The sequence below is a fragment of the Salvelinus alpinus genome, chromosome 4 (genome assembly GCF_045679555.1).
Source record: "Salvelinus alpinus chromosome 4, SLU_Salpinus.1, whole genome shotgun sequence".
Taxonomy (NCBI): domain Eukaryota; kingdom Metazoa; phylum Chordata; class Actinopteri; order Salmoniformes; family Salmonidae; genus Salvelinus; species Salvelinus alpinus.
Window position 1 is genome coordinate 42,303,960 of NC_092089.1, and position 110,658 is coordinate 42,414,617.

Consider the following 110,658-nt stretch of genomic DNA (forward strand, 5'->3'; position numbering starts at 1 on the left):
CCACAATTGCATGCACTTGTACTTTCCCCTTCAGAACGGTGGAGAATTGGGATGCATTTTCCTTTCTTCTCCGTTTTTGACTGCAATTCAATGTGCTCTAGGTCAGTAGCTACCAGAAGGGGGCAGTCCTTGACCATAAAGATTTACTAGTGAGCCAAGAATTGACATCCTTGTCCGTTGTCTTTTAATCCGTTCATTGTTGAAAAGCACCTCATCTTCAGAGAAATGTAACAGTGTGTTCTTCATCTCTGAAGATGATAGAACCATATGGGCCAGTTTCCCAGACACAGATCAAGCCTAGTGCTAGACTACAAATCACTTTCAATGGAGATTAGGTCTTTCCATTGAGCATGTTTTTTAGTCCAAGACTAGGCCTAATATTTGTCCCAAAAAATTGCTCTATGTGTTATTAGTTAAGATTATAGACCTAATTGGTAATGGGTATCTGTTAGATCTGTCCCCTGTGACTCGAATGCCAGGGGATGGATAGTGAGCCTAGTACTTTACAATTCAAGCACACTTCAAAGTGGATAAAAAGCAACATTAATTCGTTTTTATGTGTCTGGTTCTTATCATTTATTGCTCTCATCCATCAAGGCTATGTGCGTGTCTGTTATTTAAATTAGGCTTCATGACTCATTTAAAAACGTGCTCTGCAATTGCAAGGCGCCTGTATCCAATATATGGACAGCTAGACCACGCAAGGCCGACTGCTATCAAATTACAGCGCATTTCTATAGTCTACCAAATACCCATCTAGTCCCAGAAAGAGGACTTTTACTGTGAAATAAACTTTCCAAAACGCACGGGTCCCTCGGGAGTGAGAGCTGCTTTTCATATGCCTTTGCTCCACTTTGCGCTAAAACAAAACTGTAGGTTGGGATTTCTTCTGGAGAAGTAGGCTACCACAAAGGTTTGAAGCCACTGAAACGTACTGGAGCCTACTTAACTATTGTAATTTGCGAGATTTATTGTTACCTTTATTAATGCCAAGGTACCCTACAATAATGACAACCGCAATGTAGCCTATAGATGGAGATGAAACATAGCTCAATTCAAAAGTGATAGTATATGGAAAAAGCATTGTGGAGGAGCTGGAGACTTTATGCACGCTGCATCTTCAGAACCAATGCTGTCCAGTCTTCAATAAAGTTTGTGTAACCATATCTACATGGTGTCACCGGACGTGTTTGCACTATAATAAAGGCTGTAAACGTTCCTTGTGGAATGCACCCGGGTGGGGGAAACGATGGTAAGTGCGGTTCATGTTTCCTTAAATCAGAATTCTCCTTTTGCTGCCCGATAGCACAATTTCAAACTTTTGTTTTGGCTATGCATCCACGTGAAAGTGCTGAATTTGCATACTCTTGCTGCAATTATATTTATTCTGTTCTCGATAAAGCTGCAGAATAGCGAACTTCCAAACTGTTTGGCTAAAAAAGCTAAATCAATTATATTTGTAGGCTACACTATCGCCGAAATGACGTGTGCCTTTATTTCTTGTGATACGAAATTGTAATCCTATTTAGCCTGAAGGAAAAGAAGCAAGAAAGTGGTCAGCTCAGAGCATTTGTTATTTATTGTTCATATTTTGACACATCAGCACCAAGAGCTGACTTCCACTATCCATTCTGTCTGTTGTGCACTGACTCCTGATCAGAGAAACGTGTGAAGTGTCATTACTTATGGTAAAAGTATCAGTAGAATGAGAGGAGAGACTAGAAGTAATAAACGTTGATATTCTGATTATCTTGCATGTTGAGAAAGCATGAGAATGTGTGATATTAATCCGATAGAAAATTATATGTTTATGCCTTACAAATATTCAAGTTGATAGTAAACCCTCTTACAGAAAGTTTAAAAAAAGTTTTAGTCCAAACACTCTTTCAACTGGGTGATCAGGAATCAAGTCTCCCAGTTCCACCAGCTAGTCCCTGAAGTCTCATATTTTCTTAATTGATTCCATACATGTAGAAAGGAGACCCTGGTTTGAACAGCTCCATGGAATCCAAGAATAACTCCAACTTCTCATCTATTGGACCTTAAATGAAGCATAAAGAGTATTGTGTCATGGATTTTACAACCTGTTAGTTATTGTGGTTTTTTTATATTTTGAAGAGCACTACTTCACTCCTGGCAACAACAAAAAAAGTGTTTGGCACCTTAGACTGTATTTGAATAGTGATCAGCTCCATCTGCATGCAATGTTTCTGTACTCAGCCAGCTCAAGTGAGGTAGAGAGAGGCATCTTTTCTCTTCAAATACAAGCATGCACTGACTACACCCTCAACCTCAAGTCTGCCTCAAGTCATTCAAGGGGCCCCATTGGAATTCACTGCTGTACTCAGGCACACAAAAAAACTCAAACCCCACAGGATATTGGTTAGACACAGGGCACTGTGAGTGCCGTCCATCCATGGTTGTATTCTCAGCTGGGATTTCAGTTCCTGGGTTTGCTTTGAAAGTGAAAGCAGCGCCGTAACTTTGTGCGCCTAAAGGGAAGGTCAACCGACATCAAATACCATATTCCAGGCAGTATCGGGTCTGGTTCCTGTCTCAGACAGGATGGAATGCTTGTTGCCTCAATGCATTATGAATTACCCATATAATATTGGCTTCCAAGTAAATCTGTTAGGAGGACAGGACTCCACACCACTGCAGTTCAGGGGGACAAAACAACGCCCTCTTAACACTTAACATTAGGTTTCCCTTATGCCATAGACTAAAGATAAGGTTAAGTACTTAAAATTATTGAATTGTGATGAAAAGACTGGAGTCAAATACAGTTTCATATTAGTCCTAAACAGGTTCTACAGTAGGCCTACCTGTGGATCCCTTTATATGGTCTAGTAGGACTGCGTGAAGTAGGCAAAATTACCATCCAAACACTGGCGTCTGAACTTTTGTAACTCACACACTTTTCATCTGGGTTTTAGTGTATGTGTGTGCGTGTGCGTGTGTGTGTGCTTGAATGTTTGTGTGCGATCAGTGCAACCTATACACGTATACACCTACATAGGTTTCAGTGTGCACTGTGCAGGAATTCTGCCTAGTGAGCTGACCTTTTCACTGGGAAGAAGGAACATGTCATAACAGCTCTGAGCTCTGGCTATAAGCTCCTGTTTTATGAGGCCTGATTGGTTTGGAGCGTCTTTACATCTCCCAGAGAGCATTAGGGGAAAGATGGCTCCTGGTAAAAGGTTGGTGGATAGATTAGTCCGGTGATGTGGCTGCAGGACTGTGTGTGATACTAAGGTTTCCAGAGTGTATATATTGATGAAAAAAACTGGTTGGTCCAACTGGGGACCAGGAAAAACGCTGACGGGTTGTAGATTGCTTATAATCTCAGTAATCCACATAGAAAATACATTTGCAGGAGGGGAGGGGGAGAGGATGGGAGGGGAGGAGAGGAGGGGAGGGGGAGAGGATGGGAGGGGAGGAGAGGAGGGGGAGAGGATGGGAGGGGAGGGGGAGAGGATGGGAGGAGAGGAGAGGGGGAGAGGATGTGAGGGGAGGGGAGGAGAGGGGGAGAGGATGGGAGGGGAGGGGGAGAGGATGGGAGGAGAGGGGGAGAGGGGAGGGGAGGGGGAGAGGATGGGAGGGGAGGAGAGGAGAGGATGGGAGGGGAGGGGGAGAGGATTGGAGGAGAGGAGAGGGGGAGAGGGGAGGGAAGGGAAGGGGGAGAGGAGGTGAGGGGAGGAGAGGAGAGGATGGGAGGGGAGGGGGAGAGGATGGGAGGAGAGGAGAGGGGGAGAGGAGGAGAGGGGGAGCGGGGAGGAGGAGAGGAGGGGAGGAGAGGGGAGGAAGAGAGGAGGGGAGGAGAGGAGAGGGGGAGAGGGGAGGAGGAGAGGAGAATGGGAGAGGGGAGGAGGAGAGGGGGAGAGGGGAAGAGGAGAGGAGGAGAGGAGAGATCTGGCAGAAGGTTTCTATCACCAAATAGTGGTGATTTTGTTGGTAAATCAAGCTTTTGTCTTGTGTTTTTACATTACGATGATGAAAGAATGTAATGTTGCTTATTCTGGGCCAATTTTGCCCAAATGTCATCCTTCTTTCTAACATCCTTCTTCTGAAGTTCCTCTCTTGCCATGGTGTGTCAGATTAAAAGCAGACCTTCTTAAATGTGCTCACACACTGCAGCCATATGGTTAGAACATTCTTTCTCAGGGGATTCATGTTTTTCATAGCTGTAACTAAGGCCTGGCGTTTATAACATATATCACTAGGCATCATTCCTTAATTTACTAACATGCGTGATTGGTGGAAGCATGCCAATTAAATCAAATTGTTTAGACTAGGCTTTTTTTGTGAAAAGTTTAGATTATGATTTCAACTTGCAACAATTGAAAAGGCAAACATGCTCTCAAGTCGGTCCCATTATTTATCACTGTGCAGGCAGGGTCTGGCACGGGGCCTATAAAGTGCACTGCAGAGAGCAGCGCCTCACTGACTACTATGAAGGCTCCTGATTAACGTCTCTGTGTCTGTGTGAGTGTGTGAGTGTGTGTGTGTGTGAGTGTGTGAGTGTGTGCGTGTGTAATAAATCACAATGTATTCAGCCGGCTAAATGCATCAACAGTGTGCCCCATGGGAAGTCAGTTGTCAGTATTCATTTACATGCATAGAATACAATGTTATCAGCAGCTAGCCACACTGCCACAGGACAGTCAATTGACCTTAAGCAGTTTATACTGCAGATGGGTGATATCAATATGTAATTCAAAATCACACTAGGACATGCTGCTCTCATACATCATTTGAATAACTGAAATATTTGACATTTAGTGCAAATAAATGCACAAAAGTGTCCTGTTCAAATTGCCATTGTTCTTTGGGTATATCTTGACAAGTAACTGACTGATGACCTCACTGTAGGCTACACTGATCCTCTTGTCTTGTAGGCGTTACCTTGTAGATTTTCCTCTGACACAGTGGCAGTATAGCCTTGGGGAATGTTTGGATCATGACTCTCCTGTATCTCACACATCCATCCATACAGTACTGCACATACAGTTTGCCTGTCACACTTAAGGATGTTTTCCTCTGTCATTCAGAAAACCTTCGGTGATTTGACTACTGTGATAACAGGATCTTGACAGTGATTCAGAGCTGTCCACACCTATCTCTCCAGGCAGGCCCTGCTCTGCTCGCTGCTTGGGAGGTTGTGTGTGTGTGTGTGTGTGTGTGTGTGTGTGTGTGTGTGTGTGTGTGTGTGTGTGTGTGTGTGTGTGTGTGTGTGTGTGTGTGTGTGTGTGTGTGTGTGTGTGTGTGTGTGTGTGTGTGTGTGTGTGTGTGTGTGTGTGTGTGTGTGTGTAGAATATGTGTAGTGGTTTCTATTTGTCTCTTTTGTGTCTGTGTTTATTCGATATAACCAGCACTGGGCTGACTTCTTCAGTTTCACACTGAGTGAATCATGTTCTGCAGCAGATCGGCTGTTGTCACACTCCTTTATTGAGTACTGACGCCTCTGCCATAACAAAGAGGCGTTGCTGATCATGTACACGCATACACACAGGCACACACACACACACGCACACATACACACAGACACGTATACACACTGGTACGCACAGACACGCATACACACACAAACGCGCTCGCGCTCACGGACAGGCTAAGCAGCAGATGGTTGCCCCACGTCTCCTCTTCCCCTCCATCTCCCCATCTCTCTTTCACTCTCTCACTCTATCTGTCCTCTCTTTCTCTCACACACCTGCAGAGTTCCCTTTGTAGATTAACATCATCAAGTCTGAATGTCTCTCTGTGTGCAGCGGAGAAGCACACCTGTATCAGCCTGGCTGTCACTCAGAGAGAGGCTCTGTTAAAGACGAGAATAAAAGCACTGTTGTTCTGTTTGGGCCCCTATCTCACCACTCTTTCTCCCAGGTCCCGGGGTATAAAGCAGAATATAGACCTATGACTAGCCCATTATGAGAATGGCTCTCTGTGGTATAGTAAGAGACCAGTGGAAAGGAGGATATTGCTGATGCTGACTGGGGAGGAGAATGATGAGCAGCAGTTTACATTTCAGTCTATGGGACGAGCAGGCTTCTTTTCCCATGGGATGGGGTCATTGCAGTGAAATATGCATCATCAGGTATTGTCAAGGTCACTTGGAACTCAGCATTGCTATAAATCTAGAGAGAGCGAGAGAGAGTGTTTGAGTGTGTGTGCGTGTTTTGTGTGTGTGTGGGTTGCCAGTAAGACTACTTTAATCCAGCCTAGAGCGTCACCACTTCCTCTCTCTCCCACTCTCCCTCATGAATCTGTGTTCAACCAACCACACAGTGTATTCCTTTCCTCTCAGTATAGCCATCTTGCGATAATGTTTTGCTGTGTTTTGCTCCATAACACTTCCGGTCAGTGTGATCTCTCAGGCAGCAGAGATGTGGTGACTGATTCAATTAAGGTCTTCCCCTGTCTGACATCAGTGGAGAGATCTCATGCTGCCTTTTCCATGCCATCATGTCATATTACTGTCAGATGATGGACTTTGTTCTCCCTCACCAGTCACCAGTCACCAGTCAACACTACAGCAGAATGGTTTGTTGTGATGTTCTGTGTGGTTTTACAAAGCAGTCAGTGGATTTTTTGCATCCTTTGTTAGCCTTTTTGTTGTATGCGGTTTATTGAAAGGGAGGTTCTCGCTTATTTTTCTCTTTCAAAGTTGCCTCAGCGCTGGGACTGAATGGTCATGTGAGACAGAAATGATTCTCTCTGACTAGAACATCTATTTAATATACACAATAATACTCTACATGAATATAGAAGCAATTAATTTCATGTTAGAAAATGTCAATACCCCCTAAACCTCCTGTGCCCATACAGACAGACAGACACACATGTGCACTCGTGCGAATAGATATGGTTTTACACAATTGCACACATACAATTCATACATGCCAATTAACTGAATAATATTCTGTGTGTAGTCACAGTGTATCCGTTTTGCCATGGTAGAATGGCGAGAGAATTTACTCCTTTGTTCTGCCATGCAGGAGTTTCATTCTCAACGGGTGATTAACTACAATGTATCAGCAGGAAAGAGAGAGAGCCTCCCTCCACATGCTAGTGTACGTGGTTATGCTAATAGAGCTGCAGTCCAGTGCTTTTCCAGAATATGACTGTGATAGTCCCTAAAGCCTGACCACCAAGCCAGTCTGTTCTCCTCCCACTGAACAAGGCTACTTCAGGAGCTCTTTTTAGATGCTATTCTCTGTGTAATATTAGTGCTATTCGTCTACAGTATTCACCCTCGCCCTTTCTCTCTCTCTCCCCTCCCACTCTCTATCCCTACTTCCACCTTTCTCTCATCCACCCTTCCTCTTTCTCCTCCTCCCCCTCGCCGCTAAACACAGAAAATAATGAGACAGATTTTCTCGTAATCTTCTTTGAATCCTGTAAAGCATTTGTTGCATGTCTCAGCATTCCTGCAAACCTGTCCTCGAGCGTTCCGTCTACTAAAGGAGAAGAGATGTAAAAAGAATGGAACAGAAGGTAACGGCATCAGACACCTGGCCTGCTGAAACGAGTGGGAGGCTATAGCCTATTAGGATTCCAGCCTCGCGGTTGTCATAGTTGGCATTAGACTGACGTGGAACACAGACAAATGCTGAACAAATATTGGTAAAGATCACTGCAAGAAAGGTAATTGACGAAGAGGACTCCACTCAATAAAGTTAAGCTACTGTATACTTCCTGTATTCTTCTCGTGTTCTTTGTGTTACATAGGTGCTAAGATGTGTTGTGTGGCCATGTAACAGATTATATAGCATGTGAGTTGAAAACCATTCAACTGCAGCCATGCAATACAACAATGACTTTGTGTCAATTTCAAACTATTTTGTTTTTGTGATTATTAAAATTCCTATCAAACGTGACACCAAGGCATTTGTCTTGTTTTTTTGTGCTGTGGTTTGGTGTTGACCTGTGTATCATACCCCCTTGATGTGCATGTCTGCTATAGAGAAGTGCTAAAGCCACACAAAATCAACAAGATGTCTTCATGTTGACACGGTCACACAGGCACACAGACACACAGACACACAGGCACACAAGGTGCTACCTGCCTGACCACTAATTTGAGTCGGTTGGTCAAACCACTGGGAAAACAAACTGAGCCGACACTTGGCTTACATCCCGAATGGCAACCTATTCCTTAGATAGTGCGATATTTTTGACCAGGGCCGTAGTGCACTAAATAGGGAATAAGGTGCCTTTTGAGCTTCACCTGCCCGTGGCACAAAACCCACAAGAAAATAGACCCTGTGTGCGTCTTAAATGACACCCTATTCCCTATATAGTGCACTACTTTTGTGCAGGATTTGGAAAGGCTCAAGACAGGGTGCATCTGTGTCACTTCTACAAAATTCCAGAATGTTGGAACGTGTATAATGTGTTCTTGGAGAGCAGGTTTCATCAGTGAGTGTGAGTGAGTCTTCTGGCTTTGCCAGGTGGAGGCTGGTGCAGTGCGTCACTGGAGTGAGGGTGTTGGACAGTGGCATAGTGAAACTTCAGCTTTATCCACCCACCGCCAAAGAATATCTCTGCTGCTCAGGAGTTTATTACAATTTACAGTACAGTATAGGTGCAGGACATATCTTATGCAAATGAATCCCTAAAGATACACCCTATGGACACTTCTTTAGATATGAGAGGATTGGATAGGTGCAAGCAATATGGCGGGAATTTCACCTGTCCTATCAGAGGGCAAGATGGAGCTACCACCATATTCTGGTGGTATACTATATTCTACCTATCCAACTATCTCAGATCTACACATATGCCTGGGGGTTAGGTGTTGATTTTTCTGCGCCCTATGAGTCAGCTGGGTAAGTAGTAGATCTTATTCAGACAGGGATCTCCACAGACATCTAAAAGCCCATCAGGACCCCTGACTCAGTCAGAACTACTGGCATGACATTCTTTCAGAAGAGCATAATGAAATCCATTCACAGGTGGTGTATGGGAAAGCTGTAAAACTGTCATCAGCCACCGACTGGGAAAAGATCTCATGGGTTTGAAACATTCCTTCCGTTGAATTCCCTCAGAGAGAAAGAGGAGAGAGGAGAGCGGGAGGAAGAGAGGAGGAAGAGAGGCAGGCAGAGGGACAGCTGATGTAGGTTGTCTTTCTGAGAGATGACTGCTTTCCCCTACTATTGGTTATATAAACAGTAGAGTTGCATTGTGGGCCAGTAAAGCTGATCCTTGATGGCAGTTTCTGGCTGTCACTCAGAGAGCGGCTTGGTTAAAGAGGAGAATATTCAAATATTCATCTAAATGTAACTCAGACAAAATAGAAAAGATTAGAAACAAAAACATGGAAGAAGCTAAGTTATATTCATAATAATACTGTATGTACAGTTGAAGTCGGAAGTTTACATACACCTTAGCCAAATACATTTATACTCAGTTTTTAATAATTCCTGACATTTAATCCTAGTAAGAATTCCCTGTGTTAGGTCAGTTAGGATCACCACTTTATTTTAAGAATGTGAAATGTCAGAATAATAGTAGAGAGAATTATTTATTTCAGCTTTTATTTCTTTCATCACATTCCCAGTGGGTCAGAAGTTTACATACACTCAATTAGTATTTGGTAGAACATTTTCTATGGGATTGAGGTCAGGGCTTTGTGATGGCCACTCCAATACCTTTGTTGTCCTTAAGCCATTTTGCCACAAATTTGGAAGTATGCTTGGTGTCATTGTCCATTTGGAAGACCCATTTGCGACCAAGCTTTAACTTCCTGACTGATGTCTTGGGATGTAGCTTCAATATATCCACAAAATTTTCCTACCTCATTGTAATATTTGTGTTGTGGAGAAATGACCAGGCAGGAGACGGGAGTACAGTTAGTTTTCGTTTAGTCAAAACCTCTCGTGCTCTACAGTTCCCGGGCACACTAGTGCGCATGTGCATTTCCTATTAGGTGTAGTAACGTAACACTGTCGTAATACATCACCTCTTAGTAACAGCATAGTAACTAATATAAACAGATGTAGATCCCAGATACTACACTCATGATGCCATCTATTTTGTGAAGTGCACCAGTCCCTCTTGCAGCAAAGCACCCCCACAACATGATGCAGCCACCCCCGTGCTTCACGGTTGGGATGGTGTTCTTTGGCTTGCAAGCCTCCTCCTTTTTCTTCCAAACATAACAATGGTCATTATGGCCAAACAGTTCTATTTTTGTTTCATCAGACCAGAGGACATTTCTCCAAAAAGTACGAGTATCCCCATGTGCAGTTGCAAACCGTAGTCTGGCTTTTTTAATGGCGGTTTTGGAGCAGTGGCTTCTTCCTTGCTGAGCGGCCTTTCAGGTTATGTGGATATAGGACTCGTTTTACTGTGGATATAGATACTTTTGTACCTGTTTCCTCCAGCATCTTCACAAGGTCCTCTGCTGTTGTTCTGGTATTGATTTGCACTTTTCGCATCAAAGTACGTTCATCTATAGGAGACAGAACGCGTCTCCTTCCTGAGCGGTATGGCGGCTGCGTGGTTCCATTGTCACGGCCGTTTAAAGGAGAGGACCAAGGTGTAGCGTGGTGAGCGTACATTTTCTTTATTTAAATCAAAATGACACCGAAACAAAAACAATAAACACTACAAAAACAAACCATGAAGCTCAAAGGCTATGTGCCCTAAACAAAGTAAACTTCCCACAAAGATAGGTTGGAAAAAAGGCTACCTACGTATGGTTCCCAATCAGAGACAACGATAAACAGCTGTCCCTGATTGAGAACCATACCCGGCCAAAACATAGAAATACCAAATCATAGAAAACGAAACATAGAATGCCCACCCCAAATCACACCCTGACCAAACCAAATAGAGACATTAAAAGGCTCTCTACGGTCAGGGCGTGACAGTACCCCCCCAAAGGTGCGGACTCCGGACGCAAAACCTGAACCTATAGGCGAGGGTCTGGGTGGGCATCCATCCGCGGTGGCGGCTCAGGTGCGGGACGCAGACCCCGCTCCACCTCTGGCTCACCCCGCTTTGGTGACGCCTCTGGTCTGTGCACCCTCGTCGCAGCGGGCCCCGGACTGTGCACCCTCGTCGCTGCGGGCCCCGGACTGGGCACCCTCGTCGCTGTGGGCCCCGGACTGGAGGCCGTCTCTGGAGGCTCCGGACTGGAGGCCGTCCCTGGTGTGTGTGTTCAAAGTCAGCGTTGTGCCGTGAGGTGTTGTTTTATGGGTGATTTTTTTATCTAATTTTATTGCTTGGGTTAACTGAGGTGGAAGAGAGTTCCATGTAGTCATGGCTCTATAGCTATACCATAGCCTCTATAGCTATACCATAGCCTCTATAGCGCTATACCATAGCCTCTATAGCCTCTATAGCGCTATACCATAGCCTCTATAGCTCTACACCATAGCCTCTATAGCTATACCATAGCCTCTATAGCGCTATACCATAGCCTCTATAGCTCTATACCATAGCCTCAATAGCTCTATACCATAGCCTCTATAGCTTTATACCATAGCCTCTATAGCTCTATACCATAGCCTCTATAGCTTTATACCATAGCCTCTATAGCTCTATACCATAGCCTCTATAGCTCTATACCATAGCCTCTATAGCTCTATACCATAGCCTCTATAGCTTTATACCATAGCCTCTATAGCGCTATACCATAGCCTCTATAGCTCTATACCATAGCCTCTATAGCTCTATACCATAGCCTTTATAGCTTTATACCATAGCCTCTATAGCTCTATACCATAGCCTCTATAGCTCTATACCATAGCCTCTATAGCTCTATACCATCGCCTCTATAGCTTTATACCATAGCCTCTATAGCTCTATACCATCGCCTCTATAGCTTTATACCATAGCCTCTATAGCTCTATACCATCGCCTCTATAGCTTTATACCATAGCCTCTATTAATTAATTTAATTAACCTTTATTTAACCAGGAAGGGCTCATTGAGATTTAAAATCTCTTTTTCAAGAGCGTCCTGGCCAAGATAGGCAGCACCAAGTCATTACAAAAAATTACAGACAGACAACATGAAAAACTACAAGTAATCTAGTAAAAACCATTCATGAATTCACAAGAGTATAACAATAGCTATAGCTCTATACCATAGCCTAATCATTTAATTGATATATGATTCAGATAAATAACTGCCTCTGGATTTACCATAGGTTTGAATAACATTGAGAGCATATTGCATAGAGATCCATCTGAATGGATTTATCTCTATGGCATACATACTCTATATGCGATGGAGACTTTATGGAATGGGACCGGTTTGTATTTAGGCCTATGCCACAGAAAAGTAATTCATCATCACAGAGGCTGTAGTAGAAGTAAGCCATCCAGAATCTGTCTGTGTCCCAAATGGCACCCTATTCCCTATGGGCCTTGGTCAAAAGGAGTGCACTATATACCATTTGGCACGCAGTATCTGTCAGCACATTCTGGATGGTCTGGCGTGCAGAAGGGAATGCTACAATATCTATGTGTGTGCCATAGTATTTGTCTCAGCTCAGTAACTGTAACTTTCCTACAGTATAAGCAGAGGAAAGCCTAGCTATGGCTGAAAAAGGCTTTATTTACACTTGTGTGCATTGCAGACGGGATACATGTGGATCAACTCTCTCTCTCTTTCTCTCTCACCTTAGTGTTTTAACAGAATAACTTACCAAATCTATATTTTTTGTTTGAAACACAGGTTGTTACATTGTTTTGTTTACCCTCATCCTTCAGTCTGTGTACTGATATGTGCATTTCTCAACCTCTGAGAGATTTAAGTTTCCTCTTCTGTAAACACATACTGGAATCTGAGCTGTTCAGTTCAAGTGGCCGACCAGCGACCGTACAATTTAGAGAGTAAATATATTTTATTTATAGCTCTGCTCCATTATAATCATGGCTTTTTGGTGGTTCTCAACTACAGACCTAACTTTCTCATTGTTTCCTGTTTCCCATGCATGCAGGCCTTGAGAGTGTGGTCCAAGATCTGCTGCAAGAGGTGGGCAGTGTGGGCCTTCCTCCTCCTCTTTACCCTGTCTGTGGTGGTGATCAACACCCTCCCCTTCCCCCCCTCTGAGACACGCAGGCTGCCCTCACGAGGCCTGAGCTCTGCTGGAGCCGGAGGGTATAGAGCGAGGGCTAGACCCAGGGAAAGGGCCACATTGGCCCCTCACCACCACCACCATCTTCCTCTACCCCTCAACGGTCACAGTGGAGGTTGGAAGCAGAGTGACAAAGTCAAAGAGTCCTCCAAGCATCACCTGGTGAAGGACCAGCTTAAACTGGATAGGGGAGCAGCTAGCATGACAGATGAGAGAACTCACAGCAACTACAAGAAGAATCGTAAAACTAAGGGCATCGCCTCCAAAAGGAAAGAGAAGAAAGAGATGCCGCCAAGTTCTAGTAGAGACAAACAACATAATATCCAGCCATTGACAGTCAATGCTGTGCTAATAAGGCATGATGGAAGCCATCTAACCAACTGCAGTGGTTCAGAGCTCTCCACCCAACCACCACCTCTTCCCAGACAAGAGAACGTCCACCCAGCCGTGCCCCAGACTGTAGCTCGTAGCCAGAGCCGCCCTTCTACTGCAGACCTCGGCCTGTCTGACTCTGAGCACAAATGTACTCCAGATGAACAGAGACAGGACCAGGGGAACACCGGGCAGGCAGGGAGGAAGAACTTAACCAAGCAGCAGGCTGTGAAAAAGGTCCCCAGAGAACTCAGGAAACGTGACAGACAGCCTTCGTCTGGGCGTAAAGAGACCCGGCCCACAGCGGAGACAGCAGCAGAGGCAGAGAAAGGGAGTGAGGGGGAGGCCCACTGGTGTAAGATGTCAGCTGGAGAGAGGGAGTTTCCAGACACTGACACACGGAGAATAAGGACTGAGGACACTGACTCTGTGCCATGGCTCAGCAAGGACGATATTCACAAGATGGAGTTCCTCTCGGGCAGCGAGGTTGTCAGTAAGGCCAGGGTCCCAGCCCACGGACAGGTCCTCCATGTAGTGCTGGGTGCCCCTCATCATCCCCCTTCTCTTGGGGCTCCATTGGCTGACCACAGTGGGCACTGCCAACAGGGTCTGTGTGCCCTGATCAAACGTCCAGACGACTGGTTCGAAGTCTTTGCTTTCCATTTAGACCGTGTTCTCGGCTTGAACAGGAGTCTGCCCACAGTGTTCAGGGCCTTCCACAGTGACATCCTGCCTTATAAATACACCAGAGGGGCAGCCAGACCCGTGGTGTGGTGGGACCCAGGCATCCAGCACCTGGCTGATGATGACAATGACCAGAACTCGTTCCCTCTCACCTGGCCCCAGTACCAGAGCTTGCTGAGGGCCAGGTGTGGCAGTGGCAGCGGCGTGGCCCTCAACGAGACCCCCTGTGTGGGGGTTCACCATGCGGAGTGGGGGCGCCTGGCACTCTTTGACTTCCTCCTACAGGTATAGAACAACTGATAACACACTGTATCCTCCAATCACACTTGTTAAACCCAATCTCCATGGCATATTTAACTTATTTAACTTATTGACATCATTGATTTGAACTTTTAAGAGATACATTGGCTAGAGTAAAGAGGTCAGAAAGACTGATAGGTAGTGGTTAGATTTTATATGGCTCCTAATGTCAGGCATTCTAACCCGATCTTAATTCCTAACCGTATCCCTAACCTTAGCCATAACCTTAACTAATTTCTATCCTGATCTGCCACTCAAACGTACACATCCAAACTGATAGCGTTCTATATCCTTTCAGTCACACCATGTGAAGACAACCTATCGAAATAATGCATAGACTAGAGTTCTGATTGAAATCTCACCTCACCTTGAGAGATGTAAGTTTTGTAAAGTTGTTATTCCAGTACGCTATATAAACTGACAGTTAGCTAGTGATTCACTTAACGTCACTATGGAGGGCCCAGTTGATAAGGACTCATGAGGTCAGGCAGACTGGGAAAACTCATGGTGCTATGGGCCCTGGTCTAAAATAGTGCACTACAAAGGAAATAGTTTGCCATTTGGGATGCAGATCTTGTTTTGCATTTATATTAAAGAACATTCTCACTGGATGAAATCCACCAACCTCGTCTAATAGTAGGCTGGCAGTCCTTGATAATGAGCCTATTTGAGCACTGGATTGTATTGCCAAGGTCTTATCATCTGAAGAACTCTACTCACTAAACTGCCTTAGATTAAAAGATGCCGGCCAAAGAAAAGAGTGTGACTTTCTCTGTCTGGAGCGATAAATGTAATTGATTATCAGATAATTATGTTTTTTCATGGTGAGTGCATCCCGTCAGCTTACTAGACATGCAACATAATAAGTCATATTCATTCTCCCTACTAGATGATTGAACATTATCATTCTCCTACTAGATGAATGAACATTATCATTCTCCCTACTACAGTAGATGAATGTATCAGCGCAGTTCAATAAAAAAATCAACACAATGTTTGTCTCTAATTTAGCTTCTAACTCGTTTATGATCTGCCAGTGATTTATAATGAAGTTGGAGTTCTTTATTGTGTAAGAAATGATGGCTGATGGTCCGGATGGAGGATCATTTTGTGTGTGTGTGTGTGTGTGTGTGTGTGTGTGTGTGTGTGTGTGTGTGTGTGTGTGTGTGTGTGTGTGTGTGTGTGTGTGTGTGTGTGTGTGTGTGTGTGTGTGTGTGTGTGTGTGTGTGTGTGTGTGTGTGTGTGTGTGTGTGTGTGTGTGTGTGTGTGTGTGTAAAGCTGAGACATCCTGAGAGGATGTAATTAATACAGGATTGATAAGGCCAGCTCTGCCACAGTCCCACTCTAAATGGAGTAGTATGTCAGTCTAACTCTGCATGGGGAATATCTAAGCTCCCATTAGGGAATGAGAGGTGGCAATGAAGCCAACAACCCAATGATGTTTATTGCAAGTAAGAGAGAGTTAGTACGTATGGTATGGACAGAGTACAATGTACAATATTTGATACACACAAGTACACACACACCAGTCTCGGTCTTCATCAGGCCTCTAAAGACCCAATGTCTGGCCGCTGGCAGTGTGAAGTCAAAGTCAGGGTTGCCATGGTGATGCTCGGCAATCACGGATGCCTAAGTCCACATTAGGAAGGACTGAGAGGAAAGTAATAGCAGCTGCTCCTCTCGCTATCTGTCTCTATAGCCAAAAGAAAGTCCATTTCTTTGTTAGAAAAAATCCCAGAAGAAATAAACAGTGTGCTGGTGCACTCGGATGGGTGAAAACTACAAGTCCATGGAGACTTAGTATTAGGTGCTCTTTGAAAAGGGTGGTCTATGACTGGCAGAAAAATTATGGGGATGAAGGACACCACATAGTAAACAAAACATTTAGAAAAACGTCGTGGGGCTTACTTTTTCCATCCATTACTTTGTTACTGCAGGGTGAACAGTCATTGTTATGTAGCCAATACAGATTGGCGGCAGAATAGATATTGTTTCAGGAAATAATGTCTCACAATGAGAAGGAAAAGAGGCTGAGCAAACAAAAACTATTGGAAAATGTCTCTAAAAGAGATGAGTCATTAATTGCATTCTTTGATTGTGTTCAATCTATATTCTCTCACTTTGGAGGCTATTACAGCGTTTTATCCATGCTACCCATTCTATTAAAAATAGAAAACTATTCAATAGAACACCCAGCCACTGAACCAACTCAGCTGTAGAAAAATCTGATAAAGATAAAGAAAGACTGCCTTTTCTCTGTGAGATGGAATGGAATGGGTAACTGATCTGTGGGGGGAGAGAATAGTGGCTGAATACAAAATGGAACCCTATTTCCTAAATAGTGCACTAGATTTGACTGGCTCTGATCAAAAGTAGTGCACTATATAGGGAATAGAGTGCCATTTGGGATGCGGGGAGCCACTGTATGAATAATACATGAGTAGTCTCTTTGCAGAAGCCAATACCTGTAACATGGCCAACTGTTAATAGCATTGTATTGATTGTATTGATTCAGTGGAATTGCTGACTGGGACCCTGTAACACTTGTTCCTACCTGCTCATTTAACACATCTAATGGCTCTGATGTGGAACCTAACACCAATTAGCAAGGGGAACAGTGTGAAGGACACACAGTCACACACACACTTCGCCTGGGGAGTACAGAGGAGACAGAGGACCTTGCGCCAAGTGTCCTTGTTGTTGGTCATTGCCTTGGATGCTTTGAATTGCCATTGTAGGCTAAGAAGGCTACTGATGTATTGCTATGAATTAGTTGTGAGTAGGCTTGTTGTTTTGCTTGTGATGTTATTGTGTGTGATATAGACCTTAATAGCATGTCCTGTTTCCCAGAGACTTGGTGGTGGTGTAATACTGTATGTCAACACTGAAACCGTATCCAGGAGACTCTTGTACTCTGTCCCTACGGGAATGAGTGTATTCTAGTGTAAGGGTGAAATGTAGTAGGGATGTGAGAACTCCTGACGGCGCTAAAGAAGTGAAGCGAAATGGTGTGGTGTGAGTTTTACCACAGAGAGGCCCAGACAGACCTGGGGGCATATCTCACCTTGGTAACACTCAGAGGAGTGTGGCAATGCCTTCACTTCTCAGTTTAACAACAAGGTTGACATTGCTCCCTTCCTCCCCTGATAGTTGGTTTATTCTGCAGTATAATGAGGAAGAGAATGGTACCACAGGTATTGATGTTGCGTCATTATATTTAGGGATTTTTTGGTGTAGTTATGCAACAAAAAAAACAACTGCGGTGAATACATACATGCATGAACAAATGTAAAATGATGGATGTTAACTTTGAAAAAAGAGCTTCCTTATTTAAACAGTGATTATTGAAGTTGATGAAGTGGAGAGAAGTCAGCCTGAAGTTAGAATAGATATGAATTTAAAGTACACTTAAAAGTTTGGCTTTACTAATGCATTCTTGTTCATAGAATTGGACTTAATGCAATAAATGAGGTGGCAAAAGAAGCAGTCTTACTGCTTTCGCTAGTTTGCTCTGGTTTGCCCTCACTGCAGGTGATTGACCTACAATGACTGAACCACCTCTTTACTGTAGTCAAAGTTCCCGCTGGGGTCTCTCTCACACAAGTAACTACCTCCTCACCATCCCTCCTCTCACCAGCCCCCCACTCCTCCTCTCACCATTCCACTCCTCCTCTCACCTCCCTCTCGCTCCTGCTCTCATGCCAAAGGCTTAAGCTGTAACTGTCACTATCTCTATCAACACTTAGGCCTTACTTGGCTGCATTTTGATTTCTGTCAACAAAATGATCAATGACTGCATAGCAAACAAGCGCTAAGAGTTATTTGCTATGGTTGATGATTTCAGAAAGTAAATACATTTTCTACTTGTTTCTTGTAGTCACCCTTGATTTTCCTCTTGGAAAGCTGTTCCGGAGTCTGAAGTTCTTTATAAAGAAAGGACCGAAGAGATCCTATAAATCAGGAGTTCCCAACCTTTTTTCACCAGGCCCCCTTTTTCACATGTAAAAAATGTCATGCACCCCACCGCTTTCTTTATGACTGTTTATTGAGATAGCATATATTAAGTACACCACCAGCTTGAATTTGTGGTGTTGTTTTGAAGCTAATTTCCTGCAATTCTAGGTTTTTTAATGATAATAATCATAATAATGGATATAGAAAATAATGTCTAGTGTCACGCCCTGGCCTTAGTATTCTTTGTTTTTTTTATTATTTTAGTTAGGTCAGGGTGTGACATGGGGTTAGGTTTGTGTTTTTGTATTGTCTTGGGTGGTTTGGAATGTCTAGGGGGATTTGTTAGAGTGTATGGGTTTGTGTTGAGTGGATGTGTCTAGAATAGTCTATGGTTTAGTGTATGTGTCTAGTATAGTCTATGGTTGAGTGTAGGTGTTTAGAAAAGTCTATGGCTGCCTGATTTGGTTCTCAATCAGAGACAGCTGGTCATAGTTGTCTCTGATTGGGAGCCATATTTAAGGGAGCCATAGGCTTTAGGTATTTGTGGGAAATTGTCTATGTAGAACGTTTGTAGCCTGTATGTATGTATGTATGTATGTATGTGCACAACGTTTGTAGCTTCACGGTCGTTTTGTTGTTTTGTTAGTTTGTATAGTGTTTTGTGTCGTGTTCATCTTCGTGGTGTTAATAAAGGAAGATGGCTTATTTTCCAAATGCTGCGTTTTGGTCCGTCTCTCAACCACACGATCGTGACATCTAGACAGTTATCAAATATGTTTTATTATGATCATTTATATGAACACTCAATTCAATTATTCACATTCTATTTTGCAGAAAGTGAATAGATCAATTGACAGCCACAGAGTCAGATTGTATAAGATTACTTCCCAAGCAAAGTCTAAAACAACACATAGTCCAATTTCTTTCACTCCTCAACTTTAGAAGGTCATAGCTCAGCTTCTGAATGTCATAGAGACCAATCAAATATAATCCCATGTGCATCAGAGCTGTATCTTCCTTGAGTGTTGTACCGCTTGTTTCTAGCCTAAAGAATCACAGATTTATGTGTTGTTTTAGATCGGTATACAATCAGGAATTGTAAAAACAAAAACAATTGGGAACCCCTGCGATAAATCACAGTTCTGTATGTAATTCTATGGAAAGCTCATTGTTGATGATCAATCCCAACTAATCCATGTTCTTCCATCCCCCCGTGCAGGTGAATGATCGTCTGGACCGGTACTGCTGTGGTTTCCAGCCTGACCCAGCAGAACCATGTGTGGAGAACCTGCTACATACCAAGTGCAGGAACTCAAAGGATCTAGTGCTGGTGCACATCCTGGTAACTACCATATCACACCCCAAAAAACATCATATGGACATAATGTACGGGCCATTCTGGCTCAGACAAGGCTTACTTACTTACTTGGACATAATGTAAAATAATAGCCTGAAGGAGGTTAAGGAGGAGGCTTGTCTAAATAATCTAATTGGACAATGTAAACAGACCTCTACATTTATTAATATTATTACTACTATCCAGACCTTTTCTTCTTAACAAAGAGAATTCCGATGTTGGACAAATATGATCACTATTCTTTTACAACTGCTCTGTGGAAAAATGACTCCCTCTTTCCACTGAACCTGCTGAACTCATTGCTGATACTTGGTACTTGCTCTTGACAAAGACAAATAGAATTCTATTAAGCACATTACGCTTTATTATTTCAGCTGTTGTAGAAAGGATTAGGAGTTGACTTTGTATCTATATACTGGATTCTTGACCTAGCTCACTGTAATATAGTCTATCTTGTGATGTGCATATCATTCTTAGTCTATCTTCTTGATGTGCAGTATAATACCTGCCAAACTGTGTATGTGACCAATAAACTTTGGCCACTGATTTATAGTTTGATATATAGTGAGAGGTCTAAAAAAGTAAAATCTACTTTAAAGTTATTCTCCCGAGCCTTCATCTCATCCCATAATTACTATATTAATATCTATCAAAGAGATACAGTTAGTGTTGATGATACTTTATGCTAAACTATACTGTGTCGGTCTATGTTTCTTTCTACAGGTGAGGAGGGTAGAGCCTACCAGACTGGTGTTTATAGACAATGCAGGCAGGCCAAATCATCCCCATGAAAACCTCAACTTCCGCTTAGTAGAGGGCATCGATGAGTGAGTACAAACATCTACAATCCAGTCTCTATTCAAGGATAGACCGAATCATGGAAATAGGCTTAGTCTGCCAGAACTCCGGCCAAAAGTACTGCACTATATAGGCAACTGGATGCCATTTAGGAAACACCTTAGTGTACAGAAGCTCAGTTGAACCCTACATCAACCCCACATCACACAGCCTTAATGTGTGTTTCCTAAATCCAGTGAAGCGAGTGGGCGGATCTTCATAACTCTAGCTATGCATTGTTGTTATTTCTTTCTGAATAGATGAAGTGTAACTGTTGGTAGATGAAACTAAAATAGCCCACATCATCACAATATGCTCAGTCAATTGGGTTTGATATCCTTTGTCTGGTATTTGTCTGGATTTAACAGTCTTACTGTATTTTTCTGGCAGGTTTCCAGAGAGAGCCGTATCAGTTCTCCAGTCTGGCTGCTTGGAGAGCATGCTCCTGAGCTCCCTGTATATGGACAAGGAATTCTGGGAGAGCCGAGGGGGTGCACGTGGCCTGAAACCTCTCATCCACACTGTTGAGCAGAGAGGGAGGATTCTGCTGCAGCACATCCACGACAAGAGACTCAGACTGAACAGGGATCTGTGAATCCAATGGCCCAGAAAGCACCCAGCAGTACATTCATTTCATCCAGGCAGGGGGTGCCTGTGACAGACGTGGAAGCCTCCTCAAGGTCCCGGGCAGCCTAAAGACACAGGGTGTGTCTCAAATGGCACCCTATTCCCTATATAGTGCACTACATATGACCACAGCCCTTCATTGTCTATAACACCTTACGGGCCCTGGTCAAAGGTAGTGCACTATATAGGGAAGAGGGTGCTCTTTGGGCCACAGATACAGTATGCCTGTTCCATGCTGTTTGTGGTTCCCATCCATGTTGTATCCATACATCTTGCCAACATCCCTCAAGGCAAGCAAATTATGTTATTGAAATTGCACCGTTTTCTTCGCTGCCTGTTTATGAGGTGAGTTTTGTATTTTCGAATAAAAAATAGCAGATTTAACGATTGATTTAATGTCTGTTTTATGAGATAAGCGTTCAGCTGTAATCTTAAAATGAAAGATTTTAGATCAATGAATAGCTTCTGAACTGGATCCAGGAGTCTTGTCGATAAGAAGATACCAAACCTTTTATAAGATTGTACTCCTAAGACAACGATGAGGAAACCCTCTCAATTGGGTTAAAGGAACACTATTATTATTATTAGTATTATTAATACTAGTATTATTGCTTAACATTGGACTTATTGCCTATGTTCCAGGACATTTAGACAATGATGACTCCACGCCAATTAATGAACAATGGACAATATATTGAAGTGACCTACAGACTGTGGTTGCTTCCTTGTGGTGCTACAGCACATTGCATTCCTATGGGCTAAACTGTTTAGGATAGATGGCCAGTCCCATAGACTTCGACACAATTCACTTATTTAACATGTTTTTCTATGTTTAAGGTTATTTAGACTATATTGCTAATAATAATGAGGATATTTGACTGTTTAGTCTTGCATTTATGTTGTTATATTTAGCCTACTTATTGACTCAAGACATTTCAGCTTTTCATTTTTAATTCATTTGTAAAGAATTCTAAAAACATTATTCCACCTTCCACCTTGACGGGGTATTGTGTGTAGGCCAGAGACACAATCTCAATTTAATCGATTTTAAATTCAGGCTGTAACACAACAAAATGTGGAAAAAGTCAAGGGGTGTGAATACTTTCTGAAGGTACCTCTATTTTCTTCAATCAAGAAACTAGAAATTCGACATATGAGCTTGTCTGACCACCACACTTACTACTTTAAATTTCAGAATCTCCTTAAAGAAACACAAGAATTACTACAAAATTATTACAAAATCCTACTTTCTGTAATCAGTTTGAAATTGAACTAAATAAATGTATAATGATCAATAAAAATTTGGTTAATGACCCACAGATTCTATGGGATACCACCAAAGGTTTTATTAAAAATAATGCAACTGAATTTGCATCTGGGTTGAATGAAGATATCAGAATTGGAAATGTTGCTAACTGTGTTAGACCGTTCTAAACAAAGACTCTTTTCAGACCAGGTAGCTATTACTCTTTCCAAAGTTAAGACAGAATTTAATGTATTGATAAGACAGAGAGCAGAATAGCCATCCATCGTGTAAGACTCAACCATTACTTCAATGGTAATCGTCCTAGTTGTTTTCTGACCAACAAACTACGCAGTAATGATCAATTAGCTGATATAGCAACTGTTGAATCTAAAACAGAGGAATTACTATCAAAACCCAAATTAATCAATCAAATATTCTCCTGCTTCTATAAATAACTGTACACTTCTGATTGTAAATCCACACCAAACCAGACTAAGACCTAGATTCAATCAGATCAAGCCTTAACCGGCGATAGCACACACCTGCATAAATCAATGAGCAGCTGCTCTTGCGATCTTTGTCACGAAGCACACCTGTGTAACGGATGTGAAATGGCTAGCTAGTTAGCGGGTACGCGCTAGTAGCGTTTCAATCAGTTACGTCACTTGCTCTGAAACCTATTGTTCTGCAAGGGCCGCGGCTTTTGTGGAGCGATGGGTAACGACGCTTCGTGGGTGTCAGTTGTTGATGTGTGCAGAGGGTACCTGGTTCACGCCCGTGTCGGGGCGAGGGGACGTACTAAAGTTATACTGTTACATTGATGCTGTTGACCCGGATCACTGGTTGCTGCGGAAAAGGAGGAGGTTGAAAGGGGGGTGAGTGTAACGGATGTGAAATGGCTAGCTAGTTAGCGGGTACGCGCTAGTAGCGTTTCAATCAGTTACGTCACTTGCTCTGAAACCTATTAGTAGTGTTGCCCCTTGCTCTGCAAGGGCCGCGGCTTTTGTGGAGCGATGGGTAACGACGCTTCGTGCGTGTCAGTTGTTGATGTGTGCAGAGGGTCCCTGGTTCGCGCCCGTGTCGGGGCGAGGGGACGTACTAAAGTTATACTGTTACACCTGCACCACTCGAGTTAGAAGTTCAGAATTTGTAGGCTATATAAAAATAATAACGTTCAAATTGAAAAATCATTCAGCTAAATAAGGAAGATTTCTATCATCCTAATCGAGGTGTAGATCACATTTCAGCTACATTTCAGTATTTGAACTTGTAAACAAGGCTGCATGGGATTTCTTTGTGCAGAAAATGAGAATGTTTGCTTTAGGTATAATTCCACGAGCCACTTGTGGATGTGGCAGCTCCAACGCAGTTCCACCTCGACACCATCAAAACAACCGCTATGTGGATGTCGCTCAAAGCAGATCTGATTGAATAGAGTCTTTCTAAAATAATTAAGAACTCTTCTTCTCTGAACAGGGGAAGCCATTTGGGAGCCCACATCTCTCTCAATGAACTCAAAAGGGCAATGGATAGCATGATAAAGGAAAATCACCTGGAGGGGACAATATTCCTCCTGAGGTCTATTTAACATTTTGGAATCAATTAGGTCCACTATTGCTCGAAATTATTAATACAGGTGTTCACAAGAGTTCATTTAGGAGAGATGTGAACACAGCACAAATTTAGCTTTTATTTAAAAAAGGATAGGATGCCACCCAGTATTCTCATTATCGCCCCCTATCTTTGATGAACACAGATATTAAACTGTTTTCCAAAATGTTATTATCTCGTCTGGAGACTTATTTACCCAAATTGATCCACACGGACTAAAGTGGTTTGTTAAAAAGTGTTTATCCTCGGATAACCTCTATCGACTATTACATATCTTAGATGCTTAATCAGAAACAACAGCTATTTTGGCTGTATTATCTCTTGATACAGAAAAAGCATTTGATTGAATAGAACTGTAATATCTATGGTCTGTTTTGGAACATATGGGAATTGGCTCCAATTATTCAAATAATATATGCCAATCCCTCAGCTGTAGTTATAACAGGCGCTATCTGTTCTGCTTCGTTCAGAGTCACTAGAAGCAGCAAACAGGGCGATCCAATTCAAATTAATCTAACCAAATCAGCCCAACTGTCTCTCAAGACCCTGATGGAGGACTCCCTCTCTACTTATGGAATCACAATCATTTCCTATTTAAAATATTTGGGACTATATATATTTCCTTCTTTAGATAAAACCATTACCAGAAACTTTAACAGAATGCTCAAATCAATTCAATGTGACCTCAGTAGATGTAATAATATCCCAGTTGCTTTAACCGGGAGAATATCTACTGTTAAAATTAATATATTGGCACGACTGAATTCATATAGTTCAATGCTTCCCATGGCTCCTTCTTCTGGATATTGGGATAAAATTCATAGTGTGGTTTTAAAAGATATATGACAAGGTAAACTATCCCGGATAAAAATGTATACATTTACAAACAGGGAAGACGTAGGAGGACTATCCGTTTCAACATTTAAATTGTATTTTCAGGCTCTAGCATTTCGCCCCATCCTTAATTGGTTTAGACATGATTCTTCTGCCCCCTGGCTGAGTATAGGAATAAATATGGTGTCTCATATTGCCCTGGAAGAGGTGGTCTTCACTGATATATCCCTTAAACAATTTAAACTAAGCTTTGGTCCTGTTATTGTTCACACAATTTCTATTTGACGTAAAATTGAAAACCAATGTAACTGGGAATCAAAATGGCATGCTCATACTTCAATATTCCTCAATAATGCCTTGCGATCTGGAGGATGCCCTTTTGCATTACCCCAATGGTCCAAATGTGGAATCCGTACCCTTATCGATGTAGTGGTTTGAGAACATTCCAAAATGTGAGAGATACAAACACATTACCAAGCAACTTATTTTTCTATAATATTTATAATTTTGGTCAGCTATGCTGGCCTATGGTGTCCCTTGGGAAACCCAACTACCGAAACATCCAATGATGGGATTTATAAATAAATAATCTACCAAAAAGACTGATTTATAATATATAGACAACTTTTGGAAAGCTCATATTCTAAGCTAGTCATTAAAAAAGTGTGGTCCACAGATCTAATTGAATCTTAACAACCCTTTAACTGGAACAGAATATGGAAAATATGACCTTTGCATCCCATAATCCGAACCATCAATTTATACATTTTAAATTTGTTCACAGGCTGTATTTAACACCAAGTAAACATTTTACAATTAAATTTGCCCTATCTCCCAACTATTCACTGTGTCACCTAAATTAGGTAGGAACATTCCTTCATATGATGTGGGAGTTCCCTGCAGTTAAATGCTTCAAGGGCAAAGTTACAACATTCATTTCGAAGTGCATGAATTTAAATATTCAATGCTTTCCATCTATTATGTTATTTAACGACGATAGTCCTTTGAGTCTCTCAATCAATCCCAGAAGATTACTGCTGCAAAAAATAGTTGGCTCTAAGATGGCAAACACCTCACTCTCTCCCATTTAACCAGTGGATTCAGTTACTATTAGAAGTTATAACATTAGAATTATCACCAGCGAGAATGAATGATGATAGTCAAGCAACAATTGAGGCCTGGACAAATATACTTGATTCTGTAAAGAACAATCTGAGCTAATGCCCCACACATACAAACCAATGTTACTTTCTTTGCATTCAGGCCCATGGGGAAGGGGTGGTACAGGGGGGGGGTCTCTGGTAGTTTTGGGGGTGAGTGCAATAAGCAACCCGGTTACTGGGTGGGATGGGAAGTGGTTGGAGGCATGGTTTCTTCGGGGTGGGGGGGTGGGTTGGGGTAGGAAGCATGGTTTCCGGCCTTGAAGAGAGGATGAGGGCGGGTGGATGGGGACCAGAGCATGTGAGGGGAGTTCATCCCACTCATGGAGCGGTGACTTTGAGTTCATTTTTATAATTATTTTTTATAAACATGAGTTTGGCCACTCTGTGGCTTCAGGCTCATGCGATGGTGCCTGGAGAGCCGGCCCGCAGCGGAGAATATCCTCTCCACACTTGAAGAGCCACTGGGGATGCTAAACACCCTTTTGGCCACTCTTGCCAGTCTAGGCAGAGATGCAGAGTTTGTATTTATTTTTCTAAAGGTTTTTAGGCAAAATAACCTAATCAAAACAAAAGCTCCTTGAACGTGGGAATATGCCAGGCCTATTGGGCCAAATTAAATATGGCCTATTGTGTAGATAATAGAATGAAAATGAACAAAATGTTTAAGAGATCTGATTTTTAGTTTATAAATACTTTGCTACAATGACACACTTAGTTATCTACCCACCTTGTTCCTGTCTTTTAGCATGTGCACGTATCATGCTGTTGGGATACGTGTCTTTTCAGATTTTATGCATAGATAATAGATAATAAACAGTGTAAAAACAAAGGGGAGTGTCAATGTAAATAGTACGGGTGGCCATTTGATTAATTATTCAGCAGTCTTATGGCTTGGGGGTAGAAGCTGTTAAGGAGCCTTTTGGACCTAGAATTGTCCTGCGGTAGCAGAGAGAACAGTCTACAATTTGGGTGACTTTTTTGGGCCTTCCTCTGACACCGCCTAGTATATAGGTCCTGGATGGCAGGAAGCTTAGCCCCAGTGATGTACTGGGCCGTACTCACTACCCTCTGTAGCGCCTTACGGTCGGATGCTGAGCAGTTGCCATACCAGGCGGTGATGCAACCGGTCAGGATGCTCTCGATGGTGCACCTGTAGAACTTTTTGAGGATCTGGGGACACATGCCAAATCTTTTCAGTCTCCTGAGGGGGAAAAGGTGTTGTCGTGCCCTCTTCATGACTGGCTTGGTGTGTTGGACCATGATAGTCTGTTGGTGATGTGGACACCAAGGAACATGAAACTCTCGACCGGCTCCACTACAGTCCCGTCGATGTGAATGGTGGCATGTCCCTCCTTTTCCTGTAGTCCACGATCAGCTCCTTTGTCTTGCTCACATTGAGGGAGAGTTTGTTATCCTGGCACTACACTGCCCGGTCTCTGACATCCCTATAGGCTGTCTCGTGGTTGTCGGTGATCAGGCCTATCACTGTTGTGTCGTCAGCCAACTAAATGATGGTGTTGGAGTCGTGCTTGCCCACACAGTCGTGGGTGAACAGGGAGTACAGCAGTGGACTAAGCTTGCACCCCTGAGGGGCCCCCATATTGAGGATCAGCATGGCAGATGTGTTGTTGCCTACCCTTATCATATTGGGGCGGCCCGTCAGGAAGTCCAGGATCCAGTTGCAGAGGGAGGTGTTTAGTCCCAGGGTCCTTAGGTTAGTGATGAGCTTTGTGGGCACTATGGTGTTGCATGGTGAGCTGTAGTCAATGAACAGCATTCTCACATAGGTGTTCCTTTTATCCAGGTGGGAAAGGGCAGTGTGGAGTGCGATTGAGACTCCACAATGATGATTTAGTGTCCACAACTAAAGAATCATTGTGGAATCTCAATCGCACTCTAGTCTACTCTCTTCTTTAGTTGTGGACACTAAATCATCGCACTCCCTCTCTTGCTCTTGGTCCTCATCTTGTAAGTCACCTTGATTTAGCACCTGTGTGTTTTATTAGTTTCTTTATGAAAATATTAAGCAAACTCTATGACAGTAGCTAAGGCAAGGGGCTATAGCAGCATACAAGTAGACTACAAATGCATGCTGGGCCGGGTATGCCCTCAGCTCCTGAAGTGAGCGCTACTGGAATGCTACTGGATCAAAATTGGAGTGGGTGAGAAGGCCAAAGCTCCAGCCTTTAGGAATCTCACTCCACGCTACAGTCAAATTGGGCACGCTCAGCTCCAACTCTGCTTCACTCACATATCTGATGGGGACTGAGGTGGGAATGGGTCGGGGTTATCTTTGTATGCTTTTCTTTTGTTTTTGTACCTGTAACCCTCTTTTGAAAAAGCAAAATTACCAAACCAAATTGGGCTCCTTGACAATTGATCCTTTGTACACTTTACTGTATATGATTTAAAGGGAAAAAACGAGTTTGTTTGGGCAGGAATTCACTTGTGTCTGTAAGTATGAATATGTTGATAAATCTCCTCACAATAAAGCGTTTCCTTGGAGTTATGCCAATGGCTGTATATAATGGACCAAGCCATCGATCATGTGACGCCATTCATTCCTTTATGAAGACTCAACGGCGAATTGAAGCCAAATTAAGTCGGTTAAGATGGATATTAATGGAGACATAACATGCACAGTTTGAGTTACTCCAAGAAGGGATGTTGCAGACAAGTTTAGTGCTGCCTCTCTTATTGAGTAATTTAAGTTGAAGGATGACTGAGATACTGCAGGCTGCCATTAGCTACTACATTTTCCTTATAACTTCTTATGTGTGGGATTTTTAAATAATCGGTTTAAGGACATACACATGGTGTAATAGAAGCAATTATTAGTACCATAATTGTCATCGATTTTTTAAATTTACACAAAGATTGGCCATGAAGATTGACATTTTTCCATTCACTATAATGGGAGATCCTGTTTTCTGCCTTGAACTTCCATGGCTTCAATGAGAGGGGGCAGTTGTTCTCCTCTGGGTCAAGCACAGATGGTGTGATTTACATGTTTTCATATTTTCATATTGTTGACTGTTATGAACAATTATATTTGCGCCACACAACAATCACACATTTAGTTACTGTACCCAACAGTGATTGAGAAGTGATCATGTTATCAATGTTATATGAATAATGAACCTTTCCTGCATTTCAAGAACAAGACGTTTCATTCTGTACTACTGAGTGAATACAATGGACTGTAATTGACGTATGGACGGAGTGTACTGTTCTTCTTATCCCTGTGCGTCCCAAATGGCCCCCTATTTCCTTTATATTGCACTACTTTTGACCAGCAAAGTAATACACTATATAGGGAATAAGGTGCCATTTGGGACACAGGCCATGTTTCATCTCCAGCTTTAATACCTCAAATCACTCTAATCCACTGTGTTGCTAGTCCAAGTGGCACAACATCAAAGCACTTTAATTACTGTTCTATTTTTCACACTTTCTCCACTAATATCTTAGTTGCCATATTTGATCGTTAGGGCTTTTTTTTAAACACAGTGTTCGGTCTACATTTTGCATCTTCGCTACTTCAGTGGCTTTCCATCTTTTCTCACCATGTTAGCTAAAATATGGTTATTATTAGCACTGTAGTTGTATTTGTTAAGATGACTTCTTCTTGTTTTTCATTTATTGACCCATGCTGTTGTCAGAGAAAATGTCAGAGAGAGAGAGAGAGAGAGAGAGAAAGAGGGAGAGAGACCAATCTGGTCAACAAATTCAGAACTCACGTGGTCTTAAAATATTATCCACTGTTAAGACAATTAGATCCGGAAGGTTGGAGTTAAGATCAGAATGAATGGTGGATTGGTCACTGTGGGTGAAAGAAAGAGGAGCAGTTGAAGAAAGAGGAAATTAGGAATATGCTGTATGTATAATTATTTAACTACATGTACTATATATGTGAGTGAAAAGAACTGTAAGTAACAGTAGAAGTATTGTTGTCTGTTAGTTTACTCCACTCAGGGTAGGGATGGTAGGGATGGTAGGGATGGTAGGGATGGTAGGGATGGTAGGGATGGAGGGATGGTAGGGATGGAGGGATGGTAGGGATGGAGGGATGGTAGGGATGGAGGGATGGTAGGGATGGTAGGGATGGTAGGGATGGAGGGATGGTAGGGATGGTAGGGATGGAGGGATGGAGGGATGGTAGGGATGGTAGGGATGTAGGGATGGTAGGGATGATAGGGATGGTAGGGATGGAGGGATGGTAGGGATGGTAGGGATGGTGGGATGGAGGGATGGTAGGGATGGTAGGGATGGTAGGGATGGCGGGATGGTAGGGATGGTAGGGATGGAGGGATGTAGGGATGGAGGGATGGTAGGGATGGTAGGGATGGTAGGGATGTAGGGATGTAGGGATGGTATGGATGGTAGGGATGATAGGGATGATAGGGATGGTAGGGATGATAGGGATGGTAGGGATGGTAGGGGTGGTAGGGATGGTAGGGATGGAGGGATGGTAGGGATGGTAGGGATGGTAGGGCAGGAAAGAAAAGATGAAGAAAAAAGATTAGATCCTTCATACAGTATCTCCCTATGATCAGATAATGGTTGGCACCTTAACCCTGAGAATCTGCAGGACATAGGGTGCCATTAAGGATACGGACTTAGTCGTATTATTATAATGCATAGCTAGGTGATTCCTCATCATGGTGGATGTGTCGTGAGTAAGAGCTTCTCTGGTCTGGTGTCTTGTCAACCCCGCTATGTCAGACAAACACGCACAGTGGAGGATTTAGGTATAGGCGACATGGCCCAGGGTGGCATCTTGCCGGGGGCGGCACGGGGCACCCGCACCCAAAAATTCTGAATGGTGACATTTGCGCAATCTGTTTTCTATCGCTCATTTGCACGTCACGTCAATGATATCATGTCACGGTGTGGGACTGTGGGTCAATTAACCTTGTCGGAGTGGGCGCCCTGATTCTAGTTTGTGAGCTAGGCAGGCTACTGCCTGTGAAGGTCTCCCACTCAGAAGTACGAGATGGGGAGGGGGGCAGTGGTAGGTTGACCTCAGGTCTCCCCACTGGAAGCCAGAGGTAGGGGGAGCGGGGGAATTTATCAAATAGAGTACCAACTTTGTACAGTACTAATGCAATTAGTAAAATCAGTCACACTACGAAATAATACCAAATAAACCACAATTCATTCATAATGCTGTGAATATATAGTTTCACAGACATATTGTTGAATTTTTTTTCTGGTTTGTGCGAAATCATTAAGAATAATATAAAAGCAGTCTGCACACCACCAAGGTGAATTGGTTTAGTCTTGACTCTTGGTTGACAGTGTTAGGGGCTGGGTAATGTATTGCTGCTCGAGTGCCAAATCAACACAAATTTGTTTCTATTTGTCTTTGTTACTTCTTTTTGATATTTATTAGTGTTATTTTGATATATATTTTTATATTTATATAGTTTTAAATGTTAGGATTATTTATTTGTGTTGTTCCAAATGTCTGAATAAAAATTGCAGTTACAGGGGGTTCGCCCAGAGAGCCATACAAGCTAGAACCGCCACTGAACACGCATTCACATTCTTAAGGGAGGAGCACGGCACAGTACTCTCCATGCATAATTTAAGTAACAGGAGACAGGTCAGGGCTAGCATGCTATTAAAACTCAACATTACACGTGGGGAAAATCATCTCCCAGCTACAATGTTATTCATCATGACAGACTGTGTGTGGAGCGGTAGTGTATCGCTAATCCATTTCTTTGTTACTGCAGGGGGAATAGTCATCGTTCCATAGCCAATGCGTATGAATTGGGGACAGAATACAGGTTGTTTCAGAGAAGAATATCTCACAATAAGATGGAAAACTACTTTGTAAGGTATAAAGAGGAGCAAACAAAAACAATTATAAAATGTCTCTAAAAGAGATGAGTCACAAATTGCATTCTTTGATTGTGTTCAATCTATATTCTCTCACTTTGGAGGCTATTACAGCGTTTTATCCATGCTACCCATTCTATTAAAAATAGAAAACTATTCAATAGAACACCCAGCCACTGAACCAACTCAGCTGTAGAAAAATCTGATAAAGAAAATGAAAGACTGTCTTTCTATGTGAGATGGAATTGAATGGGTAACTAAAGTGTTTCCTATATAGTGCACTACATTTGATCAGGGCCCTGGTCAAAACAAGGGCACTATTTACAATAATAATATTAATAATAATATTTTTGAGGGTGCTTATATTTGTCCTGTTACACACAACCCACTGGGCACACACTGGTTGAATCAATGTTGTTTCCACGTCATTTCAAGGAAATTACGTTGAATCAACGTGGAATAGACGTTGAATTGATGTCTGTGTCCAGTGGGAGGTGTGTCATGGAAATCTGTTTCTTGCATATCCCAACTCCCCCCTGAGACACCGCAGGGATTGGGGTCACAGCCAGGGTCACCATTGAACAGTTCCCCTGGAGCAATTAGGATTTAGTACCTTGCTTGTGCCATTCGGGACCGTCCCATGGATGGTGGTATCCATCTACAGTCCAATGGCTTAGCAGTCAGTCAGTTGTTCACAGTTTTTGCTCTTATTATAATAGCTAACCTGATCATTGGTAAAACATTTATGGCAACTTTCTTGCATGCTACGTGCTAAAAAAAAATGAAATGAAATGAAATTGCATGAAATTACTTCATAATATCTACAGATTTAAGTCTCTTCCTCAATAAAATATTTAAAGCTTCAGACAGTGATACTCCCAATCCATGTGGAAATATTTAATTGGATCGTAGATATTGAGGAATAGTGATTGAGTTTGCTCCCTGAAATCACATTCACGTTGATTCCATATCGTTCCAACATGAGAGGAAACGCCTGAATCTGAATGATAACCGTTAGATCTCTAAATTCTATGTCTTTTGTTGTTAAATAAAGTTGTGCACTTTTTCAATTAATCACGATAAGAGGAGTGTTATCATATTTTCTTGTCAGTTTGATGTAAATGTACAGAAAGGATTTTTGTCAGTGCTTCTACTATAAATCATGATTATTCCAACAGTGCAAAGCTTTAGGCTCAGCTCATTTTATAATCTCTGCGTTTCCCCTGAAATCTTCGCTTAATTGGTAGTCCATTCCCTGCATGCTCTTATTACTGCTACCCAGACATGAATAAAAGGCTGTTTACACATTTGCTGTCATCTTCAGCTTTTGACATTTTCTTGACAGACGTTAATGTACCACAAATCAACCCTAGCAGAGTGCTTGTGTAAGAAGTGGTCCAGAACCATGCTTGCCTGATGACTAACCTTGCCTGAGATTTGAGGACTCACATTAGCTCCCGTGAGCTAATGTCTAGGCTTCAGCTCAGCGGGCTAACTCAGTGTTGATGCTCGGAGGACTTGCCACTTACCAGTTAATTTGCATGTAAATGTTAAAGTTAATCATAGCAGGTAAACATGGCCCTGAGCCACCTGTCCCTCCCTCTTCAATCTGACTCATCCTCTGCCATTGGGCCACTTTGTCATTTGGCCTTAGATAAGAGCAACATTTTAATTGTTTTAGAAAAGCAATGAACTCCACTTCTCATCTCTGATCTTCAACTGGCAATCATTATTTATTGTCCTCTTTTATTATTTTCAATCTCCTCCGTCATGTCTTATTTTTCTATGATCTGTTAGCCAATGGGTATGTTATTTTCACAACCTACACTACACTCTCATTCTGCTCACTCCCTCTCCCCTCTGGAAAGTATGAACTTTTCCGGTAGATTTGCCAGTTTGGAAGCGTTTGGAGGATATTAACCAGGGCACTGGCAGAGCTAGTTTCCTGTTACTAAATTGCACCGACTGCACCCAAGAGTGTTGGGACTATGTCAGCTGAGCACAATATAATATTATGGGGCACCTTGCAACAAAAGCTCATAATGCTAAGGGCTAGATGCTAGATGTTGTAGCGGTTGCCATTTAAAGGTAATTTCCAACTGAGCCGACATAGGCAGCTTTTACCGTGAATGTAGTCTCCGCAAACACGGGAATATTGCCTTTAAATGTCAATCACGCTTTACTCGGATATTTCGCGCTACGGATTTAATCTAGGCCTAGGTCATGATAGGTATTGCTAAACTGTACATAGGGTTAGGGTTGAGGCTTCATGTCCACATCCCGGTTCAACCCTAACCCCAGCCTCAACTACAACCCTAACCCTTGCTTCATGTCCACATCCCAGTTCAAGCCTAAACCGATCCTCAACTACAACCCTAACCCTTGCTTCATGTCCACATCCCAGTTCAAGCCTAAACCGATCCTCAACCACAACTCTAACCTTAGCTTCATGTCCACATCTCAGTTCAATCCTAAACCGATCCTCAACCACAACCCTAACCTTAGCTTCATGTCCACATCCCAGTTCAAGCCTAAACCGATCCTCAACTACAACCCTAACCCTTGCTTCATGTCCACATCCCAGTTCAAGCCTAAACCGATCCTCAACTACAACCCTAACCCTTGCTTCATGTCCACATCCCAGTTCAAGCCTAAACCGATCCTCAACCACAACTCTAACCTTAGCTTCATGTCCACATCTCAGTTCAATCCTAAACCGATCCTCAACCACAACCCTAACCTTAGCTTCATGTCCACATCCCAGTTCAAGCCTAAACCGATCCTCAACCACAACTCTAACCTTAGCTTCATGTCCACATCCCAGTTCAACCCTAAACCGATCCTCAACCACAACTCTAACCTTAGCTTCATGTCCACATCCCAGTTCAACCCTAAACCGATCCTCAACCACAACCCTAACCTTAGCTTCATGTCCACATCCCAGTTCAACCCTAAACCGATCCTCAACCACAACTCTAACCTTAGCTTCATGTCCACATCCCAGTTCAATCCTAAACCGATCCTCAACCACAACCCTAACCTTAGCTTCATGTCCACATCCCAGTTCAACCCTAAACCGATCCTCAACCACAACTCTAACCTTAGCTTCATGTCCACATCCCAGTTCAACCCTAAACCGATCCTCAACCACAACCCTAACCCTAGCTTCATGTCCACATCCCAGTTCAACCCTAAACCGATCCTCAACCACAACCCTAACCCTAGCTTCATGTCCACACCCCAGTTCAATCCTAAACCGATCCTCAACCACAACTCTAACCTTAGCTTCATGTCCACATCCCAGTTCAACCCTAAACCGATCCTCAACCACAACCCTAACCTTAGCTTCATGTCCACATCCCAGTTCAACCCTAAACCGATCCTCAACCACAACCCTAACCTTAGCTTCATGTCCACATCCCAGTTCAACCCTAAACCGATCCTCAACCACAACCCTAACCTTAGCTTCATGTCCACATCCCAGTTCAACCCTAAACCGATCCTCAACCACAACTCTAACCTTAGCTTCATGTCCACATCCCAGTTCAACCCTAAACCGATCCTCAACCACAACCCTAACCTTAGCTTCATGTCCACATCCCAGTTCAACCCTAAACCGATCCTCAACCACAACTCTAACCTTAGCTTCATGTCCACATCCCAGTTCAACCCTAAACCGATCCTCAACCACAACCCTAACCTTAGCTTCATGTCCACATCCCAGTTCAACCCTAAACCGATCCTCAACCACAACCCTAACCTTAGCTTCATGTCCACATCCCAGTTCAACCCTAAACCGATCCTCAACCACAACTCTAACCTTAGCTTCATGTCCACATCCCAGTTCAACCCTAAACCGATCCTCAACCACAACCCTAACCTTAGCTTCATGTCCACATCCCAGTTCAACCCTAAACCGATCCTCAACCACAACCCTAACCTTAGCTTCATGTCCACATCCCAGTTCAACCCTAAACCGATCCTCAACCACAACTCTAACCTTAGCTTCATGTCCACATCCCAGTTCAACCCTAAACCGATCCTCAACCACAACCCTAACCTTAGCTTCATGTCCACATCCCAGTTCAACCCTAAACCCGATCCTCAACCACAACTCTAACCTTAGCTTCATGTCCACATCCCAGTTCAACCCTAAACCGATCCTCAACCACAACCCTAACCTTAGCTTCATGTCCACATCCCAGTTCAACCCTAAACCGATCCTCAACCACAACTCTAACCCTAGCTTCATGTCCACACCCCAGTTCAACGCTAACCCTAGTCTCAACCACAACCATAACCCCAACCCTAACACTAGCCTCAACCACAACCCTAACCCTAACCCTTAACACCAACCCAAGCCTTAACACCCTCTTTGTGTGAATACACTGTAACAATGAGTAAATAGAACACAATACTTGTTTCACTGTATTTATATAAATAAGTACACACTAATAACACAGTAATAACAGTAATACCAACAATGCAATGTAAAGTGTGACCAACAATTAACATTTTAAACCCATTTTTGTAGCACTGGCAAACTCATCACTCTTTGCCCTTTGGAATCCATTTGTGATCTTCTACCTGTTTGTGGAATACTATTTTCTGGCTCTTGGTTTTTTCCAATGGTCTTTGCTTTGTACCTCACTTACAGACTCCACTCTCTCTCTTTGCATTGGGGTACTTAGTAACGGCACACCACCACGTCTTATTGATGATGATGTCCTTGGGCTTGTTCCCTCGGCTTGGAGGTGAGAATGGAGAGATAAGGGAAAGGTCATGCTGGAACAGAGGGAACAAAAGGAAAGGAAGGGAAAAGGAATGGAAAGGGAAAGCAAAAGAAAGGAAAGAACAACAAGAAAAGGGAAAGGAAAAACCTCATTCCTTTCTATTATTCCAGGTACAGTGACTTCAGAAAGTTCACACCCCTTGACTTTTTCCACATTTTATTGTGTTAAGCCTGAATTTAACATTTATTAAATCGATATGTTGTGTCACTGGCCACAATGTCAAAGTGGAATAATGTTTTTAGAAATGTTTGCAAATTCATTAAAAATTAAAGCTGAAATGTCTTGAGTCAGTAAGTATTCAATCCCTTTTATTATGACAAGCCTAAATAAATTCAGGAATTAAAAGGTGCTTAACAAGTCACATAATAAGTTGCATGGACTCACTCTGTGAGCAATAATAGTGTTTAACGTGATTTTTGAATGACTACCTCATCTCTTTACCCCACACATACAATTATCTGTAAGGTCCCTCAGTCGAGCAGTGGATTTCAAACACAGATTCAACCACAAAGACCAGGGAGGTTTTCAAATGATTCGCATAGAAGGGCACCTATTGGTAAAAATATAAAAGCATTGAATATCCCTTTGAGCATGGTTAAGTTATTAATTACACTTTGGATGGTCTATCAATACACCCAGTCACTAAAATGCGTCCTTCCTAACTCAGTTGCCGGAGAAGAAGGAAACCTCTCAGGGTTTTCACCATGAGACCAATGGTGACTTTAAAATAGTTACAGAGTTTAATGGCTGTGATAAGAGACAACTGATGATGGATCAACAACATTTATTTATTTTATTTATTTTACCGTTATTTTACCAGGTAAGTTGACTGAGAACACGTTCTCATTTGCAGCAACGACCTGGGGAATAGTTACAGGGGAGAGGAGGGGGATGAATGAGCCAATTGTAAACTGGGGATTATTAGGTGACCGTGATGGTTGAGGGCCAGATTGGGAATTTAGCCAGGACACCGGGGTTAACACCCCTACTCTTACGATAAGTGCCATGGGATCTTTAATGACCTCAGAGAGTCAGGACACCCGTTTAACGTCCCATCCGAAAGACGGCACCCTACACAGAGCAGTGTCCCCAATCACTGCCCTGGGGCATTGGGATCTTTTGTTTAGACCAGAGGAAAGAGTGCCTCCTACTGGCCCTCCAACACCACTTCCAGCAGCACCTGGTCTCCCATCCAGGGACTGACCAGGACCAACCCTGCTTAGCTTCAGAAGCAACATTGTAGTTACTCCACAATACTAACCTAAATGACAGAATGAATAAAAGGAAGCTTGTACAGAATGAAAAATATTCCTAAACATGCATCCTGTTTGTGGCAAATAAATTAACTTCATGTCCTGATTACAAAGCGTTATGTTTGGGGAAAATCCAACACAACAAATCTCTGAGTACCACTCTTTATATTTTCATGCATGGTGGTGGCTGTATCATGTTACGGGTATGCTTGTCATTGGCAAGGCAAGGACTAGGGAGTTTTTTTAGGATAAAAATAAATGGAATAGAGCTGAGCACAGGCAAAATCCTAGAGGAAAACATGGTTCAGTCTGCTTTGCACCAGACACTGGGAGACAAATTCACCTTTTAGCAGGACAATAACCTAGTTGCTTACCAAGACAACATTGAATGTTCCTGAGTGGCCTAGTTACAGTTTTGACTTAAATAGTCTTGAAAATCTATGGCAAGACTTGGAAGTGGCTGTCTAGCAATGATCACCAACCAACTTGACAGAGCTTGAAGAATTTTTAAATAATAATGTGCAACTATTGAACAATAAAGGTGTGTAAAGATCTTAGAGACTTACCCAGAAAGACTCCCAGCTGTAATCACTGCCAAAGGTGATTCTAACATAAGTATTGACTCAGTTCTGTGAATACTTACGTGAATGAGATATTTCTGTATTTAATTTCCAATAAATGTTCAAACATTTCTAAAACATGTTTTTACTTTGTCATTATGGGGAATTGTGTGTAGATGGGTGAGAAAAACAATCAATTTAATCAATTTTGACACAACAAAATGTGGAATAAGTCAAGGGATATGAATACTTTCTGAGGAAATGTAGCCAAGGCTCTCTCAAGTCGGAGACTGTCTGTGATAATAATGAGAGAATCTTTACGGCTCCTCTCTCAGGTATGTTGCTGTAATGATGAAAGGTGCATTGCCATAGAATCATTTACAGCACCTTCTTCAGGCTGGTCTCAGGTGTTCTGCTAATGAACATGTCAACGTGCATGTTTTTGAAACTTCTCAGGTGTGCTGTGGGAAAAAATCAGGTGTGGAAATGAAAACCAACTCAAGCTTTCAATATCAAGTCCTGAACATGGTTTGCACATAAACCAAACCAGGCCACAAAGTGTTAATTGCACTACTTCTGCTATACAATTTTGTTAGCAGCATATTTTGTCAAAATAACCTTGAGTTTACTATGAGGATATTATTGTGATATCACAGAGGAAATGTATTGTATACTACAGCACTACATTATGCTGTGTGCTAAATCCCCAAAGTCACCTTAACCCTTTACTAAGCAGTTCAAAGATAAAACACAGAGAGATGGAAAAGCTGCATTATTTTGAGTTCAAAGCAGCCTTGAGTAGCTTTCCCTTTTGTGTATAGTCAATGAGACATAACCCTGACTTCAAAAGCCGGCAGATTAACCTTCTCCCCTTGTTTCAGCGTTGGGGCATTTCTGCAAATATAAAAAAACTACTGGTGAGTTACTGCTCTCTTTAGGAGGAAAAAGAGCCACTGGTTTAACCCCATCTGAATACAAATAAGAAAGACACATCCATTCCCTCTGCAGTCGTACACACAGGCCTACATGAGCAATTCAGTAGCTGCTACCTGCCAACTTCTGACTTCCCTAAATAACATATTTTGCACGTTGAGTGGCTTGGCTTGTGTGAGGTTCACTGGTGGGACCTTGAGCAAACAAAAAAAAGTATATATTTCTACACCCAGGCTAGTCCTTTGTGACCAGCTGATTAGAGACAATGCGGCTGACGCCCTTATATTTAGACTGACACCAAGTCTGCATGGATAAATGGCTTTCCAGAAGGTGTATCCCCACCGCGGCTACCATCACATCAGGCTCACTTGCTGCTTCGCGTCATGGGGAGGGAGTAGAAGAGAAGAGTCCTAAAAATGTTATGATGAGCATCATCCCACAAATCATATAGTCACACTATATGTTATGTCTCTCCAGCTTGCTTTTACACTGGGTAAGGTGACAAACTCCAAACTTCTAGCGCTGAACGTTCTTCATAGCCACTGTGAGAGTTCTTCTCATTCTTCCTCCATTACAGCCATTCACTCAGAGGCGGAGTCCCAAATGGAACCCTATTTCCCACATAGTGCACTACTATTGAGCAGAGCCCTATGGTCAAAAGTAGTTCACTTTATAGAGAAAGGGGTGCAATTTGGGACGCACACTCATTCTGCTATGCTCTGCCACCCGGCTTCCCCCTGCCACTCCTCCACTCTGGGGGCAGGCCACTGTCACTTACCCCCATACGACGGTGCTGCCCATCTGGGCTTGTCAGAGCGCATCTCATCTCTCAGGCTAAGCTGGCAGAAAATAGCCCCGTGGAGAAGAGGGAAGGATGTGAGGGAAGAGAATGAGGGATGCCAGGAGGCGGCTTGTCTTCCAAGGGAAATGCAGGTAGTCTACTTTTCATAGGACAATGTATGATGATGAGACCAAGAGTGCATGCACTCACTTTCTGTCTCAGATGTTTGTTATAATTACATTTTGATGCAGTACAGTTTGTTCTGGGGGGCATGTGTAACAAAAAAACCTGTATGTATGGCCTAAAATATCTTTAGAGCCCAACAAAATGAACCAAGGTAATGCCCTTATTTAGAACCTAAAAATAAGCAGGTAAATACTGCTTTGAGTTTGATTCAGTCTAGGAGTATCAGTTATAGAAGTTATCTAGGTCGCTCTTCTTTTTCATGTGTGCAATTTACTTCTCAATCAAAAATGATTTGATTACATATGTAATATGAATGTAATTGCTTAGAATGATTATTCTCATGAGATGTTTGCCAGAGCTATGAAAAAGTACAAAATATACAGTACCAGACAAAAGTTTGGATACACCTACACATTCAAGAGTTTTTATTTATTTTTACTATTTTCTACATTGTAGAATAATATTGAAGACATTAAAACTATGAAATAACACATATGGAATCGTGTAGTAACCAAAAGTGTTATACATATTTTAGATTTTTCAAAGTAGCCACATTTTGCCTTGATGACAGCTTTGCACACTCTTGGCATTCTCTCAACCAGCTTCACCTGGAATAATTGTCCAACAGTCTTGAAGGAGTTCCCACATATTCTGAGCACTCGTTGGCTGCTTTTCCTTCACTCTTCGGTCCAACTCATTCCGAACCATCTCAATTGGTTTGAGGTCGGGTGATTGTGGAGGCCAAGTCATGTGATGCAGCACTCCATCACTTTCCTTCTTGGTCAAACCAAAAATCTCAAATTTGGACTCATCAGACCAAAGGACAGATTTTCACTGGTCAAATGTCCATTGCTCATGTTTCTTGGCCCAAGCAAGTATTTTATTCTTATTGGTGTCCTTCAGTGGTGGTTTCTTTGCAGCAATTTAACTATGAAGTCTCCTCTGAACAGTTGGATGTTGAGATGTGTCTGTGTGAAGCATTTATTCGGCCTGCAATTTCTGAGGCTGGTAACTCTAATGAACTTATCCTCTGCAGCAGAGGTAACTCTGGGTGTTCCTTTCCTGTGGTGGTCCTCATGAGAGCCAGTTTCATCAGAGCGCTTGATGGTTTTTGTAACTGCACATTTTCTGGATTGACTGACCTTCATCTCTTAAAGTGATGGACTGTCGTTTCACTTTGCTTATTTGAGCTGTTCTTGCCATAATATGGACTTGGTCTTTTACCAAATAGGGCTATCTTCTGTATACCACCCATACCTTGTCACAACACAAGATTGATTGGCTCAAACGCATGAAAAAGTTATAAGTTAATTTGTGGAATTTCTTTCCAAGGCACACCTGTTAATTGAATTGCATTCCAGGTGACTACCTCATGAAGCTGGTTGAGAGAATGCCAAGTGTGCAAAGCTGTCATCAAGGCAAAGGGTGGCTACTTTGAAGAATCTCAAATCTCAAATATATTTTTATTTGTTTAACACTTATTTGGTTAGTACATGATTCCGTATGTGTTATTTCATAGTTTTGATGTCTTCACTATTATTCTACAATGTAGAAAATAGTAAAAAATAAAGAAAAACCCTTGAATGAGTAGGTGTCCAAACTTTTGACTGGTACTGTATATAAAATAATGTTTTATTCAATAACTCACAATTACTCAATGCACATATTTTTTTTATCATTATAGTAAACATAATACATGTACACTAGTTTCTGACACACTTCAGTCTTAGCAAATATAATTTATTTACTGGAGGTGGTATACACAAACTAACAAGCATTACAAACACACAAAATACAACATCACATTGAACAGTTCAAAATAATCTCTTGAATCCCAACACTGACAGAACTGCATTTGAGAACATATATTTTTTAAACAGTTCCAAGTTGACTTTCAAACCGAAACATATCTCAATCAAAAACGGATACATTCCAGTTAATGAGGAATTTAGTTAATCGGTAAGATACCTCAATGGGTACAGCACAATGGGTAGGATATTCACATACTAGCCAGTCAGCACTACATTTAAATCCCTTGATTATTATGACACTATTAATGTCCATTAAATTATGACACCAATACACGCATTGCAAAGTCCATGAATTGACACTGGCAATCTATGTGTCACTCGTGCTGTTTTAAGGGAAGAGAGAAACCCAATCCAATGCTGTTGATTCACAGATTCCTGTCAGATTCCTGTCACCACTCTGTTGCCTCAAAACCGTCAAACTAGTTTCAAACCTGTGACCTCTGCTGAAAACTCAACCCCGGGACAGAAAGATCTGGGGCCGCATGTCAAGTGTCTCAGAGTAGGAGTGCTGATTTAGGACAGTTTAACCTTTTCGATCACAATACAGTGCCTTCAGAAAGTATTCACACCCCTTGACTTTTTCCACATTTTGTTGTGTTACAGCCTGAATTTAAATAAATTAAATTGAGATTTTTCCACTGGCCTACACACAATACAGCATAATGTCAAAGTGGAATAATGATTTTCAAAAAAATTCTAAATTACACTGAACAAAAATATAAATGCAACATGTAAGGTGTTGGTCCCATGTTTCATGAGCTTAAATAAAAGATCCCAGAAATGTTCTTTCCAATTTTGAGCACAACTTTCTTTAAGTCCCTGTTAGAGAGCATTTAACCTTTACCAAGATAATCCATCCACCTGACAGGTGTAGCATATCAAGAAGCTGATTAAACAGCATGATCATTGCACAGGTGCACCTTGTGCTGGGGACAATAAAAGGCCACTAAAATGTGCAGTTTTGTCACAACACAATGCCACAGAGGTTTCAAGTTGAGGGAGCGTGCAATGAGCATTCTGACTGCAGGAATGTCCACCAGAACTGTTGCCAGAGAATTTCATGTTAATTTCTCTACCATAAGCCGCCTCTAACATCATTTCATTTTTCAATTTGGCAGTATGGCCAACCGGCCTCACAACCACAGATCACATGTAACCATGCCAGCCCAGGACCTCCACATCTGGCTTCTTCACCTGCGGGATTGTCTGAGACCAGCCACCCGAACAGCTAATGAAACTGAGGAGTATTTCTGTCTGTGATAAAGCCCTTTTGTGCAGAAAAACTTAATTCTGATTGGCTGAGCCTGGCTCCCAAGTGGGTGGGTCTATGCCCTCCCAGGCCCAACCATGGCTGCGCCTCTGCCCAGTCATGTGAAATCCATAGATTAGGGCCTAATGAATTTATTTAAATTGACTGATTTCCTTATAAACTGTACGTCAGTAAAATTATTAATTGTTGCATGTTGTGTTTATATTTTTGTTCAGTATAATTAAAAGTGAAAAGCTGAAATGTCTTGAGTCAATAAGTATTCAACCCCTTTTTTTATGGCAAGCCTAAATACGTTTAAAAAATATATAAATAAAATAAACAGACATTGAATATCCCTTTGAGCAGCTGTGAGAGGTGAAAACTGAGGATGGATCAACAACATTGTAGTTACTCCACAATAGTAACCTAATTGACAGAGTGAAAAGAAGGAAGCCTGTACATAATTAAAATATTCCAAAACATGCATTGTTTGCAACAAGGCACTAAAGGAATACTTAAAAAATGTTGCAAAGCAATTAACTTTTTGTCCTAAATACAAGGTTGTATTTGGGCCAAACCCAATACAACACATTACTGAGTACCACTCTCCATATTTTCAAGCATAGCGGTGGCTGCATCATGTTATGTGTTTGCTTGTAATCGCTAAAGACTGGGGAGTTTTTCAGGGTAAAACATAAATGGAATGGAGCTAGGCACAGGCAAAATCCTAGAGGAAAACATGGTTCAGTCTACTTTCCACCAGACACTGGAAGATTAATTCACATTTCAGCTGGACAATAACCTAAAACACAAGTCCAAATCTACAGTCGTGGCCAAAAGTTTTGAGAATAACACAAATATTAATTTTCAAAGTCTGCTACCTCAGTTTGTATGATGGCAATTTGCATATACTCCAGAATGTTAGGAAGAGTGATCAGATGAATTGCAATTAATTGCAAAGTCCCTCTTTGCCATGCAAATGAACTGAATCCCCAAAAAACATTTCCACTGCATTTCAGCCCTGCCACAAAAGGACCAGCTGACATCATGTCAGTGATTCTCTCGTTAACACAGGTGTGAGTGTTGATGAGGACAAGGCTGGAGTTCACTCTGTCATGCTGATTGAGTTCGAATAACAGACTGGAAGCTTCAAAAGGAGGGTGGTGCTTGGAATCATTGTTCTTCCTCTGTCAACCATGGTTACCTGCAAGGAAACACGTGCCATCCTCATTGCTTTGCACAAAAAGGGCTTCACAAGCAAGGATATTGCTGCCAGTAAGATTGCACCTAAATCAACCATTTATCGGATCATCAAGAACTTCAAGGAGAGCGGTTCAATTGTTGTGAAGAAGGCTTCAGGGCACCCAAGAAAGTCCAGCAAGCGCCAGGACCATCTCCTAAAGTTGATTCAGCTGCGGGATCGGGGCACCACCAGTACAGAGCTTGCTCAGGAATGGCAGCAGGCAGGTGTGAGTGCATCTGCACGCACAGTGAGGTGAAGACTTTTGGAGGATGGCCTGGTGTCAAGAAGGGCAGCAAAGAAGCCACTTCTCTCCAGGAAAAACATCAGGGACAGACTGATATTCTGCAAAAAGTACAGGGATTGGACTGCTGAGGACTGGGGTAAAGTCATTTGCTCCTTTCCGATTGTTTGGGGCATCCGGAAAATAGCTTGTCCGGAGAAGACAAGGTGAGCGCTACCATCAGTCCTGTGTCATGCCAACAGTAAAGCATCCTGAGACCATTCATGTGTGGGGTTGCTTCTCAGCCAAGGGAGTCGGCTCACTCACAATTTTATAAATAAAGAATGGTACCAACACATCCTCAGAGAGCAACTTCTCCCAACCACCCAGGAACAGTTTGGTGACGAACAATGCCTTTTCCAGCATGTTGGAGCACCTTGCCATAAGGCAAAAGTGATAACTAAGTGGCTCGGGGAACAAAACATCGATATTTTGGGTCCATGGCCAGGAAACTCCCCAGACCTTAATCCCATTGAGAACTTGTGGTCAATCCTCAAGAGGCGGGTGGACAAACAAAACCCCACAAATTCTGACAAACTCCAAGCATTGATTATGCAAGAATGGGCTGCCATCAGTCAGGATGTGGCCCAGAAGTTCATTGACAGCATTCCACGGCGGAGAGGTCTTGAAAAAGAAGGGTCAACACTGCAAATATTGACTCTTTGCATCAACTTCATGTAATTGTCAATAAAAGCCTTTGACACTTATGAAATGCTTGTAATTATACTTCAGTATTCCATAGTAACATCTGACAAAAATATCTAAAGACACTGAAGCAGCAAACTTTGTGGAAATTAATATTTGTGTAATTCTCAAAACTTTTGGCCACAACTGTACACTGGAGTTGTTTACCAAGTAGACAGTGAATGTTCCTGAGTAGCTGAGTTACAGTTTTGACTTAAATCTGCTTGGCAATGGCAAGACCTGAAAATAGTTGTCTAGCAATGATCAACAACAAATTTGACAGAGCTTGAATAATTTTGAAAATAATAAGGGGCAAATGTTGCACCATCCAGGTGTGAAAAGCTGTTAGAGACTTGCCCAGAAAGACTCACAGCTGTAATCGCTGGCAAAGGTGATTCTAACATGTGTTGACTAAGTGGGTTGAATACTTACGTGATAAAGATATACTGTATTAGTGTTATTTTTTTTAATACAAATGTTAGTATTTTTCTTCCACTTGACATTACAGATTATTTGTAGATGGATTTAATTGTACATTTTTTCAACTATTTTAATCCCACTTTGTAACAACAAAATGTGGAAAAAGTCAAAGGGTGTAAATACCTTCTGAAGGCAATGTACTGTATATACGCTCAGTAGGACAGGAGGGCTGCAGCAAGACCTGATCCTACATCAGCACTCTTTCTCTGGGGGCTTGGTACATACTGGGAAGCTAGTCATTACTTTGGTTTTGCACACCACAAGGCAATGAAAAGTAACAGGCAGCATTGCACACCACCATATAGACTTGGGCTGAGTCCCAAAATGGCACCCTATTCCCTATATAGAGCACTATTTTTAGGCTCTGTTCACCTTTATAGGTCTTGGTCAAAAGTAGTACACTATAAAGGGAAGAGGGTGCCATTTGGGATACAAACCCTACATCACGCATGGTTAGCAGCACTGATGAGCCATAGAATGGGTTATTCCTCCAGCTTGATTTGGGGCAGAGCAGTCATTACCACCCTTTCAAATTAAAAGCATCACAGGCTAATTATAGCACAAGTTTATGCATGCATATAACCTGCGCAAAATGTAAATGATCACAATCAGAAATGGTACCCATTAATAGTAAATAAGGAATTCTGATCATTTTCTGCAACTGTGTGGACTGAATAAAAAAAGAATAGGACAATTGAACTCAGAATTGCTGTAATGGGGACACTGAAGTGACATGAACCTTTTTGTATTTATCTTTTGACACACAGGGCAATGACAAAAAAACTGATTAAAGAAGCTCCAGTTTTTCTGAAAGAAATAGAACTACCCCTTGCATATCTAGTGACCACACCGCATAGCAACAGAACCTTTCACATAAATACATGATAATAGATTCTCTTAATTTTCATTTAGAGGAACCCTGTTCTTAAAAGACTGCTACATTTGAATGAATAATGCATGTTTTAGTCAGCATCTTTAGAAAACTGGCAACATATTTTCCTGGCCACACTCTTTGAAAGTTTTTATCTGCCTTGAATTAATATCTCAAATAATCTAGAAGGGGAAGAATGTATTATCCATGGGCCACAATAGTTCAAAACGGTAAATGGCAAATATTAAAGCCTCAATGAAGCACAAGATAATCCAGATCACAACTAATAACACATACTTAATGGTACTGTAGACTGGTGATCATATTTTCAAATTCACTTTGGTTGCTCTTAAAGGGATACTTCGGGATTTTGGCAATGAGGCCCTTCATCTCCTTCCCCAGGGTCAGATGAACTCATGGATACCCTTTTAATGTCTCTGCGTGTGGTTTGAAGGAAGTTGCTAGCGCTACTAGTGTTAGCGCAATGACTGGAAGTGTATGGGTATCTGCAGCAAGCAGGCCTGGGCAACTCCAGTCCTCGGGGGCCTGATTGGTGTCACACTTTTGCCCCAGCTAACACACCTGACTCCAATAGTCAACTAATCATGAGCTTCAGTTAAAAACGCAATTAGTTTAAATCAGGTGTGTTTGCTAGGGATGGGGGAAAAGTATCACACCAATCAGGTCCCCGAGGACTGGAGTTGCCCAGGCCTGAAGCAGATACCCAGCTAGCAGATACCTATAGACTTCCAGTCATTGTGCTAATGCTAGTTAGAATTGGCTCGCGAAACTACTTCTAACTTCCTTCATACTGCACGCAGAGGCATAAATATGGTACCCACGAGTTCATCTGACTCTGGGTAAGTAGAAAATTGCCAGAATCTCACAGTATCCCTTTAAGGTTTTGGCAACATTCTGCAATTATGTAAATTGCCAATTATAAAGGCAACATGACAAAGCTACAACTTTGTGCAGGAGGGTAGGCTAAGCCACAAAGGTGTGATTTATCAGATAACTGTATAACAAATCACAAACCAATCAAATAAGTATGAAACCAAGACCAAGTCATCCTGAAGTCCCACCTGGGCTTTGCTGAAAACCTGCATTACATACTTAAATAAGTACAGGTATAGATAGGTTCAGTGTTTAAGACTAATAAAAAAAACATAAATGAATTTATACTATACATTTTTGCTCATAAATAAGTATATTAAGGAAATTCCTATATTTCAAAAAGACATGTTGTATAGCACTTTCTGCAGGTCCATGCATCCTTAAATCGTGACTCATGTATTCCTGCGTCCCATGCTAAATGCCATTGAATTTCTACTGCATTTCACTCTCCTCTGTGTGAGGACATGGTTGTCTCATCAAACAGCACAGTCTCTCATCCTAGATACAGATTACATCATATCAACTATCCTCAAATCGGAGACGATCCTCAATCACAGATGTTCCTTTTAAAAAGAGATTGAACGGGATCTTAAGCACTTACAAATTCGTAACATATCATACGAATTGCAGGAAACATACATTTATCGTGCAGGACGTAACATGTCATACAAAATGAATGACGTCTTATACAATTGTGCACCATTTTCTGGGACCCATATTGGCTCGTGAGCGCTACTTTCAAAACTACTGGCTGAAATTATACAGAACCTTTCTAGCATCACCTTCAATAATCCACAGCCCCAATATCTGATCATCTGGAACAAGCAGTCACATATTTGAAACTGTAAATATCAACTCAAATTATGTCCTGCACGTGAGTACATCTGCAAAGGGCCCCAGGAGGTTTTTGTTAAAGATGCAGCGCACCCACACCAGGTACGTCGTAAAGGGTTTGATGTTTTCAGAGAAGGTATAGTTCTGGTGGGGGAGAATATAAGGCATGTACGTGTTCTCTCCTTGCTCCTGGATCCACACTTCGTACTTCACCTCCCTGACCTTCAGGTACTTGAGGTTCCAGGGGATTTGCCACGACACAGTCAGCTTGGCCTCGTTGGTGGCCTGGACCGACGTCTGGCACTGGGGCTCTCTGACCTGGCCTGGGTGGACCGTGCTGGCAGGCTTGGCCTTCTTCAGGTTGGGCCTGGTTTTCACTGTCGCTCTGAGAGCCTCTAGTAAAGAAGGGATGTCCACTATGGTGTCCTGGTAGATGCGATAGAGCCACTCAGGGTTGCGGCAACACAGGTGTCTGGGCACTTCCTTACTGGCCAGGATGTGCTCCTGGTCTTCCTTATCCAGGTGGGCTATACCACCCTGCTCCCAGGGCCTCTCTGGGTAGGCCACAGAGTTCTCCTCCACCATGTTCCTCCAGGCCACATACTGCAGGTCCATGCCTGGTAGAGAGGCCAGGGTTTTGTAAGGGGTGTACTGCTCTGGGTTGACCGCATAGGGAAAGAGCTCCACTACGACGGCCCCCCGGGAGAGGAAGAGAGAGGAGACCAGCTGGGCCCCGTGCATGCTGACCAATATGGAGGCCCCGCTGATGACCTTGACGATGCTGGGGAAGGTCTGCTCCTCCAGAGACACCGTCACCGCTCTCATCTGGAACTCCTGCGCTAACGCAAGGATCAGCTCCGCTTCGTTCAGGATGAGTCTGTTGATGGAGCGACTGAACACTACGATGTACTCGTCCTTTTCCTCCGCTGCGCTCTCCTCTCCTCCTCGCGTGGTGATATTGAGCTTCTCCATCAGCGATGAGGAAAACTGCCGGATCTCGTTCCCAGAGACCAGGATGTTGGCTTTGGGGCCCTGTGGTTGGACAAAGCCGTACTGGTACCATGTGGTCATCTTGGACAAGCCCACGTAGGACTTTGTGAAGCACATAAGTTTGCCAAAGTTCCTCAGCTGTTCTTTGAGAAGTGGCTGCTTGCTGCTCAGCAGGCGGTAGAGGTCAAAGTGTGCGCCCTCACCCCAGCCCTCCATGAAGACCAGGCGGGCCTCATCGTCCAGGTCCGAGTACTGCTGCATGGTGTAGAAGATGGGAAGCAGGTCATCGTGGAACACATGCATCAGATTATCCGGATTGAAACGGTTGAGGATGAGGGTGACGTCAGGGACGAACACAGGCTTGGGCATGAACTTGAGGGCAGCTGCGGGCAGCTCCAGGAAGTTGAAGTACTGGGTGTTGTGATCCTCCACAGAGGACAGGTCCAGCAGGGCCGGCTGGAATCGCCGGGGCCCCAGGTTGGGCAGCATGAAGGAGGAGTTGCTGTGGAAGAAGACAAACTCCTCGGCCTCGGTGCAGTAGCACAGGTAGTCGAAGCGGCAGATGCGATCAGTGTGCATCTTGCCGGTGCAGACCATACGGGTGCCATATTCCTGGAGGGCCAGCAGAGCAGCGTGGTAGTCTATCCGGGCCTGGGACAACTCCTGGGACTGGTGGGTCAGCTGCAGCTCCTCCTCCAGTACTGCAGCGTGCTCGCTTAGCCTCACGTACTTCCAGAGCAGTGCTGCCACCACCGACACCAGCAGGCCGTTCAGAATGGCCGCCGCGTTCATCCTGCAGCTCGCCGCACGCATCACAGCTCCACGTCCAATTTGATCTCTGACCTCACACGCATGCTCCGACTCCCACTAGCCAGGCGCCGATACACCTGGAGAGGAGAGAGAGAAGGGGTGGGGGGAGGGGGAGAGATTATTTTTAGCATATTACTGATATCATGTTTCCAACTGAACATAATATATTTCAGAATTTCCAAATTCAAATTATATTCAAACTCAAAGTAATCATATAAATAATATCAAACAAAGTGCAAGCCTATTATTTGGAGTGCTATTGATGAAGGTCTACATACCGGTAGAACAATTTAAATTTTAGGGATCAAAGCATGGCTCAGAGCCCCTTCCCTTTGAGAAGCCTTTGTCTGTGTCCCAAATAAAGGGATTTTGGCCTACTTACCTACTTCTCCAGAGTCAGATGAACTTGTGGATACCATTTTTTTGTCTCTGCGTGCAGTTTGAAGGAAGTTTCTCACTAGCGTTAGCTCAATGGCTATCTAGCGTTAAGGCAATGACTGGAAGTCTATGGGAACTAACATCACTAGTTAACATTGGCTCGCAATACTAACTCTAACTTCCTTCATACTGGACACAGAGACATACAAATGGTATCCACAAGTTCATCTGACTCTGGGGAAGTAGACAAAGGGCCTCATTGCCAAAACCTCAAAGTATTCATTTTAAGTGCACTACTTTTGCCAAAACCTCAAAGTATTCATTTTAAGTGCACTACTTTTGACCAGGACCCATATGGCTCTGATCAAAAGTAGTGCACTGTATAGGCTAGGGAAAAGTGTGCCATTTGGGACGTATCCTTTGTTTACCTTTGTGGATAAGCACAGGCTTTCCTAGAACCTCAAATCACACTCCCCTCCTGGTTATGTCTTGATGAATGACATTGTGAGGAGAGAAAGGAGAAAAGAAAAGTTCCTCTTAAAACTACACTAATCTGCATATTGAGAGAACAGGTCATGTGGTGAGACAGACTACTGCGTCCTAAATGCTATTCCCTATATAGTGCACTACTTTTGATCAGTCCAGGACCCATAGGGCTGCAGTAAAAAGTAGTGCACTATCTTGGGAATACAGATTTTGGGATCCCAAGCAGCTGCTTCCAGACTATGTGGGTAAATAGTCATCTAAAGGTTGACTGCTACAAGAACAAATGTTTCAGTAGGCTAGCCTCTGCCTGGGATACTATAAATATCACTTTCCATAATAGCGGCTGAGATTAAAATAATATAATTATTCCAGTATAAAAAAGTTGAGTGTGTGTAAATAACATACAGGTTTGAGACAAAATCAATTAATTTAAAATATGCTTTATATCAGCATAACTTAGCAATACTCAAAAAGAAGAGTCAAGAGAGTTAGCGTAGTCATTGGCATCTATAATATTCATCAGAATCTACGGACTATCTCCCTAACCTTCAACTTTGGGCTGCAGACACTAAATACACTCCCTTCCTCTCCCTGGAGCACGACTGTCTGCAGTAGGCTTGGTCGGTATACTGTATATGCCGTATTCCAGAGTATTTGGTAATAGCTACGGGATGGTTTTTCAATATCATTGAAACTATTTATTTTTAATATAAATTTGAATATTTTTTAGCTACTTTAAGTAAATACCTGCAGTCAACTTGTGCAGTAGGTTAGGAAATAAAGCAGATCACGTTCTTCATTTCACCTGTCAGATTATTTTTCATTGTGAAGTTTAGGCCTACCGGTAGTCCCCAGTCACGTTTGTTTAGAAGCACACAAGAGATCGGAGCTTTGTGAGCACGCGCCAGGTGATCAGCACGTGCCAGGTGATCTAGTTAAAGTATGGAATTCACAACTAAATGTTTGCCAGCTAGATATCTTATAACTATTAAAGGAAAACTACACCCCAAAACTATCTTTTGGTATTTGTTTCATTAGTCCATTGTTGATATAGTCCCAAAATGTTTTGCATGTCAGCGATCAAGGTTTCAAGATATGTAACTTTCAAAATACAGAAATCTGGCCCATATGATGAATTTTGCATCATATGATGCTGTGTTTTGCAGCGCTAAATGCTCTACAGTTGTGCATTTGGTTTGCTAATTTAGAGTAGCTAGTTATCTATTAAAATGGAAGTATCAATGAACATGATTGTGGGAAATCAATTAATGCTGTTTGTCAGGCGGGGTACCACATACCGCTAGCAGCATTTTAGCCACAGACTTATGTGCTAGCCATCTAGTCTATGTTTTATAAATGTGCAATGAGCATAAAAATATGCATTTATATAAGGAATTAGCAACTCGTTTTCATTCTGAGAATAAGCATCTTATCCAGGTAGGCCACTTTATTTTTTATTTTTTTTCAACATCTAAACTTAATGAACAAAATGTTGTTCAAACAGTTGGAGGCAGACAGGAGAGTGTATTCATAAAAGTTCAACTGTTCTACCTTGTTAGCAAGCAAATACAGTGCCTTCGGAAAGTATTCAGACCCCTTAACCTTTTCAACAACAAACAAATCCTCATCAATCTACACACAATACCCCATAATGACAAAGCAAAAACACCAGTCTCAACGTCAACAGTGAAGAGGCGACTCCGGGATGCTGGCCTATCCTTCAATCCCAGGTTAAGTAAAATAAGTTTAGCCCTACCTCAATGCCTCTAATGCTTTGAGCAGCAGACATTATGGAGCACAAGATTCATACAGCAGATATCATGGAAACATAATGAAAGGTCACTGCCACTTCCAACACATATTTGCACACACACACACATGCACCTCTGATTTCTTCATTTTCTCCTTGGGTCAAATCACTCTATCCTAAAAACTCCTTGAGAATCCTCCTTTGCCACTAGCATCCCCAGAGAGCAGCCATCCCCCCACGGTCTTCCTGTCTCTCTCTCCTCTCCAGACTAAGCTCATAATGAACTCCAGTATCTCTGGCCTGACTCTGTCTAAATCCCAAATGGCACCCTATTTTCTATTTAGTGCAATACTTTTGACCAGGGCCCATTGGACACAGCCAGCCTTACACTCTCCTAAAGCCCCGGACTATCTCTCCTCTAACAGCCAGCCAAGCCAAGGGCCCTGGAGGAAGAAGCCGGATTGAACAAAGACATAATGGCTCCATCTCTCCCTCCCTGCTCTCTCTTTCACTTTCTCTCTTGCTGCCCTCATTCTCTCTTTCCATATCTGCTCTCATATGCTGCAATAGAGGCAGGCTAAAAAGTCCTCAGGCTATTTTGACATCCAAATACCTAGGCTACAATATGTCAGTGGTAGTAGTAGGCTCAGTCTTTGTGGTAATACCCTGCAGTTTTAGCTAAGTTACAGGAAAAAGATCAGTTACACAAGAGCTTTTTCCACTTGTTTTCATTACGACTTGAGATTTAGTTTACCAAAAGAGCATGATACTAATTCAGGTGAGAAAAGTATTGGGGAAGCCCTTATCTCCATCTATAGATACAATATGATAGCAATGCAGACGTATTTGTACTCATAATACTCATATGTGAACTGCACTACATTTGAAGTTAAACTGAGTGAATCCCATTGTTCATTTGTCATCCAAACCCGGGCCTCCTTTTTTCTCCTCTCCCCAAATGTTTGACTAGGATTGCCATTCGCCAAGGGCACTGGCAGAGGAGACAGGTTTAGTTAACTCACCTTTGCCCACTGATCCATATTGTACTGACAGGGGGCTAAAGCCCATAATTAGACACTGCTGGTGACCTTGACAGTTGGGCCTATAGGCTTCATGACCTGGGTGTCATCAGGAGGACACGGTGTCCCAAATGGCACCCTATCCCCTTTACAGTGCACTACTTTTGATGTGACCTGATCAGAAGTAGTGCACTACAAGGGGAATAGGATGCCATTTGGGAAGCAACTCTGGCTGTCCCTAAAAAAAGATAATTACCTACATGGTTCCTCTGAAGTTTGACCAAGCCCCCTACATGGGATTTAGGTCCAGAAATTACTTCTAAGATTTTAAATGTACCTGTATAGGCAGATTGCACAAACCCCTCAGCTTTCCCCTCAGCTTTCCCTTTTAGCCTACCCATTTAACCAATTCCTACAAGCGTTTAAGTTGGTATGCCATTCAGACAATACCACTTAATTTTACTAATAGGCTAATAGTGCTCAATGCATTGTTTTGCTGCTTAAATGTCACAGCATGAAGACCTAAAGCAGCATTGCCCTCCAATCCATGAGGACAAGGGCAATGGTGCCAGTGCCAGTGGTGAGTGTTAATTCTCCTCGATGCACACAGGCGGCCCACAGGGATGCGTGCAGGGCCTATTGCAATTCCACTGTGCCAAGTACTGAAGGGCATTCCAAAGGTCAGCCTGCCTCTGTGATAAATTAGCAGGCAATTCCATGGCACCATCTTCAGCTAACACTGCACCGAGCCGTTGAGGTTTCAGGCTTGAGATTGAACGTTTTTGTGAGCGAAAATGTGAATCAAACTCCACTGCTCAGCTCTCCAGTGTTCTCCCTACAGAGCAGGGATGCAATCGGGTGAGGGCCATAAAAGGTGATTATTATTTTTTGCACTGCTAGGGGGAAATGCAGGTTTTAACAAATTAAACAACAAAAGAATATGATCTACATGCTCATTCTGTGTGTGTAAAATAAAAAGTGGTTAATGTGAACCTAACTCACAGCAAAAAATGTTAAAGAAAACAATCCAATGTTATTTTTTGACTAGACTTTACTGCAATGACACTCAAGTCTTGAGAAAAAAACACTGCTGATTTTGCAGGTTTTCCTACTTACTAAGCATGTAGAGGTCTGTCATTTTTATCATAGGTACACTTCAACTGTGAGAGACTGAATCTAAAACAAAAATCCAGAAAATCACATTGTATGATTTTTAAGTAATTAATTTGCATTTTATTGCATGACATAAGTATTTGATACATCAGACAAGCAGAACTTAATATTTGGTACAGAAACCTTTGATTGCAATTACAGAGATCATACATTTCCTGTAGTTCTTGACCAGGTTTGCACACACTGCAGCAGGGATTTTGGCCCACTCCTCCATACAGACCTTCTCCAGATCCTTCAGGTTTCGGGGCTGTCGCTGGGCAATACCGACTTTCAGCTCCCTCCAAAGATTTTCTATTGGGTTCAGGTCTGGAGACTGGCTAGGCCACTCCAGGACCTTGAAATGTTTCTTACGGAGCCACTCCTTAGTTGCCCTGGCTGTGTGTTTCGGGTCGTTGTCATGCTGGAAGACCCAGCCACGACCCATCTTCAATGCTCTTACTGAGGGAAGGAGGTTGTTGGCCAAGATGTCACGATACATGGCCCCATCCATCCTTCCCTCAATACGGTGCAGTCGTCCTGTCCCCTTTGCAGAAAAGCATCCTCAAAGAATGATGTTTCCACCTCCATGCTTCACGGTTGGGATGGTGTTCTTGGGGTTGTACTCGTCCTTCTTCTTCCTCCAAACACGGCGAGTGGAGTTTAGACCAAAAAGCTCTATTTTTGTCTCATCAGACCACATGACCTTCTCCCATTCCTCCTCTGGATCATCCAGATGGTCATTGGCAAACTTCAGACGGGCCTGGACATGCGCTGGCTTGAGCAGGGGGACCTTGCGTGCGCTGCAGGATTTTAATCCATGATGGCGTAGTGTGTTACTAATGGTTTTCTTTGAGACTGTGGTCCCAACTCTCTTCAGGTCATTGACCAGGTCCTGCCGTGTAGTTCTGGGCTGATCCCTCACCTTCCTCATGATCATTGATGCCCCACGAGGTGAGATCTTGCATGGAGCCCCAGACCGAGGGTGATTGACCGTCATCTTGAACTTCTTCCATTTTCTAATAATTGCGCCAACAGTTGTTGCCTTCTCACCAAGCTGCTTGCCTATTGTCCTGTAGCCCATCCCAGCCTTGTGCAGGTCTACAATTTAACCCTGATGTCCTTACACAGCTCTCTGGTCTTGGCCATTGTGGAGAGGTTGGAGTCTGTTTGATTGAGTGTGTGGACAGGTGTCTTTTATACAGGTAACGAGTTCAAACAGGTGCAGTTAATACAGGTAATGAGTGGAGAACAGGAGGGCTTATTAAAGAAAAACTAACAGGTCTGTGAGAGCCGGAATTCTTACTGGTTGGTAGGTGATCAAATACTTATGCCATGCAATAAAATGCAAATTAATTACTTACTCTCACAGTTGAAGTGTACCTATGATAACAATTACAGACCTCTACATGCTTTGTAAGTAGGAAAACCTGCAAAATCGGCAGTGTTTCAAATACTTGTTCTCCACACTGTACATTCATTATTAATTATTCATTGGGACTGCAAGGCCTGGCACACTTCAGAATCATTTTTGGTGACCTATCATGCCCTCTGATGTGTGCCACAGGAATTATTAGACTAGTCACAAAAGGAAGTGGTTATTTCAGCAATAATAGTTTTCAGAGCCCTCTACTGTTCTCTCTACCCATCCCTCAATCCCCCATCCCATCGTGCTTTTCCCTCTTATGGCTTTTCCTACATTGTTTTAAACTTTTTCTGTTTGAGTTTTTAAGAATGTAGGTAAAGTAGTAATAATAAAATAATAATAATAATACAATTTGTACTCTGTGCAAAAAAGTTCAAATATATAAGTCAACATGAGTACATATCCATAATCACAGTAAACTGTTATAATAGAATTTTTTTTTAAATAAATAAATGTATAACAATATAATAAACAAAACTATGACAATGTGCCTCCATGAAGAATCCCCTCCCCAATAGGTCCCTTCGCCCTCAATAGGACACCCCCAGCACCTCCACCATCAACCTCCCCCCACCCCTCAACCACAATAATAGAAAAAAGTGTATATATATATATATATATATATATATACACACACATACACAGTACATATGCACAGGACACTCAACTTATCTCTTATCTCTTTTCCTACATCAGATATACAGGTGACATTTTCACCTGGATGACAGCACATAATCAGCAAGACGGAGATGCTCTTCATCCAAGGAAATGCCTGCCCATTCTCAGATGTTAGATAATGATTATCACGTCATTTACATTCCAGCCCTTGTCAGCTCCATATTTGACTACTTCAACTCACACCCTGCTGGAATCCCTGCCTTCTCAGATTCCCTTCTGTTATTAATCTCTATATTGTAATCAATAAAGTGTTCCAAAATGCTGTACTTTTATTAACATACATGTTCAGATCATCCCTGAGAGAGAAGGGGTGTAATATCTCCAGATGGGCGTGTGGTACCCTTCCTCACCCATGCCAACAAGATGTCACTTCTTGTGGGGTCTTTGCCTTGAAAGTAAGTATGAGAGTATAAGTAATGTACAATTAACCTACTGAAAGTATACTGACTAAAAGGCAAAACAGAACTGTCAAATTATATTATAGCTGTGTCGTTGTATACTTGCGAATTAGAATCTTAAGTGTAACATAATTTTGTTGGGGAAAACTGAAACGCCCATCAGATTTTTCCCCCAGTTTGCTAAATGTGTTCTGAAGGAGGAGTCGATTGTCTTTTCAAATATGGACAAAGATGTTAACATGAGAGAAGAAATAGCAGTCACTCTCCTCCAAAACACCGGTATGTTCAATTTCTAATTTAATATAATTGTAGATTTAAAAAAAAAACATTTATATGGATCTTTCAAGGTTATCTGTGATCCAACTTCTGACTAGACGGCCACTAAAACACATGTATTTAAATAATTATGGTACAAAAAAACTACACTATTCCCTTGTTCCCTGTTTTCTCAGAAAAATACATGTAAAGATATATAGACTACTTGACATTATGTTTTGCTAGATGACCTGAGCCAACTGTGCCACTTCTGTGGGGAGGTGGACAATAATGAGAAAGACACTAACTGGGTAATTGCTTGTTCACTTCTAAAGGCACATTTTTAGGAGTACGAATTTGTATAAGCAGTAATATTTCTAGAGGTAGCATTATCCACTTTGTCTGATAATGAAATAATTGTAATTCAAGAAAATGTATTGAATGTTTAATATATTTACATTTTTCATCATAAATTTCAGATTGGTTGTGACCGCTGCCCACGATGGTTCCACCAGTCCAAACCAAACCATCACATCATTGGAGGATTATGTCTGTGCTGCCTGTCAGGACTAGGTTAGGCTTGAGTTAAAGTGGACTAAATGTTCAGTCGAGCTGTTGCAGCTTTCCAATATTTGTTTGTTATTTGTCTTTTTATATTTGATTTATTATCATTTTATATCTTATTATTCAAATCGACATTTGTATTTCTTATTTAATGTTTGTTAACAAACTTAACTTTCTGTGATGTTTTTGTGTTATTGTGTGATAATAGTTGTGTATTATCATTATTTTCTTAAACATTACAAAATGTTTCTAAAATAAATGTTTATGTTTCTTTATACTCTAATTTTGTTTTCTGTGGCACACACTACTAGTCAAAATGAGCTACCAAAATGATTCTGAAGTGTGCCAGGCCTCGCAGTCCCAGATAGAAGGGGGGGGAGAATTTCGGCAGGCAAGAAAATAGTCAGGATAGGCAACCGAAATTAATAATTAATATATGCGTGTTATATTAAACAGAGGAGGGAGTAAAATGTAGGCAAGCAATAAACATTTCAGAACAACTACTAGTCGAATAAGACATGGGAGAGATAACGAATTTTGGTCGAGATTTATGTATAGACTAATACAAATAGCCAAACCGAAAACGGCAGACATTACCGCCATCAAACCAATATAAAAAAATGTAATGAAACGCAGCCGAACGTGACCAGAAATCTCAACTAGCAAGAAAGTCACAGCAATGAAGATTTGAGTGCGTTCACGCGAGCTTTTCTGCACAAGGAGTCGTATGCCAGTTAATACTGTAATGACCTGACTAGATCATAAAGGAACAAGAGTCCAGACAGAGGTTTGAGTTTACAAATTTACGGTTTATTAACCCAACTTCACACAGGCTACTGTTTGGCCGTAGCCCACGCCAAATAAATGAAGGATACCCTATAAAACAACCGTGACCTTCTCTTGTGACGTCCAGACGTAAGAGAGAGAACAATGTCTAAACCCGGTCTTAAAACACAATGCTCCATCCCCCTGCCCAACCCCCCTCCACGCCACTCCGCCAACCACCAGGATGCCCGGCATGAGAACATTCGAGGTATTCCCGTGATACTTGTTCCACCACACTTTCTCCCTCACCTCAAACTTTCCAAATGCCAGTCGTTTTTCGGTTACAGCTCATGAAGTTCGCTTCCTCACCCCCATCTCCGTGGTCAGGTTTCTCACCTACCTCTTCGTTATCGTTCAAGGCCAGGGACACCCTGCTGTAAATTAACTGGCAAACTGCCATTCCACCCTCCCGCTGTCTTTCCAGAGTGCGCGCTGATGCTGTAACTAGCACATTGGTTGTCTATTCTCTCTTCAGTCGTGTGCTGCATTCTGTTGTTATGTGAATGATTGGCTGAGCCTTGGATACAGCCAGTATTGCTCCAAACGCGCATCACTCGTTCGCATACAGCCAGTAGTCATCCAAAGCCCCCCCACCCCAAAACGTTTCTCATCGGATTGACACGAATCACGTAGGTTCCATATTTTTTATTCAAAACGGCGAATTTCGCCGAAATATGACTAGTTTGCATCCCGGTACAGAGGCGCCCCATGATGCTTTCCATATAAAAATATCCTGTTGTGTAATACCTTATTTCAATTCTAAATGATACAGATGTATAAAAAAGGCTGGTAGGATGTATTTGGAGATGCTAGCACTCAGGACAAAACAGAACACTGTCTCAATTTAAGAAGTGTATTATTAATGATTACATAGCGTAATGGAAAGTCTGCACTGTTTGACAATAAAACCGAACTTTCTAAAAACCGTGACCAGCATGCATAAATTACAGAACAAGTTAAAAAAAGCTTGGTCATCCTGTTACTAGGAACACAGAACTAGAAAAATATTCTATATAAGATTTGTTGCACCACCATTCACTGTCATAACCATTCAGGCACAATGACTTCAATTAGCCTACATTTTGGTGCTCCAGATAATATTGCGGTACACACACTACTAAGAGACGGCCTTGAAGTCCATCAAATGTAGCTAAATACATGTTCTAATGTAAAGTGTAAAGTGTTTTTGTGAACAACAGACGAAGTAGGCTATATCTAATCTAGTTTATCTGACTAAATCAGCGGTTTTCAAAGTGGGGGGAGGGGTCTTTTGGGTGATTTTATGTGAAAAATTATTTTATTAATATTACTAGCTGCAACAGAATACCACCATGGCAGGGTTTCCGTTAGGAGAATGTGGCACCTGACATTTTGACCAGCAGCATTTAAATCTACCGGAAATTTACCAGACCCATATGCATTGGGTGCGTAACCGTATCAATGCTGAGAATGACAGATCACATTTAGATTATGGTAATTCATATTAACAGAACATGCAAGTCGAGGATGCAGCAATGTGTGGTCCTTCTTACCTAATTCTGTTGCGCACTTTGAAGATGTTAGAATAACTGTCCAGGGCTGATATAAATACTATGCATGCCAGTCTCTCTTGCCTAAGAGTTGAGAGACTGACTGCATCACTTCTTTTTATAAGAAACATTCATGTGTTGAAAATCGCAAATTATTTGCATAGTCAATTTACACACAGCTCTGACACACACACTTAGCCCACCACACATGCCACCAGGGGTCTTTTCACAGTCCCCAAATTCAAGAAAGCGTACAGTATTATATAGAGCCCGTATTGCATGGAACTTTCTTTCATCTCATATTGCTCAAATAAACAGCAAACCTGGTTTCAAAAAGCAGATAAAGCAACACCTCGCGGCACAATGCCTCTCCCCTATTTGACCTAGATAATTTGTGTGTATGCATTGATATGTAGGCTACATGTGCCTTCTAATTTTTTTTATGTAGTTCTGTCCTTGAGCAGTTATTGTCTATTGATGTTCTGTATTATGTCATTCTGTATTGTTTAATGTTTTGTGTGGACCGCAGGAAGAGTAGCTGCTGCTTTTGCACCAGCTAATGGGGATCCTAATAAAATACCAAAATACTACATTTACTTTTCCTCAGCCAACAAGACAAGTAACGAACAGCAAAATCACTAGCCTATGTCAATCTACTATCTCCCATAGTAGAACAGTTTACCTATTCTATTGGTCAGCTTGTTGAGAAAGAAATAGCCTAATAGCGTGAATGTTTGTTCCATAATGCAATTAGCAGGAAAACCTGTCAAAAGCGCACTGCACATCCAAGCGGTTTCCTATGACAGAGATGCAAATATCCATCAGAAATGTAAAAAGAGGGGAGATGTAATATGCAACAACTAGCATGGGTTGCTAATATGACTAGGATTGTGCCTTTGGCTATGGACAATAAAAGAAAGTTGATATAAAATAATTGCCTCCATGGATAGTCTGATTTTGGCTAGGCTACTTTGAAGCAAGGTACGACCTACACGTCATAATATGTATTAAAACTTTCAGGTTTCAAACAATTAAGTATATATGTTTTCAAAATGCATACTGTCTTCCGCTCATTGCAAAGTGGTGTGTGACGCGCTGATGAAGCCTGCCTACCGTTGCCTATGCATTTGCTGTTTGAGATGCTGTAGCAGCAGCTCTCGCGCTGTCTGACAGATTTTCCGCTCAAAGGCTCTGTATATGTATCCTGAACGAGTGTGATAAGATACATAACGTATATACTGTACACGCCAATTTAATTCCACTAAATTATTCAAAATCACAGACTGATAAGCATGACCAGTCAAATGTACACTGAACAAAAATATAAAATGCAACATGTAAAGTGTTGGTCCCACGTTTCCTGAGCTGAAATAAAAAATCCCCCAAATCTTCCATAGGCACAAAAAGCTAATTTCTCTCAAAGTTTGTTCACAATTTTTTTTACATCACTGTAAGTGAGCATTTTTCCTTTACCAAGATAAACCATCCACCTGACAGGTGTGGCATATTAAGAAGCTGATTAAACAGCATTATCATTACACATGTGCACCTTGTGCTGGGGACAATAAAATGCCACTTTAAAATGTGCAGTTGTCACATGACACAGATGTCTCAAGTTTTGAGGTAGCGTACAATTGACACGCTGACTGCAGGAATGTCCACCAGAGCTGTTGCCAGATAATTGAATGTTAATTTCTTTACCATAAGCTGCCTCCAACTCCATTTTACAGAATTTGGCAGTACGTCCAACCGGCTTCAAATCAAATCAAATTTTATTGGTCACATACACATGGTTAGCAGATGTTAATGAGAGTGTAGCGAAATGCTTGTGCTTCTAGTTCCGACTGTGCAGTAATATCTAACAAGTAAACTAACAATTTCACAACAACTACCTTATACACACAAGTGTAAAGGAATGAATATGAATATATAAATATATGGATGAGCGATGGCCGTGCGGCATAGGCAAGATGCAGTAGATGGTATAGAGTACAGTATATACATATGAGATGAGTAATGTAGGTTGTGTAAACATTATATCAAGTAGCATTGTTTAATGTTAGTGATGGCTGTTTAACAGTCTGATGGCCTTGAGATAGAAGCTGTTTTTCAGTCTCTCGGTCCCAGCTTTGATGCACCTGTACTGACCTCGCCATCTGGATGTTAGCGGGGTGAACAGGCAGTGGCTCGGGTGGTTGTTGTCCTTGATAATCTTTTTGGCCTTCCTGTGACATCGGTGGTGTAGGTGTCCTGGAGGGCAGGTAGTTTGCCCCCGGTGATGCGTTGTGCAGACCTCACTACCCTCTGGAGAGCTTTACGGTTGTGGGCGGAGCTGTTGCCGTACCAGGCTGTGATACAGCCCGACAGGATGCTCTCGATTGTGCATCTGTAAAAGTTTGAGAGTGTTTTCGGGGACAAGCCAAATTTCTTCAGCCTCCTGAGGTTGAAGAGGTGCTGTTGCGCCTTCTTCACCATGCTGTCTGTGTGGGTGGACCATTTCAGTTTGTCCATGATGTGTACGCCAAATTGGAGTGGGTCTAGGGTGTCAGGTAGGGTGGAGGTGATATGATCCTTGACTAGTCTCAAAGCACTTCATGATGACGGAAGTGAGTGCTACGGGCGATAGTCGTTTAGCTCAGTTACCTTAGCTTTCTTGGGAAGAGGAACAATGGTGGCCCTCTTGAAGCATGTGGGAACAGCAGACTGGGATAGGGATTGATTGAATTTGTCAGCCAGCAGGTCTGCGCATGCTCTGAGGACGCGGCTAGGGATGCCGGCAGCCCTGCGAGGGTTAACACGTTTAAAGTTTTACTCAGGTTGGCTGCGGTGAAGGAAGCGGGCTGTGTCAGTGGCACTGTATTGTCCTCAAAGCGAGCAAAGAAGTTTAGTTTGTCTGGGAGCAAGACGTCGGTGTCCGCGACGGGCTGGTTTTCTTTTTGTAATCTGTGATTAACTGTAGACCCTGCCACATACGTCTTATGTCTGAGCCGTTGAATTGCGACTCTACTTTGTCTCTATACTGATGCTTAGCTTGTTTGATTGCCTTGCGGAGGGAATATCTACACTGTTTATATTCGGTCAACTGCAGACCATGTGTAACCACGCCAGCCCAAGACCTTCACATCCAGCTTCTTCACTTGCAAGATCACTTGTGCTGGGGAGTATTTCTGTCTGTAATAAAGCCCTTTTGTGGGGAAAAACTAATTCTGATTTGCTGGGCCAGACTCCCCGGTGGGTGCCAGGCCCAGAATTAGTTTTCCCCCACAAAAGTGCATTATTACTTGGCTGCAGGGCCTAATGAATTTATTTCAATTGATTGATATCCTTACATGAACTGTAGAATCTCAGTAAAATCTTTCAAATTGTCGCGTTTATATTCTTGTTCAGTATATTTCCAATGATTGGTATTTCCATCAATGAATAAGCTAAAAAGCATTACTTCGCAATGGGATTTTTTAAAATTCTTCTCCCGGATAATTGGCCGGCACCAATTTTAATTATCGCTTTTCTATTATGATTTTTTTATTTATATTTTTTTATCGGCAAAAAGCCAGCCATTAACGGATAATGGAAACCCTGCACCGTGGATACCATTTGTGCCTTAGGAAACTATTCAGACCCCTTGACTTTTTTCACATTTTGCTACGTTACAGCCTTATTCTATAATTTAATAAATTTATGTTTTTCCTCAATCTATACACAATACAATATAATGACAAAGCAAAAACAGGTTTTTAGAAATGTTTGCAAATGTCAAAAAAATTAATGAAATACCTTATTTACATAAGTATTCAGACCCTTTTCTATGAGACTCGAAACTGAGCTCAGTTGCATCCTGATTCCATTGATCATCCTTGAGATGTTTCTACAACTGATTGGAGTCAATCTGTGGTAAAATCAACTGATTGGACATGATTTGGAAAGTCTATATAAGGTCACACAGTTGACAAAGCAAGTCAGAGCAAAAACCAAGCCATGAGGTCGAAATAATTGTCGGTAGAGCACCGAGACAGGATTTTGTCAAGGCAAGGTCTAGGGAAGGGTATTACAAAACTGTTTGCAGCATTGAAGGTCCCCAAGAACACAGTGCCCTCCATCATTCTTGAATGAAAGAAGTTTGGAACCACAAAGACTCTTCCTGGAGTTGGCCGAGCAATCGAGGAGAAGGGCATTGGTCAGGGAGGTGACCAAGAACCAGATGGTCACTGACAGAGCTCCTCTGTGGCAATGGGAGAACCTTCCAGAAGGACAACCAGCTCTGCAGCACTCCACCAAATCAGACCTTTATGGTAGAGTGGCCAGACGGAAGCCACTCCTCAGTAAAAGGCATGACAGCCCGCTTGGAGTTTGCCAAAAGGCACCTAAAGACTCAGACCATGAGAAACAAGATTCTCTGGTCAGATGAAACCAAGATTGAACTCTTTGGCCTGAATGCCAAGCAACACATCTGGAGGAAACCTGGCACCATCCCTACGGTGAAGCATGGTGGTGGCAGCATCATGATATGGGGATGTTTTTCAGCAGCAGGGACTGGGAGACTAGTCAGGATCGAGGGAAAGATGAACGGCGCAAAGTCCATTGAGATCCTTGATGAAAATCTGCTCCAGAGCGCTCAGGACCTCAGACTGGGATGAAGGTTCAATTTCCAACAAGACAACGACCCTAAGCACACAGCCAAGACAACGCAGGAGTGGCTTCAGGACAAGTCTCTGAATCTCCTTGCGTGGCCCAGCCCAGACTTGAACCCGATCAAACATCTCTGGAGAGACCTGAAAATAGCTGTGCTGCATCGCTCCCCATCCAACCTGAGAGACCTTGAGAGGATCTGCAGAGAAAAATGGGAAAACTCCAAATAAATCAAATCAAATTGTATTTGTCACATGCGCTGAATACAACAGGTGTTGACCTTACAGTGAAATGCTTACTTACAAGCCCTTAACCAACAAAGCAGTTTTAATAAAATACCCCCCCAAAATGTAAAAAAGATAATAACAAAAAATTAAAGAGCAGCAGTAAATAACAATAGCGGGGCTATACACGGGGGTACCGGTACAGAGTCAATGTGTCAATAAGCAGGGCACCGGTGATGTACTGTGACATACGCACTACCCTCTGTAGTGCCTTGCGGTCAGAGGCCGAGCAGTTGCCATACCAAGCAGTGATGCAAACAGTCAGGATGCTCTCGATGGTGCAGCTGTAAAACCTTTTGAGGATGTAGGTGAAGTTATTAAAATGACGATGCATAGATAATAAAAGAGTAGCAGCAATGCAAATAGTCTGGGTAGCCATTTAATTAGCTGTTTAGGAGTCTTATGGCTTGGGGGGGTAGAAGCTATTTAGGACCCTCTTGGATCTAAACTTGGCGCTCCGGTACCGCTTGCCATGCGGTAGCAGAGAGAACAGTCTAAGACTAGGGTGGCTGGAGTCTGCGACAATTTTTAGGGCCTTCCTCTGACACTGCCTGGTATAGAGGTCCTGGATGGCAGGAAGCTTGGCCCCGGTGATGTACTGGGCCATATGCACTACCCTCTGTAGTGCCTTGCGGTCAGAGGCCGAGCAGTTGCCATACCAGGCAGTGATGCAACCAGTCAGGATGCTCTCGATGGTGCAACTGTAAAACCTTTTGAGGATCTGAGGACCCATGCCAAATCTTTTCAGTATCATGAGGGGGAATAGCTTTTGTCGTGCCCTCTTCACGACTGTCTTGGTGTGCTTGGAGCATGTTAGTTTGTTGCTCCACTACAGCCCCGTCGATGAGAATGGTGGCATCCTCCTTTTCCTGTAGTCCACAATCATCTCCTTTGTCTTGATCACGTTGAGGAAGAGGTTATTGTCCTTGCACCACACGGTCAGGTCTCTGACCTCGTCCCTATAGGCTGTCTCATCGTTGTCGGTGATCAGGCCTACCACTGTTGTGTCATCAGCAAACTTAATGGATGGCGTTGGAGTCGCGCCTGGCCGTGCAGTCATGAGTGAACAGGGAGTACAGGAGGGGGCTAAGCACGCACCCCTGAGGGCCCCCCCATGTTGAGGAAAATAGTACAAATAATACAAAAACCTTGAATGAGTGTGTGATATTTATATTTATACACACACATACACACTTTATTTTTTATAATACCATCTTTGAGAACTAACAATAAAAGAAGCTATACTGTCAAGGAGAAAATAAACTGGGCATTCTGGGCATATGCACATTGATTTACTACAGCATTTGCCATTGCAAAATGCATAGAATTGCAGGAAATTAGCTTTAAAACTGCAAAATTGTCTCAGTTCCATGCAAAACTGTGTAGAATGCCTGGAAATTAGCTTCAAAATGTTCTCAGCTCAATGGAAACATGTGTAGAATTGCAGAAAATGTGCCTTACAACTAGAGGTCGACCGATTATGATTTTTCAACGACAATACCGATACCGATTATTGGAGGACAAAAAAAGCCGATACCGATTAATCGGCCGATTTATATATATAAAAAGAAAAATGCTTAATATATATATATCATACACACACACAAATTTTTGTAATAATGACAATTGCAACAATACTGAAAGAACAATGAACACTTATTTTAACTTAATATAATACATAAATACACACACACACACAGCATCTGAAGTGACAATGATACTGAAGAGTCTGCTTAGGAGACAAATACTTTCAACTGTTTGAATAAAAATAGAGAAAAAAAATAGAATTTAAGTTACCTGTGATGAATGTTGAAAACAAAAACTGTCATTTCTATATGCAGGAAATCCTATTTTAATAATGGGCATGGTAAGAATTGACGACCAAAGTGCGAGTCATAATTCCCATGACAGCAAAATCTGAAAAGCGATTCCTTCATTTATTCCATAGGATATTTTTTAGATTCACTTAAAATAAGGTCTGTGTTTCGTGTAGGCTTACACCACCTTGCCGATTTTTATAACTGTGTAGATATCCATAGGACAAGGTAACTCTGAACAATATTGGCTAAATATAAGGGAAGATAAAAAAAATTGTAGAGTGGATTTATGAAAATATGTTGACAAACGTTACCTTGTCCTAGTGAGATTTACACGGGTATCAAAACATCGAGGCGGTTTAAGCCTGCACGAAACACAGACTTTTATTTGAAGTAGATCAAGACATTCTCTATGGAAGACATGAACGGTAAAATAACGAAGGAACCCCTTTCAAGTTCAGCCGCAAGTTATAACAGGAATTATAACGCGTCGACTATTTCTCTCTAAACCATATACCTTTTGACTAATCCGGAAACTATCACCTCGAAAACAAAAAGTTTATTCCGTTCCGTATTTTATCTAACGGGTGGGATCCATGAGTCTAAATATTCCTGTTACATTGCACAACCTTCAATGTTATGTCATAATTACGTAAAATTCTGGCAAATTAGTTCGCAAAGAGCCAGGCGGCCCAAACTGTTGCATATACCCTGACTCTGCGTGCAATGAACGCAAGAGAAATGACACAATTTCACCTGGTTAATATTGCCTGCTAACCTGGATTTCTTTTAGCTAAATATGCAGGTTTAAAAATATATACTTGTGTATTGATTTTAAGAAAGGCATTGATGTTTATGGTTAAGTACACATTGGAGCAATGACAGTCATTGATTGATTGTTTTTTAAGATAAGTTAAGTTTAATGCTAGCTAGCAAATTACCTTAGCATACTACATTCGCAGCACAGGCAGGCTCCTCGTGGAGTGCAATGTAATCAGTGTTAGAGCATTGGACTAGTTAACTGTACGGTTGCAAGATTGGATCCCCCGAGCTGACAAGGTCAAAAATCTGTCGTTCTGCCCGCAGAACGTTCCTGGGCCGTCAATGAAAATAAGAATGTGTTCTTAACTGACTTGCCTAGTTAAATAAAGGTGTAAAAAATATATATATATATAAAAAAATAAAAATAAAAGTAATTTTTTTAAAATTTTAAATCGGCGCCCAAAAATATCGATTTCCGGTTGTTATGAAAACATGAAATCGGCCCCGATTAATCGGCCATTTCGATTAATCGGTCGACCTCTACTTACAACAGTAAAATTCTCTACACCGCCAAGATAACTTTCGAGCTAATAGATTATGTTAGTTTACATTTCCTCTTCCAATGAACTGTGGGGATCTGAAAACAATAACTGTCTACCAAATCTCTTCACTTTTAAAATGTTGATTACTTCTACTTGCCATTATCATTCAACTGATAAGACGTGATTTTATATTTTTGCTAACATATGATGAGGGTCCCTGGTTTGCCTGGCCGGGGGTCTCTGGGCAAAAAAAGTTTGAAAACCCCTAGACTAAATAATTTAAAAAATATATACTATAGAACTACACTTCTACTAAACAAATGATTAGGCCTAGATAGACATTGACAGCCTAGGTTGTTTGAAAACCGATGTCCTCACATAGCAATAGAAGTTAGGCTATGGGGAATAACACAATCTGAACGAGGAGTAAACAGAGCGCTTTTTGCTTGACATTTTCCGTGTGAGGAAGTAAATGTTGCCTTAAGAGTAACATGATCCAATTGGAGAAAGGTTAGCATAGTTTCCATCATAATCATATGCATGCATGAACTCGGGCTACAACTGGGAATGCTTCACATTTAAATTATATTTCTGTCTGGCGTAATGTTACTGCTCCAGCCCCACTTCAGTCTCCCTTCAGAGCTCCCACCCACCCACCACGCTTCTCAGTCAACCACCTCGCCCACATCTGCTTTCCCCTAATAGTCCCAAAATCTTTGTTATACTGAATGCTGCTTATAAATAATGAAACAGGCATTAAGAAAAGTAAATATTCCCTTAGAAGGCAGCAGGCAGGCGGTACAGTAAGTAAATATGCTGTGGGTAGAAAAACTGCTAAACAAGCCAGACTGGACAACACATTTCTAGCCTGATGTTTCACCTGACTTCTCTCTATGCTTTTACAGTAAAAAATGGCTTTCTGCTTTTGTCTCTGAGAAGACAAAAAGCCTGGAGTAGTTCTGTCTTTTTGAGATGTCCCTGGGTGACCTTGTAATCCCAAGGCTCTTTCTCAATTGTCCTCCTGATTCCTCACATCCTCTCTCTTCACCTCCTCAAAATGCACAGAAGATCCTAGGATCCTTTTTCTAACCTTCTCCTCCAATGCATTTTGAGGAGGCGAAGAGAGAGGACGTGAGGAATCAAGGAAAGACAATTCAAAAAGAGCCCTTGTTTCACGGAAGCTGAAAAGGTCTTTGAAATAGTAAAGACAATTCAGCATCTGGGCAACTCCACAGTAGAGCTCAGCAGAGTACAGCACAGCAGAGTGCATTCGAGTACAGTACTATAGTGTATTTAACTTATGTGCTCTACTGAACTATACTCTAGTTATTTACTGAACAGTACAGCCCTGTGCTATACTTTTCTGTACTCTACTTTGCTGTCCAAACTTGTGAACCCAACTGTGGTTTGTGACTATTATGATTTCCCCCATTGTAGCCAATCAACTACAGAAATTCAGTTAGCGAACAAGTTATCGTCACAATAATTCATAAACAAAATTGATATCAGTAAAACACTGACTAATTAATAGATCTACCTTTATTTGTTACTTCTGAACGTTCATTATCCTCCCCTCCTAATGAGGGAGAGCAATTAGAAAATATCTTAAAGATATGTGGGTTTTTGCTAACAGAATTTTAAGGCACAAGGCAATTGTTCTTCAACGTACAGAAGGCAGACAAATATATTCAAAACTAAATATAAAGTGTTGATATTTGTTGGCAAGGGGTCTTTTACTTCAATATGAGTGTTATGTATTTCTAATACCTTTAAACTATTTTTGGTAGATGTTCTCCAAAAAAAGACCCCTTTTCCATCTTTGCTTATTCCTACATTTTAAGATGGAAAATTGTAAAAACAATTATATATCCCTTCATAAAAAAAGACTCAGCTTAAATTTGACATGCTCCTATGAACTTCACATGTTGCTGCTCATGGGTTCTTTTAGATGGAAAACACTATATCCTTTTCACATAGTCACCAATCTCTTTCATCTATACATGATCACACCTCTGACATTTGTAGTGATGGGAGCAGGAGACAGTAGTGTTTCCAAACTGCTCCTATATGGGTTTGGTTACAAAAGGGTGAGCAGTAGCAGCAGTAAACAAGGTAAATGTTATTAAGCCTCTCTCTGATGACATCACAGCTGTAGCAACTGAGCTAAGGCCGAGAGTGCCAGGTCTCTTCTATCAGGACTTGGCTGACAGACCTTGCACGGCTCCCTAGTGTTTTGTATTGCCGTTTGCCTTGGAGACGATAAGCACCCTGATGATGGGGATGGGAGAAGTAGCGTAGAGCGGAGCAGCCTGGAGATTCTAATGCATTTTAATAAGGCTCCCGCTCCACGATAGGCAAACAGCGCTGTTAGTATCTTACTCTGGCATTTCTCCTCACTGCCTGTCGCTGGCTTGTCCCTTCAGGATCACCTTGGAGATTCCCTCCCTGCCTTGCATCCTCATCCTTCTGAAGGACAACTTGTTCACCTCTCCGCTATCACAAAGAACCACTTAATAGGCCTCTCTTCTCGGCTGCTTTATTGCCTGTGTCCTCCAGGCTTGTCATTTTTATTCCTGGCCCAATTGTGGCATGTCAGGTTGGATCAAGCCTCCTAGCGCTCATGTTAGCTAGAGCTACAGCCCAATGGACAACATTAGTGGCTGTACCATACTCTCCCTCTCTTTCTCACTGCTGGGGACACACTGTCAGCCTGCCACAACAACCCAGATACAGTTAAAGCCACTGTAGTCTGTAGTTTCCAATCATTTAAAATGCACCCCTTGAATTCTAAAATAACTTATAAACCCCTTAATAGCCTAGATTATTCTCCTTTAAAAACATCTTCCAGTTTCCTTAAAGTTAACAGTACTTTGTTTATTTTAGAGGTCAACCAATTAATCGACATAAACGATTAATTAGGGCCGATTTCAAGTTTTTATAACAATCGGTAAATCTGCTATTTTGGACGCCGATTATGGCCGATTACATTGCATTCCACGAGGAAGCTGCGTGGCAGGCTGACCACCTGTTACGCGAGTGCAGCAAGGAGCCAAGGTAAGTTGCTAGCTAGCATTAAACTTATCTTATAAAAAAACAATCAATCTCCACATAATCACTAGTTAACTACACATGGTTGATGATATTACTAGGTTAACTAGCTTGTCCAGCGTTGCATATAATCAATGCGATTCCATATCATCGAATCTCAGCCTACTTCGCCAAACGGGTGATGATTTAACAAAAGCACAATCGTTGCACGAATGTACCTAACCATAAACATCAATGCCTTTCTTAAAATCAATACACAGAAGTATATTTTGTAAAACCTGCATATTTAGTTAAAAGAAATGCATGTTAGCAGGCAATATTAACTAGGGAAATTGTGTCACTTCTCTTGCGTTCATTGCACGCAGGGTCATGGTATATGCAACCGTTTGGGTCGCCTAGTTCGTTGCGAACTAATTTGCCAGAATTTTACATAATTATGACATAACATTGAAGGTTGTGCAATGTAACAGCAATATTTAGATTTAGGGTTGCCACCCGTTCGATAAAATACGGCACGGTTCCGTATTTCACTGAAAGAATAAACATTTTGTTTTTGAAATTATAGTTTCCGGATTTGACCATTGTGATGACCAAAGGCTCGTATTTCTGTGTTTATTATATTATAATTAAGTCTATGATTTGATATTTGATAGAGCAGTCTGACTGAGCGGTGGTAGGCAGCAGCAGGCTCGTAAGCATTCATTCAAACTTTACTGCGTTTGCCAGCAACTCTTAACAATGCTTGAAGCATAGCGCTGTTAATGACTTCAAGCCTATCAACTCCTGAGATTAGGCTGGCAATACTAAAGTGCCTATTAGAACATCCAATAGTCAAAGGTATATGAAATACAAATGGTATAGAGAGAAATAGTCGACGAGTCATAATTCCTATAATAACTACAAACTAAAACTTCTTGACTATATGTTCTGAGCAAGGAACTTAAATGCTAGCCTTTTTTACATGGCACATATTGCACTTTTACTTTCTTCTCCAACACTGTGTTTTTGCATTATTTAAACCAAATTGAGCATGTTTCATTATTTATTTGAGACTAAATAGATTTGAATTATGTATTATATTAAGTTTAAAAAAAGTGTAATTATATATATATACTCAAAAAAAATCAGCCGATTAATCGCTATCAGCATTTTTTGGTCCTCCAATAATCAGTATCGGCGTTGAAAAATCACAATCGGTCGACCTCTAGATTGTTTCCAGTCGTTGCCAAAGGGCCCATGAGAAATGGGTGTTGATGCATCTATTCTGCAGAGGGTGAGTAGAAATGTCAGACACAAGGGAGGACAGATCATCCTATGGAAACATTGCAGCATAGCACAGAATTCTGCTACATGACAGACTCCTAAAAGGCCAGAAAATTAAATGAAATAGTCCAGAAGAATATAAATAAAATGTACCTTTATTTAACTAGGCAAGTCAGATAAGAACAAATTCTTATTTTCAATGACAACCTAGGAACAGTGGGTTAACTGCCTTGTTCAGGGGCAGAACAGCATTTTTACCTTGTCAGCTCGGGGATTCGATCTTGCAACCTCCCGGTTACTAGTCCAACACTCTAACCACTAGGCTACCTGCAGCCCAATTTACAGGCCTAAGAGGAATTGTGTGCATTACATAGATCTTCCTAAAAAGCAGAAACTGAGTATTGTCAATAACACACCAACGAATTAGCTGATAGCAAATAGGCTACCTTCCTAATATTCAGAGATATATATATATCTCACACACCTCTCATCAACTCCCCCAGACTTCCACTTCATCTACCTCAACTACAGGCTGCCAGCTGAGCTCCCAATCATTATAGATGACCTTCCTAACAGAAGTGTGAAGGCAATGAAAATTAGGCATTCATATTTAGGATAGGTTGGCTATTTGTCACTACCATGCTCCCCCACTACATCATGATATGTAGGCTATAGCAGCACCCACTCATCTGAGACCAAGAGCAACTGGTGAAAGAGGTCCATATTGCAGAAGAAGTCATGATAGCCTACTTTTAAAAAAAAGGAATCATTAATATTGTTGGCTAGACCTATTTGTGAAACTATCAACTTCATGTGTATTCAAAAGGGGGATTCAAGTGGGTCTGGGCAGGTGTAATGTTTGTAGGATGTAGTCGTGTGTATGTGTTGTATTGTTTATAAGAGATCAAATAAAATATCATAAAAATAAAGGTAGATTCAAAACCTATATGAGAACCTCAAGTTAATGCTGGTTTTCAATTTTAGTTGGTGGGATTTTCATAAAATTCATCCTCAGTCAACATAGATTTAGGTATTTCTTGAAAATCTAAGGGATTAATTACATGGTTTGTGATTGTCCTAGTGTAGCTAAATCTCTCCAGGATGAATGATTTGAAGGAAAAACATTCAATCCCAGACAATACTACCTGACCAAACTGTGTTAGAAGTTACCATTTAAGTCATCCTGAATTGAGATGAACACACGCAATGACAGATTTAAAGCAAGGACAAATGAGTGTTTACTACTTCAGTCTTGTTTAGGCCTAGACAAAACTGTGTTCATGAACAATCGCGATTGAGAACAATGTCGGGGGTTCAGATTACCATAGTTATGATTGAACACGTATAGCCTAGCCATTGTAGGAATAAGCTTGATTGATATTTATAAAGACTCCATGAGCTACTTAGAAACAACAGGTCCTGTTCATATTTGAAGCCATAACGTAATTTGTCCAGGCAAACTGTTAACGTTACATTCGTGCGTTAAAATAAATTGGGTCATGCCCATGAGCAGAATGCATGGGTAGCGTCAAGATAATTCGCCAAGAGCCACAGTGCTTTTGAATTCGAAACTTTGTCCTGAAACTAAAAGTTTTCAAACAAACACCACATTGAAAACATGACATGCACCGATAAAAAACGTCTTTATTATTCTTACCGGGGAGTTTCGATAAAACGGAAAGGTATTTTCTTCACTGTAGCTGAAACGTTTCAGCTAAGGCAGCATTACTAGCTCCAGAGCATACGTTACTCTCCGCAGAAACGTTCCAGAGGATTGACGTGATCGAATGAACCTCCTTAACGATATGCCTCAATGTAGGTGCAACTGTAGGAAATATCAACGCATTCATTCAAGTTGAAAGTTAGACAGTATTTTTTTTAAATGCTGTCAAAAAGGCGATTTCGATTCTACTTGCTATCCTGTCTCCACCCACTGCAAAGTCAAATCCCATATCCAAACCTCGCGAGATGTTATCGGCGCTTTCTCCACACTCCCTGATGATGTGACCATAATGATAACATAAGAGGATATAAATTGAGGTCCCAGAATTTGTACAACGATTTGATTGCATAATTTATGGCGACAAAAGTAAGTAAAATGAATCCTTCTCTCTTGTATTATGTTTATCTTACATAGACCACTAGTTACAATTCACTCACATGCAAACTACTTTGTTTTTCAGGACAAGCTTAATATACACATATCACAAATTGCATGTAAAGTGTTTATATAAGGAAACATTTGCACATACTGCATTTCTCCGCTCTCCTCACAACTCCATAGTACCTTTGGCATTTAATTAATCCTAGCTTGCACCCTTCTGACAGGGGGTTAGGGGACACTAATTTTGCATTAATCATGCTCAATCTCTAAATAAATGGAATCTATGGATTTCACATGACTGGGAATACAGATATGCATCGGTTGGTCACAGATACCTTAAAAAATATAAAAGAGCACACTCTTCCAGCGTGCCAGTGGCCATCAAAGGTGAGCATTTGCCCAATGAAGTTGGTTACAATGCCGAACTGCAGTCAGGTCAAGACCCTGGTGAGGATGATGAGCACGCAGATGAGCTTCCCTGAGCCGGTTTCTGACAGTTTATGTAGAAATTATTTGCTTCTGCAAACCCACATTTTCATCAGCTGTCCGGGTGGCTGGTCTTAGACGATCCCACAGGTGAAGAAGCCGGATGTGGAGGTCCTGGGCTGGCGTGGTTAAACATGGTCTGCGTTTATGAGGCCGGTTGGACGTACTGACGAGGGGAGAGTGAAACGAATGCTCAAGTAGGACAGCTTTCCTAATGCCATATAGAAAAATACATTAATCTCTGCCAGAAAAAGATCAATGGAAATAAAATGCAGAAACAAAACAAATCTGTAGTGGTGACATGATCAAATACAACGACATCCACAGTTTTCACACATTCATCTCATATGTCAACATTGGTTGCATTGGTCTCTCAAGCAAGGCCCTTCCCAAGGGGACAAAGCTCCACACACGCCCCAACCCGGCTCCCGATCCAGGCATTGAAGATGTTAATAAAATATCTGTTTGTTATCTGCCCACAGGTGGAACAGTTGGCTACTCGGGCGAATTTCAATGATGTGCTGTCTGTCCATCAAATCGTGCGGCGTTGAATGATCATTGAGAGGCAAAATAACAGTTGTATGTTGTTAATACACACATTGTTTTACTCCAATGCAATGTGTAGACAAGACTGCATGTTAGGCTACACAGGTTGTCGCGGAGGCAGTGTGGTGCTGCTGGAGCACACATCAGCCGGGCCAAAACATATGACCCCTCGAGGAAGGCCCCAGCGTGATCTGAACTCACAACCCCTGATTTACAAGACCAGTGGTCTAACCACTGAGCTATGGAGCCATGACTGATGCCATAAAACCCAGTAACTGGCCACAAAAATGTAACAATAAATATAGATGCTCTTCTGGGTGTTTGTGAGAGAGCTTGCATCAATAATGTAATTTCTGTGCTGGATGTTCTGTTGACACGAGACATAAGCTACTACAACAACATAATTATTCACAAGGTATGTATGTATACATGGGGAGCAGAATTGAACACAAAACGGGATTGTACTGACCTGGATTAAAACATGTGATCCTTTAGTCAAGGCCCCAGCGAGAATTGAACTCGCGACCCCTGGTTTACAAGACCAGTGCTCTAACCACTGAGCTATGGAGCCTTACCTTCTCACACCTTAAGACAACAGGCCATTTACATATTACAACGGATCTTGCCAGTTAAAAGACAGAAGGCCACACCTCATGCCACTCAGCTGTTAGTGCAGTCTGGCCCAACCAGCTAAACAGGTTGTTAGCATATGAAGCAAAGTCAACTACTCTAGGCTTGAGTGTCTGCTGGTTTTCAGTCTTTCTGTTACATCATGATCTACATGAGATTTAGACCAGAGAAACATAATACACATTTTTACATGCCAATTGGACCTGTGCAATAAAACACACACACACACACATCTGTGGCACTGCCAGGACTTGCCACTAGAGAGCAGCAACAGACCATAAAATCCTTTGCCATTGCCAGAGAACAGCCTACAAATGATCACTGCATTTTATTGTCTGTTGCTGCGCTCTAGTGGTGAGTCCTAGCAGTGCCACAGAGAGTGTTTATTAGTTACATGCGCAGGGTTGCAGATGTAAATGCAGGGTACAGTGAATATCTTAAGCTCCTACAGTGCAGGTCAAAGGGAAGTGAATGAAACAATAGCAACATAATAATAATTACATATTTACAACTAACATGATAAATGTCCATTGGGTGGGGGCAGGTAAAATGTCAGATGAGGTGGTGGGGGGGGCGGGGTGTTAGGGGGAGCATCAATGTATAAACTTTATCTCCACTATAAAAAGCATCTAGACATTATCTCACATTTCTTTTAGACTAGCATTTAGTTCTCAACAGTAGAGATTTGTATAAACTGGTCTGTCTCTCCGGCCTTCTCAATATTGAATTGCGATCTCCACCGTCTCATATAAAGTGAATGTGTCGGAACGAGACAGACAGCAAATTGAGCTGGTTGTCATACAGTAGCAACATACAAAACTTTTTTTCAGTTGGCTGGCTACTTTTTTTCAGTTGGCTGCCAAAACTAAAATGGATGAGTGGAACATTTTTGGCAGCACGACTATGGAATAATTGGGAAAAAGAGATGGCAATAATACACAGGCATACAGATTTGTGGGATACTGAATTGAATGACCTAGAGAAAAGCCGCAACGGGGGAAAAAACACAGTTAAGAATACAAACTGGGCTGTGCGTTGCTTCGAGGGCTGTCTAGCAGAGAAGAAAAAAGTTGTTGACTTCAAAACTGTCACTAAGGAAGAGTTTACCATTGTTCTCCGACAGTTTTATGGAAATGTACGAAATGGGAAGGGGGAAGAGAACAGCATAAGTAGCTACCTGGCACTCCGGAGTGTGCTCAACGGGTTTCTAAATGACCCAACCACCAGTCGCAGCTAGTTCCTTATGAAGGACACTGAATTTACCACCTCGAATCATGCATTTCTGGCCAACATCAAACAGCTAAGGCAAGGAAAATATATCACAAACAGCCACCCTCCCATCACTGATAAGGACATGGCCCAGCTCCAAAACTGCCAGGCTCTGAATCCCGGTACACCAAGGGGTCTGGTCCAGAAAGTATGGTTCGACCTCCAGTTACATCTGGGTCAAAGAAGAAAAGAGGGGAACAGACAACTAAAGCCCAACTCATTCCTTGTAAAAACAGACAAGAACAGTCTAAGGTATGATGTTCATAGCCTGTTTGTTTTATTTCTAAGTTGCACTCGTAATAGGCTACTGGAAAGCAATATTATAACAACGCATTCTCTCTCTCAGATGCGCCACTCTCGCATATAAACGAGGCCACAAAGAATCGTCTGGACCCAAGGGAGAGAGGCAGGGAGTCCAAGAGGGGATTCATGTTCGAGCAGCCAGGGAACCCACTATGCCCGGTGGCATGACTGGAGAAATATCTACTGAAATGCCTGTAGAACAGCCTTGCATTTTATCTCCACCCAAGGAGAGGAGTGTATCGGGGACTCGATCTGGAACATGTCAGTGCTGATGGGCGTGAACTATCTGGCAGCACTTCTACCCAAGATCTGCAGGGCAGCGGGAACAACTACATACACAAATCCCAGCATCAGGACCACGACAGTCCAGAAACTGGCCAATGCTGGTTTAGATGCGACGGAGATTATGTCAGTCAGTGGGCGTCGGTTCCAGTCAATGAGTTCAGCCCCTCGCTACTTGAGTGACAGCTAGCAAGAATCAGAGAAGAGCGAGAGAGAGAGCGCAATGACGTGGTGCACACATCTGATGTAGTACGCAATTGTCGGGGACAAGTTTTGGCTCATGAGTTCTACTTTCAGAACTACTGGCTAAAAAGTATTCAAAAGTACGGGAAAATCCCTTTAAACTATATGTACAGTAGCACCAAATGTTCCAATAGAATAACATTCTAAATGTTGATACTTTCGGTGCTTTTAAAAATATTAAATCTCAATCTAGGTTGCCAAACTCACACAGAAACAAGCCTGGGCAGGATAACGAATAGCTTTAACACGGGAATAGTGTAAAACACAAAAACAAGTTGAATCTTACATTTAATGAAGGAATGAATGAGTCATGGGGGTTCTGGTCCTCAAGGAGGGAGCTGTCGTTTCCCCCCGTGTTGTCACAATTAATTGTCACAAATGTATTAACTCACGGCCTGTTTGCAATTATATGGTGTGGTTTAGTATGGGTATAAGTGATTTTCTGTCTACATTGGTCTGGGTTTAGTTCAGCTGTCCTGTTGCACTTACCCAACATGACCACTAGAGGGTACCAAATATCCACAGGAGTGCCTGCTTTCTCCACCACACACTGAATACAGAAAACACAATGTTTTAGGTCTGAAAAATACAATTTTACCCCTCAGGGAGAGAAAAGTTGGAAACGCTTCCGGTTATGCGTGTCATCCTTGCGCAGGGGCCATGCTAATCTTCTCTGTATCGTTCCAATTTTAGTATATGTGCTGCCGGAGCGAGCACAAATAGTCCTTATTTACAGACCTTAACTATAGGACCAGACTAGACTAGCAGTCTCATTGACGGTTAATCTCTGGAACCACCCTGACACTCACAATTACTTAAAACACAGTCAACCACCGCTATACACACACAGCACTTTTGGAGGTACTATCTAAAAGATTCTAACAGATGCCTTTCACCGACCCGGAGAGCAGGCTGGGGGTTATGTAGAGTAGCGGGCTGTGCTGTGATTGGTGTCGTTAGACAAAAACCAGGCTGTATTCCCCCCTCCCTTCCCCCATAACACTCTTTGTTAGGCTAGTAGAAACTAAACTTATCTTAAATCTGTATCTAGTGGCAGCTTTTACATAGAGCTATGACAGGTCAGGCTTAGTGTGTGTGCTTTGAACACTTTCACATCTGTAAACAGCAGAAACTCTTACCAACAAGGAGGGGATAAACTAAAGACATTTGTGCTACACTCACAAGTCGCCATCTTGGATTCTTTTTTAAAAAACAGTCTTCTTTCACGTCCGCTGGTGCAGTACTGATTCTGTCCGCCAGATGGGGCTCCATCCACAGCAAATAAGACTTTGCAGAGGGCTGATAAACGCTGTTCCACCTAGCAGCCAGAAAGTCAAGTCAAGTCTGTTGACAGCAGATGGACATTTTATTAATTTCACACGTTTGACATCAACACATTTCTACAATTTAGGATAAATGGTCAAATACAACAACCATGTTTTCCCTGACGAATCTAACGTTATATATTAGAAGACAAAGTTCAAAGTAGACAAACTGACAGACTCAAAAATGGAGGGGAGTGAAACCGTTTTAATATAAATGGGTTGAACTTTAGAATGCAGCAGCACTGAATAAAGTGGTGGTAATTACATGTGGTAATTAACAAGTTATAGCTAGCTAGCTACTCACACCGAAGTGCAGCGGAACGTGTGTAGCTAGTCTGAAGGTGCCCCAGTATCTGCGCGTTAGAGATGTCGACGATGAATATCGACATCTCTAAAGAACAGATACTTGGGCTGTCTGAAGGGAATGCGTGGCCATAACATAGTTCACTTTGACTTTTTCAACAGCAGCAGCTATAACATTAGGTATTTTATAAAACCAGAGCATCTCAAGCTTACCTTTCGCAAGCAAGTATATAACTTTCAAGGTGTGGTTCTGGTAGCTGCTAACCCGTATTTTCGATAGATTACAGTCTCCCAAATGCGCTATCATCAGAAATGGCTCTTCATAGTTCAACGCCAATCAACGCTCGAGGCGCCCTATCACCGCAAATTGTCTACACACTCCTGGAGATGGTTGAAAGAAATAGACCCTGCTCTGCATGCATTATGCAAATATCCATGTACACACTAGGCCTACACACAAAATAAAATGTGGTGGTTGTTACTCCAGATATGACGTTTGAGAACCACGGTAGACGGTTTGAAGAACGTTTTTGAGTAGCGATTCTAGAGGCATGTTTCTAATATCAGTGCGCCATACTATATTCTATCTGCCATTTCCAGAGAGGCAACGTGCAAAAACAACGGTATTCCAACCACTCAGGCTGACGTCAACATTGAAGGATCATACCTGAAATATTGATGTCATCATGTGAACCAATGTCCAACATAGATGGAAAATATTGTAGAAGGTGTTGACTTTGTAAATCTGAAAAACGCAAGATCAGCTAATGTTTACTATCAGAGAAAACAATAAACTGGGCAAATGTATCTACAGTTGTTTATTCCATTCTAAACCCTATCCTGGCCTGCGTATATACACTACATTACCAAAAGTGTGTGGACACCAGCTCGTTGAACATCTCATTCCAAAATCATGGGCATTAATATGCAGTTGGTCCTCCCTTTCCACTAGATGTTGGAACATTGCTGCGCTGACTTGCTTCCATTCAGCTACAAGAGCACTGATGTTGGGCGATTAGGCCTGCCTCTCAGTCGGCGTTCCAATTCATCCCAAAGGTGTTCATTGGGGTTGAGGTCAGGGCTCTGTGCAGGCCAGTCAAGTTCTTCCACACCGATCTCGACAAACCATTTCTGTATGGACTTCACGTTGTGCAAGACAAGTAACGAACAGCAAAATCACTAGCCTATGTCAATCTACTATGCCCCATAGTAGAGCAGTTTACCTATTCTATTGGTCAGCTTGTTGAGAAAGAAATAGCCCAATAGCGTGAATGTTTGTTCCATAATGCAATTAGCAGGAAAACCTGTCAAAAGCGCTCTGCACATCCAAGCGGTTTCCTATGACAGAGATTCAAATATCCATCAGAAATGTAAAAAGAGGGGAGATGTAATATGCAACAACTAGCATGGGTTGCTAATATGACTAGGATTGTGCCTTTGGCTATGGACAATGAAAGAAAGTTGATCTAAAATAATTGCCTCCATGGATATGGTCTGATTTTGGCTAGGCTACTTTGAAGCAAGGTAGACCTGCACATCACAATATGTATTAAAACTTTCAGGTCAAATGTACACTGAACAAAAATATAAAATGCAACATGTAAAGTGTTGGTCCCACGTTTCATGAGCTGAAATAAAAAAAATCGCAAACATTTTCCATATGCACAAAAAGTTGATTTCTCTCAAAGTTTGTGCACAAATTTGTTTACATCCCTGTAAGTGACCATTTCTCCTTTGCCAAGGTAATCCATCCACTTGACAGGTGTGGCATATTAAGAAGCTGATTAAACAGCATTATCATTACACATGTGCACCTTGTGCTGGGGACAATAAAATGCCACTTTAAAATGTGCAGTTGTCACATGACACAATACCACAGATGTCTCAAGTTTTGAGGGAGCGTGCATTTGACATGCTGACTGCAGGAATGTCCACCAGAGCTGTTGCCAGAGAATTTAATGTTAATTTCTCTACCATAAGCTGCATCCAACTCCATTTTACAGAATTTGGCAGTACGTCCAACCGGCCTCACAATTGCAGACCACGTGTAACCGCGCCAGCCTAGGACCTCCACATCCGGCTTCTTCACTTGCAAGATCGTTTGTGCTGGGGAGTATTTATGTCTGTAATTAAGCCCTTTTGTGGGGAAAAACTCATTCTGATTGACTGGGCCTGGCTCCCACCTAATTCGTTTTCCCAAAAAAATGGGCTTTATTACATGGCTGCAGGGCCTAATGACTTTATTTCAATTAACTGATTTCCTTATATGAACTGTTGAATCTCAGTAAAATCTTTCAAATTGTTGCCTGTTGCGTTTATATTCTGCAGTATATTTCCAGCGATTGGCATTTCCATCAATGAATAAGCTAAACAACATTTATTATTCTCCCAGATAATTGGCCGGCTGTAACGGTGGTCCTCCTCCTCTTCAACCGAAAAGGAGGAGTATTGAGGGAACCAAGGCGCAGCGGGTTGTGAACACATATTTATTAAAGACAAGACGAAAACACGAACTTCACTATAAACTAACAAAAAAACAAACTGAGTAGACAGACCAGGGGCCTGTTGCACAAAACTAGGATAAGGGATTAAGCCAGGATATCTTGGTGATCCTGGCTCAATTGATCCGTAATCCGGTTGCACTAAAGATGGATAAGGGGCAGGAGGATATGTTATGGTATAAATTACCATGGAGATTTATTCTGTGGAGCTAGCCTGCTCCAGACCAGGCTAAATTTCAGGATCTATTTAATCTCATCCCTAATGTCAGTCAGCAGTCACCACAAATGGAAACCAATAGTTATTTCACTGCTCACTATACATTGTTATCACATATAACTAGACCCACTGTTATTATTTAAACGTTTGTGATCATTCATTTCAATGATTTTGGATAAAAAATGATTTTTAGATGATGTTGCTATCATTAGATAATTTACAGTTTCCCATAGACTATAAGGCTATATATAAAATGATAGCATATTAGGGCCACAGAGGGGAAAAAAACACAAGTCATAATATTGTAACCAGTTGTTTTAAAGGAGGACAGTTGTTAAAATGACAGATGTGGGGCATTTTGTGAAATTGTACTTCAGTATGGTTTCATAAACAAAGACATGCTGATGTGCCTGAATATTAAGTATCACATTGTCATAAGTATCAAAACTGTAAAAACAATGTAGCTTTTCTGCAGAAAGAACCAGCCTCATAAATTTATGACTTTATCCTTTTTCTTCAGTGTGGCCCTAGTACTCTGTCATATAAACAAATACACATTCCATATGAATATAAAAACACAATGTGTAACATTATGTTCCTTTATTGAATAAGGACAAAACAAAGCAGGTAAACCATCAGCTCCTTTCGAAACTGAAGTCAGTGACTCTACAAGATGGAAATCACAGAATCCAAGCATATTATACAAAATGATACATACACATTCAAAGGTCTGTATATAACACACCCTGCATGTCTGCACACTAAAATAAATGCAGGACAAATCCATACACATCAACTGAACAGACAAATGAATGGATGCAGTAGCCTCCCTGCAGCCTTGTATTACACACAGTATACCGCACAAACATCATAAGAGGCCAAATTCGTCAAAAAACGAACCCAAAAAAACCCAAATTCCTCTGCCACCGCAGGACATATTTAACCAAAATTGAAAGCACACATACTAACTAAAATAATTCAACACATATTGGTCCCTCAGCAGCCGACCACTGTCGTCATCAGGGAAGATTGCCGGATTGTCCCAGTCCATGGCTGGTGGCACTCTGGGGGCCCTCTCCTTCCTCAGGCAGGCCACATTGATTCAATATGAATGTGGTTGTATCCCATGTAGAGATGGAAGGACATACCTTGAATGAAGCGGGTGGCATCTTGGGAGGAACCTATGCTCGTCTCTTTCCCCCCAGGGATCCCCTCTAAGACGGGCCTGCCTTTATTTAGCTCCAAGGCCATGTCCTCTGCTGGGGTAAGGTCAGCCTTTGGTGACCCACCACCCGTGCCTTGTCTGTGGGTATTCTTTTTCACTGCTAAAACAGTACAGACAATGTGTGAGCAGGCACCTTCTGGGTACAATATATGCTTGTGCTTTGTTAAATATTAGTCAGGGACCATACCATTCTGCAGAATGTTCTTGTATTTGATTTTGACCTGCTGCCATGTCCGTTTTGGCCCGTTCATGTTTAATCTACACACACACACACACACACACACATTTAATGGAGTCACACTGCAAAAAATTACTTGGTATTTTTGTCTTGTTTTCAGTAAAAATATCAAAAAATTTATCATAGCTTTATACAGTGTGATGGAGTTACTTTACACAATTTCACTCATATCTGCAGTGCAATTCAATTAAAAATTTAACCGTTTCATAATTACAGTACAACTGCATTTTTGGAGATGTGAATTAAATATTTGAATTGTAATTGTGATGTTTCAGCGGAGCGGTGAGTGTGTAATTGTGCACTACTTACGCATTCAGGCGGTCTGCAATACTTTGCCATGCTTTTTCTCTTTGCTTTATCACTGTGGCGGTGTTGCCTTTCTTCTTAATTATATCTTTTACCTCCTCCTATGCCTCCATGAGGATTTGTGCTTCCGACGGGGAAAAGTACGCGGCTCTAGTTGCCATGGTAAATCAGTTAATCTGTGATCTGTGGCGGGGTCTATTTGAGTGAGCCGTGAGCGCGCACCTATCCAGGATTGGTTTCACCTGGCTTAATGAATCCGTGTCTGCTCATCCTGGCTTGGTCTTTGTGCAACCAATTAAGCCTGGACGCACATGTTTTGGCTTCATTGAGCTCAGCTGAGTCATTTATCCCGGATGTCTTAATTCTACTTTTGTGCAACAGGCCCCTGAACGACGAACTTACATTAAACACGAGAACGCACGAACAGGGAAAATAGCCTACACATAAAATGACGATGCACAACACAAACCGAACCGAACAGTCCCGTATGGTGCGACAAACACTGACACAGGAGACAACCACCCACAACGAACACTGTGAAACAACCTACCTAAATATGACTCTCAATTAGAGGAACGCCAAACACCTGCCTCTAATTGAGAGCCATACCAGGCAACCCTTAAACCAACATAGAAACAGACAACATAGAATGCCCACCCAAACTCACGTCCTGACCAACTAACACATACAACAAACTAACAGAAATAGGTCAGGAACGTGACACCGGCACCAATTTTAATTATCGCTTTTCTATTATTATTAGATATATATATTTTTTTTTTAATCGGTCAAAAGCCAGCTATTACCGGTTAATGGAAACCTTGCACTGTGGATACCATTTGTGGCTTCGGAAAATATTCAGACCCCTTGACTTTTTCCCACATTTTATTACGTTACAGCCTTATTCTAAAATGTATTTCCAAAATAGGTAAGATATTTAATAGTGCATACATGCAATGACTCCTCTAAACCCAGATGACTCTTACCAATACATTTCCTTGGGCTGATGATAGGAAAAAATATTCAAAACACTTTAATATGTCAGCAAACTTTAACTGAATAGTTATCAAATGTCCTATGTCAATAATAGTGACGTAAAAACATACGTGTCTATGTCAGCAGCTGCTTTGACCAGCTCTGCGTCAGATAGCTCTGTCGGTGGCAGTGCCGGTCGAAGGAAAGACACCCCTATATCACGTGGAGAGAGAAAGGATTGTGAGCTACACAGCTTATCCAAAAAGTTAACATTATCTTACATGTGTAACTAGACACTCACCTTGAACTGCAGGCTGAGAAGCCATGAGCTTCTTCATCTTCGCCTGCAGTTCACCTGGGGTGAGAGAGCGCCTTGACAGGAACGCAGAGATCACAGGACCAAGAGGCCTTGGACAGCAAAACAGCAAATATGTCATCATTTCCAACTGTGTGGAACAAGTAGAATTATATTTTCCTTTAAGATGTTATGTAACACTTACGTAGCCGCACTCTTGGGCCGGGTGTTACTGGCGGGGGTGGTGCTGGCTGTGGCGGGGCTGGCCACAGCAGCTACTCCCTCCTGGTCTCTGCGCTGAATGTAGTCAATCAAGGCGGCTATCGCACTCCCAGGATAACGGGGTGTCTGCGTCCTCGTGCTCCTGACATATCTGTGAGAGACACAGCAGAGGGAACATTTCAGATGTAAAATGTTGCATAAAACACACTGAGATGGACATAGAAAACACAATAGACGCGCGCCCATTACCTTATCCTGTCCGCACCCGTAGCCTCATACAGGTCCTGCAGCGTGTCCCACTTGTACTTCCCCATGCCAACAAGGGCCTTGCCCTCCTGGCCGGAAATCAGCACGGAAACCAATTAACTGTCAGAGCAAAATAGTTACATCTTACATACAATGAGGAGAATTAAACAAACTCACCTGGCTGGGAGGACAGGACTTTAGCTTCCTCGTGTGCCCGGTTGAACCTGACCATCTCAGCGAAGGACGGATAGGCGCACGAGTAGCGAGTCAAGGCGTCCTTGTTGGCCATCAGGGGATGCTGGGAAACGCTGCACTCTCGCTCCCTCTCCTTCTGATGCACCGTTACCAGGTGCACCATGTAGCCCACGTCGTTCTCCATCAACCACTTGAAGGTCTGACCCCGGTACTTGCCGAACTGAACCGTGCACAGGCTCAGGACGACCATCTCTGCACCGGGGTCACCTCCCTCGGAGACGACGCGGGCTCGAGCCTCTGCCTCCACTTCCTCCCACTTCTTAGCCCTCACAGGAGGGCCCTGAGCACCCGAAGCAGGGGGGCAGTCAGCGGCAACTTTAACTGCCTGGGGTGTGGCCTTGAGGACCAACTCCTGTGAGGGCGTGAACCGGAACCTAGGATTTTCCATCTTAGGAGGCAAGAAAAAAACTATTATCATGAGTGAGGAGTGCAGTTACAAGTGACAGCATAACCGTATTAGATACATATAAAGGAACTCATGTTTGCTTGATAGGTCTGCTAGGAGGAGTTCAGCAGTGGGGGGGGGGCATAGGACATATCAGTAGTGTGGTGGGGGGGTGCCGGGTCAGGGTTAGAGTTAGGTTGATTATTAACTCATATGCAGTTAAATTCTGTTTAGTTAAATTCATAGAAAGACACGTTTGCCCCAATGACAATCAGGTTGTCACATATCATACAATGCATCCAACTACATACACTTCAAACGCATGCCTTCAAAAAAACGAAGGTAAATAGACAATTAAATAGTATACAATTCCAACTTTGAGTTGATATAAATGTTAGCTAAGGTTTTATAGGGTTGTCAGCGGTCAAATAAACTTTTGAGTTTTTGTAAAACCTCGTTTACAGTAGCTAGCGATCTAAAGACGTTATTAAATTACACAGCTTGGGTAGCCCCTGTAGTCAAACAAGTCGGTTGACTAGACGTGCTACTCGTCGATTATTTTCAGGTATCATCAATGTCTGTCAGCGAAATATTTTACATCATCAATTTCTGTCAGAAAAATATTTTATAGCCAATGCTAACTTGCCTGCGCGCAGCATGCGGTACACTATACTATAGCTACAGTAGCTAGCGATCAACAGACGTTGTTAAATTACACAGTTTGGGTAGCCCCTGTAGTCAAACAATTCGGTTGACTAGACGTGTTATTGTCATATTTCTTCACATTTATAGTCGTTGATGTTAAATTCTTTGCAAATTAGGCAAAATTACCTCAGATATTCACCGGGAATGTATGATCAATCAATGGCTGCCAGAAAAATATTTTTGTGATGAAGTGACGTTACAAGAACTTCGGAGGACCATCATTGGCTGAAAAACTTATGGAACAAGCTAGGCTCTTCATTGGTGGGTTTTTGCTCTCTTTCTCCAATTTAGAACAAGCTGAAGCTCTGATTGGAGGAGAGGACAAATGGAACAATATGGGTATTTGGAACAGAGAAGAATAAGCTTCAAATAGCAGGGGGAAGAAAGCAGGCACTCCTGTGGATGTTTGGTACCCTCTAGTGGTCATTTTGGGTAGGTGCAATAGGACAGCTGAACTAAACCCAGACCAATGTAGACAGAAAATCACTTATACCCATACTAAACCACACCATATAATTGCAAAAAGGCCGTGAGTTAATACATTTGTGACAATTAATTGTGACAACACGGGGGAAAACAACAGCTCCCTCCTTGAGGCCCTTGAGGACCAGAACCCCCATGACTCATTCATTCCTTCATTAGATGTAAGATTCAACTTGTTTTTGTGTTTTACACTATTCCCGTGTTAAAGCTATTCGTTATCCTGCCCAGGCTTGTTTCTGTGTGAGTTTGGCAACCTAGATTGAGATTTAATATTTTTAAAAGCACCGAAAGTATCAACATTTAGAATGTTATTCTATTGGAACATTTGGTACTACTGTATATATAGTTTAAAGGGATTTTCACGTACTTTTGAATACTTTTTAGCCAGTAGTTCTGAAAGTAGCGCTCATGAGCCAAAACTTGTCCCCGACAATTGCGTACTACATCACATATGTGCAGATGTGTGCACTACGTCATTGCGCTCTCTCTCGCTCTTCTCTGATTCTTGCTAGCTGTCACTCAAGTAGCGAGGGGCTGAACTCATTGACTGGAACCGACGCCCACTCACTGACATAATCTCCGTCGCATCTAAACCAGCATTGGCCAGTTTCTGGACTGTCGTGATCCTGATGCTGGGATTTGTGTATGTAGTTGTTCCCGCTGCCCTGCAGATCTTTGGTAGAAGTGCTGCCAGATAGTTCACGCACATCGGCACTGACGTGTTCCAGATCGAGTCCCCGATACACTCCTCTCCTTGGGTGGAGATAAAATGCAAGGCTGTTCTCCAGGCATTTCAGTAGATATTTCTCCAGTCATGCCACCGGGCATAGTGGGTTCCCTGGCTGCTCGAACATGAATCCCCTCTTGGACTCCCTGCCTCTCTCCCTTGGGTCCAGACGATTCTTTGTGGCCTCGTTTATATGCGAGAGTGGCGCATCTGAGAGAGAGAATGCGTTGTTATAATATTGCTTTCCAGTAGCCTATTACGAGTGCAACTTAGAAATAAAACAAACAGGCTATGAACATCATACCTTAGACTGTTCTTGTCTGTTTTTACAAGGAATGAGTTGGGCTTTAGTTGTCTGTTCCCCTCTTTTCTTCTTTGACCCAGATGTAACTGGAGGTCGAACCATACTTTCTGGACCAGACCCCTTGGTGTACCGGGATTCAGAGCCTGGCAGTTTTGGAGCTGGGCCATGTCCTTATCAGTGATGGGAGGGTGGCTGTTTGTGATATATTTTCCTTGCCTTAGCTGTTTGATGTTGGCCAGAAATGCATGATTCGAGGTGGTAAATTCAGTGTCCTTCATAAGGAACTAGCTGCGACTGGTGGTTGGGTCATTTAGAAACCCGTTGAGCACACTCCGGAGTGCCAGGTAGCTACTTATGCTGTTCTCTTCCCCCTTCCCATTTCGTACATTTCCATAAAACTGTCGGAGAACAATGGTAAACTCTTCCTTAGTGACAGTTTTGAAGTCAACAACTTTTTTCTTCTCTGCTAGACAGCCCTCGAAGCAACGCACAGCCCAGTTTGTATTCTTAACTGTGTTTTTTCCCCCGTTGCGGCTTTTCTCTAGGTCATTCAATTCAGTATCCCACAAATCTGTATGCCTGTGTATTATTGCCATCTCTTTTTCCCAATTATTCCATAGTCGTGCTGCCAAAAATGTTCCACTCATCCATTTTAGTTTTGGCAGCCAACTGAAAAAAAGTAGCCAGCCAACTGAAAAAAAGTTTTGTATGTTGCTACTGTATGACAACCAGCTCAATTTGCTGTCTGTCTCGTTCCGACACATTCACTTTATATGAGACGGTGGAGATCGCAATTCAATATTGAGAAGGCCGGAGAGACAGACCAGTTTATACAAATCTCTACTGTTGAGAACTAAATGCTAGTCTAAAAGAAATGTGAGATAATGTCTAGATGCTTTTTATAGTGGAGATAAAGTTTATACATTGATGCTCCCCCTAACCAACCGCCCCCCCCACCAACTCATCTGACATTTTACCTGCCCCCACCCAATGGACATTTATCATGTTAGTTGTAAATATGTAATTATTATTATGTTGCTATTGTTTCATTCACTTCCCTTTGACCTGCACTGTAGGAGCTTAAGATATTCACTGTACCCTGCATTTACATCTGCAACCCTGCGCATGTGACTAATAAACACTCTCTGTGGCACTGCTAGGACTCACCACTAGAGCGCAGCAACAGACAATAAAATGCAGTGATCATTTGTAGGCTGTTCTCTGGCAATGGCAAAGGATTTTATGGTCTGTTGCTGCTCTCTAGTGGCAAGTCCTGGCAGTGCCACAGATGTGTGTGTGTGTGTGTGTTTTATTGCACAGGTCCAATTGGCATGTAAAAATGTGTATTATGTTTCTCTGGTCTAAATCTCATGTAGATCATGATGTAACAGAAAGACTGAAAACCAGCAGACACTCAAGCCTAGAGTAGTTGACTTTGCTTCATATGCTAACAACCTGTTTAGCTGGTTGGGCCAGACTGCACTAACAGCTGAGTGGCATGAGGTGTGGCCTTCTGTCTTTTAACTGGCAAGATCCGTTGTAATATGTAAATGGCCTGTTGTCTTAAGGTGTGAGAAGGTAAGGCTCCATAGCTCAGTGGTTAGAGCACTGGTCTTGTAAACCAGGGGTCGCGAGTTCAATTCTCGCTGGGGCCTTGACTAAAGGGTCACATGTTTTAATCCATGTCAGTACAATCCCGATTTGTGTTCAATTCTGCTCCCCATGTTTACATACATACCTTGTGAATAATTATGTTGTTGTAGTAGCTTATGTCTCGTGTCAACAGAACAGCCAGCACAAAAATGACATTAATGATGCAAGCTCTCTCACAAACACCCAGAAGAGCATCTATATTTATTGTTACATTTTTGTGGCCAGTTACTGGGTTTTATGGCATCAGTCATGGCTCCATAGCTCAGTGGTTAGACCACTGGTCTTGTAAATCAGGGGTTGTGGGTTCAGATCACGCTGGGGCCTTCCTCGAGGGGTCATATGTTTTGGCCCGGCTGATGTGTGCTCCAGCAGCACCACACTGCCTCCGCGACAACCTGTGTAGCCTAACATGCAGTCTTGTCTACACATTGCATTGGAGTAAAACAATGTGCGTATTAACAACATACAACAATTTTGCCTCTCAATGATCATTCAATGCCGCACGATTTGATGGACAGACAGCACATCATTGAAATTCGCCAGAGTAGCCAACTGTTCCACCTGTGGGCAGATAACAAACAGATATTTTATTAACATCTTCAATGCCTGGATCGGGAGCCGGGTTGGGGCGTGTGTGGAGCTTTGTCCCCTTGGGAAGGGCCTTGCTTGAGAGACCAATGCAACCAATGTTGACATATGAGATGAATGTGTGAAAACTGTGGACGTCGCTGTATTTGATCATGTCACCACTACAGATTTGTTTTGTTTCTGCATTTTATATCCATTGATCTTTTTCTGGCAGAGATCAATGTATTATTGTATATGGCAGTAGGAAAGCAGTCCTACTTGAGCATTTGTTTCACTCTCCCCTCGTCAGTACGTCCAACCGGCCTCACAAACGCAGACCATGTGTAACCACGCCAGCCCAGGACCTCCACATCCGGCTTCTTCACCTGTGGGATCGTCTAAGACCAGCCCCCCGGACAGCTGATGAAAATGTGGGTTTGCAGAAGCAAATAAGTTCTACATAAACTGTCAGAAACCGTCTCAGGGAAGCTCATCTGCGTGCTCATCATCCTCACCAGGGTCTTGACCTGACTGCAGTTCGGCATTGTAACCAACTTCATTGGGCAAATGCTCACCTTTGATGGCCACTGGCACGCTGGAAGAGTGTGCTCTTTTATATTTTTTAAGTTATCTGTGACCAACCGATGCATATCTGTATTCCCAGTCATGTGAAATCCATAGATTCCATTTATTTAGAGATTGAGCATGATTAATGCAAAATTAGTGTCCCCTAACCCCCTGTCAGAAGGGTGCAAGCTAGGATTAATTAAATGCCAAAGGTACTATGGAGTTGTGAGGAGAGCGGAGAAATGCAGTATGTGCAAATGTTTCCTTATATAAACACTTTACATGCAATTTGTGATATGTGTATATTAAGCTTGTCCTGAAAAACAAAGTAGTTTGCATGTGAGTGAATTGTAACTAGTGGTCTATGTAAGATAAACATAATACAAGAGAGAAGGATTCATTTTACTTACTTTTGTCGCCATAAATTATACAATCAAATCGTTGTACAATATCTGGGACCTTATTTTATATCCTCTTATGTTATCATTATGGTCACACCATCAGGGAGTGTGGAGAAAGCGGCAATAACATCTCGCGAGGTTTGGATATGGGATTTGACTTTGCAGTGGGTGGAGGCAGGATAGCAAGTAGAATCGAAATCGCCTTTTTGACAGCTATCATAAAAGAATACTGTCTAACTTAAACTTGAATGAATGCGATGGTATTTCGTACAGTTTCACCTACATCGAGGCATATCGTTAAGGAGGTTTGTTCTATCACGTCAATGATCTGGAGGTAGTAATGCTGCCTTTGCTGAAACATTTCAATACAGTGGAGGGTAGGTTCCATAAGGATAGGTCCCTAGGGGGGGGTATTCCCCTGCGAGGTCTGTAAAAGGGACAAAAGTCCCAGTTGCAGTGAGTTTTTTGTAAGACGAGAGTTCTAGAAGCTAATGAGTTAAAAAAAAAAAGTGAAAAATAAGATATTTGAACATTGTTTGATTTATGTGTAGTAGCAGTATCGATATGGAGAGAGGTTGGTTTAATGCCCTATGGGGAGGGGGAGCCATGAGAGATGAGTTCAGAAGTTTACATACACTAAGTTGACTGTGCCTTTAAACAGCTTGGAAAATTCCAGAAAATTATGCCATGGCTTTAAAAGCTTCTGATAGGCTAATTGTCATAATTTGAGTCAACTGGAGGTGTACAGTGGGGCAAAAAAGTATTTAGTCAGCCACCAATTGTGCAAGTTCTCCCACTTAAAAAGATGAGAGAGGCCTGTAATTTTCATCATAGGTACACTTCAACTATGACAGACAAAATGAGAGAAAAAAAATCCAGAAAATCACATTGTAGGATTTTTAATGAATTTATTAGCAAATTGTGGTGGAAAATAAGTATTTGGTCAATAACAAAAGTTTATCTCAATACTTTGTTATATACCCTTTGTTGGCAATGACAGAGGTCAAACGTTTTCTGTAAGTCTTCACAAGGTTTTCACACACTGTTGCTGGTATTTTGGCCCATTCCTCCATGCAGATCTCCTCTAGAGCAGTGATGTTTTGGGGCTGTTGCTGGGCAACATGGACTTTCAACTCCCTCCAAAGATTTTCTATGGGGTTGAGATCTGGAGACTGGCTAGGCCACTCCAGGACCTTGAAATGCTTCTTACGAAGCCACTCCTTCGTTGCCCGGGCGGTGTGTTTGGGATCATTGTCATGCTGAATGACCCAGCCACGTTTCATCTTCAATGCCCTTGCTGATAGAAGGAGGTTTTCACTCAAAATCTCACGATACATGGCCCCATTCATTCTTTCCTTTACACGGATCAGTCGTCCTGGTCCCTTTGCAGAAAAACAGCCCCAAAGCATGATGTTTCCACCCCCATGCTTCACAGTAGGTATGGTGTTCTTTGGATGCAACTCAGCATTCTTTGTCCTCCAAACACGACGAGTTGAGTTTTTACCAAAAAGTTATATTTTGGTTTCATCTGACCATATGACATTCTCCCAATCATCCAAATGCTCTCTAGCAAACTTCAGACGGGCCTGGACATGTACTGGCTTAAGCAGGGGGACACGTCTGGCACTGCAGGATTTGAGTCCCTGGCGGCGTAGTGTGTTACTGATGGTAGGCTTTGTTACTTTGGTCCCAGCTCTCTGCAGGTCATTCACTAGGTCCCCCCGTGTGATTCTGGGATTTTTGCTCACCGTTCTTGTGATCATTTTGACCCCACGGGGTGAGATCTTGCGTGGAGCCCCAGATCGAGGGAGATTGTCTTCCATTTCCTAATAATTGCTCCCACAGTTGATTTCTTCAAACCAAGCTGCTTACCTATTGCAGATTCAGTCTTCCCAGCCTGGTGCAGGTCTACAATTTTGTTTCTGATGTCCTTTGACAGCTCTTTGGTCTTGGCCATAGTGGAGTTTGGAGTGTGACTGTTTGAGGTTGTGGACAGGTGTCTTTTATACTGATAACAAGTTCAAACAGGTGCCATTAATACAGGTAACGAGTGGAGGACAGAGGAGCCTCTTAAAGATGAAGTTACAGGTCTGTGAGAGCCAGAAATCATGCTTGTTTGTAGGTGACCAAATACTTATTTTCCACCACAATTTGCAAATAAATTCATTAAAAATCCTACAATGTAATTTTCTGGATTTTCTTTTCTCATTTTGTCTGTCATAGTTGAAGTGTACCTATGATGAAAATTACAGGCCTCTCTCATCTTTTTAAGTGGGAGAACTTGCACAATTGGTGGCTAACTAAATACTTTTTTGCCCCACTGTACCTGTGGATTTATTTCAAGGCCTACCTTCAAACTAAGTGCGTCTTTGCTTGACATCATGGGAAAATCAAAAGAAATCAGCCAAGACCTCAGAAAAAAATTGTAGACCTCCACAAGTCTGGTTCATCCTTGGGAGCAATTTCCAAACGCCTGAAGGTACCATGTTCATCTGTACAAACAATAGTACGCAAGTATAAACACCATGGGACCACGCAGCCGTCATACCGCTCAGGAAGGAGTTGGGTTCTGTCTCCTAGAGATGAACGTACTTTGGTGAGAAAAGTGCAAATCAATCCCAGAACATTTACATTTTAGTCATTTAGCAGACACTCTTATCCAGAGAAACTTACAGTAGAGTGCATACATTTTATTACATTTTTTACATACTGAGACAAGGGATATCCCTACAGGGCAAGAGCAGACGCTCTTATCCAGAGCGACTTACAGTAGAGTGCATACATTTTTTATTACATTTTTACATACTGAGACAAGGATATCCCTACCGGCCAAACCCTCCCTACCGGCCAAACCCTCCCTACCGGCCAAACTCTCCCTAACCACGCTATGCCAATTGTGCTTCGCCCCACGGATCTCCCGGTTGCGGCCGGCTGCGACAGAGCCTGTGCGCGAACCCAGCCCAGCCTGGGCACGAACCCAGAGACTCTGGTGGCGCAGCTGGCGCAGCTATGCAGTGCCCTAGACCACTGCGCCACCCGGGAGATATAGAGAACAACAGCAAAGGTCCTTGTGAAGATACTGGAGGAAACAGGTACAAAAGTATGTACATCCACAGTAAAACGAGTCCTATATCGACATAACCTGAAAGGCTGCTCAGCAAGGAAGAAGCCACTGCTCCAAAACCGCCATAACAAAGCCAGACTATGGTTTGCAACTGCACATGGGGACAAAGATTGTACTTTTTGGAGAAATGTCCTCTGGTCTGATGAAACCAAAATAGAACTATTTGGCCATAATGACCATTGTTATGTTTGAAGGACAAAGGGGATGTAACGAGTTTCCTCCTCGAGGAGCAGGGATTTGACCAAAACGCAGCGTTGTGACTTGACATATTATTTATTTAAAGACAAGACGGGAAAAACACGAAAACACTTTAACAAACTACAAAATAACAAACGCAGTCAACAGACCTGGACATGAGAACTTACAAACAACGAAGAACGCACGAACAGGAAAATGACTACATAAACGAACGAACAAACAAACCGAAACAGTCCCGTGTGGCGCGACAAACACAGACACAGGAGACAACCACCCACGACAAACAATGTGAAACCACCTACCTTAATATGGTTCTCAATCAGAGGAGATGAAAACCACCTGCCTCTAATTGAGAACCATATCAGGTCACCCATTTACCAACATAGAAACACATAACATAGAAATGCCCACCCACACTCACGCCCTGACCGACTTAACACATACAAAAACAACAGAAAACAGGTCAGGAACGTGACAGGGGAAGGTAGGCAAGCCGAAGAACACCATCCCAACCGTGAAGCACGGGGGTAGCAGCATCATGTTGTGGGGGTGCTTTGGTGCAGGAGGGACTGGTGCACTTCACAAAATAGATGGCATCATGAGGGAGGAAAATCATGGGTATATATTGAAGCAACATCTCAAGACATCAGTCAGAAAGTTAAAGCTTGGTCGCAAATGGGTCTTCCAAATGGACAATGACCCCAAGCATACTTCCAAAGTTGTGGCAAAATGGCTTAAGGACAACAAAGTCAAGGTATTGGCGTGGCCATCACAAAGCCCTGACCTCAATCCTATAGACAATTTGTGGGCAGAACTGAAAAAGCGTGTGCGAGCAAGGAGGCCTACAAACCTGACCAGTTACACCAGCTCTGTCAGGAGGAATGGGCCAAAATTTACCCAACTCATTGTGGGAAGCTTGTGGAAGGCTACCCGAAACGTTTGTCCCTAGTTAAACAATTTAAAGACAATTAAATGTCAGGAATTGTGAAAAACTGAGTTTAAATGTATTTGGCTAAGGTGTATGTAAACTTCCGACTTCAACTGTATGTATTGCTGCTTTCATTTTGTGTTTTTGTTTCGTTACAAGTTTTACCAGATTGGGATACTTGAGTGTGGGATTATGCGAGGGGTTAGGGTGCTAACTTCATGATCTGGTAACTCTTCAGAGAGGTCACCAGTAGAATAAGGGAGTAATGACTAATGTTGAAAATGGTTTCAGCAATAACAGTATGTTGTTATGCTCTTTGACATTTGTTCGTAGAGATAATGTTATTAAGAAAAGGTAATAATTCTTCATATAGTCAATGCTTGTCTGGATTTCCTGAAACAGAATTGAATTGAACTAAACTGTTGTTCTGATCTGTGCTTTCTTGAGGTTATCGTGGAAGGTGACGTCAGATCATGTCTTAATGCATGGTAGGAATAATTTCACCACAAACAGTATGTGTGAACCCTCCCTGACCGGCTGAAGAAAGAGCGACGAAGGCGTGCAATGCGACAGTGACTTTTTAACACTTCTATCTGAGTCCGAGCCATAAACCAGAGTGCTGAGAACAGCTCAGGTGAGAGATTTGTGTACGTGGGAGAAACAGATGTATCTATTTGGATATTGGCAAGCGTTACATGTGCCGAAGGACGGGGGGACGGGGTCTACACACTGCGAACAATTTAGACTAAGGATCCATTGAGATACTGATCTTTCATTTGCAGGCCATTCGTGACAGGATAACAGGGACAAAGGGGGGCTGTAATGAGAAGAGTTATTACCGGCAATAAAAGGTTTCATTTATAAATGTACATTCTAACAGGGATGATGTGTGCTCAGTTTAGAAGCTGGAATTTGAGCCCTATACTCAAAGTAAGCACTAAGGACTGTAATTTTAAATTTGGGTTGGATAATTTATAAAATATTTTAGTTGTGATTTGGATACAGCGAGAGAGAGTTCTCTGCTCCAGGGGAGAGGTAGAGACAGAAGTGCATTTCCTACTACACTGTGACAAATACTCAGACCTAAGAGCATATTTCTTTCCCAAAATTATAATTCAATACAAAGAATTTGAAACTATAAAATATTTGTTGGGTGAAAAGCCAAAATGTGCAGTTTTGGCAGCCAAATATGTGTCCTCCTGCCACAGCCTGAGGGACAGCCAGTGAAAAATGCAAAGTAATGTTGATAATATTTCCCATTTAGCTTAGTTTTGTTTTGTCTTTCGTACCAGGTCATGTGTCTTCTCAGTCATGTTGACACTGGTCTACTACTGTTGCTTTAATGTATTGTTGTTCTGATTAATATTGTTGTTGTAGCTGTTATTAATGGTAATCCCATGTCCACTACTACTATTATTATTGCTGTTAGTCCCACCATTTATTTATATATAAATATATATATATTTTGTGTATATATATACATATATATTTTATTTAAATTTTTCGATATGTATACTTTGACAATGTAAGTAATAATAACTTGCCATGTCAATAAAGTCAATTGAATTGAATTGAATTGAGTTGCTACAAAACGGTGAGGGGTGGATGCTAAAATTTATTTGGCCAAGGGAGGCTCCAGAAACCTTATCTGTAAGTGTCCTCCGACAGGGAGGTTGTTTGTTAGTGAAATCACTGGATGATAACTTTCATGGTTGACCCAAGCTTTTTTGTTCTCTTTTGTTTTACCGTGTAATCAGAATTTGAATGTTAAATGCATTAATGGGTGGTGTGAAATTATTAAACATGTACTTTTTTTCTCTTTCCTTTTCAAGTCAATATGTTTTTAGGTTTCGTGGAGCATGAGTGATCATTGTTCCAGAGAAAGGACTGATGTATATTGACTAATTGATTTGAGGATGTTTTAGTATGTTTATAACTGAAGAAGTGCATTAGGAGTAGTGACAAGTGTGTTATGGGTTAGATGGTAGTGTATGTGCAAATGTATCTGTAGCAGGAGGTGAGGTGTTTGAGACAGAATGTTTACATAGAGTTGTTAAGTGGGAGGGAACGTGACTGCAGGGGAGATCTGTGGGAGCTCATCAATTAAGGTTATGGTGAGAATAGAAGAGATAGTGGTGGCATTTCAGACACTATGGTAAACTTTCAAGAAACTGTGACTCAAGAGTTTTGTTAGGTTGGATATTCTTCCAACTAATTAATATCTTTCCCAATTTCTAACAGCAGGCGAACACTTGACAGATTACATGCAGGAGTTATTCTCACGTCAGTTGCTGTTGGGACCATAATTGAAGGAGGCAATAGGCATGGGCCATGTTAGTAGTAGCACAGGTTACTTTAGTAGCAGTTGGGATATCAGTTTGAGGACTCGTGCCACATGGCTTAGTAACTGGTAACTGGGAGACCGATGGGAGTACAGAGGGGAGGCTGTTATTCAAATGTCACGAATTAGTGATCTTGCCATAAGAGTAGAGTATGTTGTCAGGAAATGACCCATGGGTTGCAGTTTGTAAATCCTCAGGTGAAAGCAGAGATAACCAAGGGCACGGGCTGAATTCTGGAGATTGAGTGTGCATCAAGATTGACCAGGCGGGGGTGTTGGGACTAGAGGTCGACCGATTATGATTTTAACGCCGATACTGATTATTGGAGGACCAAAAAAAGCCGATACCGATTAATCGGCCGGTTTTATATTTTTATTTATTTATTTATTTGTAGTAATGACAATTACAACAATACTGAATGAACATTTTTATTTTAACTTAATATAATACATCAATAAAATCAATTTAGCCTCAAATAAATAATGACACATGTTCAATTTGGTTTAAATAATGCAAAAACAAAGTGTTGGAGAAGAAAGTAAAAGTGCAATATGTGCCATGTAAAAAAGATAACGTTTAAGTTCCTTGCTCAGAACATATAGTCAAGAAGTTTTAGTTTGTAGTTATTATAGGACTATTTCTTTCTATACCATTTGTATTTCACATACCTTTGACTATTAGATGTTCTTATAGGCACTATAGTATTGCCAGTGTAACAGTATAGCTTCCATCCCTCTCCTCGCCCCTACCTGGGCTCGAACCAGGGACACATCGACAACAGCCACCCTCGAAGCATCGTTACCCATCGCTCCACAAAAGCCGCGGCCCTTGCAGAGCAAGGGGAACAACTACTTCAAGGACGAGGCGAGTGACGTCACCGATTGAAACGCTATTAGCGCGCACCCCGCTAACTAGCTAGCCATTTCACATCGGTTACAACAGCCTAATCTCGGGAGTTGATCGGCTTGAAGTCATAAACAGTTCAATGCTTGAAGCACAGCGAAGAGCTGCTGGCAAATGCAGGAAAGTACTCTTTGAATGAATGCTTACAAGCCTGCTGCTGCCTACCACCGCTCAGTCAGACTGCTCTATCAAATATCAATTAATTATAACATAATAACACACAGAAATACGAGCCTTAGGTCATTAATATGGTCAAATCCGGAAACTATCATTTCGAAAACAAACGTTTATTCTTTCAGTGAAATACGGAACCTTTCCGTATTTTATCTAAGTCTAAATATTGCTGTTACATTGCACAACCTTCAATGTTATGTCATAATTATGTACAATTCTGGCAAATTAATTACGGTCTTTGTTAGGAAGAAATGGTCTTCACACAGTTCGCAACGAGCCAGACAGCCCAAACTGCTGCATATACCCTGACTCTGCAAGAGAAGTGACACAATTCCCCTAGTTCAAATAAATTCATGTTAGCAGGCAATATTAACTAAATATGCAGGTTAAAAATATATACTTGTGTATTGATTTTAAAGAAAGGCATTGATGTTTATGGTTAGGTACACATTGGTGCAACAATAGTGCTTTTTTCGCGAATGCGCTTGTTAAATCATCACCCGTTTGGCGAAGTAGGCTGTGATTCGATGATAAATTAACAGGCACTGCATCGATTATATGCAACGCAGGACAAGCTAGATAAACTAGTAATATCATCAACCATGTGTAGTTAACTAGAGATTATGTTAAGATTGATTGTTTTTTATAAGATAAGTTTAATGCTAGCTAGCAACTTGCCTTGGCTTCTTGCTGCACTCGCGTAACAGGTAGTCAGCCTGCCAGTCTCCTCGTGGAGTGCAATGTAATCGGCCATGACCGGTGTCCAAAAATGCCAATTACCGATTGTTATGAAAACTTGAAATCGGCCCTAATTAGTCGGCCATTCCGATTAATCGGTCGACCTCTAGTTGGGACAGCGTTGGTTTGGTCCACACACAGTACTCCTTACAGCACCTGCAGCGGTAAAGATCGTCATGTCTCTCCTTGATGGGTCACAGTAAATTTGAAAGTGTTAAATCAACACTAAGTGTTAAATTTAACACTGTCAGCGAGTACATTTGGTCCCACTCTACACAGAGTAAAAAGTCCACTGATCAAAGTGTTACATTTCTAGTGTTGATTTAACACTGAGGAGTGCAAAAAGTTAACACTGCACTACACTGGCCAGTGTTGATAAAATGTAACACTAAGAGATAATCAACACTGAGTGTTATAGTGACACTCACTTGTGTTGATCTAGGGTGACTCCTATTAGAGTAAAAATGTGTTTACTCTATTCAGTGTTAATTTATTTACTCTTCCCCCATGTAAATGGAAATTATATTTTGTAAAAGCACTTGGAATTTCACAATAAACTCAAGCAAAGCTGTTTTAACATTAAAACATGTTTATTATGACCAAACCATAAGTCCCAGCCCTGGCTTAAACTGTTATCAAGTGAGAGTCGAATGTAGTCAAAGAATCCCTTGCTCCATATGACATGAGCAAATCAATAAGTTTGTTGGAAAATGCTGACATTTACACTAAAAACAAATATGTTTCTCACAACCTAACCATAAGTCCCAGCCCTGGCTTAAATTTATCAAGTGACAGTATGGGTCAATGTAGTCAAAAGAATTGTCCCAAATGACCCAGTCTGCGTCCCAAAATGACCCAGCCATGCGTCCCAAAATGACCCAGCCTGCATCCCAAATCCATGCGGAGGTGCGTGTTCACACTTCCACTTGCCCCAGCCAACCTCGTCCTCTCCAGACCTCAGCAACCTTTGCTCACAGGAAGCAACCTTTAAGAGGAAAGAAGAAAACGAGACCAGAAGGGAACAGACAGGAGCGACAGAACAGGACAATACCAAACAAAATAAACAATGGTCAGTCACGTAGACATTCAGTAACGGCGCACGAGAGAGCGCGTCAGCAACAAGCTCCAAGGAAAAGAACGTCTCAGGCTCCTTCTCATTAAATTTTGGCAACAACCGTAAGTTTCCAACAATATCAAATGAGTCTGGGGTACGACCGAGAGAGGAGCGACCCCTGGTAAATATGTCATGCAATAAAATGCTAATTAATTACTTAAAAATCATACAATGTGAATTTCTGGATTTAGATTCCGTCTCTCACAGTTGAAGTATAACTATGATAAAAATTACAGACCTCTACATGCTTTGTAAGTAGGAAAACCTGTTGTTCTCCCCATTGTAGGTGTTCCTTTTGTCCAGGTGTGAAAGGGCAGTGTGGAGTGCAATAGAGATTGCATCATCTGTGGATCTGTTGGAGCAGTATGCAAATTGGAGTGGGTCTGGGATAATGGTGTTGATGTGAGCCATGACCGGGCTTCATGGCTACAGACGTGAGTGCTACGGGTCGGTAGTCATTTAGGCAGGTTACCTTAGTAACAGGCACTATGGTGGTCTGCTTAAAACATGTTGGTATTACAGACTCGGACAGGGAGAGGTTGAAAATGTCAGTGAAGACACTTGCCAGTTGGTCAGTGCATGCTCGCAGTACAAGTCCTGGTAATCCGTCTGGCCCTACGGCCTTGTGAATGTTGACCTGTTTAAAGGTCTTACTCACATCGGCTGCGGAGAGTGCGATCACACAATCTTCCAGAACAGCTGGTGCTCTCATGCATGTTTCAGTGTTATTTGCCTCGAAGCGAGCATAGAAGTAGTTTAGCTCGTCTGGTAGGCTCGTGTCAATGGGCAGCTCTTGGGTGTGCTTCCCTTTGTAGTCTATAATGGTTCGCAAGACCTGCCAATTCCAACGAGCGTCAGAGCCAGTGTAGTACGAATCGATCTTAGTCCTGTATTGATGCTTTGCCTGTTTGATGGTTCGTCGGAGGGCATAGCAGGATTTCTTATAAGCTTCCGGGTTAGAGTCCCGCTGTTTGAAATCGGCAGCTCTACCCTTTAGCTCAGTGCGGATGTTGCCTGTAATCCATGGCTTCTGGTTGGAGCATGTACGTACGATCACTGTGGGGACGACGTCATTGATGCTTTTATTGATGAAGCCAATGACTGATGTGGTGTACTCCTCAATGCCATCGGAGGAATCCCGGAACATATTCCAATCTGTGCTAGCAAAACAGTCCTGTAGCATCTGCTTCATAGTGACCACTTTTTTATTGATCTAGTCACTGGTGCTTCCTGCTTTAATTTTTGCTTGTAAGCAGGAATCAGGAGTATAGAATTATGGTCAGATTTTCCAAATGGAGGGCGAGGGAGAGCTTTGTATGCGTCTCTGTGTGTGGAGTAAAGGTGGTCAAGAGTTTTTTTCCCCTCTGGTTGCACATTTAACATGCCGATAGAAATTTGGTAAAACGGATTTAAATTTCCCTGCATTAAAGTCCCCGGCTACTAGGATCGCTGCCTCTGGGTGAGCGTTTTCTTGTTTGCTTATGGCGGAATTCATCTCATTCAATGCTGTCTTAGTGCCGGCCTCAGTCTGTAAACAGCTACGAAAAATACAGATGAAAAGTCTCTAGATAGATAGTGTGGTCTACAGCTTATCATGAGATACTCCACCTCAGGCGAGCAATAGCTCGAGACTTCCTTAGATGTCATGCACCAGCTGTTATTTACAAAAATACATAGTCCGCCGCCCCTTGTCTTACCAGACGCCGCTGTTCAGCCACGACTCCGTGAAGCATAAGGTATTACAGTTTTGAATGTCCTGTTGGTAGTTTAATCTTCCGCATAGGTCATCGATTTTATTCTCCAAAGATTGCACATTTTCTAGCAGAATGCAAGGAAGTGGAGGTTTATTCGATCGCCTATGAATTCTCAGAAGACAGCCCGCCCTCTGGCCCCTTTTTCTCTGCCTCCTCTTCACGCAAATCACGGGGATTTGGGCCTGTTCCCGAGAAAGCACTATATCATTCGCGTCGGGCTCGTCAGACTCGTTAAAGGAAAAAAAGGATTCTGCCAGTTCGTGGTGAGTAATCGCAGTCCTGATGTCCAGAAGTTATTTTCGGTCATAAGAGACGGTAGCTGCAACATTATGTACACAAAATAAGTTACAAACAACGCAAATAAACAAACAAAAAAACACAATCGGTTGGGGACATGTAAAACATCAGCCTTCTTCTCCGGCGCCATTTTTTCATATCTCCAGCAAACGTTTGGCATTGCACATGGTGATGTTAGGCTTGTGTGCGGCTGCTCAGCCATAGAAACCCATTTCATGAACCACCCGACAAACAGTTCTTGTGCAGTGTTGCAACCGAGGACAGATAATGTTTTACGTGCTACGCACTTAAAAAGAGAGGGAGAGTGAGAGACACAACTGCATGTGAGCTCTCACATTTTTCAAATTTTTTGTTGAGGTGGAGTAGCTCTGCAAGATTACGGTCGAACCATCTGGGTCAGATGGTTTAGACCCTTTCTTCTTTAACTTCTCTGGGATATGTGGGACGCTAACGTCCCACTTGGCCAAAAGCCAGTAAAAATGCAGAGCGCCAAATTCAAATAAATTACTATAAAAATCAACTTTCACGAAATCACACATGAAAGATACCAAATTAAAGCTACACTTGTTGTGAATCCAGCCAACATGTCAGAATTCAAATAGGCTTTACGACGAAAGCACACCAAACGATTATGGTAGGTCAGAGCCAAGTCACAGAAAAACAGCAATTTTTCCAGCCAAAGAGAGGAGTAACAAAAAGCAGAAATAGAGATAAAATGAATCACTAACCTTTGATGATCTTCATCAGATGACACTCATAGGACTTCATGTTACACAATACATGTATGTTTTGTTCGGTAAAGTTCATATTTATATCCAAAAAACTGAGTTTAGGCGGGACGCTACTGTCTCACTTGGCCAAAAGCCAGAGAAAATGCAGAGCGCCAAATTCAAATAAATTACTATAAAAATCAAACTTTCATTAAATCACACATGAAAGATACAAAATTAAAGCTACACTTGTTGTGAATCCAGCCAACATGTCAGAATTCAAATAGGCTTTTCGGCGAAATCAAACGATGCTATTATCTGAGGATAGCAACAGAGTAAACAAAGAGAGAAGCATATTTCAACCCTGCAGGCGCGACACAAAACGCAGAAATAAAAATATAATTCATGCCTTACCTTTGACGAGCTTCAGTTGTTGGCAATCCAATATGTCCCATAAACATCACAAATGGTCCTTTTGTTCGATTAATTCCGTCGATATATATTCAAAATGTCCATTTATTTGGTGCGTTTGATCCAGAAAAACACCGGTTCCAACTTGTGCAACGTAACTACAAAATATCTCAAAAAGTTACCTGTAAACTTTGCCAAAACATTTCAAACTACTTTAGTAATACAACTTTAGGTATTTTTTTACGTAAATAATCGATCAAATTGAAGACAGGATGATCTGTGTTCAATACAGGATTAAAACAAACTGTAGCTAGCTTTCTGGTCATGCACCTCTACCTAACAGTACACTTCAAGTGACACTCGTTCAAGATGGCCGTACTTCTTCATTACACAAAGGAAAAAATCTCAACCAATTTCTAAAGACTGTTGACATCCAGTGGAAGCGGTAGGAACTGCAAGAAGGTCAATTAGAAATCTGGATTCCCAATCTGGATTCCCTCGCCCTCCTGGTTTTGACCCTTGCCTGTTCTGACGCTGAGCCCACCTGCCTGACCCTGAGCCTGTCTGCAGTCCTGTACCTTGCCACTACTCTAGATTACCGACCTCTGCCTGACCTGGGCCTGCCTGCCGTCCTGCACCCTTGCCACACTATTCTAGATTATCGACCCCTGCCTGCCTTGACCTGTTGTTTGCCTGCCCCTGTTGCCGTAATAAACATTGTTACTTCAACACAGTCTGCATTTGGGTCTTTGGCCTATCTCTGACCTTTTTAACCCGTCTCTCCTCTCTGGGGAGGTTCCCATTGCTTGTAAGGCAGCCACGGTTAGTCCTTTATTTAAAGGGGGAGATCAAGCTGATCATAACTGTTATAGGCCTATTTCTATTTTGCCCTGTTTATCAAAAGTGTTAGAAAAACTTGGCAATAATCAACTGACTGGCTTTCTTGATGTCTATAGTATTCTCTGTGGTATGCAATCTGATTTCCGCTCAGGTTATGGATGTGTCACTGCAACCTTAAAGGTCCTCAATGATGTCACCATTGCCCTTGAGTCTAAGCAATGTTGTGCTGATATTTTTATTGACTTGGCCAAATCTTTTGATACGGTAGACCATTCCATTCTTATGGGCCGGCTAAGGGGTATTGGTGTCTCTGAGGGGTCTTTGGCCTGGTTTGCTAACTACCTCTCTCAAAGAGTGCAATGTATAAAGTCAGAACATCTGCCTGTCACCAAGGGAGTACCCCAAGGCTCGATCCTAGGTCCACGTTCTTCTCAATTTACATCAACAACATAGTTCAGGCAGTAGGAAGCACTCTCATCCCTTTATATGTAGATGATAGTCTTATGCTCAGCTGGCCCCTCCCCAGATTTTGTATTAAACACTCTACAACAAAGTTTTCTTAGTGTCCAACAAGCTTTCTCTGCCCTTAACCTTGTTCTGAACACCTCCAAAACAAATGTCATATGGTTTGGTAAGAAGAATGCCCCTCTCCCGACAGGTGTGATTACTACCTCTGAGGGTTTAGAGCTTGAGGTAGTCACCTCATACAAGTACTTAGGAGTAAGGCTAGACGGTAAACTGTCCTTCTCTCAGCACATATCAAAGCTGCAGGCTAAAGTTAAATCTAGACTTGGTTTCCTCTATTGTAATTGCTCCTCTTTCATCCCAGCTGCCAAACTAACCCTGATTCAGATGACCATCCTACCCATTCTAGATTACGGAAACGTAATTTATAGATCGGCAGGTAATGGTGCTCTCGAGCGGCTAGATGTTCTTTACCATTCGGCCATCAGATCTGCCACCAATGCTCTTTATAGGACACATCACTGCACTCTATACTCCTCTGTAAACTGGTCATCTCTGTATATCCCTGTCGCAATACCCACAGGTTGTTAATTATTTATTAAACCCTCTTAGGTCTCACTCCCCCCTATCTGAGATATTTACTGCAGCCCTCATCCTCCACATACAACACCCGTTCTGACAGTCACATTCTGTTAAAGGTCCCCAAAGCACACACATCCCTGGGTCACTTGTCTTTTCTGTTTGCTGCAGCTAGCGACTGGAATGAGCTGCTTCAAACACTCAAACTGGACAGTTCTATCTCAATCTCTTCTTTCAAAGACTCAATCATGGAGACTTACTGACAGTTGTGGCTGCTTTGCGTGATGTATTGTTGTCTCTACTCTCTTGCCCTTTGTGCTGTTGTCTGTGCCCAATAATGTTTGTACCATGTTTTGTGCTGCTACCATGTTGTGCTGCTGCCACGTTATGTTGCTACCATGTTGTTGTCATGTTGTGTTGCTTTCATGCTATATTGTTGTCTTAGGTCTCTCTTAGTGTAATGTTATGTTGTCTCTCTTGTCGTGATGTGTGTTTTGTCCTATATAAAAAAATAAAATAAAAAAATCCCCCGTCCACGCAGGAGGCCTTTTGGTAGGGTGTCATTGTAAATAATAATTTGTTCTTAACTTCTCTAGGGTAGCATTCGGAATTTTGGATGAAAAGCATACCCAAATTAAACTGCCTGCTTCTCGGGCCCAGAAGATATGATATGCATATAACTGGTATTTTTGGATAGAAAACACTCTAAAGTTTCCAAAACTGTTAAAATAGTGTCTGTGAGTATAACAGAACTGATTTGGCAGGGGAAAACCTGAGAAAAATCCATTCGGGAAGTAGTTATTTAGTTTTTTTAAACGTTTTTTTCTCAATGCCATTACAGTATCCATTGACTTAGGACTCAAATTGCAGTTCCTATGCCTTCCACTAGATGTCAACAGTCTTTAGAAATTGTTTCAGGCTTGTATTCTGAAAAATGAGGAAGTAAGAGCAGTCTGAATGAGTGGACCCTAAAGTGTCACAGAGCTTTTTCATGCGTGCGACCGAGAGAGTGCCTTTCTTGTTTACCTTTTATATTGACGACGTTATTGTCCGGTTGAAATATTATTGATTATTTAGGCTAAAAACAACCTGAGGATTGAATATTAACATCGTTTGACATGTTTCTATGAACTTTACGGATACAATTTGGATTTTTTGTTTTGACTGCGTTTGTTTTGACTGCGTTTGTTTTGACTGCGTTTGAGCCTGTGGATTACTGAAGAAAACGCGCGAACAAAACGGAGGTTTTTGGATATAAAGAGACTTTATCGAACAAAAGGAACATTTATTGAGTAAATGGATGTCTGCTGAGTGCAACCATATGAAGATCATCAAAGGTAAGGGATTAATTTATCTCTGTTTCTGACTTGTGTAACTCTTCTACTTGGCTGGTTACTGTTTGTAATGATTTGTCTGCTGGGCTATGTTCTCAAATAATCGTAAGGTATGCTTTCGCCGTAAAGCATTTTTAAAATCTGACACCGTGGTTGGATTCACAAGAAGTTAATCTTTAAACCTATGTAAAATATGTTTTGTTTTCTGAATTTTTATAATGAGTATTTCTGTATTTGAATTTGGCGCCCAGCAGTTTCACTGTCTGTTGAAGAGGTGGGACGCTAACGTCTCACTTACCCAAGAGAGGTTAACTGACTTGCCTAGTTAAATAAATGTTAAATAAATCATGTATAAATAAAAAAATTCAGCACTCTGCGATCCCGTTCTGTGAGCTTGTGTGGACTACCACTACTCAGCTGAGCCGTTGTTTCTTCTAGAAGTTTCCACTTCAAAATAACAGCACTTACAGTTGACCGGGGCAGCTCTAGCAGGGCAGAAATTTGACGAACTGACTTGTTGGAAAGGTGGCATCCTGTGACGGTGCCATGTTGAAAGTCACCAAGCAATTCATGTAGGCCATTCTACTGCCAATGTCTGTCTATGGAGATTTCATGACTGTGCTCAATTTTCTACACCTGCCATCAACGGTTGTGGCTGAAATAGCCAAATCCACTTATAGCCGAATCCACTAACACCTACTCATTCAAGGGTTTTTTCTTTATTTTACTATTTTCTACATTGTAGAATAATAGTGAAGACATAAACTATGAAATAATATATATGGAATCATGTAGCAACCAAAAAAGTGTTAAACAAATCAAAATATATTTTAGATTTTAGATTCTTCAAAGTAGCCACCCTTTGCCTTGGTGACAGCTTTGCACAGTCTTGGCATTCGCTCAACCAGCTTCACCTGGAATGCTTTTCCAACAGTTTTGAAGGAGTTCCCACATATGCTGAGCACTTGTTGGCTGCTTTTCCTACACTCTGCGGTCCAACTCATCCCAAATTATCTTAATTGGGTTGAGGTCGGGTGATTGTGGAGGCCAAGTTATCTGATGCAGCACTCCATCACTCTCCTTCTTGGTCAAATAGCCCTTACACAGCCTGGAGGTCATTGTTCTGTTGAAAAACAAATGATAGTCCCACTAAGTGCAAACCAAATGGGATGGTGTATCGCTGCAGAATGCTGTGGTAGCCATGCTGGTTAAGTATGCTTTGAATTCTAAATAAATCACAGACAGCATCATCAGCAATCCCCCCCACATCATCACACCTCCTCCTCCATGCTTTATGGTGGGAACCACACATGCAGAGATCATCTGTTCACCTACTCTGTGTCTCTCAAAGACACGGCGGTTGGAACCAAAAATCTCAAATTTTGACTCATCAGACCAAAGGACAGATTTCCACCGGTCAAATGTCCATTGCTCGTGTTTCTTGGCCCAAGCAAGTCTCTTCTTATTATTGGTGTCCTTTAGTAGTGTTTTTTTGCCGCAATTTGACCATGAAGGCCTGATTCACGTAGTCTCCTCTGAACAGTTGATGTTGAGATGTGTCTGTTACTTTAACTCTGTGAAGCATTTACTTGTGCTGTGATTTCTAAGTTC

General features: G+C 42.1%; 2 protein-coding genes, 2 long non-coding RNA genes and 3 other non-coding genes across 8 annotated transcripts; 2 read left to right on the forward strand and 5 right to left on the reverse strand.

Moving 5' to 3' along the window:
• Positions 1–772: 772 nt before the first annotated feature.
• On the forward strand, positions 773–21,610 carry LOC139573573 (Golgi-associated kinase 1A-like). Its single transcript, XM_071397191.1, has 5 exons — positions 773–1,252; positions 12,953–14,431; positions 19,620–19,742; positions 20,481–20,584; positions 20,985–21,610. The coding sequence occupies exons 1-5, from the start codon at positions 1,250–1,252 to the stop codon at positions 21,187–21,189; spliced, it is 1,914 nt and encodes a 637-aa protein (XP_071253292.1). The 5' UTR covers positions 773–1,249; the 3' UTR covers positions 21,190–21,610.
• A 20,431-nt stretch (positions 21,611–42,041) lies between these two features.
• Positions 42,042–75,332, reverse strand: LOC139573574 (protein O-linked-mannose beta-1,4-N-acetylglucosaminyltransferase 2-like). The gene is made up of 2 exons (XM_071397193.1): positions 75,031–75,332; positions 42,042–50,651 (listed from the first exon to the last, which is right to left on the reverse strand). Exon 2 carries the CDS (start codon positions 50,575–50,577, stop codon positions 48,802–48,804), a length of 1,776 nt encoding a protein of 591 aa, XP_071253294.1. The 5' UTR covers positions 50,578–50,651; positions 75,031–75,332; the 3' UTR covers positions 42,042–48,801.
• A 1,675-nt stretch (positions 75,333–77,007) lies between these two features.
• On the reverse strand, positions 77,008–77,080 carry trnat-ugu (transfer RNA threonine (anticodon UGU)). Its single transcript has one exon. It is a non-coding gene; the product is annotated as a tRNA-Thr (tRNA).
• Positions 77,081–79,846: 2,766 nt separating this feature from the next.
• On the reverse strand, positions 79,847–79,953 carry LOC139574881 (U6 spliceosomal RNA). Its single transcript, XR_011674839.1, has one exon. It is a non-coding gene; the product is annotated as a U6 spliceosomal RNA (small nuclear RNA).
• Positions 79,850–81,595, reverse strand: LOC139572481 (uncharacterized). The gene is made up of 2 exons (XR_011674426.1): positions 81,078–81,595; positions 79,850–80,580 (listed from the first exon to the last, which is right to left on the reverse strand). It is a non-coding gene; the product is annotated as an uncharacterized lncRNA (long non-coding RNA).
• Positions 81,596–84,146: 2,551 nt separating this feature from the next.
• Positions 84,147–102,603, reverse strand: LOC139573575 (uncharacterized). Of its 2 annotated transcripts, XR_011674625.1 has the most exons (4): positions 102,556–102,603; positions 85,355–85,736; positions 84,995–85,065; positions 84,147–84,907 (listed from the first exon to the last, which is right to left on the reverse strand). It is a non-coding gene; the product is annotated as an uncharacterized lncRNA (long non-coding RNA). The 2 variants fall into 2 exon arrangements; XR_011674624.1 differs by lacking the exons at positions 85,355–85,736; positions 102,556–102,603 and having other exon boundaries at positions 84,995–85,344.
• Positions 91,531–91,603, forward strand: trnat-ugu (transfer RNA threonine (anticodon UGU)). The gene has a single exon. It is a non-coding gene; the product is annotated as a tRNA-Thr (tRNA).
• Positions 102,604–110,658: the final 8,055 nt, after the last annotated feature.

Excerpts from the sequence above, each read along its gene's own strand:
- LOC139573574 (XM_071397193.1), bottom strand. The coding sequence starts at position 50,577 with ATGCGTGCGGCGAGCTGCAGGATGAACGCGGCGGCCATTCTGAACGGC.
- LOC139573573 (XM_071397191.1), top strand. Across the intron at positions 19,743-20,480 it reads TAGTGCTGGTGCACATCCTG|GTGAGGAGGGTAGAGCCTAC; the intron begins GTAACTACCATA and ends TTCTTTCTACAG. Across the intron at positions 20,585-20,984 it reads TTAGTAGAGGGCATCGATGA|GTTTCCAGAGAGAGCCGTAT; the intron begins GTGAGTACAAAC and ends TTTTTCTGGCAG.